We start from the raw sequence: 142,141 nt of genomic DNA on the forward strand, positions 1-142,141 counted from the left end.
AAAAGCAATTTATTTCGTTGTACAGCTCCTGATGAAGGATCTTCGGATCCGAAACGTTGAGCGTTGTACAAGTTTGGTTGCATTTTTTTTTTGGAACGTTTTTATATTTTGGATAAAAATAAAGAAATTTCTTTTGACATTTCATAGCACCAGAGCTAGTAGCCTCTTTTTCTTACAGCCATCCCAACAGAGGCCCGCTCACAAGGGCCTCCTGTCGTTGCTCTTCCTCTTCACCCTTGCAACCTGCTTGCTCACCTGCCTCTCGCTCTGGTCCAAAGAACGGTGGTGGTGAGGAGCATAGAATCATAGAATAGCAGAGTTGGAAGGGGCCTACAAGGCCATCTAGTCCAACCCCCTGCTCAATGCAGGAATCCACCCTAAAGCATCCCTGACAGATGGTTGTCCAGCTGCCTCTTGAAGGCCTCTAGTGTGGGAGAGCCCACAACCTCCTTAGGTAACTGATTCCACCGTCGCACTGCTCTAACAGTCAGGAAGTTTTTCCTGATGTCCAGCCGGAATCTGGCTTCCTTTAACTTGAGCCAGTTATTCCTTAGCAGAAGACACTATGGCCTGTTTGCTCACTTGCCTGTTTAGCAAGCAAGTGGTAGCAGTGATGACTATAAAGATGAGGAGGAGCATCAGCTGGTGAGAAGGTAGACTCATTGAGCGAGGGGTACCACTGAGGGCGTTTTGCCCATGGGCCCTTCAAACCCTGCAGCCGGTACCGGTCACACAAATCATGCAGGCTTGCACTGAAATGCAATGGCTGACTCAGCATATCCAAGATCCTTTCACCGCCACCTCTAGCAACAGATCAAGAGCTTTCAAAGGAGAAGCAAGAAGACCACAACTTTCAAATCTGTCTTGGGCATTGCTGGATCTGATCTCTGGATCTGTGCAAAACCTCCCCACCCTGCGTTTCCGGTCTCAACAGCAACCCACTTTCTTCCCATGATGAATGATGGATTCCCAGCAAAAGGGGGCAGAGATTCAAGCTTATCTTCTCCGATCATCCCACAGAAGCGACTCACCCTTCCAGCTGCTGCCTGAAAACCTTCTTCTTCAGCCTCCGAGAGTTCCCAAGAACATTCCGGGCAGATGTTGCAAAGGCAAATTGTGAAATTCTCAAATGATCCTTGCAGCATTTGGAAGGAGCGCTGCGTTGTTAACCCGCCGCTTTAAGGATACCAAAAAAAAAAAAAAAGATAAGGAAGACCTGCAACAAAATCTTTCCAGGAGCTTATTGAACGGGCTCAGAGATCATCTTCCCCCATCTCTCAGTCTTTGTCAAAGGGGGAGGGAGCATCAGGATTGACATATCCCAGGGTCTGCCACAGGCTCAAGCAGGCAAAGTTGAGAGGAGGTGGGAGGTGGTCCGCTAGACTAGCCACACAGCAGAGGCTACAGCTTGAAGACCCTCACTGAAGGAGGGGTTGGAGAAAAGCCTGTTGGGCACGGTGGGAAACCATTGACAGGCAACTGCTTTGGTTTATTAGGCTAATTACGCTTAGGGGACAGCTCCTAGCATTCGCACTCCCTTCACGTGTGAAGAGGTGTCTATTTACTAAATAAAGGTTGTTATAAACAGCAGACCTCTTTATTGTTCCACATTTCGGCGGGAGAGCTTCGAATCACGACAGGCCCACCTGGGAGGAGGCAGCCCTTTCGATACTCAACTCTCATAGAATCATAGAATAGCAGAGTTGGAAGGGGCCTACAAGGCCATCGAGTCCAACCCCCTGCTCAATGCAGGAATCCACCCTAAAGCATCCCTGACAGATGGTTGTCCAGCTGCCTCTTGAATGCCTCTAGTGTGGGAGAGCCCACAACCTCCCTAGGTAGCTGATTCCACCGTCGCACTGCTCTAACAGTCAGGAAGTTTTTCCTGATGTCCAGCTGGAATCTGGCTTCCTTTAACTTGAGCCCGTTATTCTGTGTCCTGCACTCTGGGAGGATCGAGAAGAGATCCTGGCCCTCCTCTGTGTGACAACCTTTTAAGTCTTTGAAGAGTGCTATCATGTCTCCCCTCCATCTTCTCTTCTCCAGGCTAAACATGCCCAGTTCTTTCAGTCTCTCTTCATAGGGCTTTGTTTCTAGACCTCTGATCATCCTGGTTGCCCTCTTCTGAACACGCTCCAGCTTGTCTGCGTCCTTCTTGAATTGTGGAGCCCAGAACTGGGCGCAATACTCTAGATGAGGCTTAACCAGGGCCGAATAGAGAGGAACCAGTACCTCACGTGATTTGGAAGCTATACTTCTATTAATGCAGCCCAAAATAGCATTGGCCTTTCTTGCAGCCATATCGCACTGTTGGCTCATATTCAGCTTGTGATCTACAACAATTCCAAGATCTTTCTCGTATGTAGTATTGCTGAGCCAAGTGTCCCCCATCTTGTAACTGTGCATTTGGTTTCTATTCCCTAAATGTAGAACTTGGCATTTATCCCTATTAAATTTCATTCTGTTGTTTTCAGCCCAGCACTCCAGCCTATCAAGATCACTTTGAAGTTTGTTCAAAGTGAACTCTCAAGCCCTAAAGGACTTTAAAGGTTCAAACCAGCATTTCTAACCAGCATTGCAAACAAACACACAGGAAGCCAGTGGCGAGGTTTTGACATTGGCAAGATGCAACCACGTGGCTGGTTCACATCAATCCCACCTACTGTATTTTGCGCCAACGCAGTACGCCAGTTTATTATGTTCAAAGTATCTTTTTTTTTACTGTGCTTTCAGTTAAAAGAAAAAAAAACACCCACCCACCAAGGTGGCTTCTAATAAAATCAACCTTAATACAGATATAATTTGCAAAGTCTCTCCACTGCAAAAAAATAAAATAAAATAAAAAGTAATAAATTCAGCAGCGAATGATTGAGTTGTGGCAAGGTACGTGTTAATCAGCCCCCTAATATGGAGGGTGCAAGCTTGTGCGTCATTGCGGATCGTGACACTTTCACTTTCCTTGGAATATTATATATTGCTTCTATTTAGCTTTCCTCCCACATGTTCTGGTAAATCCTTTCGAATCCCCCTACGGGGAGACCCAATTCCGTCCCCTCTTTCCTCTTGACTCAAGAGTCTTTTCTGAAATCGTGACGTGGCCACATCCTACCTTTCAAGCCTACAAAACTGTCCAAGACTCAGCTCTCGTTTTCTTTCGGGGGTTTTTTCCCCTCTTTTGCTAGCAACACAGCAAGAGCTTGGAATGTGCTGGCTGAATGGACTGCTGTTCCAGGAAGTGGATGACATCACGGCTTTATCTGTCTGGTTGGACTTGACTTTTGCTCTCCCCTCCTGGCAGATCCATCCGGAGAGATCCCCCTTTTCGCTCCGTCAGCCCTTGCTGCAGCCAAGAGGATAAGGCAAGCTCAGCCGAGCATCTGCAGTTTTTATGAGGCTTCGGAGAAGACCATTTGCGCAGTTCTACCTTTATGAGGCATTGGAGGAGAACGGTGGTGCAGTTTCACCTTGCAATAAACCTTGGCTTCCTCACATCTCTGTATCTCATGCCACACCTACGCTTTCCACCTTTGGGGGGTGGGTGGGTCCTGGAAGCAGCTGCCTCCAGGAGATCTCGCAGATGGCTGCCTCTGCTGGTTTTATGCACCTCTGGAGACCCAGTGAGGCGTACTGGTTAGAGTGTTGGACTGGGACTTGGGAGATCTGGGTTCTAGTCCCCATTTGGCCATGGAAGCTCACTGGGCAACTTTGGGCCAGTCACTGACTCTCAGCCTAACCTACCTCACAGGGTTGTTGTGAGGACAACTAGTAAACCTACAGAGAACCTTTAAGCACGGGATAGACGGATCCGCTGAGCAGATTTTGCATATACTCAAACACTCCGCCCCTCAAATCCCATAAGAACTGATGCACTGTCTTTCCCACACAAGTCTATTTGCAGGGGACGGGACATGTGTATCCAGTTGTCCTGGGGCTGGAGAGCAGAAGAAAGGCACAATGAAGCTTCTGCTACCAACCAGGGGACATAAGGACACTGGGAAGTTGTACTTCCTGTTCCCGAGGAATAACATCAAGCCAAGGTGGAGATCAACCTTGCTGGGTTGGGATGTCACAACAAGCTGTGCCCGGTAAAAGTAATTAGGTAAATCAGGTAGCACGGCACTGGCAAACTACCACGGCTTATTAACTGTTGTGTGAACTGGGCCACTGAGTCAGAACTTTGGTCCAACTAGCCCAGTATTGTGGACACTGACTGGCAGCAGTTCTCCATGGTTTCAGGCAGGATTCTTCCCTAGCTCTACCTGGAGAAGCCGGGGATCGAACCTGAGATCTTCTGCGTGCAAAGCATGCGCTCTGCCTCATGGAGCTGCCAGCCACATCTGTGTGTGTGATGTGTTGCTCCGGCATTGCTTCCTTTCAATCAGCCTTCCCTGTATCTGTGTTCGGCAGGGTGGGGAGTCTACATTCAGTGTGACTGGATCACTAAATCATTCCAAACACAGAAATATAGTAGAAGTGCCGGCTTTTGAAGGAGGTTGCCTGCCGCATCTGTGCACGAGTCACTGTTCTGCTGGGAATGGATTAGTACGCTACAGCTCTTTTAAAGTGTGTGTTTGGATCGCTCAGTCACTCCTGATGCAGAGTTACAGCAGACTATCACTGAGGGTGGCCGCTTATGCGTTGCCAAAAAAGGAGGAAATGAATCACCCAAAAGAGAGAAGGGGGGGGAAGAGGACACCGATTGGTATGGCATTTGTATCAATAATTTTACACCTTTGCAGCTGTAAAAGTAAAGCATGCCCTACATAAAAGTATGAGAATGTGGTGATCTAAACGATTCCTTTCCTCTTTGGGCATCTGCTTGGGTGACAGACATCCTTCTGGTATGCAGTATCATCTGATATCATCTGGAAAAAGATGGCGTGCAGCACATTCTTTTCTGGAATTTCGCCTTTTGTGAATCAACTGTTTTGCCTTTCACAGCCAAGAGTAACATTCCGAGTCAGGCGGGATGACGTCATGTACTCTGCCCTTCAATGGGTTGCCCAGTTCTGAAAGAGGAAGCTCTGAAGAACAAACCAACGTGGCTCTCAAAGGCGTCAACGTGATTTCATACCCGAGTTATGTAGGTCTGATCTTCAAACACATTGTTCCCTCAGAAAGCAAGGACAACAAGGCTGAGTTGAATGTTCAGGTGTTTTTTTTTTATTTAATTAAAAGTCACGCATTGGAAGGGATCCAATGTTTTTTGTTGCAATGATGGCTACGGCTATAATTTCCCGAAATGTCGGCTTTTGTTCTGTAATGGTTTGGCGCCAAACTCTCTCCTATAAATGTGTTTACCTGCTTCCCATTGCGCAATCCTCACATCTAAGTTCCTTGAAGGACCGCTTTCACCCGTATCAGCCTGCCTGCACTTTAAGATCAGAAAGAGAGGCCCTTCTCATTTGCCCACCTGTGAGAGCAATTAGGTGGGTGAGCACACAGGAGAGAGCCTTCTCTACAGCGGCCCCACACCTGTGGAACAAACTCCCATCGGAGGTCCGCCATGCACCACCCTCGCAGGCTTTCAAGAAGGTCTTGAAAACATGTTATTTTACCGCGGCCTTCTCATGATTGTTGTTCTTGCTGGTTTTATTGTTTTTAATTGCTGTTTTATTGTGATTATGTTTTTGTTGATTTTAATATTAACTGTTTTTATGTATGTTGTTGTAAGCCGCCTTGTGAGGGCTTCTGCCATCAAAGGTGGCCAACAAATGTCTTAAATGTTTGTATTTGTGTTGTACCCCGCCTCGATCCAGAGGGAGAGGCGGGTAACAAATAAATATATTATTATTATTATTATTATTATTATTATTATTATTATTATTATTATTATTAAATAAATAGGGCCAGGTGTGCAGCTAGATAAAATAAGACCCTGGACTTTATGGTCTTATCAGTGGTTGTGGTGTGGGTGGGTGCTTTTAGATGGCTAGCAGCATTTTTTCCGGTGTGGCGCATACAATTACATTTGTCTTCTCCTCAATCCCACTAACTGCTACTACATTCATGATATGTTAGTGTACAGGCAGGCAACCTAATTTGGGGAGTTGCTCATGGAGGGGATTCAAACCTTGGGCTTGCGGGAAGGAGGTTGCCCTCCGCTGTGTTAAAGGGGGATATTGCCAACCCTGATTTAAACAGTAGTATTTTAACTATGCACAGTTTAACTATGCAGTTACAAGATGGGGGACACTTGGCTCAGCAATACTACAAACGAGAAAGATCTTGGAATTGTTGTAGATCGCAAGCTGAATATGAGCCAACAGTGCGATATGGCTGCAAGAAAGGCAAATGCTATTTTGGGCTGCATTAATAGAAGTATAGCTTCCAAATCACGGGAGGTACTGGTTCCTCTCTATTCGGCCCTGGTTAGGCCTCATCTAGAGTATTGTGTCCAGTTCTGGGCTCCACAATTCAAGAAGGATACAGACAAGCTGGAGCGTGTTCAGAGGAGGGCAACCAGGATGATCAGGGGTCTGGAAACAAAGCCCTATGAAGAGAGACTGAAAGAACTGGGCATGTTTAGCCTGGAGAAGAGAAGATTGAGGGAGACTTGACAGCAGTCTTCAAATACTTAAAAGGTTGTCACACAGAGGAGGGCCAGGATCTCTTCTTGATCCTCCCCAGAGTGCAGGACACGGAATAACGGGCTCAAGTTAAAGGAAGCCAGATTCCGGCTGGACATCAGGATAAACTTCCTGACTGTTAGAGCAGTGCGACGGTGGAATCAGCTACCTAGGGAGGTTGTGGGCTCTCCCACACTAGAGGCAGCTGGACAACACTCTGTCAGGGATGCTTTAGGGTGGATTCCTGCATTGAGCAGGGGGTTGGACTCGATGGCCTTGTAGGCCCCTTCCAACTCTGCTATTCTATGATTCACTTCTGAAACTCACTTAAACGCTGGCACCTTCATGACTACGGATATAAAATGGAGCCTACTTTTGCTGCCCACATTTACCCAGTAATAAGCACCATTTCCTTGGGGAAAAGGATCACATATTTTTAAAGTAAAAATAACAATATGGGCCTCTGTAACCATGTAGATGCATGGCTGGCTGCCCCCCGTGACTCTCAAAACGCTTTTAAGAGGAAAGGGTACTGTGGTGAACAGTGTCAAAGTGGGGCTTAGGTTTTGACACTGGACCTGTTTGCTCTCCCCGCCCTTGCATCATCTACCCCCTTCCGGGTGGTCATTGCTGGACTGCAGGGCCCTGGGTTTCAGCCCCAACTGCAACGATGTCTAGGCCTCAGCTGCAGATGCTTCCCTTTGTTGGTGTGGGACTGCAGAGTCCAGGCTGGCTGTTTCCAATAATAATAAATAATAATAATAATAATAATAATAATAATAATAATAATTTATTTGTCACTTGAGGCTCAGGTGACCTCAGTGGCACGGAGTGCCTTCTACAAACTCTGGTTGGTGGCCCAGCTACGCCCCTATCTAGACAGGGATAACCTGGCTTCAGTTGTCCATGCTCAGGTATCCTCCAAGTTAGATTACTGCAATGCGCTCTACGTAGGGCTGCCTTTGAAGACGGCTCGGAAGCTGCAGCTCGTGCAAAATGCAGCGGCCAGATTGATTTCGGGAACCAGAAGGTTTGACCATATAACACCTGCTCTGGTCCGCTTGCACTGGCTGCCTGTATGTTTCCGAGCCCAATTCAAGGTGCTGGTTTTGACCTATAAAGCCTTACACGGCTTGGGACCACAATACCTGACGGAACGCCTCTCCCGACGTGAATATACCTGGTCACTACGTTCAACATCTAAGGTCCTCCTCCGGGTGCCTACTCCGAGAGAGGCTTGGAGTGTGGCAACAAGGGATAGGGCCTTTTTGGTGGTGGCCCCCAGACTATGGAATGATCTCCCTGACGAGGCTCGCCTGGCACCAACGCTGCTATCTTTCCGGCTCAGGTTAAGACTCTCCTCTTTGCCCAGGCATATGGCGGCACATTTTAATCACGCACATGTTTAGTTTTTTAACGGTTTTTAATGTTTTATGTGTGTATGTTCTGTGTTTTAGAATTTTAAATTTTGTATACTTATTTTTATCTCAACTTTAGAATTTCTGTAAACCGCCCAGAGAGCCCTGGCTATGGGAGCGGTACATAAGTGCAATAAATAAATAAAATAAAATAAAATAAAATAAAATATTTCTTACCCGCCTCTCCTTTGGATCAAAGGGGCGTGCTCCGCTCTGTTTGGGATCCCCGAATCCGAAGCGGAGTGGACTGATCTGGACCTCCTAAACCCATTTCTGGAGTGGGTTGGGAGAGGTCCAGATCGACCCAAAGTGGTTCGGAACGGTCCGAAGCTTAGGAGGCAGGGAGGTGGGGTAGGGGGGCTTACCTGGCTCCACCGTCGTGGTACGTGCTGCAGCTTCGACTGCTGCTGACGCCTAAGGCCTTAGGCGTCAGAGTCAGTCGAAGCCGCCGCACAGACAGTGGCGGCGGAGCCAGGTAAGTGGGGAAGGGGGGGCTTATTCAGACGCCATTTTGTCCCCCCTTCCCCACTTATCTGCTTCCGCTGTCCGCCACAGAGGCAGGTAAGTGCGGAAGGGGCCCCCCAAAATGGCGTCCGAATATCGATCCGGACCTCTGGATGTCGCTCTGGATCCGGTTCCAGAGCAGGTCGGGTGTGTGTGTCCGGATCGACCCAAACTAGTTTGAGCCCAATCTGGAAGGTACGGATCAGGATATGAAGCGGTTCGGGGGCGGGCCGGGCGTGCACAGGCCTTTTTTCCACAGCTCCAGCACTTGTTTGGACGTGTAGAAATGGGGGACTGCCCCGACTCTTAGAAAGCCAAGCCCCAAACAAAAGTGCGGCTGGTTCCAACCTAGAGATGCAACCTGCATCCTTTGGTGTGTTTTCCCTCCAAATCTGGAGAGCCGCTTGTACATAGGCAGCAGCGAACGAGCACCCTGAATCTGGCGACGGGTTTCCAAATAATTCTTGTCGAGCTAGGAAGAAGGAAAAACCCAAAGCAGTGATCGATTAGGCGATTGAGCCAATTGCTCAGAATGCAAGCGGAGATGCAAAAGCACGCGACAACGTAACACAGTCAGCTGGTCAGCATCAAATGGGGAACAACGAAGAACAACGGGCCGGCATCATACACAGCAGTAATCCAATCAATTTGAAACGGAAACAAGAACTCTAGCTATTGTGCATTGGCTACCACGCCAAATCCCCAGCTTTTAATCAGCAGCCTGATATTTTTCTGATTTTCTCAACGAAGTTCTGCTTCTTCTTGCTGTTTATTAACTACTGATATTTTACTATCGTTCTTTTCGTTGTCCATTATTTCTATTGTAAGCTGCTCCTTTTTTATAGAAATATAGAAATAGTAGAATAAACTGACTTGAGAAACGATCATTTCATAACTCTTATCCTCATGAAAATTACACATCCACTTAGGCACGTAAAAGTGACCCGAGCGTGCAATCACACTTCTTTGGAAAGCCGGATGTTTTCACAGAAATGATTGGGAGAGCTCCCACACTTCCCCGTTGGGCGCCTGGAATGCAGGTATCCGCGAACGAAGAGCTACTATGTTTCAATAGGGGAAAGAGAGCACATTGCGGTGATAAATGCAGCCAGCATTCAGCAAGACGGCTGTCACTTCTAACTTTCCAACATCGTGTTTTGCTTTCACTGGCACTCTTAAAAGTTTATCTTTTCGGTCTTTCGATTCGGAGCCTGGAAAACCCCTTGCTTCTCCTGCCCCCACCCCCACAATCCCTTTTCTTTTCCTGGTAACAAGCCTTCTTTAAATGTGCAGTCGTAATTTCATCCGGGAAAGACAATGAGGCCAAAATGTCACTTGGCCCAATCACAAACCCTTCTTTATCATGCCTCCTCCGCAAAGGTTGCCCCCAGAATTTGGTAGACTAAACAGAAAGGATGTGTAATAGCAAACACAAAAGGGTGAGAACAGATAGGGCATTGAGACCGGACGGCACTTAAAGTGGCCAGGCTGCCAACACCAGGAGTGGGGAGGCTAAATTAAGTCATTCTAGCAACTGCGGGGAAGGAGGCATAATCCTTCTCATAAATGTCCTCCATGTCCTCCAGCAATCCTTTGGATTTTGTGATTTTGGTCCAATGATTTTGGTCTAAACGACAGCTCACAACTTTTCCAACACTCTCTTGAGCCAACCTGGCGCCTTCTGGATGTTGGGACTACAGATCCCATCGCCCCAGGCAGCACAGCCACAGTTGGCCATGCTGGCTGAGGATGATGGAAAGTGGTTCCAATACATCCTGAAAGTGCCAGGTTGGGAAAGGCTGCTCTAGAGTAAGGGTGGTGAATGTGTGGCCTGCCAGATGTTGGGGGATCAACTCCCGTGAGCCTTAGCCTGCATAACCAATGATGAGCGATGGAGGGGGGTATTGTAGTCTGGGCTACCTTCATATTTGATCCAAAATCTGCAGAATGAGGTATTCAGGATGCGGAGTGGGCTGCTTGGCTGTGCATGTATTACACTGGTGTTAAAGCAACTGCACTGTCCACCTATTAGCTACTGAGTCAAGTAAAAAGTCTTGCTGAGCAGCTTGGGATCAGATTATCTGGCAGATCACCTTCTCCGATATAGACCTATGCGAGTAACTGGACAACCATCTGTCAGGGATGCTTTAGGGTGGATTCCTGCATTGAGCAGGGGGTTGGACTCGATGGCCTTGTAGGCCCCTTCCAACTCTGCTATTCTATGATTCTATGATTCTATTCAGATCCTCAGAGGAGGACTTGCTGGTTGTACCAAGACCTGCAGGTTGCCATCTCGCATCAACCTGCAAGCGGGCCTTTTGGTGGTGGTACCCAATGTATGGAATGACCTTTCCCCGGTATTCCGGAGATGCCAACTGGAGATGCCAACTAAAGGCCCATTTCTTGACCCAGCACTTCCCTAAGTGAGTGTGCTGCTCAGTCTGTTTGTTTGTAATTATGCATCGAAGTGGTTTTAATTTAATGTTTTATACAAATGCTTTAGCCATGTGTAGGTATTGTAACTGTATGTTAATGTCTATGATCATGTATTTTGTGAGATATTTTTAAATATGTTCAGCAGTACATAAATTTATTCAATAAATAAATTTACAGTCTTCTATTTGAGTCCATTTTAAAGATACAGAAGAACCAGAGGAAGGAAGAGAACAGGGCCCTTGAAGTTACCTCTCAACTGTTAGCACCTGGACAGCAGCCTGAACAGGTAGACATGGAGATCACCTGGTCACAGCCTTCCCCACTGTGGGGAGATGTATTGTACTTCTATTTAAATGATTTATAAATTTACACTTTTACATATAAATTAGCAGATGCAAATCTGTGTCCCCTTTTGTCCTCCTTTTAAGGATACATTTTCTCATTTTGGGGGGTGATGTGTAAGTGGTCAGGGACATAGTTAGAAGCAGGCTAAAACTGCATCTTACTCCAGATGCAAGGGGAAGACATTATTAAAAACAACAACCCAGACCTCTGATGTGCAACCATTTACTTTCTCTTATAGAAATGAATAATTGTTATTCACTTCAATGGGGGAAAAGGACAGCACTAAATATTAGGGATACTGTTGCAGTGAAGGCAAAACTTGCTCCCCACTCCTGACACCAGATGGTTCAACCCCCAAGAAGAATCCTATCGAACGTGGGGGGTGGAAAAACGTCTAGGGCAGAGCGCACAATGATTCATTCCAGGCCCCAGGTGTTTTCCAGCTCCCCTCCTCTTCCCCCCACCCCCCCGACCCATCCACACTCACGCAACGTATCAGAGGGCATTTTGCAAGCTGTCTTATCAACGGGAAATTCCAAGCAGTCATCACTCGGAAGAACACTAATTAAATGAAGAAATGTAGCACATCGCCTCTGGCCGTGATAGCGGCCTCACACTTTACACGGCAATTGCAGTTGCCATGGGTGCTCTGAAAGTTTCCTATCGCAAAACCTACGGAGTCTGGACAACAGGTGCACATCCTTAATCCCCTTTGCAATCGCAGCTGGGAGACGTGGACAATTCTGTCCATCACTCACACCGTGTGCTTACGGGAGAAACACTGGGGCTACACAAGGAGAAGACGATTGCTGGGTGAAAGCATGGATCGACCCCGAGACCTATATAAGCTAGCTTGCAGAAGCTACAGAAGATATTTAAGCTAGCTTACGGAAGTAAGACTAAAGACTAGAAAGGGAGAGAAAGAAGACTACCCTAACGTTTTCCAAGTTTTTTAATCTAAAAAATGTTTTTGAAGGGGCAGGGAGAGGAGAGTTTTGTGGGTGCTGGTGGAGGTCCATGTGGGTACTGCATTGGGGACTCCTACACACACACACACAGGGAGAGACAGAGAGAGGATATCGTAGAGTTGGAAAAAGTGCAGAAAAGGGCAACTAAAATTATTGAATAGCTGGAAGAACTCCTCTGTCAGGAAAGGCTACAACACCTGAGGCTGCTTAGCTTAGAAAAAGGGTGAGTAAGGGGAAACATGATAGAGGTGTACAAAATTATGTATGGTGTGGATAAAGTGGCTAGGGAGATTTTTTTCTTCCTCTTTCATAATATTAGAAACCAGGGTCATTGGTGGGAAACTCAGGACAGAAAAAAGGCCTTCTTCACATGGCACATAGCTAACTATGGAATTCACTTCCACAACATGTAGCAATGGCCACCACTTTGGATGGGTTTAAAAGGCGACGACAAATTCCTGGAGGATGAGGCTATCAATGGCTACTAGTCCTATTGACTATATGCTACCTCCAATAGCAGGGTCAGTATACCTATGTACACCAGCTCCTGGGGAACATGGGTAGGAGAGTGATGTTTCAGTCATGTGGGTTTCCAGTGTATGAACAGAATGCTCAGACTAGAATCCTTAGTCTGATCCAGCATGGCTCCTTACATTCTTAATGCACACACACACCCCATCACCAGTGGGGCCAAACTTCCATGAAATACAAGAGGTTTGTGACATTTCTCAAAGATCTCTTTCAGTTCCATGGCTTTCAGGCCCCAATATTTAGATTTGTTCCCCTTTGCTGTACCCATGTACACATATGTCAACTGAGGATAACATTTCATGCATCTGACAAAGTGGTGCTGAGTCCACAAAAGCTTATGCCGCAATAAGTTAAGTTAGACAAGGGATGGGCAATTGGTGGCCCTCCAGATGTTTTGGCCTACAGCTCCAATCATCACTTGCCAGTGTCGCCAAGCTTCCCACCTCTGCGTTAACCTTTAAGGTGCCACAAGACTGTTTTCTTTGCTAAGGCTATCATGTCCGGATTCAGTTTTAGGGGTTTATTTACATCAGGGATGGAAAATGTGTAGCCCTCCAGATGCTGTTGGAGTACAACTCCCATCATCCATGAGCATTGGCTATGCTGGTGGGAGCTGCAGTACAAATCTGGAAGGCCATGCATTCCCCACCCGTGATTTGCTCACTCGTTCTTCGATCTGGGGTAGCCCACAAATCAAAATGAATAAAGACAAGGAGATTGAGGCCACAGTCATTACATTCTCTGTATCTAACTAAAGCATCAGAGCTAGCCAAAACCATCTGAGTTGTGACTTCTTTTTGAAACGTGGCTTCTGGTGCCCAGCCCTGATAGAAACGGGAGGTTGGTGGAGAATGAGGAAGCTGCTTTATCCAAAACAAGGCAGAGGCATAAAATTACACAGGCCGTTCATGTCACATTGTTCTCATTCTCCGGTTGTTCAGAGAGTGCCAACATACTTAAGAGTGTCTCATCTCACACAACGGATGCCAAAGGATTGCGAAAATGGCATGAGGGAAACCCCTGCCATGACCAAACTGAAGGCCTGTTCTTGTCCAACATATAGGAATCCTGTGAGGATTCCAGATTTGCACAAGCCTTCCCACCAACTCATGTACAGAGTGATGGTGGGAAAGGAGCCAATTACCCATCACAAGCTCCTACTCCCAAAAGGACAAAAGAGGGCACTGATCTCCAAAAAATTGGTATATGCTAATTTATATGTATAGACACAATTTAGGAATAATTCATTTTAACAGAAATACATTTCCCCATAACGGGAAAGAGGTTCAACACCTCTGGAATAAGATATATAGATTAAAAATGGGATGGGGGGTAGCCTATCTTAAGAGATGGTGAGAGTTCACTACATTAACTCTCCTGTTCACAGGACAATTGCTGGAATGGCTTTTGCAAGGGGAAGAATGGCCCTCTCCGCGCTTCACAAAGCAGCAGCAGATGGAGAAAGCCCCGGATGTGTCGCTTCCCGCTAGGGACATATGAAGTTTGTAAAATCTGTTCCGTCTGTGTATTGTGGATTATCGGGCACCTTTCGTTCCGTTGTCCCCTTATTATGGAATCCCCCTCCCCAATTCCTTTAATTTGTTCAAATTCGCATTTGTACAAATTTGTTCTTGTGAAAATGCGCAAATCTGCTCCAATGCACATTTCCATACTTTAGCCTATGGGGAAATGCACATTTGTCAAAAAAAAAAAAATTCTTTGTTTTTTTTCTATGACTAAATTTGCAAAATAAATAAATAAATAAATATAAATCCAGAAAGTAGAAAAACCCAGACTGCAAGTGACTCGGGAATGGCCAGTTTCATACAAAGCTGAACTTATTTGATTCTGTTGCAGATTTCTCTGACATCTTTACTTCCTACCACAAGAGCAGTCTTAAAAGTCGTTTACAAAAAAAAAAATACTAATATCATACAAGGCCATCAAGTCCAATCCCCTGCTCAATGCAGGAATACCCTAAAGCATACCTGACAGAGGGTTGTCCAGCTGCCTCTTGAAGGCCTCTAGTGTGGGAGAGCCCACAACCTTCCTAGGTAACTGGTTCCATTGGCGTACAGCTCTAACAGTCAGGAAGTTTTTCCTGATGTCCAGCTGGAATCTGGCTTCCTGTAACTTGAGCCCGTTATTCCGTGTCCTGCACTCTGGGAGGATCGAGAAGAGATCCTGGCCCTCCTCTGTGTGACAACCTTTTAAGTATTTGAAGAGTGCTCTCATGTCTCCCCTCAATCTTCTCTTCTCTTATATCAATATAATATAATCTTATATTATATCGATAATATATATTATATTAATAATATAACAAGGACAAAAAACAGAGGATGCCTTCAAAGACAGTGCTGCCCTCTGCAGTCGAACATATGGCAGCCCTTGAAGTTGCTGGTGGTGGAAGATTACAGAAATATTATATTGTTTTATAGTGGTTTTTATTCATGTATTATTGTTTTACTTGTAAGCCTCCTCAGTAGGATTTTATCCGGAAAAGCAGGATATGATTGTAATAACCAAAGTCATAGAAAGTCCCTGCCCCTTCACAGTAGCCTCCAGTGGGTTTGGGAAGATTTCCTTTGTGCACCCCATTCAAGGATCGAGCCCAGTGTTTAGGACGTGAGGTGTTGAGCCACATGAGTTGCCTTTCAAGTATCCCCTTTAATTAGGCAAGGATAAAGGGGTTTTAAACAATGTCACTACAGATTCATTCTCCACATTAACCCCTGTCATAAAGCAGAACAGGGCAATCAGTAAGAAATGAAGAAGCAGGAGTTTGGTTTTAAGTTCATTTGTTACACTCATTGCTTTTGAACAAAGTCATCCTTGTGGACCCTAAACCACCAAAAAGAACAAAAGTCAAGGTCATGATAGCAATGTATCAGACAGAAAGAGAGAGCGAGAGAGAGAGAGAGAAGATGCATGTGTACAGAGGGAGAGGCCAAAATGTAGTGTGATCACCCAATGGAACATCAGAAGAGCCCTGCTGGATCAGACCAAGGGTTCATCTGTTACATCAGGGCTTCTAACACATCTAGTCCAGCACTCTGTTCACAGTGGCCAACCAGCCATCGGCCAGGGACCACAAGGCAGGACATGGTGCAACAGCACCCTCCCACCCATGTTCCTCAGCAACTGGTGCACACAGGCTTACTGCCTCAAATACTGGAGATAGCACAATGGAGTTACTGGGCATGCATACAGAAGACCACCAACCCTTCAATCTGAATCTCCCACCACTCTCCAGCAACACACCTGTTGATACCCACCCTATGACTACTCAGAAGTCCCACTGAGTTCAACTGGGTTTATTCCCATGTACATGTGTATAGGATTACAGCCTAAGGTGCTTTAGAAGTGATAAAATAGTTAATCCAGATAGCCCCTTTGACACAGCTGGATTATAACCAAGTCCCTGAAATGTAGAGCCCTTGGTTCTGTATTCAAAAGACCCAACACAAAAGGAGAATCCCCATTTCACCCTTCATTATGCTTGCTCCATTTGACATTTTGACTTAGCCTTCTCTTCTGAGCTCCCCATACCCTTCCCCACCTTATCATTCTGCCTTAACATCCCAATATATCACTGCCCCTGACCTTCACTCTATCCGATTCTCAATCGTCCAAAGACTCTAAGTCGCCCTTTATGGCTAGGACCCCTTTAAAATACCATCTTCTTTAGAAGACTTTATCTTAACCCCATCTCTAACCCGAAACAAAAAACAAATACACATACGTGCATTTGCTCAAATTTAGCCCTTCGAATTCATTCTTCCTGTTATCACCCTCATTGTCAAAATTAAGATCATAAGCTCCTTGAGGCAAGGACCTACCTGTCTGACTTGTGAAATTTGTTTTTGTGAAGTGTCTTGATGGTGCTGGATTTTGACCTAGAAATCCCTAAAAAAGCTAGGCTTGAAGTTTGCTTCTTCCATGATGCCTCATTGAAAATTCTCAAGACTTGCCATTCACACAAGAAGACTTTGATCGGACCGTGTCCCTTCAAACAGGAGAAGCTTCGGCTACAGGAATTGGGGCTGTTAAGACAAGATGCTAACCCACAATGAATGGTTTTTTAAAACCACGAGTTAGTTGAACCATGGGGTAGCGTGTTGTCTGAACATCTGCAGGGTGGCTTGTTAGCTACCCAACAACAAACTATGGGATCTCAAGGTACCTGGTTTGAGAAAATAAGCCATGCTATATGGTTAACAAGCCAGCCTGCAGACATTCAGACACCATGCTAATCACGGTTCAACAAAGAACCCACACTCAACTGCTGAGTGTGGGTTAGCACCTTGTCTGAACAGCCCCATTAAGTTAGCTAGGAAAGAATGTTACTTTCTGCAAAGAATGTTACTTTCTGTTGCTATGAACAGCCACTGCGCTTTTCATAGAAATGGCAGAATTTGTCGTTCTTGCATTTCAGTCTCTCATGCCCACTGTTTACAATTTTATCTCCTATACCCATGTATATATCTGCCAACTGAGGATACTGTTCATCAGTCTGAAGACACAGGCTCTGCTAGAGGTTTTTGTCATAATAAATGTATTAGTGCCACAAAAATCCCCGTTGCTTTTGCTGTAAACACAGCTATAGTTACAGTATAAGTAGAGTAGTTAGAATAGAGGGAAGCAACGATAAAAAGAATCCATGCACTCAAACCCAGTTACGATGTGCTGGAAGAATCCATCTGGCAGATAAAATGGCCATCTCTCACAAGACATCACTTGATTAGTAATGCTCCTGATATGAATTGGCTTTTAACATCCAGCCATTATACCAAAACGGAATCTAGACGATAGCAGTCATTAAATTGTGTTTCACTGACTCAAGATCAAGCAAGTGAAAAGCTGAGTCACAAAGTTAAAACATCTCTGCAGAACCAGATAAATATCTTCATTGTGTTGTACTATATACAGACTATTGTCATTTTTATTTTATTTTTGGCTTGCTACAAGGATGTTTTGCATAGCAAGCATATTCACCAAACCACTCTCAAACACAAGAGTATAATGTTCTAGCAGCTTGAACTATAAACCAGTTCTGCCCCCCCCTTCCCAATCCATTTCTGATTTGAAACAGAATATTTGTGGCATTCAATTCAAATTTAGTCTTTGGAGATGACTACATTTGCGGATGGAACTGACTCTTCAAATTGGTATTTATTTAGAATTTTATACAGCACATTTCAAGTTGCTTTCATTTATAACTGGGATCATAATCCTGCCTTCCCAGATTGATATGCCCCTTCCCTCTTTGTTTGGCGGCTTCATAGTTTTTGCACATTTTCCCACCATTCTGAAAGGCTGAAATGCTTCTCCTGAATCTCTCCTGGGAGTAAGAGCATTAAGCTAAAATATGCTGGTATTTGGGCCCCTGCCCATCACTGCAAAATGGTCCCCAAGAACAATTCTGAAATTTAATTCAAAACTTGGGTGAAGGAAGTATGACACCCCTGATATATACCAACTCAGTAATTCATACAATAATCCAGTAAGGCAGGTTAGCACCACCCCATATTGCAGAGAGAGGGGACAAAGTTGAAGGACTATCAAAAGGCTACCAAGCAACTTTGTGGAGGTAAGATATGAGCTGGAGACTTTCAGAGGGTCAAACTCCCAGTAAGTAAAATACACCAGCTCTTATTTGAATGGGGAAAGTGGTACGATAAAACATGGCATGGATCCCTTCTAAAAGTTGGAGGACATTGTTTTGCCAGGTTCTCATCCATTTTAGCCACAAAACTCAATGTTTATTTCTTTAATTTGTACCCTACCTTTCTACCAAAAAATGGTACTCAACGTTGGATGTCAAACATTTGAAATGTGAAGTTAACATTTATTTCACCAAAGCAGTCTTTAACTTGTTCATAAATGATCTGGAGTTGGTCAGTGACGCCAAATTGTTTAAGTTGGTCAGAATAAAAGGGACAGCAAAGAGATCAAAAAGGATCTCTCCAAACTAAGAGATTGGGCATTTTAATGGGAAATGCTATTCTACGAAAGCAAATGTGGAATGATGCATATGAGGGGAAAGAGTCCTAATTTCATATGGACTCAGATGGGATCAGAGCTTAACTAAGAAACATCTTGAGGTTATGCAGAACAGTTTGATGAGAAAGCCCAGTGGATGGCTGCTGCGAAGAAGGCAAAATCTATGCTGGGGATCGTTAGAAAAGGAATAAAAAATACAACTGCCAATGTCATGTCTTTATACACATCTATGGCACCTGAAGGAAGATAGATGCTTTTGAACTGGGGTGTTGGAGGAAAATTCTGAGAGTGTCTTGAACTGCAAGAAGATCAAACCAGTCCATACTCCAGGAAATAAAGCCAGACTGCTCACTTGAGGGAATGGTATTAAAGGCAAAACTGAAGTACTTTGGCCACATAATGAGAAGACAGGATACCCTGGAGAAGAGGCTGATGCTAGGGAAAGTGGAAGGCAAAAGGAAGAGGGGCCGACCAAGGGCAAGATGGATGGATGATATTCTGGAGGTGACGGACTTGACTTTGGGGGAGCTAGGGGTGGCGACAGCCGACAGAAAGCTCTAGCGTGGGCTGGTCCATGAAGTCACGAAGAGTCGGAAGCGACTGAACGAATAAACAACAAATGGCACCTGAAGTACTCTGTACAGTTCTGATCACTGCATCTCAAAAAGGATGTTGTAAAGCTGGAAAAGGTGTAGGAAAGGGCAACCAAAATGATCAAGGGGCAGAAGCAAGTGAGAGAAGTTTACAGCATTTGGGGCTTTTTTTTTTTTTTACTTAGAAAAAATGCAAGTAAGGGGTGACTTGATAGAGGCATATCAAATGATGCATGGTGTGGAGGAACTAGATACAAAGAAGTTTTACTTCTACTCCTAATACTAAAGCCCAGGGTCATCCAGTGAAGCTGAATGATGGGAGATTCAGGACAGACAAAAGGTAGTACCTTTCCACACCGCGCATGGCTTTATAACCCAACCTCTGATTTCCAGCATCTATTATTTTATTTATTTATTTATTTATTTAATTAATTAATTACATTTATATACCGCCCCACAGCCAAAGCTCTCTGGGTGGTTTACAACAATTAAAAATAGTAAACATTAAAAGTATACAAAAATTTAAAAAACATAAAAACAGTATAAAAACAACAGTATCCATTATTAGTTATTGGGACTTGAAGACAGCAGAAAATTCTACAGAGAGGGGAAAAGGTCCTAGAACATCAGTAACTTTGTGGTTTTGAAAAACCAATCGAGACTCATCTCTAAGTTTCTCAGGGACAGTAAGCCCACTTATTAGCCATTAAATAATGCTGATCAGGCCTGCAATTTTTGCCCCTGATGTAACAGTGCTATGATGTGAGACAATCTTTGCTTTGCTTTAAAGCAAGGATGGCCTGGTTCTGTATTCGATGGGTAATACATGCTCTAGTCTAGGATGATAAAGAACATAGGAAGTAGTCTTATGTCAGTCCATCTAGTGAAATATTGTCTACACTGATCGATGGCGGCTCTCCAGGGTTTTAGACTGGGGTCTTCCCCGACCCTAACTAGGAATTGAACCCGGGACTTTTTTGCATGCAAAGCATGTGCTCTACCACTGCGCTAAGGCCCAGAGCTGCATTTTGTCATTCAAATTGGCTCCTTCACAAGTGGTTAATGTTCCACCTGATGCAAAACAGCATGTGCCTTCTCCTTGTCTTGTCTTCTGGGTCGTAAAGATTGCTCTAACTCTGGAAGGGAGCAAAATGTATAGCATCCAGGCAAATGGATTCCCAAAATAGTTTGCTATTACCAAAGAGCTGGTAGCATTAGTCAGCATTTGTGAACCGCCCAGAGAGCTTCGGCTATTGGGCGGTATAGAAATGCAATAAATAAATAAATAAAAATTCTTTGGCAATCATCTGATGACTGCAGAGGTAATTTAATGCCACTAGAGCCAAAACAGCCTTCAGGCAACTGCCAAGGCTGGATGCTTAAGGGCACAACTGTTTGGGGAAGTGCAACTATATTCTGGGAAGAGTGCTTTCGAACCGACAGAAGAATGGCAAGAGTTTTATTTACTCAGTTACAAAATGGTAGAAGAGCAAGAGGGTCTGAGACATCCGGACAGTAGAAACATGCCGCCATAGCATGGGATAAGATACTGGGAATGGACATTGGTGGTGTGTTAGAAAAAAATAACTTCCTAACATACTTCCTAAGTGTTGTGATTGGCTTTTAACATACCTGATGGCCAAAAAGGAGATTATAATAAATACTAAATCTATAAAGAATGTGGTACCCAGGCTCCCTCACTGCAAACTCAACACTAGATTTGCAGTCCATTTGTGGGCCCAATTCAAAGTGATGATTATGACTTTTAAAGCCCTAAATTGTCAGGGACCAGCATACTTGAAGAACAACTTTTTCCTATACGAGCCTGACTGAACGTTAAAATCCTCTGCTGACCTGACAACATCTGAGTTGCATTTGGTAAAGATGAGGGTGTATAGCTAGGGCTGGACATTGCACACAAACTCTTGAGTTTCAACAGGTGCTGAGTACCTTTCTTGCACAGCATTTTTCTTAGAAGTCATTAAAATACCATAGGGCTGGCAGGGCAAGGTTTCAGTCACTAGGATGCTAGTTGGCCATCCCTGCTTTAAGGAACACAAGATCCTCAGCTGCTGGACAAAGTTTGTTTGTGAGGGGAAAACAGATCCGGAACATAAGGATTAACCAAGTGCTGCACCCAACAGCTTAATAAAACAATGCAGAGAGGTGCTTACGCCTCATTAAAAAGCCGACTGTTATAAAAGCCCAATTTTTTTCATAACAGAAGCCAAACACATTTTTGAAAGGAATCTGCTACCCTATGTATAAATATCTTGTCAACAGCCTGCAGGGCCATCATTTCTGTAAACATTAACATGTATCGTTTGTCTGCTGACAAATGAACTAACACAGGAAATGAAATACATAAACTGGCGGATAATTTACAGTAAGATGTCAGATGAATGGCTTTAGGCTTCCAAATCCACCCAGACTATTCGGAAGCCAGCAGGAACTGCAAAAATTCTGCCAAAGAAAAGAACCAGGAAAGGGTCCATTTGGACTGCACACTTCTGTAGAATCCTTGTGGCCGTTTACCTGGCAACTAAAAATAATAATCTAAATCTAGAGTTGAGTGTTAGTGTATTGGCTAAGATGGTAGTTCTGAAGCTTTTTTTTTCATGAACCAATTGCTCAATGTCTCAGCGGACCACTTTTGTTTGTTTGTTCTACAAATCAAAGCACATACGTAGCTCTTATTCTACTAACCGTAGTCTTGCTTTTCTAATGCAATGGTTGTGCCTGCTTTTGTGAGCAAAGTACTGTGAAATCAGGTGCAATGTTTGTCAGCCTTCATCTCAAGTCAGGTTTGGCATCCAACCTGCTTCTGTATTTGACTTGAGGGCAGCAAGAGATGAAAATCGAGTCATGCACAAGTTATATGTCCTTGTCTAAATGCCCTTGATCACTGTCAAGCAATAAGTTAAATGCAGGACCAAGTACAGATATTCTTGATGGTTCTGCAACCTTTCCAGACTGGGTGAACGGAGCTCATGGACTAGTTTGAGAAACTCCAAGCTAGGAGACTAAACAGAACTAAGACGTGGTTCAAATCTCACCTTTGCAATGAGCTCACTGAGCAGCTTTGGCAAATTCATCGTGCTTCAGCCTCAATCCCGCTTCTGTTATATGGGGACAGTTTACATATGCCTTAAAGCAGGGGTGCAAAAAGTGCCCCCTGCAGGTTACAAGTGCCCCCCAAGCCCTGCCTGGCAGTTCCCCAGCATCTGTGGCCAGCAAAAGAAAAGGGAGGAAAAATGCTCTAGGAAGAGGCTCTATGGTTCCTGCCATAGACACCTCATTTCTAGAGCATCAAGGGAAGCAGTACTCAAAGGTTCCTGCCTGCTTCCTAGGACACTTTAGGCCTAAACAGTGGCTTAAAGGATTACTAAAATTGACAACCAACAAAGCATGAAATATAATATACCTTACATATAGTTCCTCCTTATTCCCAACTCCAACATGTCCAGCTGGTGACCACTTTCCGTTTTTTTAGGTACCATATAAAAGTTGGTTTTATTTGCTCAAGCCTTTAAGAGAGCATAATTGTACTGCTTGTGACACAGATAATGCTCTGCAGCTGATTTTAATTGTCTTAATTGTCAAGTGTTTTATTTTATTCGTTTTAATCTCCTGTAAGATGCTTTAGAGCTCCTAGAATTGAAAAGGCAGGACATGTATCTTTAAAATAAATAAATATGCTAAGCATTATCATTAAATTCTCCACATTCCCTTCTAGCTTAACCAACAACATAATCTTGGGAAGAGAGGTGTGAATGGGAGCCATGGAATCATCAATTAAGAGCTCTTAGGGGCTTTTAGAGTATGCATGGAAGGAAATGACAAGACCTTACCCTAAAAAAGACGAAGATGGAGCACCTAACCACAGAGCCGAGAGCAACGCTGAGAACTAGCTCGGAAGGAAGGTGCCACCGGCTCTGCTGAGCAACTGCCTCTTTTTGGCTCTTCCTCAACTACTGCTTAGCAACAGGTTTTCCATCAGATTTTTATTTTGTTTAAAAAAGAGATGAAGCATATTTAAAAGAATTTGGTAAATTATTTTAATTCAAAATGACCCAACGCAAAACCTTACATTACAAAAGGGAGAACGAAATAGGTTACGATATTGCTAACACACAAAGAGCTGTGTGGAAGATAAGAATAGCGGGCAAAACAGTATGTCATCCTTCCCCACAGTGAGATTTCCGATAGCTCACCTTATCAAGTTAGACCTGGATTTCAAATTTCCTTAGTCTACCTTCCATTAAAAGAAAACCCTGGCAAGCAGGTAATGAATCCACAGCGAAAGTCTCCATCGCAAGCCCTACTGAAATGGACAGAGCTTGCCACAGCAGAAGAACCACTATTTTGCTTCATGGGAGCTTTTGTAGGCAAAGTTTGTGGCCAACTGTATTCTCAATCATTTGACCCTAGTGCAAATAAAATGCAAGCACCCTGGAAACCATGATTTGTGAACCAGGACCTAGCCTCGGGAACTCTGCTTTCCTCTCTATTGGGCACAATTTCTTCCTCCCTTCTGTTATTAGCTTTAACCATGGTTTAGTATTACATCTGTACTACTGCTAACTGTGGTTATTGCTAAACCAAGATTTCTCTTAACCAGGATTTGAAATGGGTTTGGGAATCCTGGTTGCTGTAGATGTAAAAATAAGCCCTTGTTAAGGCGGGGGATACACACGAGAAATCCATGGTATGAGTGGAGAGGAAGTGCATATTCTTATGGCTGGCTCTAGATTTACAAGCCACCATTTGCAGGGAGACAGAGTCACTCGCACATTGGGTCTTATTCCTCTTTGTCCATACAAAGTACCAAATACTAACAAATACAGAATTACTGTGTCTTCATGCTGTCCCAAGGAGGGCAAAGTTGTTCCTAGCACGAGTAATGAATTAAGCAAAAACAAAAACAAAAAACCCCAATCCAAACAGAAGCCTTTGGAATTAACAAATATGGTCTCTAATATTGTAAATAGATTAGAAATATGGTAATTAAATAATCTAAAAGAACACACACTCTGCTGTACATTTATAAACAGGAATATTTACAAACTCTGGTTTTGTTTTCAATAGAATGAGGTTTGTGGTTTGCTAATGATCATCATTTTGTCCGTTTCTTTGGTGCGTTTGCCAATTTGTGTATGCTTTGTTTTTTTTAAAAAAAAAATGGTTTAAAAGTTAAAAAAAATATTCAAGAAATGGTAACAGGTCTGGGATAGATGCTCTTGTCTTTTTGGATTAAACCCAAACATTTAATGGAAACTTCCCATCATTTTCTAGCTGTAAAACTAAAATACATCAACATCTTTCCCTTCCAATTCTCAGTCCGATAAAGAAGTTATGTTCGCTCAAATAGGTAAAAATCTACCGCACTGCTTCATCCAGTCATGCCTGCGTGGAGGTATTCACACAGGAAATTCTCCCCTTTGGCCCAATTCAACATAGTACATATGCTATGGAATTCCCTCAGCATTAAAAATAAAATAAAATAAAGCAAAGCAAAGAGGATAGACTACTCAGTTACTTAATAATTCAAGAGCTTAATGTTCTACAGAATTGGGACCCAAAGTTCTCCCTTCTCCCATTTCCTTAAAGTTTACTGAAAGGAAGGCTCTCAAAGTGGGTCCAGGGAATTTCATTTTCTGACCTAACGTGAACTTCATAAAAGTGTGTCGATTCAAAACATGGGGGAAACACAAAAACAAAACCTCAAACAAATAAATAAATGGAATTATACATTTCATTAAATAGCACTTCTGTTATCAGCAAGACATTTATATATTTTTTTAAAGTCACAGCAGCAAGACAGAATAAAATTCACCTTACAATGGATCCCTGAACCAGTAGAGACAACTAGGCTGTTAAGAATGCACTATCACTTTTTTTTTTTAAAAAAAAAAGAACGTCAACCAAACTGATTCCGACCTTCAACTCTATTGTGTCAACTCACCACACGTAAGCACGACTAACTTCCTCTGGTTTGGGGGTCTTAGATACCAAAGAACCTAAAAATCAGAAAAGATTGACCATTGGAGGGCTTTTTGAACTTTTCTTGGATCAAAACTTAACAGTAGCTAAGCTACTAGAAAATACGGGCCTTGTTCTCCAAAGCATGTAAAATCCTTGCATTCACTATAGCAAATCACACACTTGACTTGACTATGGCTACAGTTAATGGGGGGACAGGGACTAGTTGGCCATTCAATTACTGTTCTTCAGCAAACACCACACTTTCGTCTGGCAACTACTTAAGTAGAAGGGATGCTTGATGAAAGGGAAAAAAGCCACTAGTCCGTTACCTTATGCTGCTGAGTCATGAATCTGTTGCTTGCTTGCTTAACCGAGGGCTAACAGAGCAAAACGCCATCCTTACTATCATAGTTCCTTGTAGGCCCTTAACAGCAATAGGAGTGATGCTTATGAAAATGGGTACCACTGCTGCTCTCACGAATTATCAGTTAAGAAGTGGAATTGATCCCAAATTACCTGCCTCCTGTTTGCCCTTCAAGAAAGTAGGGGAAGGGCTGTGCTTGAAAACTGGCAACAGTTCAGCGAGAGAGAACAGTATTCCCCTAATATAATCTGTGTCAAATTTGAGATTGAATAAAAAAGCTCCAGGTCTCAAAATCATGGCAGAGCTTGATAAAGCCACTGAAATATAAAGAGGACAACTGTCAGAAACCAATTTGTGATCATCTCAACATCCGTCAATGAACAGGCTTTATCGACAATACCCATAGCAGTCGATGTGATCAATATAATAATATACCAGTTTCAAGCTAAAAAGCACAAACTGGGCTTTTGCAAGATGTTTGCTCAGATGACTATTTCCTTGCTAGTGAGAAACTCTCGTTAGAGTGAGGTTGTAATTCTCAGAGACCAAAAGGGGCCAGGACCAATGCGAATTTTGTGATGGTTATGATCAATAATTAATGCTTCAATATACCTCTGAAAGTAAATTGTATACACAGGGTTCACATTCAGATCTGAGAACTTTAGATGTCAGTTTTGCTCAGATCTGCTGTAGGCAAGAGGCGAGTGTGCGCATGAGTATGTGTGTTCAATTGACATTTGCAGGATTTTTTTTTTTTTTTTGAGAGAGAGAGTGGATTTCACATGGTCCATATGAGCAAGGTAGAAGTTTGGATCAACCCAACCTTAATATCAACCAAGCTGAAAACATAAGAGTAAATTACGGAGCCCCTTTTAAAAAGATTAAAAACAAATTGCTAGCTCAGAAACTGGTCTTTACAGCACAAATTGGCCTCTTGCATGGGAAAGTCAAATATGAGACACAACAGTTCAAATTAGATGTCTTTGAAATTTGGGAGGGGATAACAAAAAATAATAGAGCAGCAATTCCAATAGTAACAAACATCATGTTGAGGCCAGGGTAGGAATGTGTGAAAGTCACATGTGGATGAAGAAAATATAAATTGAAAAAAAAAATTGTATGTGAAGCACTATATGAAAAACAGGATGTGTTTGCTTTGAAATTAGATTTGTTTTTTTGTTAATGCTTTTAGAGAGAGAGAAATACACAGAGACCACAGAGGCATCTGAGCAGTGTAAAACTTAATTACAAACAGCAATCCATGTACTGGCATCAAAGGGGGATAAGACATATGGACATCTGAACTACAATAATTATGTTAAAAATCGAACTTGTACTTAAAAATAATAATGATAATAATAATAATGAAGGTGGCAATGTTTCCAAAGAGTTGCCATGTTTATAGTAAACTCCGAACACCCTAGTTACAAGCCTGAGCTATGATTCTGAGAAAAGCTCCGTACGGGCAGAAAATTGTGTCCATATGGAATCCAATCAATTGCCAGAACACTTTACGGGGCATAAGTGGTGCCCATGTTGGTCCTTTGTACAGGAGCAGTGCTAGTGGGTTTAATTCACCAAGCACTGTTGCCATGCAGCCCCCACCCCCCGCCCATTTCAGAGGGATTGCTTAGGTTTCTCCATGAATAGAGGAACACAACAGCACCTGGTGGATTTCTCCCTTATGTCTCCTGCCTTTATTTTGTTTAGCATTCACTCAGCCATCTCACAGTATTACACATGCTACAGGGGGTGAGGGTGGGGGGAAGGCTTCCTTTGAACAAGTGACGTTCCTTCTTCATTCAGATGTTGCAAGTTTTAGTTTTTAAAAATGATGCTTAAAAAACAAAACAAAAACATCCCTTGCAAAAAATTAAACCCAAACCCACAAGTGTAAAGTTGTATAGAAAGCTTGGATTTTGTAAACTTGGACCAAGAAATCAAAAAATTAAGACCTTCTAACATTTGGTATAAAACACCCCTCCGCCCAAAGGAATTGTATACCTGCCTTCTGACTTCTCGGAAAAAACAAAAAATCAGAAATTGCATAGGATATACGTTGTGCAAGGTGACCAGCCTTTGAAAGGTATCTGGAATATAAACTAATCTTGCTTATTGTCCCAATCTTTTGAGAAATGTCAGATGTCATCAAATTTGTGTTTTAAGTAGTCTTTCATGACCTTGGCAATTGGTAGTTCATCAAGTAGTTTGAGGTTTTGAAGGCCTATACACTGGCGGATTTTAATTCGGCATAGATCTTGCAAGTTCCGGGGCTGTCCTAAAAAGGAGACAAAAGTATTAGAATATCATTAAAACAATATTGACATGAGCAAGAAAAGAGAGAGAGAGAGAGAGAGAGAGAGAGAGAGAGAGAGAGAGAGAGATGAAGCAGACAAGTAGAAGCCCTCTTCTCCTACACTATGAAATGGAACAGATAATTGTTTAATGGGAAAAATGTCAGTTTTCAGTCAAGCTGCCTTAAATCAGACTATTAGCAGCAGGTCTCAGGAAGCTATTTTATAGCCCTGCAACTTGGCAGTCTTTTAAGTGGGGATGCTAGGAAGTGAACCTAGGGCCTTCTGTATGCAAATGATGTGCTCTGTCCAAAATGTCAAAAAACAAGTTTAAACGAAATCCACAGTGGGATGACAGAAGTCAAAGTAGAATTGCCTACTCAACCTTAACTAAAAACATTTGTTATTAAGCAGGAGTATGCTAGAATATATACTTCACAGAGCATGCCCAGAAGTTGGTGCACGTCGGTTTTCACATGTGAAGACTGAATCCTAGGTATATTTTATGAATGTCCCAAAATACCTGTACATTCTCATTTTTTGACAAACACCAGTGACTGCTAACAAACTCAATTTAGGCAACTTTCAATAGCGTGCCCTTGCAGTTTTTAGACATTCACAACAATTCCCTGTGATTGTCATATCAGCATTTACAAGTGACTGTCAAAAGATGAATATTCACTGTAATCTATAGAAAATACACAGCCTCCGTATCTGTAATCGAACACAATGAAAACTCTGAGAAAAATGGAAGAACGGATGGGAAGTCAATCTACACTTAAGACAGAATCCCTCAAGAGCTGATTATTAAGCGTCTTGACATTTTCCCCTGATAAGCTGAAGAGCATTTCCTGGGAATGTGCTAATAATGGGCATTTCCAGTATTAAGCACCAGTTGCCACAACCATTGGCTTTTGGTGTCTGGAGCACTTACTCATTCTTGGTTGCATCTGAATGAAAAAGGGAGGGAGGAAAGGATTATAGACCAACACCAGTGAACCTTCATTTGGCAAATGTAAAATGTTATTAGCAATTTGGCAAAAACGAGGCAAGTAAAGAAGGTGATGAGTTAAGCTCTGCCTAGTGATTATTAAGAGGTAATAAGTGTAGAGCCTTTGCCAAATTTGGAAAGGTCTTTGGGTTTGGATTAAAAGAGAGATTAGGTAGAACAATTAAAAGGCTTCCAAAGCCAGCATCTTGCCTTCAGAAATATAATGGTATCAAAACAAATTCCATTTGCCATTCTCCACCTATTTTTATCGGTGGCACATTTTTGGAAATTTAAGGAAGGCTTTCATTAGTAATTTTTATTCCACTGCTAAAAAGTATCGTCGGAAGATTTTCAAGTGTTTTGGAATAGCCAATGGTTAAAAAGCCTGCTTTCAACTTAAACTACTTTAAACACACACACACACACACACACGACATTTGCTCACTGTTGCTTCAAAGTGACAGAAAATAGAAGATTTTGAGCAAAGTGCCCCAGAGATGACAGCAGTTGTCCGGTAACCGTGGAACATTTTCCACGATGGCAGGTGTGAAGAAGGGTACAACAAAATCTATTTCTTGTATGGACCACCTGCAAAGACCCACTTTCAGGTAGTGCACTATTTAAGAATGATGTATGACCAAAGACTGCACCATGGGCATGGACCATGGGTGTTGCATAAGGGCAATGCTGGAGGGTTTGTAATTTCCAGCAAGGCCAGGAAATTACAAAAGTTTGGACCTTTAAACAATATTACTAGGCAGTTACTTAGAAATTTACTTTGAAAACATTAATTAGAATTTATTGGGTGACTGATTTGTTTGCTATTTTTGTGACTTAATTTCTCAACAGATAAGGAACAGATCATTGTTCTTTTTATATGGATTTGTAAAATATGAATTGTAATACATAAGGAGTAGTGCCATGTAGTATTTAGAAGGAATTTATTGTTTACAAATTATGTAAGATTTATTGGAGAACTATGTGCATTTCCTCTTTGTTTTCTAGAATTTACTTGCAACATGGGAGATGTGCAACATATATAGTAGGATGTTATATGGTAGGATGTTATTAAAATAACACGAATATAATTTTTAAAAGAATGAAATAAAAAACAAACTTTAGTTTTTGATATTAATTCTATGTTTGGACTGAACGCAATATGGAGAATAAGTTGAAAATATATAGTTGAGGTTATACTTTAATGTATGGGGGAGCACTTGATTTTATGTCCATTAGACAGTTACCTTTGTGGATACGTGTGCCTTAAAAACTCAATAAAATAATCAGATGAGATGAGATCAGTTGTCTCTAGTGGACACAGTTAAAAATATTTTTACAAAGGAATTTAGATTATTAGAAGACTGACACCCAACAGGATAAATAGGAAGTTGTGGAAGAAGAAGAAGAAGAAGAAGAAGAAGAAGAAGAAGAAGAAGAAGAGATAACAGGTTTAATGACGAAAGCAGAAATATGTTAAAAAGTCTTGATGATAAATTAGATACTTGGGTTTAAAAAGGGAAATTATTTCGAGAGAGTAACAGTCGATGGCGAGAGATGCCTGGAGGAGGCACCTGACTCCTCGCTGACACTCTTTACAGCACTTCCCAAGTCTGTTCCCATAGGGACAGCAAGCAGCATCCAAACCCAGGGTGGCTTTGCTCTGTCCAGGCTTTCCTTAGTGAAGGAAGGCCCAGCCAGCTCAGTCTCATCTGTCCCACATTGACCCAATGGGGGAAGGCGGCTTGTGGGTGAAGTGCTGTGGCTGATGGGCCAGGTGGATTGTCCACCTGTGGCAGCTTCACTGTGCATGGGGCTTCCCTGACTAGGAAAGTTTGAGTGCAGCAAAGCGTGGTCGCTGGCCACGATCCTTCACGTAGTGCGTCAGCAAATGATGTCAGATAGCATCATACGGCATGTGGAATGCTGGAGGGATGAAGCATGGTTTGATCATCAGACTTGGGAGAAATTGTGTGCATTTGTTTAAAAGGAACAAATTGTTTAAAATTTATTTGGTGAATTACTTATAGTCAGAACTTACTACATTTCAGTGTAGAGGGTTTTTTTACATAACAGATGACATGGGAGGAAGATTTGGGTGTAGTATTCTCAGGTTGTTGTGAGGATGAAGGGGAAGCAAGGAACTATGCAAATTTCTAAAATCTTGAACACAACGGGATACAAACACAACAGTGGATTACTGTTTCTAGACTAGGTATCAGACATATATACTGGAGAACACATTGGCTTCATAACATCAATAAATTTTGACAGCTGATGGCAGGTATTTCATTCCTAAAAGTATTGCAACACCAATAGGAGCACTGCTCTGTTTATGCATGCACTGGGACCACAATCCACACCTGCACAGCTACCCTTACACTACAGACATTTATGTCAATATGAATTTGTGCTTAAAAATGACCCTGCAAGTAAGCCCTCAGCCTGCATATTTTGTCATCATGGATGGTAAAACCAAGTGATTCCAGAATACAGAAATCAACCGTGTTGTTTACTTTGCCATTAAGTTTGATTTTGAAATGGTTCTGCAGTTTTAATAAGAAAAATAAAACAAGGGAGTTTCAAGAATAAGATTTATTCACTTTTAGAAGCAAGTTCTCATACTTGGCCTTGAAATCAATGCTCCCATAGTAATCATTTCTTTTTAAGAAAAGAATCCTGAATGGCAGCCAGCTTTCTACCTTTCAACATTTTTCTGCTTGTGGGCAAGAACAGTGGGAGCAGAAATTCCAGAAACTTAAAGAGACATATTTACAGAAATCCTAGTTAAAGGATCTCTTTTAATCACCATTTTCTCATGCTTCATTAACCAAATCTAGCCATCTTTCAGAAAATATAAGCAGATTTCTAAGACTGTACAATATTTGCAACATGTATATGAAATCATTAGATTTCCAGTTATATTCAATCTGATATAAGCATAGACACGTTGCTATCTTTTGAAACCCTATGCATGTTTAGGCAGAAAAAAATCCTATAACTCCCAGCATTTCCAAGCCAACATGGCTGATGGAGACATGCCGGGAGTTGCAGGACTTTTTCTGTCTAAATATGCATATGATTGTGACCTAAGTCACTTTTGAAGCATGTACACCAGCTAAAACAGTAAAAAAAAAAAAACTCAATGGCAGCACCCCTCTCTATTAAATACAGAGGTAAAGCAGAAGATTAACTCAGCCGCTCCCTGCAAGAAAGATTTTAAAAGCAGTCGAACATTTAGCCATTCATAAGGGCGCAGCACTTGAAAAATCCTGTCAGATGCTCAGTACCTTCTATATTATCCTAACAGCATGCAAATAAAAGTCTACAAAAGTTACTAGCCCACATTTATGTGTAGAAGCATACCTATCTGAAGAATTTAGTACCTGAATCCAACATCCCCAATGAATGTTTGTAAAATATTGCATTCTGTTTGTTTAATCGTAATTTTTGTTCACCATATGTGACCAGATGCACAACATATGTGACTACATGCATACCTAACAACTAGATTTTCAAAACAATTATTACATCAGGGTGGAGAAATTAGGTGAACAGCCACTACTCTGAAAAGATATTTCCACAATAGGGACATGGAGTACTTTTACAAACTCTTGCTCCTTTCAGCCTAAAAACTACACTACGTATTATTTTATTTAAAATATTTTAACCTGTTTTGCTCAGAGGCTCAAATGCAGCAAACATAAATTAAGCATAACAAACCCCAAACGACATATTACAAAGGAAAATAGACACAGGCTAGGATTCAAAGAGCAACTTTGCTTTTGCCCAAGGTCATCAGAACACCCAGTAGGATTTTTTCCTCTGAAAAGAAGAAATAAGCCATATAATAAACTACTTTTCTAAGTTCCTTCATTCCAAAAGTCATTTGCCATGCAATTTGTGAAACACAAGACCAAGTCTGTGGGCATGCAGAACTCTTTGTGAAGTTCTTTGTATCACAGTAATTGTCAGTTCACACAAGCAACATTTAAAAAGCCTTTCCAGAAAAAAAAACCCAATGATAAATTCACTAAAACAAAAAGCATATGGAAACTCAAAGATAAGGGCTTGCTCATCTCTAAAGGTAAGGCTCTCCAAAAGCTGGGGCAACAGTGGTTAATTATTATTATTATTATTATTTATTTATTTATTTATTTATATAGCACCATCAATGTACATGGTGCTGTACAGAGTAAAAGAGTAAATAGCAAGGCCCTGCCGCATAGGCTTACAATCTAATAAAATCATAGTAAAACAATAAGGAGGGGAAGAGACTGCAAACAGGCACAGGGTAGGGTAAACAGGCACAGGGTAGGGTAAGCAGGCACAGGGTAGGGTAAAACTAACAGTGTAAAGTCCGCACAACATCAAGTTTTAAAAGCTTTAGGAAAAAGAAAAGTTTTTAGATCCTGATTCCAGCAGTCAGAGTCCTAATTTCATGCAACTTTGGAATACTGAGCAGGGCCAATTGGCATTCAGATGTATTATATAGGAAGAGACAGTCCATTTACCAGCATCATCGAAACTTTGAATCATTAAAAGTTTTTAGACAGCACAAAACTACATCTATAAATCAGTTTCACTACAGGATAACAAAGCTAAATGACCTGCAATCTAGGTCAGGATCACAGAATCTGTTTTTCGTTTTGTTTTTTTGTCTGTTGTAAATAGCATGAAAACCCATCATTGTCAAAAGGTAAACTGGTCTAAAATTGAGATATGGGAATGAATCACTGTACCAAAACCAAAGCAATTATGTACTTTTCATTATACTGGTATTTTCCCTTCTCCAGTTTTCCTTTGCTTGATTGTTGTTTGGTAAAATTGTCATTTTAGTTGCACAAAAGTGACCGTGTTAAAAAGAAACTATTTAATTGCCCTACTTGACAGGACAAGCTGCCTCTTGCAGCCATTTCAGATTCTTGTGGCTTATTATATAACAGATCTCTATACAAGAAAATGCTCTCTCTCCCAGGCTAGTTACCCCAAATGGGACAAAGCTAGTGTTTAACCTTACATTTAAAATGATAGCTTGAGATTAGAAACAATGAGATTTGCTCTCTAGTATAACATTTGTTATACAAATGAAAATTAGAAAGATAATTTCCCATCATTATAATATTTCTCAGATTGGTCATTTGCATGTCCACTAAGGTTCAACATTTCCACTAGAGGCAAAAAAAAAAAAAGAAAAGAAAAAAAGGATGTTGAAACTTTTCCTTTCTTATGCTTACTGTCTTTTATAATATAAACCTATGAACAAGGACTGTTTTACCTAGGTTACGTCAGAACGCCAGTTGGAAATTTTAAAAAGTGAACTTTAGGAAAGCAATGCTCTACATTTGAGTTTTCTTCCTTCTGTGTTAAAGACTGAAAACAGTAACATATTCCTTTTTAAAGTTGAAATATATATGAAATTCTAGTAAAGTAAAATAATGCAGACCTACTTTAAAAACATATAAAAATAACTCCAAGTAATTATTTAAGAAGATGCTCTAACGCACCTACAAAAGAAAATGCTGCCATACTTGGGTTCTGGCCCTGACAAGAACCGCTGAAATGATACTTGGCATAGCTCAGGATTTAGCTTGGGTTTGGGTATTTTATTATTATTTGCATTGTTATGTTTTAAAGGAAGGACAGATGATCTACAAACATTATTTAGAATGTCCATGTGATCACTGTCAAATTAGGAAAGAGGTCAGGGGATGAAAAGGGGCAATTCACAGTTCTACCTAATACATCTTTGCCTTGGTGAAAACATAAAATTACCTCCCCCCCTTTTTTTTCAAAGCTCCAAGCAAAACCCACAAAGTACCTCAAAACATTAAGAAAAAATGGCTATTTAAAAAGCCTCAGGCACTCGCAGGGCTCATATAAATGGCAAGCCATTTATGTTAAAATCAGTTTTGCAAGCACAAAAGCATTAGTAAGATTCCCTCTTCCACACTTCCATGACCTGAAAAAACAGCTATCCAACAGCAGCTCTTTAAACAGCTACTGTTGAATTTGCACAACAACTTGCTTCAGCGTATAGCTTGATAATATTGTCGCCTTACACACAAAACCCACAGAGCCCTACCACAGCACATGCAAGGGTCTCCCTGATCCTTTCCCAATTTTCTTATTTTTTTAAAAAAAATATTAATAAAAAATCCCAGCATGACTATGAAGTGCAATTCTGGCCCATCTCCAGTTGCCCCATGAACTTAATTTCCCCTGAATCCTTCTTGGGCTATCGCCTCTAGGGAAATTAAGATGGTGGGACAGCTGGAGCCTGGGCTGTGCTTAGCAGAACTCAAGGCAACCCTTCAAAAAAGCTTTTAAAAACAAAAAAAGAAACAAATTCCCTCCAGCACCTGATAATCTACTGGGGAAGAGCTAGAGTGGGGCTGTGGAGCAACTGGGGGGCAGGGAGAACAGGGCAGAATGTAGCAGGGGCAAATAGTGATGGGTGGAATGTGCAGAAGATAGCAACCAGGGGCGAGAAGGCAGCTGGGAGAGACTGTAGCTGTGAGAAGGGGAGTGGGTGCATGTAATGCATATGTGTGCTGGATGAATGGGATGTGTGTGTGTGTATATGCGTGTGAAAGAGAAAATGGATGGGGTGGGTGACTGTGTACACAAGGGTGCCCATGTATGGACTGCTGATGGCTTGCATACATGTTTGTTTTATTTGTGGTGTGTGTATACTTCTTAGAGGATCTTCAGTTTTCTTTCTGCAAAATGGGTATTTCATTGTGCTATTTAGGGTCAAATAAGAGGCTTGGTGTTTACGACTCAGACCCAATCTCTGCCTTGTTTTCAATTTCTTGGGCCAGTTTACTTGTCCTTCGTGACTAGCCACATGCCCCCATGGCAGCAATTCTATGGTGATCCCCATGACAATTCCGCAAACTTAAAAATGTGCCTGTGGGTCCAAAAAAGTTGGAGAAGACACCCTAATCCCACTATCAGCAACCTGTAAAGTATAATATTAATGGTAAAACTAAACTCAAAATTAATGAAATGGCAACATTTCCCCCCACAAAGTCTATTTTCTGTAAAAGTCTTATAATTTCACTTTTATAATTCAAACTCAAGTCTAGCTTAGTTCTGCTCTCTATATGCTCTCAGTGTCTAAACATGCTACTTTCTACAACTATGAGATGGTATCCTTACAATAGAATTAATTAAAACGGGAGGATTTAAGCGCTCTAGCTTAGTTCTAATGACAATTAGTATACCTGATATTTCACTTTTATATTGTATTGCAATGCCCAAATGTGGCCAAATTTTACTTCCTTAAAACAGAGCTCCTGGGGATGGCGGGGGCTTGAATAAAGGATTGTCAGGGGAAAAACACACAAGACATTACAGCGATATCAAAGAGCCTACCTGAACAAAAAGCTCAGTTATGTTCTTGAGGCAAACATGCATGCTTTGAAAATGTGCTTGGAATACGATAGCCAGGGTCTCTGCTTTGCCTAACAGTCACCCACGTAAGACACTACATAGCACTTTGAAAGCTTAGCCTCCTATTTTCCATGCCTAAGAGGAGCTTGGGTGTCACTTCTCCAAAGGCGTCTGATCCATCTCCAACATACATAAAAGCCCACCCTCTTTCTCATAAGAAGTTATTTATTTTAAAATTGGCCTTTGAATATCAGCTAACAAGGGAACATTGGTACTGCATGGAGTCGACGATAATCATAGATTCCATGATACTAATTCATAAAAAAACACTATTATAGATTCATAACTAGAGGATGAACAACACAAGAATCCAAAACCAAAATTACAAAGTAAATTAAGTTTATAGGCAGAATTGACTGAAGCAAGGGATTTTAAAATTTCATGTCACATTATAGAATATTTTCCCACACATGTGAAAGATGCTGAGGATACAATTTCCTTATGGTTGCAGGTAAATCTACCAATTGACTACGGAATTACATTTCATGAAGGTCTCCATTTCAAAGGCTTCAAACTATGCAGCAGTGCAAGCCATAGTAAAGTTTTTTTTAAAAGCAAAACAAAACACCACACTTTTTCCAATTTTAGCAAAGAAAACTTCAGCTTTCTTTCAGCTGTAGGTGTTTAAAGAAAGAAGGTTCTAAAGTGTTTTTAATTTTCTTTTAAACCCACAAATCTTTTTCAATTATTTAACAAAGGTAGTACTGTAACAGACACAAAATGCAGCTTAACAGACTCCCTCTACAAGGTACTTCTAACTTGTTTTGTACCCTCTCCAAGAGTCCTCTCCGGTTATTCTTATCAAGGAAATTATTCAAGCATCCAACTTTGAAACAGGCCCCACTCAATCAATGGAAGCTGATCAGGACAGGAACTTGCTTTTTGCGTAGATTACTTTGGGCCGTTTACAACTGTATAATTCCAGCCGTGCAGATGATGCTGCGCTAGCAGAAGCTAGGTTCTGAACTAGGAAGAGAAGAATTCAACTAAAGTTATGCAGTTGTACCGCCTGCTTCCACAGCCCATTATGCAACCAGTTGTGAGTAACGTTTATGCAACCTGTTTTGCAACCGACTGCACATTCCGCTTCCGCAAACCACTGTGCAACCAGTTGTGAAACTGCTTATATAACCAATTCTGCAAGCGTAATGGGGAACTACTTATTCAACTGCAAGATTCAGCAGAGCTCCGCTAGTGCTGTTTGAGTTTGCGGAGTGACACCAATAACGCTACATACAGTGGTGGCCAAAATTGTGGACACTTTTTGAAATGTTCATGTTTTGCAACTTTGCATGCTTATAGAAAATGTTCTGTTTCACGAAATTCAAATGTTTATATATCAATTGAAAGACCGGATTCACGTAATACAACAATCCTGCTTCTTTTCCTGGGTGTCCAATCAACTCTTTTCTTTGGTGCCATAGCTCTATTTATGATGTATGTATGTACGTACGTACGCACACTTTTAATTTGAGAAATACTTCAAATATTCACACAATCTCCAATTGCGCTTCAGTTACAGAACAAACAGCAAAACTGACTTTCCCCAACTTGAAACATGATGTATCGCAGCTACTGCCATGTGATTGGTCCCCAGAACAAGGACTGTGATTGGCCAGTAGCGTTTGCAATTCCAATCCACTTCTTCACTCAATCACACCTGTGTTTGTTTTTAGACTAAAGTAAGCATAACTTTTTTTGTACTGCAGATATTTGCATTCTGGTTGTTGTTGTTTTTTTTAACTCAGAGTTAAATTCTCTTTCAATTGATATGTAAACATTTGAATTTCGTGACACAGAACATTTTCTATCAGCATGCAAAGTTGCAAAACATGAACATTTCAAAAAGTGTCCACAATTTTGGCCACCACTGTAAGTATACATATTGTAACAAGCAAATATTTTGGCACCATAAATAGTTATTGCCACATGTCCAACCTGTCAAAACTAACCCTCGGAGGGATGGGCAAAGGAACTCACAAACATGTGGTGCTCCTGTTATGGCTGTTGATTGCGAGACCACCTTTTAATGTCAGGGTTTGGTTTGTACAGAGACTAAAGAAGCATCTTTCACATTGAAAGCTTTTACTTAAGTGATACTATGACCCAGTCCCTTAACAAAAAATATAATTTGAGAAGTAGTTAGCCTCATGACTTTTCATAACCCTGTCATGAGTATGCCAAAAACCTGGGAGCAGTTCAATACACTTAGTAATGGGCACATCCTGCATTGCATTTTTGTCAGGCAAGTGATTAGATGGAGTACCCTGTCTACAATGTTAAATAAGTTGGTAAAAGTAAAAACTGGGATACTCCTTGGTCTACTGGACTGTGCCTTGGAAGTAAGGTCTAAATCAGTGGTTCTCAACCTTCCTAATGCCGCAACCCTTTAATACAGTTCCTCATGTTGTGGTGACCCCCAACCATAAAATTATTTTCGTTCTTCTCTACACGATCCATTGTCATGGGATGGTTTGCTAATGAAAATAATACATAACAATGGCTTTAATAATACAAAAGATGATACATGACATAGTTCAGTCAATACAGTTTCCTAAGACCAAACACATAAGACATATGTGTTTTCCGATGGTCTTAGGCGACCCCTGTGAAAGGGTCATTCGACCCCCAAAGGGGTCCCAACCCACAGGTTGAGAACCGCTGGTCTAAATAATCACAGATGCCAGGACCACATAACCTTACTAGCAAAAAAATAAATAAGCAAAAAACACCCTCTTAATTACTCCCATATCTATAAGGTGTGTACATTGCATGTGAACACTCTGGGCAGAGTGGGTCCTAGGGGCAGGGGCAGAGAAGAAGACTGTATGGGCTGCTCATTCACTTGGAGGATTCTGAGGAACAGGCAATGGTAGTTGAAGGCAATGTGTGGGTACAAAGAAAGGGAGTATGCCTGGTGGGGGGAGGGAGTATGCCAAGCAGAATGTGAGCATTAAGTAAAGAGAGAAGGGATGGGCTGAACAGAATACAACCAAAGCAGGCTTTCAGTTTAGCCAATGTCCAGAAATCTTAGTCTGTGAAAGTACAGTATTACATTTTGATGATTAAGAAAAGGTATAAAATAAAATCAGGAGTTTGCGTGACAAGACCTCTGAACAGGTCTGGGTGGGGAGAAGGATGCTGGTCTTCATGGGAATATAGAAGAGAAAGGAAACTAAAAAATCCCCCCAGCAAAGTCAAAACAGAAATGCAATACGGAATATATGAAAGACAGTGGAAAGAACAAGTAATATACAACAGAGAAAGAAGCAAAAGGTGACTGGAGAGTATCAGAAATCAGACATTGATAGTAACAGTTTTACTAAGAATAAATAAATAGCATCTTATTTTGTGTTGAAAATCATTATAGATCTACAGTGGGGAAATGCAATCATAAATAATTTGCTCCTTTGACTAACGGCACAAAATTCATGTTAAGGATTGCAGCATTAATACTCAAAAATCCGATTAGAAAATCTGTTTCAAAAGTATTTTATGGGTTGTATGTGCAAAAATATGCACCCCCCTTCTCCCAATTCAACACACAGAGAAGGATGCTGAATAGAAATCAGTAAGGACGGGGGGCGGGAGAAGCAACGTAGGAAGAAAAACTCTACAGAGAAAGTGATTAAAGAGGATTCCAGTGATTGGATAGAAAGTATGCAGCATACAGTATATGTTTGTTGTTTATCACAAACAGAGCAACTGACTGAAACCGTAGTTCAGGGACAGAAAAAATGTAAAAACAATATAATCCTTCTCCAACCTCAACCATTCAAAAGGTTACAACTTTTTTTTAAAAAAAAAAGAATAGGATTACTTTGCTTGTTCAATGAAAAAAAGAACAGAAAATGCTTCAAACTTTTAAGTAAAAATATAACGAATAGCTTCTAAAAACAAGAGAACAGAAAAGAAATCAAGGAAGGGATAAGTGAATGAGTAAAACAACAGATAAGTAATTTGTATAAATGTAAGTTGTTAAAAACATTTACATTCCAACATAAATCAGTCTATAAAAAGAGAAATGGGTAAAAAGATGGAGACATCACCCCTCAATTATACCTTTCCTGTCATCTACTAGGAAAATGCATATTTAATCTCTAGCAAGAAGACAGGGTAAGATATTTTAATTATACATTCCTAGTATTTTCAAGGAAAAGAAAATTTACAAAATGGAGGCTAAGTTCTGAAAGGAATGATACAGAAATTGAGATCAAGAAAGGTCTAAAGGAAGTGGGGAAAAGAAACTAGAGAGATGAGTGCCTCCAAATGCAGCTTATGCCAAATATCCAATTTGAAGGTATGTTACTTGTTTTTATAAACAAACAGAAGCAATACATGGACATACACTATGAAAATGATTCCGATGTTTCGCAAAATGATTCTGAATGCATGGAAATGACAATGTTGACTGTTTTTAGACGTTTGAAAATTTAAATAGAAATTAGGATAAATTGACAGGAAAGTTAGCGCAATCCTATGCATGTTTGGACAGAAAAATGTCCTACAACTCACAGCATTCCCTGGTAAAAGAATGAGAGCTATGCTGGGTGTTGTAGGACTTTTTCCAGTCTAAACATGCATAGGATTGTGCCTTTAATGTATAAAAAGAAAATAATTTCCAGAGGTTACTGACACGTTTAATACATAAGAGGCTCAGAATTATAGTTAACAGTCAGAGTTTCATAAGAGATATTTTATTGTGAAGAAGCGGAAGGAAAAGGTGTAGTTTTTATTTTAAAATAAAACGTCTATTTAAGAGAGGGGATCTTAAAAGCAAACACAAAAACTGAAGTGTAGCAAGATTTTTCCCCCTTGGGACCCTATTTGCCCTCTGCACATTTTTTACTAGGGGAAACCATGAAATAAGGCATTTGATTTTCTCACAGCTATCTCAGCCAGCATTGCCCATTATTAAGCACCAACTCAAACACACTTGATATTACATGAATGAGATGTGGCTCCCCTATTCCCCCCACCCAACTTCTCTTTCATGGCGAACTATAGCTTGTCCAATTCAGATGTAACAGAAAACTATGGTTTGCTGTGGAAGAGGGAGTCAGGGAACGTTCCATCTAATTTAAAATACACATGAAACTGCTAAGAGAGGTTGTCTTGAATATCAGGGTTCAGCGCCAGGCAAATGACGCCCAACTCTGTCTCCTTTCCATCTAAATCCAAGAAAGCTATTAAAATTCTAAATTGGTGTCTAATGTTGGTAACACTCTGGATGAAGGTAGGGTGACCATATGAAAAGGAGGACAGGGCTCCTTTATCTTTAACAGTTGTATTGAAAAGGGAATTTCAGCAGGTGTCATTTGTAAATATGGAGAACCTGGTGAAATTTCCTATCCACCACAACAGTTAAAGCTGCAGGTGGATAGGAAATCTTTTAAATCTGGTCACTCTAGTATAGCTCCTGCACTTTAACTGTTGTGATGAAGAGGGAATTTCAACAGGTTTTCCATATATACAAAAGACACCTGCTGAAATTCCCTTTTCTATGCAACTGTTAAAGATACAGGAGCCCTGTCCTCCTTTTCATATGGTCACCCTAGATGAAGGCAAACAAACTGAAGCTTAATCCAGACAAGACGGAGCTGTTTCTTGCCTGCTGAAAAGCAATTAGATCAGCCTATCTTGGACAGGGGTTACATTCTCCATTAAGACTCTGGTTAGTTGTTCAAGTGTATTCCTAGGTTCAGCCCTGAACATGGAGGCCAAGGTTTCATTGGTATCCAGCAATGTTTGCAGAGCTAAGGCTTGTGCACTACTGTACCCCTTACTGGAGATGTTAGATCTGGCCATGGTTACATCCTCTTTGGACTACTGTAACATGCTCTATATGGGGATGCCTTTGGAAAGTGTTCAGAAACTTCAGATGAAACAGATTGCTTCAGCCAGAGTACTGACTGGCGGCCATTTTAGGGAGCATATTACAGCCTTGTTACAGGAGTATCACTGGCTACACGTCAGTTACCATGAACAATTCAAAGTGCTGGTTATTACTTATAAAGCACCACATGACATGGGACCAGACTATTTTAAAGACCGCATTCGCCCATGAGTCTGCTTTGACTCTGTCTCTGTTCCACCACCATCAGAGACACATTTGGTGAGCATGCAAGAAGGGCTTCCTCAGGGACTGCTCCCAAATTGTGGAACTCCCTGCCAAGAGAGGCCAGGTTAGCTCTATCTTTGTTGTCTTTCTGCTGGCAAACTAAAGTATTTTGATTCAGACAGGCATTTGGTTTTGAGCTGTTCACTGAAATAGATTTTAACAGTTGGGTGCTGTTTATAATAAATAATTGTGCAATGTTATTATTTTATTTTAACAGTACGATATTGAAAATTCATTGCTTTGATTTAATTATAATTTTGAATTCTACTTTACATTTTAAAGATAATAGGCACCTTGAGTGCTATTTGTAGTGGAAAGTTGAGATATAAACTTAATACATACTGAATTTTCTGGCGTATAAGACTACTTTTTAACCCAGGAAAATCTTCTCAAAAGTTGGGGGTCATCTTATACGCCCAGTATAAGATGACTTTTTAACCCAGGAAGATCTTCTCAAAAGTTGGGGGTCGTCTTATACGCCCAGTCGTCTTATACACCGGAAAATACGGCAAATAAGATGTGAGAGAAAGCACACAATCTCATATAATACCAAAGCATAGTTTGGCATGACATCTGTGTGTAAAGCATGAGGATTAAAAAATACATTTGGAGTCCAAGGCTCAATAATATAAATTGATAATTTAGAAGCCTATGTTATGCTCTGTCCCTATTCTCTCCAATACTCCCAGCAAAATCAGGAAGGCTGACTCTGGGAGTTCAGGGTTTTCTTTTGTTTTCTAGAGTCAAAGCTTAAGAAAATAAGTGGTACCACACTGGATCAGACCAAGGGTCCATCTAGTCCAGCACTCTGTTCGACCAGAGACCAACAAAGCAGGACATGGTGCAACAGCTTCAGTAACCATACTCACATCTCAGCAATAACTAGTGAGATGAGAAGGGAGTTTGCTGCTTAACAAAAGAGGGACTATGGCTTATTATATTCTAACCACTTTTAACAACGAGCTCCATCTATAGAGGTGGCATCATGCCGTGTGTACAGGATCACAGGTCGATTGCTACAGTGTAGCCTCGTCACAAGAAGTATGGCTCAACTTGATTCTGTGTGTCTTACATTTCATCTTACAGATTTCCCTCCAGTCAGACCAATGTCAACATCACATCACAGGAGAGTAAAAAATAGCCAAAGGCAAGAGTGGAACCAAGTAATCTTCAACAATATTAGCAAAAGTTTTATTAAAGTGCCAGGTGCCTACGTGTTTCGAACGCAGTTGCGTTCTTCCTCAGGGCTTTATAACATTCGTGAAGTTGTCTGCAGAAGCTGCTAGACTAGCATGATACAGGAAGAAGTGAGATATATATAGGGAAAACCCTAGGTCTCTTTTCCCTATATATATCTCACTTCTTCCTGTATCATGCTAGTCTAGCAGCTTCTGCAGACAACTTCACGAATGTTATAAAGCCCTGAGGAAGAACGCAACTGCGTTCGAAACGCGTACGCACCTGGCACTTTAATAAAACTTTTGCTAATATTATTGTTGAAGATTACTTGGTTCCACCCTTGCATTTAGCTATTTTTACTCCCCCACGGGGTTTTCCTTGCTTTCGCACTAAACATCACATCATAAGCAGAAACCAAGAAGAAACAGGAGTATGTACCAGAAAGCAGGCAGAGGAATTGGTTTGATGAAATTTACATGAAATAATATTTATTTATTTAAAACATTTGTATCCCGCCCTATGTCATTAAGATCTCAGGGTGGCGTATTGTTTGAATAATAAGTGGCATCACAGGATGATTACCAATTGCTTAGCATTACCATTTCAGAAGTAATATATTGGAGTTAGTATCACTGAGACTGTCTTTTTTGCTAAGTGTAAGCCGCTCTGAGAGCCTTTTTTGGCTGAGGAGCGGGGTATAAGTATGATAAATAATAAAAAAATAAAAATAAAAATAAAGAGTGGGAGAAAACAACCAGGCTCATCCTGTAGCCGTAAGGGACCTTTTTATTCTCTCAATATTTTAACACTTAATTTTAACTTAAATTTAAATCTTACTCTTTTAACTCTGTATTTTAATCTTATATCAATTTTGCTGTGTGGTTTTATCCTGGTTGTGCTTTTTATACTGTATTTTGTCATTGTGCTTTTAACCTGTTGGTTGTTTTATTGTGGTTTTAATTTTTGTGAACCGCCCAGAGAGCTTCGGCTATTGGGCGGTATAAAAATGTAATAAAATAAATAAATAAATAAATAAAAAATAATGAAACTGCTCATCTCCAGTCCGGATACTGACCAGGAAAAATAAAAAACATTTTACCAATGTATTGTTCAATTTTAAAATATGTTTCTTTCGAAAACAAAACAAAGGACCTGCAAAACTGAAGGAAAGTTAAGGAACTCAACGGACTGGGATCAAGGTATTTCCTTCTGCAAACAGGAGATCTCCTTCTGTTCGCAGAAGGGGTCTGATCCAGTGGAAAAAGGAAGGAAAGTAATTTATACAGATTCTGACTGCAGCCCCTTGTGCCCCTAGAAAAGTCACTCCAGAAGAAAGGGGGACCCCCTGGAAGAGCACGGGAAGTAGAATTGGCAAAAGAAGGAATTGGAGAAAATTCCCTTCCCTCCTCCATTCTCTTACAGAGTGTCCTGTGAGCAGAATTACTCACAGGAAGCTGGATTACACCCAACATTCTATCAGTGCCCCCAAAAGAACACTGGAGGATTTTGATTAAAGGTTTCCAGTATACCTACTTGTTACTTCTTGCAGGAAATCCAAACAAGGTCGGCTACTTCCAGAAATACTTATTGAAACCGCCAGCGGAGTCTGTCCTTCATAGTTCCTTGTATTAGTGTCTGCACCATAGTTGTATAACATCTGTGCACAGAGTACATCATCCCTAAGAGCAGACAAGTGCAATGGTGTCTGCCCATCTTCTAAGCGCCCCAAGTTTGTATCAGCTCCTCTCTGAAGGAACATCCGGCAATAAGAATGATTGCTTTTGATCACAGCATAGCGTAACAGGAAGCCATTTTGAATGTCGATGTTGGCATTGTGATCGAGGAGTATTTTGACACAGCTGGACCTTTCGCGGATAATGGCCAGCTGAAGTGGTGTAGTACCTTTGTCGCTGAGTGGATCAACCTCAGCCTTGAACTCCAGCAGAAGTCGGACAAATGAGTCTCTGCCATAATGAGCTGCCACATGCAGTGGAGTCCAGCCATCGTTACTCTTCGCATTAATGATATCAACGCGGTAGTCCGACTCCAACATCAGGCGCGCAATCCGGGCTCGGCCGTGCATGGCTGCATAATGTAGAGCAGTGAAGCCTCCAATTAAGTCTTTCACTGTGGGATCAGCTAAAGGTAAAACACACACACACACATACACAAGGAGTTAACTACCATTAAGAGAGCACAAACCAGCAGTTTAAAATAGAAGAATTTTTCCATATATTGAACAAATTCCCTTTTAGTATATAAGGCCTCTCACATGAAATCTATGAAACCATTTTTTCTCATTTTTGTTTTGAACAGAAAAGCTTGAGCAGTGCAGACATGCAGCAAAATTGTGGAAGTTCAAAGCTCGAGCTTTAACAATTAATTTCCTCTGCACTAAACAAGCAGGGCAGCCCCTCCACTGGGATGACAGATGGCCCTGCTTGGCCACCAGTGCAGGCGCAGCTGCACAGTTAGGCTGCCACCGCCAGCCCGGGGGGGGGGAGTTTAAAAGGGATGGATGCTGCCAATTAGGGCATGCAAGGAAGGGGATGAGGTCGCACCGCATGCAAAATAATCTGTGATGAAGGGACTGAGGGGCCAAAATCGAGAAAGGAGCAGGACAACTAGCACCCATGGCAACATGGGCTTTACACTAGTTACGTAAGAATTCGGAAGTTGGGGGAATAAAATATGCTAGATTTTATTTAAGGGTTTTCCAACTTCAGGTGATCTAAATAACTCCATAGCATAAGCATACCAGTGGTTGTATGCATGTGGCTGGGGTTTTGCATCATTCTAATTAAGCAGCGCCCTGAGACTGGAAGGTCAGAGGATTTAAGATGTGGTTTTTCAGAATGAGGGCAAAAGCTAGTGAATTTAAAAAAGAAAGAAAGAAAGAAATGGACTTATTTTAAAATACTGAACAAAAAAATCTAACACATTTGACATAAATTATGGGTGATTACCCTTTCCTTTTGAACTGTCTGAACATTATCATATACTGTTCAAACATTAATGAGATCTCTTGTAGAGTTTGAATGCAATAATGAATTGTTACTTTACTATGTCATACAGGTAAGATTTAAAAAATTAAAAGCAGCAAAAAAACCATACTTTATCTTCGTGCCAGAACCATTTTAGGACTTTTTCCTACATTGCATAACAATTCATTGCTAGGAAACGTCTTACATGTCTCATATGAATCACCATTATGTACAAAAGTTTGAAACTGAAAATCAGAACTGAAATCCCATCTATAGGCAATAATTTGTGAACCTACTGTAGAACTTTGGCTATTGGGCAATATAGAAATGTAATTAATTAATTAATAAATAAATCCAAATTAAAAGTGGATGAATTTGATTTGTGATAGATGAATTTATTAAATGATGCTTTGAACTCCAGTAGCTAGATATGCTTTCAGGTCAACTTATCTTGCAACTATATTTTGGTTGAAAAGGACCAGAACTGCCCAGAGAGCTTCGGCTGTGGGGCGATATATAAATGTAATAAAATAAAATAAATAAATAAAATCCAATATTCAATACACACCGACTGGGAAACTACACTATGTGAGGAATCCCAGTCAAGTACCTTAAATCCAACTGCTCAAGGTATTTCTACCTACCCCAGTCCCTGCAGTTTTAAAATTTCATGCTTTTTTCAGTGTTTTGTTTTCCCTTATGCTTCTTCGTCTTAAAGAGAAGCATGTGTAGCAACATCTGCAGGCCCAAAATGCGGATGTATTGTGGTCTGGCAAGATGAGCTTGTTTTGGGGGTGTAATACTGTATAAGGTAAAGAAAGCCCTCTGTGGTCTGCAGCATTTCCAAAGCATGTAAGCTATATGTTATTTCAGATCATCTCGATAAAAACTGTTTTCTATAAAATCAAAATAATCTGGGTTTGCCGTTTCACAAAATGTTGATATTGCAAAAGAATGTAAACTTCCAATTATGAAATAAAAAAAGATATGGTGAAATATCAAAATTCCAACAAATGATAGTACACACATCTCTGCTTTGGAAATCTGGATCCATAAAAAGTTTAAGGGAATAGCCACCAGATGTATAGATTTAATAATCTTCCAACATACCTCTCACAAAAACTCCCTTCCCATCAGCAGTTTTGCTCATACACAACTGACGTTACTGCCACCCACTCCTAAACATTCCTGGTAGTACCATAGAAATCACTGAAATAAAGAAGTCAATGAGTCTAGAAAACCAAGTGGGCAAACTACAAATATCGAGATTAAGTAAAGCTAAAAATGACTTGCGGATAAGTCTGAAGGAAAACCTAAGAAACCTAATTTCTCAGGGAGAGAAAAAAAACACCTTAAAATAACAGGGCATTGCCACCTGAGAAAAAAAACCCAAGTACACAACAATTGCCACCCATCAAGTAAGAAAAAATTACAAAATTACCAACATGGAATTCGTTCTTGGTTTTAGACCATGTGTAGCATGTGTTGTTTTGTTTAACAATGTTGTTGTTATTTTTAATAACAATAATTTTAATTTTAATAAAAGCTTTAAAAGTCACCAAGGTTCAAAAAACGAATTATCCAGGTTTCACCAGCTGCTACGTAGGGTACCTGACGTCTACCCTACAACTCCAAACCATAACCTTACATTCTTCCTGCAGCGTTGTGTGTGTTCATGAAGTTCAATTCCAACACAGTCTTTGTGGCTGTCTTTCTGTGAAGCTTCCAACAGAAATCTTATTTCTCTACTCAGTCACCTAAAAGGGCTACAACATTTTCGGGCAAGACTATTAAGATAACTAGCCTGCTTTGTTATAATCCGGTGCACGAGTTAAAACCAATGAGTCTTAGTTCTTAAGCAAAACCAAAACTGCTGCCTCTAATGAGTAATCCCAGAAAGTTCATAAGTACACAGTTACCATTGGAAGGAACAGAAGCAGCCAATCTCTTTAAATTTTAGCAAATCACATAAATAGCGACTTAAATCAAACCCACGGTGATAGCATCATAACTAGTATTGCTACTGTAATTTTATTTAGGATTCCGAGTCTTCGCCAGACTGATTTTCAACTTGCACAACGTTTGCATAAAGCCTTGCAATGATTGTCCCTGTTAGAGCTGAATGAGTATTTGTAAAACGATTAAATAAGATGTAATATTTTAGCATGTAAACTGTTTAGAGTGATTATATCAAGTGATATACAAATATTATACTTAAGTACATAAAAGTTTGAAACTGACAAACTTTCCAGTTTGGGCATTAAAAAATTAGTAGTGAAATTCAACTACACATCTTGGATGTGAACATATACACTTAAAAAGGTGGGGCATCTCTTGAATGAAGCCTGCCAAAATGAAATCTCATAAGATGTTAGCTACCAAAAACCTGACGTTTTATGTTATCAACACTATAAGGTAAAAAGCACCCCACTAAATATCAAGTATCCAATAATATTACTACTGCATGCCAACTATCAAAATGCTGCCAGAGTTATCAGTGATTTTAAAACTATCTTCTAGGGAACCTTACCAGGGTTGCTCAATGAGAAGAACAGTTTGCCACCATAGCTGTCTTCTCTACAATGTGTAGCTACAGCGGAATCTGTACAAAATAAGGCTTAACATTGCTAAGTGTGAGTGCCACCATAAAAATCACCCCAGAGCTCTTGCACATTACAGAGGATTTTGTCACAGAAATCAAAGCAATCCTGATGATAGAAAGTCTGAAAACCACTTTAACCTACTACTGTATTATCAGCTGTCAATACTGACAAAGGCTAAGTACTATTGTGTGCCAACTATCATATATCAAATATCGAAATTAAATATCATTGTGTTAAAGGTATCAAATATTCAGACACCATTTGAAGAAGATTTGCACATGCAAAGAACAGCTAGTGAATATTAGACATCAAAATTCAAAAAGGAGAATTTTGGGAAGCAAATTTGCTGCAGCTCTAGATCTGCTCTGCAAGAACTATGCTGCCATCTTCTGGCTAAATTCAGCACAGGATAAATTTTAAAACTGGGCTCCTTACTATTGGATCTTAAAGAACAATGTTACTATAACCGCTGTGCAGTACAAGGTTCCATTATTTAAACACAAGCCAAAACTCTGAAAACCTGCCAACTCTTTATGCACTTTGATAGTGAGTGAGCAAGCTTTACTTTAAGATAGGGATAGACAAGTTCTGTATTCTTCAGGACCACATTATTTTACTGACAGGCTGGACACATATTTTGCTGCACAAATTCATGCTCTTGTAAAATGCCCGGTTCCATAATCAAGTCAGCAGCATCTAGCAGTAAGGGCTTCATATTTGTGGAGCACATCACTCAAGTATAAATGGGGCACTACATATCAAATTCAAGGAAGAGATGCAGTATTAAAGCACAGGATCTCTGTTTCTTACAACTAGAAAATGCCTTTGTTTTTCTTGTCTATATAGCCACAGGCCAAGCAAGGGGTATCTGCTCCAGTGGGGCACTGGGAAATGATTATTAAGGAGTCCAAAAATGAACACATCGGCAATAGCAGGGGGCAATTAATTTTACATGAGCAGAATTGAGTTATAAGACCCAGTGCTTCTCAAGTACATGAAATTATTCTAAACCAATAAGTACATACGAGAAACACGTTTTGTCAGAGTTTGGCAGAAACGTGGTTCACTCAATCCGTTTATTCTATTAGCTCTTGCTCCAGCATTGATTTCCCATTGAAAGACCATGCGAGAATTCCCCCCAAAGTTTCTATTTTTTCCAGATTCCAGTCTGTCATCTTGACCCCAATTTATTGATTTTGCATGCCACCACATTGGGTCCAATTCACTTTAGACAACACATTAAGATGAAGAACGTTCTCTACGTATTAAGGGTTCAAACAGGACACACACACAAACTTCTACTGGCCAGTCCCCCACTAATCAAATCACTTTTTTACCGTCCGAGACCAGCACAACATTAATCCAGCAACAGCAACCATACAAAGTAGTACAGATCCTTAGTTCCCAGCTCCCAGAGATTTAACAGTCCTCTGAGGTTAATAGGTTATGACGTGTCCTCATAGCCAAGTGGCAGAATTTAGCAACCTTATACGTAACTGAGGGGTTTCTATCGGCAAGGAGGAACTTGGTATAAAATTCTTCAGTGTTACCTGGAAAGTCCTGTAGTAGAGGATGAATTAAGCCTGACCAGGCCTCTGAGTAGAACGAGCAGTGTAAAAGAACATGAGAGGATGTCTCTATCTCAGCTGAATCACATGGGCATAACCTTTGGGGGACTGGGATTCCTTGATATCTGCCTTCTGTGAACTTGGAAGGGAGAGCATTATAGCGAGCCCTAGTAAACGCCCACCTGTACTTATATTATGTAAGGGAGCTCAGATACAGGGGCCAGTCACCCGCAGTAAAGAGGTCTGGAACCAAACACTTAACCTTTTCTTTGTTTGATTTGCATATTATTCAAAACACTTAACAGAAGAACGCCACCCTGTGGTGGATTTTGCAACTACATAGCTTGCTTGCTCAGTTTATTTTTTCCTGCTCCCTCATAAGTTATACTCAGTTCACCAGATCACTTTGCGGAGCCAAATGCAAAACCAGACATTGCCATAAAAAGTCAAAGAATTCAAAGAGAAAGTCTGAATGATAAAACTCTTTAATGCTTGGTCAGACAATCATAAATTCTTTCTTTAGAGTCAACCAACCTCCATGTTCCAGGAATACACGAACGCATCTTTCTTTCCCTCTTGCTGCTGAGAAGTGGAGCAAGGTCCAGCCGTTGGCGTCTCTACCATTTGGAGAATAACCTTGCTCTAACATCTTGCGCACAGTGTGAACATCTCCAGCAGCCACCGCAGCCTGGATCTGCAACTCTTCCTGTAGCTCAGGGTTCCTCCGGCAGTGGTGATGTAACATCCTCGCAGAATCTGCCTCCTAAAGCAGGGTCATGAGGTCTCACTGGTCACCTTCAATTGACAAAGACCAAGTACAAATCAGAGGGGGGGGGGAGAGAAGGGAAAGCAACACCACCCCCTGACCAACAACTGGAGCAGAATACAAAAAACTGCACAGGATGACCCCATACAACAGGGTTTTTCATAGCCCACTGCACTCCCCAAAAGCCATTTGTCCTCTAGAGTAGCCACGCCCTGACATGACTTCTTAAAGCAAAATATTTGTCAGTTGAGATAATCACAAATACAGAATTTAAAGTGGCAACATCATACTTGCTATTAGCTGTCATTCTGGATAAGGCTCAAGGCAGGCAGGTTATGGCACAGTGGGAATAAGGCCATATCACACCAACACTAGAGATTTCAAATAGTTGTCTCTAAATTTTACTTTGTTATAAAACTCGAGTTTCAAATTAAACAAAACAGTAAAATAGAAATATGCCTCATTTTAAGAATTTCTATTCAAAGCTCAAGGCAAGTGCCTAGCAGGTATGTTGTTTTAAGTAGAAACTTGTGAAGAGGAGGGGAAAATGAGGGAAGTGGTCCCTAGTGTTTTGTTTTTTTAAAAAAAGCTGCACGTTCAATTATCCTATGAAAAACAGCAGATTAAGTAACAAGGATCTTTTATCTTACTTTCTATGTATAAGTGATCAGAAGTGTTTGTAATATGATGCCATGCAATGCTACCTACACGCTATGTGCAGACAGTGAGACTAGCCACACTGATTTACAGAAAGAAACTACTAACCCAAATTGTCTCATGGTTCCCATACGATTTGTCCTTTGCAGTGCATGTGTTTGAATTATATAAATATAGGACCAGATTTTCATCTCCTGCCTTGCAAACTTATGCAAGTGGGAAGAATGTTGAAGTTGGTTCTTTCCATTTCAATTCAACAAATGGTAGAGAAACTCAAATTCTGCAAAAATTATGATTTTTTAAAAAAAAATTCTAAGGTTTCAGGAACTCTTATATGCACATAACCATAACCAAAATCATAACCAAAGTTGATAAAAAATAAATTTTATTTTTAAATTTCAAAAATCCAATTTTTAAAATTTAAATCAATTTTTAAATTTTAAATTAGATTTTGAAATTTTCTTATAACAATTAGTAAAAAAAGAGAGTCGAGGTCGTGCATATTAATTATACAAATTCTAATTATATTCTATGAATACGTTAATAGCAGTTTATGGAAATGGGAGATAATAACCTGATCAGTCCTATTCCTCACTGCAAGTGGGTGTACAGAATTGCATGTTCGTTCTCTCTCTCTCTCTCTCTCTCTCTCTCAGCCTTGCCTCTCTCTAAGTGCAAAGATGGAAAAGGTCAATGAACAGAGAATTTGGGGAGATGGAGTAGACCTGAACAAAGAAGACGAGTACAGATATAAATGCAAGGGATGGAGAGGGAAATAGAAAGTGAAACCAATAGTGAACAGAACAGATTCATACAGTCCTGACTCCTGAGGAAACTTCTGCTGCATGTATCTGCCACTGTAGAAGGGAAATACCTAGCATGACAGCAGCAGGCCATAAAAGAGACCCCATTTGGGAACATTTTGGTTTTGTACCTGCTGTGGTCGAAATTGCCTAATTTTTTTTAAAAGAACTTTACGTCTAAAAACTGAAATAGTTAACCATTCAAAAACCCACACGCACTGGAAAAGAAACTAACTAGAAGAATAAACAATCTTATCAGTGCAATTTAAAAGCCTGTTTGGTGGTGGTGACTCTGGCACATCATGATAAAAATATCAAGATTAATTGAACAGTTGGAGCTGGTTCATCTCCTTCAAAGCTTTTCACGGTCTAGCTCCTTCCTATCTCTCCTCTCTCATCTCACACTATTGCCCCGCTCGTGCTCTTCGCTCCTCTGATGCCATGTTTCTCGCCTGCCCAAGGGCCTCTACTTCCCTTGCTCGGCTTTGTCCATTTTCTTCTGCTGCCCCTTACGCCTGGAACGCTCTTCCAGAACATTTGAGAACTACAAGTTCAATCGCAGCTTTTAAAGCTCAACTAAAAACTTTTCTTTTTCCTAAAGCTTTTAAAACTTGATGTTGTGCGGACATTATACTGTTAGTTTTACCCTACCCTGTGCCTGCTTACCCTACCCTGTGCCTGTTAGCATTCTCTTCCCCTCCTTATTGTTTTACTATGATTTTATTAGATTGTAAGCCTATGCGGCAGGACCTTGCTATTTACTGTTTTACTCTGTACAGCACCATGTACATTGATGGTGCTGTATAAATAAATAATAATAATAATAACAATAACAAGTTCATTCTGCTTTAGTACTAAAATGACCAAATTATCATTATAATTTTTGAGGAAAATTAATCTGATAAAATCAGAATAATATCTTAGTGTGTACCTAGCTTCTAATATTATTTATTTATTGCATTTTTATACCGCCCAATAGCCGAAGCTCCCTGAATATCTCTGAATAAGTATTAAGGTTATAGTAAAAATAAATGGTGTACTTCTACTAAAAAAAATTTAAATAGGATCTTCCTCACTAGTGGTTTCAATAATTAAAATTGAGCTTCAGAGAAGTAATTTAAATCAATTTGATTTCAATCAAATCAACCCTAACCATAACTGAAATTAAGATGGTTTTGCAAGTTCAAGTCTCTGGAATAATGGTAGCTAGGGTGGGGGACATTGGCTGTTAATAAGATTCAGTATTAAAATATGGAATGCCAGATACCAATGTCTGAAACAGCTTTAGTCCTTTAATTAAAACTATTTATGTGGCTGGCTAACTAGAACGTATGTTTTGGCATGTCAATGAAGACAGAAGAAAATGCCAGCAAAGAAAATGGTCATTTCTTGTGATATGTCCCAAACACTGGGACATTTGCTCCCAACGATATCTCCATTGTTACAATTCTGATTAAGGAGCAGACGTTTTCCATGAATAACGCAAGATAAAGCATTTCCTTTTTTTAAAAAGTTACCTTATACGTAGAGGTCACTTTTTGCTTTCCACTTTCATTATACATAACTTGGTTTGGAGGTGTAACACATCAAGCAAATTGCTTCACCTTGAAATGAAGAAAGCAGTCTTGTTAGATCAAAGTAAGCAAAATACAAGAAAAATTCTCAGATGCCACATAGATTGCAAGCATCATAACGCCACAAAATGGATGGAATCATGGAGACAATTCTATCAAAGATGTTTATTTTAGTCACTTAAATTGCAGGAAAAGCAAGCTGGAGGAAGAGTGCAGGGTAGTTGAAGAGGAAAGAGAAAGAAAAAAAACCCGGGAAATCTGCATGCTGATCTTTTTCTAGTAAGCACATAGATGTACAAGCACCAAAACCCTAAACATTTTTTCTGTCTGCAAAGAGGAGAGGAGCTCAATAATGGCCCTCCCACTACGGCCTATAGAAGCATACATACAACATACCCCAAAGTTATATGAGAAAGAAACACTCTCCTTCTTGAAAATCTGCAATACAGGTAAAACAAGTAAATGGAGAAGATAATGCAATGGGAATGTCACTGTTGGGGTTTAAATAGAAGACTTGATCATCCAGATGATGTGCCCTGGTCACAGGATCGGAGACCCAGTTCCCTCATTAGGATATAACAGATGACCTGTGTACAGGACCTATGTACGTATTTGGACATTTAGCAGAGCTCCCAACAGCACGGCTGACTTTCTTGGCATTATTTCACCCTTGAAGGCACACTTCTATGACACTTGTAGGGAATTCGTCAATCAACTGTGGTGAGTTTTTATAGCACTTTAAGTGTGGTTGACACTTATCCCAAACAAGAATATTTTACTTCCTCATTATTCTGCATATGCATGACTTTGCTTTACCCACACTAGCATAGGAGGCATTTGAGTAAAATAGGGAATGTCAAGAAATATTTTTGTAAGCTGCTATAAGAGCCTTTTTTGGCTGAATGGCAGGATAAAAATGCTTAAATAATAAATAAATAAATGTCTACTGCTTATGTTTTTGCAAATGCAATGCAAAACTGTATTTATAATTTCTGCACCAGGAATGCTCTTCTGGTCATCCTTCACCACATCTTTGCTCTCTGCATTTCTGCAGGATCTGTTAGTGTACTGGGTCTAGCCAACATTAAAGGTAATTCTAACACATAGGAAACTGCCTTGTACCAAGTTAGACCACTGGTGCATCTGACTCAACAACTGGAACTGGAACAGCTATCCAGAGTTTCAGGGAAAAGAAGAGTCTTTCCCAATGCTACCTGGAGATGTCAAAGCCTGACCTCGAGAACCTCTACATGCAAAGCACATGTTCTACTGAGCTACAACCTTCCCTAAAGGTTTTGCTGCTGTTTGCACAACTATGCTCCCATTTTATCTTATGCATATAAGGCACAGAATTAGATTGGCACTTAGGATATTGCCTAGCAAGAAACATTGAGGTGCTGTGTTGTACCTGGGGTTGAGGGAGAGAGAATCAGTAGTTTTGTGTTCTTTTGTGGACAAAAGCAAGTCTCACAATATGAAGTTATGATGTTATGAAAAATCAAAACAAACCAGAGGCTATTTCTAGAGTTTAAAAGGCCTTAGCGTCTTCACTTATAAATGCAAAGTTGCTGCATCTTCCATCCTAGACAAACAGCATTTTTCAGAAACAATCTTCAGATTCGTCCTCTAACAATTTCAGCTAAAGACAGGATGGGAAGTGAAAAAATTCTAAAACACTATGCTTAGCGTTGCTATGCAATACTGAATGGCAGTTATGCCATTACATTCATGAAGTGGCTGCATTTCAACAATGAACAAAATGTTAGTGAACAGGATTTGACTTGGGTCTGGAAAACAGGTATTCAACACTGCCTCACTGACATTTCATTTTGGATGGCCTTGTACAAGGTCAATTAGCCAACTGTAGAGAGTGAATGAGCTAAGGATTGTAAAGCACTGTGCATATTACTTGTATGTATGCAAACAAAGATTTCTATTTCAATTCAGTTTGTTAATCCCAGAGAAGTATGCACAAAAGATCTGGGCGCCCTGCAACCTATTTTCTCCAGGAGAAGGCTTCTGCTGTGCTCCACAAGCTACTTTGAAACTAAATCTGGGGAAATCCTACAGCATGACCATCACCCTTTTAACATTAATAAGAGGGCCTTTGGACTCTGGCATAATATGTCCAATTTAACTACCTGAAATTGGTGTTATTTGTATGCAAAAGTATCATCTATAGTTTTAAATGCACAACATTTGACAAAAATATTGCAATTTGAACAAGTGCTTACTTATCTAAAGGTCATAAAGACTTCATAGAAGAATTGCAACACAAACAGTACAGTACTTGACTAAAACATAAATATTGACAATAAAATAAAAAGTATCAAGTTTTTAATGTAAGACTAATTTCAACAAAACTAAGAGCAACACTAAAGCCAATATGTTCCAACCTTCATGGTTTACTTGTGAATCTTTTGCCAGTGAGATATTCTCAAATTCTTGCAATACCATAGAGCCCCCTGAAACCATGCTGAGCCTCACTGAACAAAAACAACATTTGACTCTTTCACTATGACTGCATCAACAGAGCCCAATACACATTCAAAACATTTGTGATTGCAAACAAACATCACAGGGGGAATTACATTTTCAGGGATCTGCACGCATAAGCCTAGTCCAAACAGACATCTCTCAACTTAATAAGCAAGGATATGCATAAGACCTGAGCCTGTGCTCGCTATCATGGTGTCACCGCTTCCCTTCTCAGTACACCATGATTAACCCAGGAAGTTTTCAATAAACAAGCTTCCCATTAGGTCATAGCCAGGAAACTCTGATCAACAGAATCTCAAACCAATGTCAAACCATGGTTTAAGATTCCACTTTGTTCTGACCCACAGTAACCATAGTTACCCGGTTCAGACAAAACAGGAAATGGGTTAAGTGAAAACTTACTGGGTTAATTGTATTACACTGAAAAGGAGGGAAAGGACACTGCAAGGATGGGGCAGGCACAAGCCTTGTGCATAGCTTACTATGCTGAGATGTGTACATCCTAACTCAACCAGTGTAAATAGCACACAAAAACTGATGCTCAAAAATTACAGATTTATCTAGAAGTTAATCTAATCCTTACCCAGGTCTCAATCCTATGTACACTTACTTGGAGTGAGCCTCACTGAATTCAATGGAGTTTACTTCCAAGTAAACATGTATAGGATAGGACTGCAAAAACTACTTCCATTGAACATGTAAAATTTACACCAGCAGATCCAAAAATACCTCTCCAAATTCTCTAGTGCAACCTGCCAATATGCAAAGAAAAAGCATCACATCACTTGCACTCCCAAGGGCTATCATAATGAAAGCTACACAAGACATCAACCAACAGCTATAGTCCATTGTCAGCAAGCCTCAGAATCTGGGTAACAAAGCTCACAAACTGGTGTGATGGCATAAAAAACATGATTGTAGATTTTCACCTGGATGCTCGGTTCTTCCATTACATCTTCGCCTCTTGACTTTTGTTTTGCATTCAAAATTTGCAAATTTCTTCTGCAGAGGCATGAGCCTGGAATGACAAACAAAAGAACCAGGTTTGCAGTTGGTACAAGATAATTTCTTTCTGACTCAGTTGTTTTATTACATTTTGTCCCACCCTTCCATCAAGGAGCTGAAGGCAGATTAGATGGGTTTTCCCAAACTCATGCCCCAGTTTATCCAGACAAGCACCCTGAGAGGAAGGTTAGGTTGAAAAGGGGTGGCTGGCCCAAGGTCACCCATTTAATTTCATGACTAACTGGGGGCTTGAACCCAGTTCTCCTCACACCTAGTCCAGCACTCTAACCACTATGTAATTCTAGTCAACAAAGCAGCACCAAAATCTGCAATTGTGTAGAGGAGGAGTAGGCAACTTATGGCCCTCCAGATGTTTTGGTCTAAAATTCTAATTAGCCCAAGCCAGCATAGCCAATGGTGAAGACTGATGGGAGTTGTAGGCTAAAACATCTGGAGGGCAACAAGTTGCCAATCCCGGTGTAGAGCATTACACCCTGCGAGATTAAAAGAAGAAACAAAGCCACAGTTTTCAGCCTTTTGGAATTAAGACTCATTTGTTAAGCTTGCTACCCTATTGGCTTCTATAGTTCTACTAAAAAAAAAGTTACACACCCTTTTTAGACAACTGGAAAATCAGAGGAAGAACAAGAAATGGAAGATGCAGATCAAGAAAAAGGTGCTTCTGATGTTGACAGGACCAAGCAAAGAGCCTTCCCCAAAGATCAAAAAACCCTGGAAAGCTTGCACAACATACCCACAGTTTAGATTATTATTATTATAGTTATGTTTAATTTTTATAGATGAAATTGGTAATCAAGTCACAAATAATGAATGTGGACTTCTTTTATCTTGTTTTTTTCCTGTTATATTTCAAACTCAGTATCTGAAACCAGTCAAGCTAGATACTCATATAAAAATTAAAGCTGTCGCTTTGCAATCTAACAGTTCATGGGCCATATAAAAGGACTGGAGGTAGCATGAGATCCGCTATATGTTGACTTCCACAGACCCAAGAAAATCCCGGCAATGAAGGACTGGCTAAGATGGCGTTTGACTGGAAGATAGTTTGGCATCTTAAAGCAATGTTTCTCAGAGTTTGAACTTGAACTCACATTCTGAACTTACTCTATCTTGTGCGCCTCCTGCAATAATCTGGTCTACAGGTGAGCGTGCAGAAATTTCTCATGCATATGTTACATTCTGTGGCAAGCAAAGGTCTGTGGATTGCACTTTTAAACATACACTGACCTTAACAAAAGAAATAAGACAGAACACTTCCTTCACCCATATATGCCAAGAACTACCTTTAGAACAAAATGGCAGCCTTTAATGAGCTCCTTTCTTCCCAAGTGTAGTTGGTATGATGAGTCCTTAGGAAGTAGGGATGGATGAATCTGTGAGCTTCAATTACTTTCACATTAAAATGTTTAAAAATCTCATGTTCTTTTCATCCCGTATATAAAGAAATTTGCAAATTTTGGTAAGTTGTTCTAAAATAAATGTAAACCAATGAAGATACTTTGGCAGAGGCCATTTAAACTGCACAAGTCCTGGCTGGTGGGAGGAAAAAAAGATTCTATGTGCTTTAGGATACTATTCCTTTCCTGGAACACCTCCAGACCCCTTTCTAGGTGCCCTGCACCCGTCCCCAAGAAAAGCCTATCCCCACAACTTGAGAATCATGACCTTAAAGACAAGTGTTACAAGAGTGTAATCCTATCCACGTTTACAGAGAAAAAAACTTTTACAACTCTCAGCATCACTGTTATTTATAACAGACAAAAGCCACAGTGGCTTACAACACCTCTGGAGATGAGAAGGCCTTGAAAAAACCCAGAAAAAATATGGGGAAACCAGAAAGACATTTTTTAAAAAAAATCCCTAGGGATATTTCCCCCAAAATCATTTGATCTCTACTATGTTTTTTCCCTGACCTTCACATCATATCTACCTCCAACAGTACAATATTCATTTAATCAATTTATGTACTGCTTACCATATCTAAAAAAATATCTCTATGTGGTTGATAAAATAAAAAAATACATCAGGTTTAGGTAAACAGAGGGATCTTTAATGGGCATACTGATATACCAGGGGAGGACATCCAGGTGACAATCTGCAGGTTGCAGTACAACCAGCAATCACACAGGTGTGTATCGGGGAAGGTGATTCCTCGTAACTTGGTTCCAAGTTATTCAGAACTTTATATGCCAACAGCAAAACCATGAATCTGGCTCGGTTACTAACAAGTAGCCAGTGAAATAGCTTCAATACTGGCGTAATATGTGCTTGGCCAGGGTACCCCACTCAGCATCGTGGCCACCACATGCTGCACCTTCCAGATGAAGCACAAGAGTAGTCCCACATAAAGTGCATGAGAGTAATCTAAATGCAAAGGCACCAATGTATGAACTGTAACAGCCAGACTATCCTTGTCACTTGAGCTTCTAAGGACAATGATGAACCTAGGAGCACTCCCCAAATACTTACCTGCTCTTTCCGAGGGAGTGCAACTCCATCTATTGTAACCAATACACAAATTTAAGAGATGAAAGAAGCAATGTCTGAGGGGAAGAGAGCATTTGGATGATATATGCCATCCTTCCCCAGCCTGGCAACCTCCAGATGATTTTTGACTTCAAATCCCATCAGCCCAACCAGAACAACCAATGCTTGGATATACTGGGAGTTGTAGTCCAAAGCATCTGGAGTCCACCAGGTTGGAGAAGACTGATGTATGCTAACATTGGGAACAGCATGATATGGGCAGAAAGGAGTGACTCTTTTGAGTTTGCAATGCTCAGATACTAAAACTCTACATATGAGACTACAGGTAATAAGGGGCAATAATCACTTCTCAGAAGATGCAAGACAAAAATATGATGCACAGAAGAGGAAAATGTAATGGTTATCTGGACAGCGGCTTTTGGAGGAGGTGGAAAGAACATAGAGCAGAGCATACAGTAGAATGTGGGCATCCTTTCGTGCCTATGGTAGAACAACACAGAATAGATCAGGGAAAACTCAGTCTCTAGTGGGAAGATGGGATGGTGGTACATTTGCAACTACACACATTGTCCCCTTTTCAGCTGGACACCCATAGCCATACTATCCTTGGGCTATTTTCTTCTCCTCTTTACTAGATATCTTGGTCTTAATAATAAGAACAAAAAAGGGAGCTGCTCAAGGAAGAACTCCCCCTTTGTAAACCCTCCCATGTTCCCATCTAAAAATGAGTTTCTGATACCATACACTCGAAGGACGAGTGCTCTAAGTGGCCACACAGCCTCTCTAAACCTGGAGAAAGAGGCAATCAACTTTACCTTCCTGCTTCTCTGTTCTGCTATGCAGAACCAATCCCACCAGCGCTCTTTGGAGTTAATAAGGGAAGGCCTTCCCATTCTAACCCATCGTTTTCTCTTCATCTAAAAATAATTAAAAAGTGACCCTTATCTTTCACATTTCTTCCCAGGTAAAGGGCTGAACAATAAGGTAGTTGGTCGTCTTAACCTTCTTCCCCTCTCTCAAAGTTGAGTCTTTGGAAGTGGTTCAATATAACTTCCCTTCCCACCTCATTTTCCTCCTTCCCAAGATGAGTCACCCTCACTTTGGTTTCTTCCTCTTCAGGGCAGGAGGGTACCCTTCCTTCTCCCTCTTTCCCTAAAGGTTCAATTGTAAGAGTCTCTCCTCCCTTAAGTGTTTGGGACACACACACTAAGCTTCCCAACGCCTCAGCACATAATCTTCCCCTTCTTCCAGATCAAATCACCCTCAAATTTCCAAGAGGAAGGGAAGTTAACTGTGAGGAAGCGGCTCACCTTGACTTACCTGCACCCTTTCCTCAGCTTCTTGAGTATTGCAGGGGGCTCAATAGCACTCTATTCACACTATTGATCCACCCCATCAGCTACCCATTTCCGCAAGATACATCACCCTCACCCTTTCCCCATCTCTTCATCGTTTCCTGCCCATCCTCTGCCTTCAACAAAGCAAGCTATCTCTGTCTGCCTCCCTCCTTCTCCAAGCACAACTAAGTAGCCTGACTTCATACTGCACCCCAACCCCATATTAAGGAAGAGACAAACTTGCCACTGTAAGCCCAACCACACTAAGCTCAACATAACTTACTTCTGACTTAAAAAAAATACTCAGGATGAGGACTAAGTTTCTCTTACTTGTTTGGGTGGTGGAAAGGGGGGAAAGGAAGTGGTTATTGCTTCTTTAAGTCCTTGGAAAATAAGTTACTGGGGCTAAAATTTCCTTAGAATAAAGCAAAGCAAAAACTAGAGCAGCAAAAGAGTTATTGATAAATAGGAAGTATCCCCCCCCCCCACCATCACCCAGCTCTATAACCTCTGGAAATACAATGGTGCATTTGACAAGAGAGGGAAACGGGGGAAAGCGACCAACCTGCCCACAGACCCTTCCTTCTCCCCTACTACGAACGTAACTGGGGGCTGAGCAACCCCAGCAGCCTCTGCCCGAGAAGACCCTTCTGGCTGCCCAGGGAGGTGCCCACGCAGGCGCCCCTCCCAGGTGAGGCTCAGCCAGCAGCAGCTGCTGCTGCTGCTGCCACCGCCTCCTCCTCCTCCTCTCTCCCCCCACCCACCTACCCCGGTTTCCATACCGCTGTTGGGGGAGGGGGCCGCTAAGCCCCTCCCTCCTCGCCGGCCGTTACCTGTCTGTCTTTCCGTCTCTCTCCCCTCAGGGCCCGGCCCAGCCGCCGCCGCCGCCGCGCCTCAGCCGCTTCCCCCGTGGCTGACGGGGCGAGGTGGGAAAGGTGGTGGGCGAGGCGAGGGGAGGGAGCCGAACCACGGCGGGGAGGGTGAGGAGGGTGGGCTGCTGAGGAGGGGTGGGTGGGTCGGCGGGTCGGCGAGTGGACGGGGAGGCACTTTGCACCGACTGACTGACTGAAGAGGAGCCACCTCCTCGCCTCACTCCGGGGTCAGCGGGCAGGGGCTGACCCCGGCGCCCAGCCAATCAGCGGCCGCGCTCGGCTCCCCTCCGCCTCGCGCCGCAGCCCACCGCCTCTCCCGATTGGGCGGCGCGAAGGCTCCGAAAGCTCCGCCCACCCCACAGCCTTGCCGACGCCTCCTCTGTCGTGTGTGTGTGTGTGTGTTTTCTCTCCACACCCCTCTTCCCTCTCTGTTCCCCCCCCCCCGCTCCAAGGGGGTGCAGTCCCGCCGCAGCCCCGCTAGGCACTTCCGGTGTTAACTCGGTAACTTTTTGTTTTCTTGGCTTCTTTGCCAAAGCCCGGCGCAAGGGAAAGGGGCTTTCGACCATAGAGGCGCTGTGGGTAGAGCGGCGCCACTCGGCCGTTCCCTGTATGGAGAATACAGGGCCAATCGCGGCTTTCCATTTTGTACCGGATGTCCAGGCAGCGGGGGTGAGTCTCGACTTTTCTTATCTCTACGGGCCCCACCGGAAGTTACATACGCGTGTACGTGTCAGTCTTCACTTTTTAAAATCTCTATGTCCTACGTTTCGCCTATCGAGAAGGGGAGGGGCGTGTTGTATATCAGGCGCTGCCGTAAAACTCGAGCTGGGGCTTTGCGACGGAGGTGGGCGGGGCTTTGAGGGGAGTCGCGCGCGCTCTTGGGGTGGCGAGGCCTGGAACCTGGTTGCCTAGCAACGCTCGCGGTTCGTGGTCCTGATGCTGTTGGTGGGACTTTGTGTGGGATTGGGGCGGGCTCGTGGACACCCAGGCCGGGTCCAATCCGGCTACAGAATGCCGTGGTAGAGGCCCGAAGGGGCTGTACCGCTGTAGACCTCGGGTGAAATCCAACCTAAGCCCTACTCGGAGTAGACCTATTGAAATGAATGGGGCGTAACTTACTCAGGACTAGCTGAAATCCTATTTATTTCGGCTATTGGACGGACATAGAAATGTAATAAACCACTAAATTCCAATGGGTCTACTTTAAGTAGAACTTGTATTGGATTATACTCTTCAGGTGTAGGAATCTCATTTGTAAAAATATTCCCTCATATTAACGCACCCTGGAAATAACACCCCTCCCCCCCACACACACACTCACACTCAGCCATGCAGATCATGGAGAAAGGTTTAGCTCTTCCTCCCCCTGTGCTAGATTTCTCATTGCAGGAATTTCTTTAATATAGGGAAGCATGCAAAACTGTGATGTGCCCTGATGTGCAGCCCATGCTACTCCTTCAGGATTCTACCATCTCTTGCGGCATGGATGCATAAGGCTCCAAAGAAAGAGTAATGGGAGGAAACAGGTGAAGATGGAAAGAAATAAGTAGGAAACTCCCAAGTGGATATTGACAGATTTTAACATTATGGGGTGAGTATTTGCGAGCAGGACTGATGACCAGGTGCAAAAGGCACCAGGATTGTTATGCCTTTCAATGTTTAATAATACTATTTGTGTAGTTCTTTAGGGAGTTTGAAATGCTTCCCGTTACAACAGTCTTCTCCAGTGCCGGCTCCAGGCCCTTGGGAACGACACTGAATGGACCTCCTTTATTGGGGTATGGGGAAGGTCTCTCCAGCTGTATGTATGGGATGTGATTTTTGTAATGGAGGAAATAGTTTCTCCTTTCCCCCTCCCCCCCAGCTAACAAACCTTTGGCAGTGCTGGTGCAAGGTTTTTAAGGGCGTTGGGCAAGCCGCCCTTAATGGGCCCCCTCTTTCAGTGAACCTCCTCATCCCCCCCCCCCCCCATTGCTATCACTTGCTTGACAGGCAGAGAGAGCCAGTAAGCAAGTAGGCAGGTGCATCTACTGCTCTTCCTTCTCACTACCTCCATTGTCTGGGCCAGAGCAAGAGGCAGGTTGCAATGGTGAGGAAGGGGAGCATGTCTGGGGGCTCTTGCCAACCATTCCTTCTCTTGACTCTGGCTGTGTTCTATGCATAATGATGATCATTTATCCAGGAAATGCACAATGAATACAGTTTCAAAAGATCTGCTTTCTTTTGCAAAGTAATGTAGTTCCTTGCTAAAATGTTGCATGGACTTAGGAAGAGGTTTAGCCTGCGGTAGGGTGACCGTATGAAAAGGAGGACAGGGCTGCTGTATCTTTAACAGTTGTATAGAAAAGGGAATTTCAGGAGGAGTTACTTGTCTGCATGCAGCACCTGGTGAAATTCCCTCTTCATTGCAATGATTAAAGCTGCAGGAGCCCTGCTGTCTTGACCAGACAGAAAAGAGGGCAGGGCTCCTGCAGCTTTAACTGTTGTGATGGAGAGGGAATTTCACCAGGTGCTGCATGCAGACAAGTGACACCTGCTGAAATTCCCTTCTTTATACAACTGTTACAGATACAGCAACCCTGTCCTCCTTTCCATCTGGTCACCCTAGCCTGCAATGCTATGCACACTCCATGGAGTGTGCATAGGAGCTTGCTTCTGAGAAGATGTGCATAGGATTACACTGTAAGGCTGCAATCCTGTACTTACCTGGGAATCCTTGGGACTTGCATCTTAGAAGACATGCATAAGACAGCACAGTTCTGCTGTCAAAAGTGAAGTGTTGTATTAATTTTCAGTCAAATAACTCATCTGAATTGTTTGGACTTTTCAGAGCTCATGTTTCAAATCTTATGTACGATTTTCTTCCTTTTATTCTAGATATGCTTTAGGGAAAACTACGAAGTTAAGAATTTGCCTCTTTTATTGGGTAGAATCATTCACTGAAGAACTGGTCCAAAAATCTATAATGTGAATGGGTAAAGAATTATTGAAGGTATCAGATTTGCCCACAATGGGGACTCCTTTTTTATGCCTTCAGCAGATGTATGATGACATACTGGCAGATGCCCCATTAGCGAAAGATAGTCATGGCTATGCAGCTCTCCTAAATCTTCCTGTATCATCGCAACATTTGTCAGCTAAAAGCAGTGAATCTTGTGCAACGTACCCATCTTCTCCTCAGCTTGATGCTCAGAACTCTTCTGCTGTAGACTTGATAGCCTTCAAGACAGATAATATACCTGATAGTTCTGAAAAAGTACAGGAAAAGATGCTGCTTCAGTTAACCTTGATCAAGATGGTGCTTGCCAAAGTGCACTCCCAAGTGATGACAGTCGGAATGAAGCAGAAATATCTGGAGATCATTAGAATTCTCTTGAAAGAAGGCAACGTTGACTCAAAATTAGTAAGTATTTTAGGTTTTTGTTTGTATTTCATGGTTTTAAATTTTGTATATTTGTGTTTCTAATGTTCACTGTTTTTAACTTTTGTAAACTGCCCAGAGAGCTTTGGCTATGGGGCAGTATATAAATGAAATACCCTATTTCTTTGATTCTAAGACGCACTTTTTTCCCCATATAAATTTCTCTAAAAACGGGGTGTGTCTTAGAATCGCGGGTGTGTCTTAGGTTTTTTTCCCCCTGTTCGTGGTACTGAAATTAGTGTGCGTCTTACAGTCGATGGCGTATTACAATCGAAGAAATATGGTAAATAAATAAATAATAATGATAATGTAATTTTGTTTTCAAGGATTTGTTGTTAAGGTATCTTTTTGCTACAATTTCCCCCTTTTTCTACTTTTTTGCAGATTCATCTGTTATGTAGCTCTGATAAACAGCTCTCTCACATGGCTTCCAAAAGTTTGGTCTCCCTCATGCATTTTCAGTTGGTGGAAGAGGTGAGTCACAAGCTGAGTTGGGATTTAGTCTGTCCTTGAACAAAAAATACTTGCTTTGTGCTGCAATCTGTGGTCTTTAAGTAGGGATGTAATTGACCGAATATCTGTTGCCAATGTAATTGATCAAATTTTTCAAATCAGTCAAAAGATTTTTAAAGTGTCTAATTTTTTTAGTGTAAGTATGTAGAAATTCACAGGTAACGGATATATCTTCTTAGAAACATTTCTTCTTCTTGGTTACACATGAGGAAATGCCTCGTAAAAGTTGGTGCCTGCTGTAGTGAATGTGTGCATCATTTAAAAGCAAAGGAAGAATTATTCCTCCCCCTCTTCGGAACTATTGCTTTATGCACTTTTAATTGATTGATCCGCCAAGGTTTTTTTAGATGACTTATCAGGCCTATTTTTTAGGCAACTGGTTGTAGAAATGAATATTTTTCTTTCTTTCATTATTTAGATCTTGTGGTAAGTTCTCAATTATTGCAGACCACTTTCTGGTGTCCTTTCACACTGTAGGATGGGAAGGTAAAATGTTCATCCCAGCAAAGCTCAGACATCCCATTTCCTTCATGGGCAAGAAAGAGCAAGGGCCGTCTCCATATGGCACCGAGATTGCAGAAAATCCTCTTCTGCCAGACTTCCTCTCTGCTTGCACTTAGGCAGGAGTTTACTACCTTTCTGTTCCAGTATGGTTTTAATTTATGATGTTTCTTTGCTGTACTGATGTTGCTTTTTATGTTATGATTCTTTTTGTTATTCTAGTGCTATGTTTGTGTATGTTTGGTTAATTACTGTTAGCCAGTTTGAAAAAATGTAGAAAATATATTTTTAAAACTTCATATAAATGTCAGGAAATACACAATATTGGTTGTCACTATCTGTAGGAATTTCCTAAAAACAGTCCAGCAAAGTAGCCCAGCCTCTCAAATAATACTCTGAGCATCACTTAACAACAACAAAAGTTTGCCAGACTACAGCCTGGTTCACACATAATGGCCCTGTTCAGAAGATACGTTAAACCACAGCTTTAACCATGGGGAATAAGGCTTTTTGTCTTATTCACCATGGTTAAAGTTGTGGTTTAAGGTGTCTTCTGAACAGGGCCAATGAGAAGCTACTGTGGATGAATTTCTTTGCCGGGCATCTTGTTGCAGTAGTGGCCACCATTTTGAATATTCTCATCACAGTGGCTTGACTGTTCAAAATGGCAGCAGGGAAATTCACCCACAGTGGCTTCTCATTATGTGCAAACCAGGTCTACATGTCTGCATATAATTTGTTATTGTTGTGGCATATTGATGCCCTGAAAGGGAAAGACATTCATTCTCTCTCTTTCTCTCCCCTTTCCACTTCACAAATGTTTTACTGTCTGGTCCCCTGGAGACAATTCTTACTTGCAAGAGACAACTAGACAAATGGCTCTTTACAACCCTGCAGTAACTTAGTTAATGCAAGCAATGGATAAGGTGGATGATGATGATGCTTAAAATATTTTAATGTGCCTTTCATGGTGTACTGCTTCCAACCGTTAAAACTGTTCCTGGGCTGTACCATTTTGGACTGTTGGTTGGGGAGTGTATGGTCCCCTGCCTACTCTATAAAAAGGAAAGCTCCAAATGGAAAACTACTTATCAGGGAAACAGTTCTCTGGCCTATTAGATTTCTATATGTGAGGAATGGGAGAGGGTTATGGGTGATTAGTGCTGACAGTGGTTGCACATTGTGCATGCATGCTTGGATTCTGACGTGGATCCTTTCACATGTACAGCATTAAGTTCTGTTTGATAGCCAGTCCCTCAGTGCAGTACCAGAATAATCCGATAGAGGGCTTCATAACATAAGAAAAAGTGCATTTCGATTTTCCTTTCTTCTGAATATTTAACAGGCTGATCAAGGCGTGTGTGTATGGGACATGAGCGTATGTAATATTCCACGAGCCACTCTCCAAATTTAAGATCTCTAGCCCAAACCTCAAGCTGCCAGTGATGGCTTCTTATCAAAATCTGCATTGTCTTTCCGTATTTTTAATTATACCTGTGCTCTTCCAGAACAATAAACTATTTCCTTTTGCTTCAGTTGTCAAGCATTGCCTTGAAAAACAACAACACCTATATAGTGATGTGGTTATGGGGGAAATTTTGTGGGAGTTAAAGCTTTGTCAGATTATTTCAGCTCTAGAGGGTGTAACAGAAAGATGAAAAGATGCTTTGACTTGCAACTTTCAACCCCATTACAGGTGTGCTACGTGTTGCAAAATTTTGCTCCTTGGGTTCTGAATTTAGCCTACATTGCAAAGGAATTGCTCACAAATGCTCAGGTGTAGGTGGAAGTGTGAGTCAAGTCAATGGTTTTTTGAGGATGAAGAAGCCATTGGACAGAGGATACCTGCCTGGTTGGATGGGAGGACTACAGAGGGAGGAGGGAAGAGGTAGTGGTGAGATAAACTACTCTGTGTAGCTTGTTTGCCTGATTGGGAGCACAATAGGTTGTTTGCATAACCACCTCCGCAGCACATTGTGTGCCCTGTGAAAGAAATGCTCTCTCTCCTTTTGTTTTTCCAGAGTTCACTGAATAGCGCCTGGCTTACTTTTTATTCAGAGGCTTTGTCAGGATTTCCCATTAGCAGCTGGATAGCAGAATGCCTGTGGACTCTTACATACATGATAAGAGAAATTTTGAAAGATGATGGCCTGTGCAAAGGAGGTACCATTTGAATTGGGATTAAGTTTCAAATGACCAGTCAGAAGCAATATATATTGGTACAGTTTATGTGCCTGAAAATATTGACATCTTATCTGACTTGGAAAAAATAGATATTGGAAAGAATAGCATTTTATGAAGGAAATTGAAAGTATTTGTTTCTATGCCAAACAAGTTTTTATTTACCAGATTAGCTAAACTGTGTCTGGGTGCTACTCCAACATCACTAATACTGGTGATGCTGTTGTTACAGGTGGCCTGAAGAAACTTCTCACTCCACTGGACAGCGTACTTGAAGGCTTTTATAAGCACATAATGACTTATTATTTGGATATTTCCCAAGATATCCCAATATCTGCGAAAGCCACAAATGACTTGAGTGGTTTTCTAGACCTCCTTGAAATACTTGTGGCCTCCAGAATTCAAGTGCCCCTAAACCTAATCTGCCAAAGAATTGTATTTCTGGATGCATCTTGTGTCTTGAATCTTCCCACCTCGCCTGTTCATGATTTAATCAAGAAGAAATCTATCATGTTGCTTAAAAAATGCATTCTTCACAAAGCTGGCGAAGACCTAATAAAGAGAAAGACGCCTCCTTCCTCCCACCAGGACCCTCATTTCGACAAAGACAGATTAGCGCTCGCTGGTGCTGTTCTGCAGTTTGTGAATTTCGGGTGGCTAAATAGGTTGCCTGTTAGTAAAAAGGCCAGCCACTTTGGAGGCAGTCATATTAAGCCTGAAGTGGATATCTGTAGCAGTCCTGATCACGTGACCCTAAGAGCCTTAAGCTTGCTTCTGCTTAAAGCTTTGGAGATTAAGATCCAGGATTCTGCCTCTGAAGTTGATGCCCGAGGTACTTATTTTTTTTAAAAATGGTATAAAGCCCTTTTCAGCAACTAGTTTTCTGAGAGGGTTACCTTGAGAAGGAGGGTGATGGATCGATCTCTCTGACTCCTCCCCCCAGGTTGCCCTTTCTTGCTCCATGTGCCTCTCTGCTGATATTTTAGGGAGAGGGCAATTATACTTCAGGGTATGCGGGGAGCTTAGTGATTTATTAAATCTGTCTATGACCAATCTACCTCTCCTGTAATTAGCAAACTCCACAGACCCAATGTGGTAGCAGCATGCTACAGAGGAGCTGTCACTATTTGTGAGTTGCAAGAATTATTGGAAGTAAAGACATTGCCTGTAAGGCTCTTAAAATACACAAAGTCTTCTTCGGTATATGTCCTCCAGCAGCTTCCGTCCCATGACTTGAGCTGCAAGTTTTAATCAGTAGATATATCTACTAAAACTTTAGTTGATTAACAGGGGCTAATTTTAATGGGTGAAAACTGAGCGAAGGGCACATTTTTTTCTACTTTCTGGCATTATTTTGATTCCGATACACATGTTCTGTAATACATAATGAAAAGGAAAGTATTAAAGGTGGCCTTTTCTTCCAGCATCATGTGGGTGATTTTGTATATGAAATAGTAAGGTTATTAAAGGTCGTTCATCTTGAAAAGGCATGCAAATTTAGGTTTTTGCAATTGCCGGAGAAGTAAATTGCTTCTGTGTAAGGATACATTGAGGCACCAGCTTTTTGTTTGTTTGCTATTCCATTAAAATGGTATTTAAAATCAGGTAATATTTCTGTCACGGCGTTGGGGTGTATGTGGCAAAGCAGCTTCAATGCAGGTGTAGCAGGAGGGTGATATTTAAAATGAGCCAATGTTGCAATTCCAGAACAAAGGCTCTCTAGCAAATTCATGTTTTCTGAACTATATAATTTGTGGAATGGCTTGGCAAGTCTCTCTTAGCTAATTAAGAAGTTTCACTAATGGTCACCTTAGTGCATAGATAATAAAAGGCTGGCCCCAACTAAAATTAAGGTGTTATATGGAGACAGATTATCATAGAACCAGTTGTGCACATCACGGAAATCCTGTGCCTTAGGCTTTCAATCTTGTCACAGGAGCAGAGCACTGAATTTTAAATTGAATTCTTTTCTTAACAAGGCATCTAGTTGCACTTCCCTATAACTTTGTCCCCCCCCCTCACTTGCCTCATGCTGCTTTTAGCCTATCACGCTATTGTAATCGCCAGGGATAGTGCTAAGTTGCGTTCTTGGTGCTAAACACCACTTATGAATATAAATAATACAGTGGAGAACTCTGTCATTGCGCAAAGCAACTCCTTCACATCCTCTTTCCATACAAATTACTTTGCTACCAGCCTACTTCTAACCAGCTGAAGCTAAAAGCCCTCCCCACCCTCTTCCTCATTTCAACTGCTGAAGTGACTATTAGTGGAGTGGGAGGCCCAGAGGGAGAAGGAAGAGTGGGGCTTTTTGCATGACGCAACATTTATTTAACCCACAGTGAGGCAGCAGCATGGGTATGGTGCATGTGGCTGCCATTTTGAATTGGCAACCCCTTATTATTATTATTATTATTATTATTATTATTAATTTATATAGCACCATCAATGTACATGGTGCTGTACAGATTACACAGTAAATAGCAAGACCCTGCCGCATAGGCTTACAATCTAATAAAGTTGTAGTAAACAATAAGGAGGGAAAGAGAATGCAAACAGGCACAGGGAAGTGTAAACAGGCACCGGGTAGGGTGAAGCTAAACAGTATAGGAGCTGCATATCCATGTGTGCCACATGAGGACCTAATAAATGTTATAGCTAGCTATAGGAAGTCAAGTAACTCTGAATATATATTTTTATGTAAAGTGAACTCTCTTAAATACCCATAGTATTTTTCAGTGTAGGACTCAGATTTTATTTTAAGTTTTTATTCTGAGGAGAGAAATCCTTACTGTCTTTATATTTGACATTTTTCCTTGACTATACATTGTGCTGTATTTCTTCAAGTCTATGAAGAGAAGCACAATTGCTTCTTTTAATACAGAATGAAACCAAACAAATGAGAGCAATTTGGTATTTGAAATGGAAGGGACAGATTGCTCGTATGGTGCAGATGTGCCTTTTACATAAGGTTCGCATTTCCCCTGAGGTACACGTGACTGAGAGAAATCTGCCTAGAATTGGGTTTAATTTGAACTGGCAGGCTCTATCATTACTTCAGAGAAAAAGCAATCTCCTAAAATCTGAAATGCACCCTAGATACGACTGAAAGATAAACACAGACATTTAATTAATGTAAAGGTAAAGGGAATATGGGTTTTTATTTCGGCTGCATTGGAAATGGTAACATTATGGGTGCAAGTGATTTGGTTCTTGAGAGTCTAAATAGTCCTTTTGCTAATTTAATTTTAAAAGAATGGAAAGAAACCAGAGTGTCATCCATACAGCAACTTGCTTAGAAAATGAAAAAAAAATAAAATAAAATACAAGAGTGCTGATAGTAGCAGTCCGACCACTCACCACTTCAGAGTCTAATCCCCAAAGTGTGTCATTTTTCAGTTCCAATTCGAGGGATGTCAACAAGCAAGGTAATAAGTGTACAGCTACTTGTGTTACGTATTACAAACCCCTGCTCTGGGGGTTATCGTATTGTGAGAATCCAGCAAGCATGGGTTATGCGAGGCCTAAGCAACCCTCACATAACCCGTGCTCACCATGTTCACACGGGATTGCAACCTCCAAACGGGGGATTGCATATGCGACCTGGTGCCCGTAGGCAGCGGAGCACATTGTGAGTTGTGCAGTGTGTCATCCAAATCTGCTCAGTATGTAGATGGCAAAGTGGTTGTGCTTCCGGCAATTTCTCTCCACTACTTTGGCCAACTGTGGCAAGATTGTTTGGAGTCCTTTAGCCTTTAAGCAGGGGCTGGAAAACAAGGCACCAACAGGCAATTATTGATATGCTGGATTTGACTCCTAGGCTGCTGGTTGCCAGCCCTTGTTAGGTTTTTGGAGGTAATTTTCCTGCATAAAGCACAACTCGATGGAGATTCCCCCTTGAAGTTCCTTTTAAAATGGTTTTGTCAGAGCAGGTAGTGTGATAAAACAGCCATTCTTTAGCTTTTGTAAAATGCATGCTTGGGGCCCTTAGATTTTTTTCAGTGCTGCCCAAAAGTAAATACCATCAATATTGTAAGAGTATCTCTTTTCTTTTCTTTAGCCCATTTGGAGAGTGTTATGTGTCAACTGCTGACCTTCTTAAAAAGCCATCTGAAGCCTTCTTCCTGTATTTGGCCATGTGAACATCCCTGCATGTGGCTTTCTGTGCTGTTTATCGAACAAGATGATGACATGTTGGAAGCTGCAAAAGCATTACTAACAGTTCATTTGAAGTTTGAGAGGTTCGTGTTCGTTTTCTCTAATCTCGTCAAGATGTATTCCCTAAAAACCACGCGTCATCGCAAACATGAGGCAAATGAAAAGGGAATTTTATACACAACTCGGGCAACAGGCTGCAACTTGAAATAAACTTGGCATTTCATTGAATTGCAGACTAATGAATGGACCCAGCTTCACATGGGTTGGAATTGCCTTTAGGTTGATAAAGAGAAGCCTTTAAGCAAACTTACAGAGATTTATTTATTTATTTATTTATTTATTACATTTTTATACCGCCCAATAGCCGAAGCTCTCTGGGCGGTTCACAAAAATGAAAACCACAGTAAAACACCCAACAGTTTAAAACACAATTACGAAATACAGTATAAAAAGCGCAACCAGGATAAAACCACACAGCAAAGTTGATATAAGATTAAAATACAGAGTTAAAACAGTAAAATTTAAATTTAAGTTAAAATTAAGTGTTAAAATACTGAGTGAATAAAAAGGTCTTCAGCTGGCGACGAAAGCAGTACAGTGTAGGCGCCAGGCGGACCTCTCTGGGGAGCTCGTTCCACAACCGGGGTGCCACAGCGGAGAAAGCCCTCCTCCTAGTAGCCACCTGCCTCACTTCCTTTGGCAGGGGCTCACGGAGAAGGGCCCCTGTGGATGATCTTAAGGTCTGGGCAGGTACATATGGGAGGAGGCGTTCCTTCAGATAACCTGGCCCCAAACCGTTTAGGGCTTTAAATGTCAATACCAGCACTTTGAATTGGGCCCGGACCTGGACTGGCAGCCAATGAAGCTGGAAAAGGACTGGCATGATGTGATCTCGCCAGCCAGTCCCTGTTAATAACCTTGCTGCCCTGTTTTGCACCAGTTGAAGTTTCCGGACCGTTTTCAAAGGCAGCCCCACGTATAACGCATTGCAGTAATCCGAGCGAGAGGTTATCAGAGCATGGATAACTGTAGCTAGATAAGAGATGTCACAGTTGGACACATTGTGCCCACTCTGCCTGGGTGAAGGCCCACCTGCTGGCACCCCGTGGCAAGGCCCCGCCATGATCCACCCCTGTACATTCTGAGGGAGGGCTCTGCCCACTCCGTCACCCTGAGATGGAATGGCTACAAAGCAGAGGGAAAGGAGCAAGCCTATAACCTGGCCTATTCATCTTCCCCGTCGTCAAACTGTGCATGTTCTTTTTTTCATACTTTATCACAGGATTTTTGTTTGTTTTTCAGTGTTTGGGGCTTGTTTTTGTTTCTTAAAAGCCTAAAGCATGAAAAACATGAATGTTGTATGGTTAAAATCTGCTCGCTGCAGTGCTGAATCATGACGTGAATTTGGGTTGAAATCGATCAAATGATATCGAAGCAATATGTCTTTAAATAGCTACCTTTCGGTTCAAGATGGTGGTCAAAATTTGCACTATGTCTAAAACCATCCCAGACAGAGGTAGAACAAATCCTAAAATTTTCGTAACGATCTGATGTATCGTCTTCAAGTCCATCGAGGACATGCAAACAAGCACTTCTTTTTATTTATAGAGAGAAGATGATTCTCATTTATAGAGAGAAGATTATCCTCAGCACAACATAACACGTTTTTAAAGACGAATTTATGCCCAATTCTTTGAATCCCTAGGGAAAACTTACATGCTAAATACCTATCCCTATCAGGTTTCAGACAAACATTTTTCCCTTGTTCTGGAATAAGATGTTGTGAAGAGTTTCCATTAGAAGATTTTCCATAGAGTAGGAATAGAAAGTGCAATACAGTACATCATGTATTATATCCTTTAAATTGTCCATACTACAGAGCTACAAGCAACACTTCACAGAGACTTTAGTGTGTCTCCCCTCTAAATATTCTGAAGACATTGTTTGAAATCACAGAGAAGTAAAAACTTTCACCTCTGCATTAGCAGAGAGGTCATAAATAAATAAATAATTTGGTGGCTGATGATCTCTCTTAATAAAACTGAGAGACCTGCATGTCCTGAATATATTTATTTATTTATTTATCACATTTCTATACCGCTCAATAGCCGGAGCTCTCTTGCGCCCCAAGTCTATAAGACTTGGGGCGCAATCCTATGCATGTTTGGACAGAAAAAAACTTCTGCAACTCCCAGTATCCCCTAGTCAGCCATAGCTAGGGTTTTTTTTTTCCTAATTAAACATGCACAGGGTTGTACCCTTCATAACACTGAAATCCAGTTCTTCAGCCTTGTTTGAATTTCATTGCTTTTACTGATGAGAGGGTAGCATCTTCAAAGACGTTTGCATCCAACCCATATTTTGAAAGAAGGGCCGACAGATTTGCTCAAACGTCAAGTGTTTTATATGCTTATATGGTAAAATGATGCACGTTGGGGCAAAAAATAAATCCACTTCAGATATAAGCTGTTTGCAGTATCAGAGTTTGCAGTGACTGTCCAAGATATAGCTCAAAGACAATGTCGACCCAGTGTGTTGCTGATGTAAAAAAAAAAAAGAAGAAGCAGCAAATCCCATGTTAGGCAGAATTAGGAAAGGAATTGATAATACTGCCAATATCATACTGCCCATATACAAATCTGTGGTGCAACCGCCCTTGGAATACTGTGTACAGTCCTGGTCACCCCATTAAAAAAAAGATACTGTAGAGTTGGAGAAAGTGCATTAAAAGGCAACTAAAATGATCGAAGGGCTAGAGCATCTCCACAATGAGGGAGGTTCTTCTTCGTGGTCTCTATGCATCACACATATGGGCTTTGCGCCTGCGCAGAGACCAGACCGGAACCTACTATAGCTGAGTGGAACGTTTTTGGCGGGAACCCCTCCCCCACGCTACCGCGCATGTGCATGGGGTTCCCGCCCTTACCTCAGTTCTTCGTCGTCCGCCATTGTGCATAGACCATAGAACCAACCTCTTAGCGTTTGTGTCTTAAAATATCTTCTTTACTCTAATGCTTTCTCTTCTTTCTCGTCTTTTCTCGCTTCGGCGTTCTTTTCTCCTTTGTCTATCCTATAAAAAAAAAAATAGTTTTTGTTAGTTTAGATTTTTCCTCAGCGACTTTGTCGCTTGGGGCCTGTATGGCACTAAAAGCACCGTTTAGAAAGTGCGTAAAGTGCGGGGCTAAGCTCCCTCCATCGGACGGACACTCCCTTTGCATATTGTGCTTAGGTGAAGGACACGTTGTCGAGACTTGCCACCATTGTATGGCCTTTACAAAACAGACGAGAAAACATCGAGCAGACCGACTCCGTTCGGTTCTTTGGGAAAAGGCTCTTAAGGCCGCTGAGGCCCCGGCAATGGAGAAGACTGCGGCTCATAAGTCCGTAACTCACAAAACGGCACTTACTAAGACCGCACCGGTCAAATCATCAGACCAAAGCACTGAAGTGCAGACCAGAGCTCATAGGGCTGAGATACCCCTCACGCCTGGTCGGTCTTTCTTGAGTTCAAAGGCTAAAAAGGACTCTAAAAAAGCCAGAACTCCGATTCCTTCTTCTGAGACTGAGAAGAAGAAAAAGAAGAGAAAGAGGGACGCGGAGAGAACCTCCTTAGCGTCGCCTCGCCCAGTAGAGCCGGTCAGGAGTCTATCCACTCCACCCGCTGCTCCCACTGCCTCGGTATCGAAACCGCCCTCGGTATCTGCCGCTTCGATGTCGAGACCACCCTCGGTATCGAGGCCACATTCGTTACCAGCGGTACCGACTCGTCCGCCTAGCCTTTCAGAGGGCGAACTGAGGGATTCGATGTCGGCAGCGTCTTCTCACCAGCCCCCTCGACCGCGAGAACTTCCATTGTTGCCATCTTCAAGGCTAACACCACGCTGTGATTGGGAGGCAGCCTCTCGTTATTCTGAACCTCAGGCAAGGGATGACGAATACCAATGGGAGGGATACCGCCCCCAAAGGTACTTTCAGGAACAGCAGTATCCGCGGGAGGATTACTATGCTCTTCCCCCGCCTACAACTAGGGTGTGCCGCTTCCCTTTGCCTCCATCACCAGCGCCTCAAAGATCAACGGTATCGACGCCTCGTCGACAACCGTCGGCGTCGACCGTGGCGATTCCTGCAGATGATTTACATTTACATCGACGGATGATTTACATTTAGTCACCGTATCGTCACCCGAGGAACATTATCCTTCGGACTCGGAATCGGGTGTGTCGGCCGCTCCTTCATTTCCGTCACCGGAGGATGAGGTCCAAGATAGAGACCCTTCCTCCCCCTCAGACGACATGGTTAGGTTCTCAGACCATATCCTGCGAATGTCCAGAGCATTGGGGATAGAGACCCAGGAAGCTAATGAGGCTGTGGTAGATCGTATCTACGATGTGTTCCAGATTACCACGAACCAGAGGATAGCGATCCCTCTCCCGCACGCGCTAAAGCAGGCAGCGCAATTAACTTGGAAGACGCCGACGCCGACGCAGGCAACATCAAAACGCCTGGAAATCCTGTATAAAGTCCAAGAGGACGGTGCACAATTTTTAGTTCAGCACCCTAAGCCGAACTCAATAGTAGTTGAGTCAGCACAGGGCCAGTCCCAGAAGGCACATTCTGCTCCGGTTGACAGAGAAGGCAGAAAGCTGGACATTACTGGTAGAAGAGTCTACTCTTCATCCTCCTTAGGTATCAGAGCATCAGCATATGAGGCGACTATGGCCCGTTATCAACTTTTCCTTTGGGAGAAGATAGGTAACTTGTGTGATCACCTCCCAGAGGATAAAAGAGAGGTAGCAAGAGTTCTTCAGAATGAAGCTACTGGCATCGCTCGACAACAATTGTCCACTGCTCGACACCAGGTGGACTGTCATTCAAAATCAATGATGGGGGCCATATCGTTAAGAAGACACGCCTGGCTCAGATCTTCAAATTTAACTAACGAGACTAAGTCCAGGATAGAAAATATGCCATTTGATGGGGAAGGTCTATTTAACAGTAAGACTGATGAGACGCTGGACTCCATCTACAAGGCTAGAACAACAGCCAAGAAGATGGGGTTTACTCTTCCCTCTCAGCCTCAACACCGTTCGAGAAAATGGAGACCTCCGATGCAACAGCAACAGCATCGGCCCCAATACCAGCCTCAACCTCGGCAGCAACAACAACAGCTGCAGAGGAAGAGGCCTTACCAGGGCAGATACCAGCAAGACAAGAGGCAACCCGATTTCTCTAAGAAGCAGCGTGTTTGACTCTTCGGCCCCAGATCCACTCCCTTTTGCGAACCGCCTAGCACCCCATTACCATCAATGGGAGTCAATAACAACAGACTCCTGGGTGCTCACTATCATCGAGCTCGATGCCCTTCCTCCTTTTTCCGGCGTGAAAGTAACGACTCCATCCCCTCCTCTGCTGCTCGAGGTACAGACCTTGCTGTCGAAGGGAGCCATTTCTCCCGTACCCGCAGAGGAAATCAACCAGGGATTTTTCTCCCGTTACTTCACGGTCCCGAAGAAAGATGGAGGTCTTCGACCGATCATGGACTTAAGACAACTGAACAAGTTCATCACCCCGAGGAAGTTCCGTATGACAACGGTTACTTCAATTCTGCAACTTCTACAGAAAGGAGTTTGGTTCGCAGTAGTGGATCTGAAGGATGCGTACTTCCATATCTCCATCAGGAAGTCGCATCAAGCTTACCTTCGGTTTTCGATCGGTGCATCCCAGTACCAGTTCACCGTTCTTCCGTTCGGGTTGGCCACGGCACCGAGGGTCTTCACGAAGGTTATGGCGGTGGTATGCGCCCACCTAAGGCAGAAAGGCATTTACGTTTATCCGTACCTGGACGATTGGCTCCTCGTAGCGGACAGCAGCGGAGCGCTTCAGTCAGACATACTAACCACCCTCAACCTGTTGGACTCGTTGGGCCTGTGGGTCAACCACGAAAAGTCCATTTTGACTCCGCAGCAGAGACTGGACTTCATAGGGATAACCCTATCCTCTCGAGACGGGAGGGCATACTTACCGTCAACCAGGGCGAACACCTTACAGCAGTTAGCCATCGATGCCGAGAGCCGCCGAAAGGTTTCGGCATGGACAGTTCAGAGACTGTTAGGTCTGATGGCAGCTACTACGGCAGTCATCAGATTTGCAAGACTCAGAATGAGGGTATTGCAGGCCTGGTTTTTGAGGACTTTCGATCTCAGGCACAATGCTCGACGAACTTACCTTTCGATACCGAAGCAAGTGACGGCGTCTCTGAAATGGTGGTTCTCGATGTCGACTCTTCTCGAAGGCGTTCCATTCCAACAACAGGCGCCCTCGGTAACGATCACAACGGATGCATCCTTAGAAGGATGGGGAGCTCATTGCAACTCCCTTACCGCTCAAGGTCGTTGGCCTCGATCACAGAGAGAACAGCACATCAATCACCTCGAACTCCTGGCAGTAGAAAATGCAATAAAAGCATTTGCACAGTTGATCGAGGGCCAGAATGTCTTGATCGCGACGGACAATACTACCGTAGTGGCATACATCAACAGGCAGGGTGGAACAAGATCACACCCCCTGAACCGTTCTGCACTCAGGATATGGAACTGGTGCATAAAGAGAAGGACTTACCTGACTGCAATCCATGTAGCCGGCAAGGAGAACATCATTGCGGACTCTCTCAGCAGGTCCTTCCATGTCGACCACGAGTGGGAGCTCGATGTCGAAGTCCGAGAAAGTCTTTTTCGGTACTGGGGCCGCCCTGCTGTCGATGTCTTCGCTACCGAGGACAACGCAGTCTGTACCAAGTTTTGCAGCAGGGCAGGAAAAGGAAAGCGCTCTCTAGGAGACGCTTTCACCAGGACTTGGAGAGGAAATCTCTTGTACATGTTTCCTCCCTTTCCACTTTTGACAAGAGTGATAGCCAAGATCCAGATGGACAACTCCAATTGCATCCTGATCACACCGTGGTGGCCTCGACAGACGTGGTTCTCTCACGCTCTTCGGTTATCGAGAGGGGATTACATCAGGCTCCCGTCGATACCGAAGCTCCTGTCTCGACACCAGGGCAGGGTTCGACACTCATATCTGTCGACCCTCAAGATGACTGCATGGAGGATAACAACCACTCCTCCTCTGGAACCAGAGTTTTGACTGTGGACCACATTATATTGGCAGCACTAAAGCCTTCCACAAGAAAATCTTATGCAGCAAAGTGGCAGAGATTTCAGAACTTTGCATCAAAAGATGGTAGTCAAATACCAGAATCTTGCCACTTAGCCCTTATCCTCAATTATTTATTGACGCTTTTCCAGCAAGGACTTAAACTTACATCCATCAGAGTTCACCTAGGTGCGATTACGTCATTCCATCGAGGTATAGATGGTTTTACACCTTTCACCCATCCAACAACCAAGAAATTTTTAAAAGGTCTGAAGAACACGATACCATCTGTGAAAAGTATCGTGCCGCCATGGAGCCTGTCAGTTGTGCTGCAAGCACTGACACGTAAACCCTTCGAGCCCATGGCTTCGACAGACCTTAGGCTTCTTACTTTAAAGACTGTCTTTTTAATAGCCATCACATCGGCAAGACGTGCAAGTAAGCTTAAAGCTCTTAGGATAGATGTCCCATACACTATCTTTCATAAGGATAAGGTTGTGCTACGCACAGACCCAGCCTTCCTACCTAAGGTAGTGTCAACTTTTCATCTGTCCCAGCATATTACTTTGCCTGCTTTCTTCCCTAATCCAACTACACCTCTTGAGTCTTCCTTGCATACTCTCGATGTAAGAAGGGCTCTTGCTTTTTACAAAGACAGGACAGAGACTTTTAGAAAAACAAAACAATTGTTTATTTGTTATGGGGAGCCTTCTAAGGGACTCCCTGTCTCCTGCCAGCGGTTGTCACGCTGGATAGTGGAGACAATTGAATTGGCCTACTCTATTTCTAAAATAGAGTTAGTGAAACCTGTGACAGCTCATTCCACCAGAGCTGTTTCAACTTTGGTGGCCTTCACCAGAGGTGTTCCACTGACTGAAAAGTCTGTAGAGCCGCAACGTGGTCCACTCCATCCACGTTTGTCAAGCACTACAGTTTGGACACCCGTGCGAGGCAGGACTGCTCGTTTGGGAGGACAGTGCTCTCGGAGATCTTCAGATGATGCACTAACCCACCTCCAAAGGTATGTCAGCTTGCTACTCGCCCATATGTGTGATGCATAGAGACCACGAAGAAGAAATGCAGGTTGCTTACCTGTAACTGTAGTTCTTCGAGTGGTCATCTATGCATTCACACAACCCACCCACCATCCCCACTTGGTGGTGTGAGACTTATAAATGACACAGTTATATTGTGGAATGTACTTTATTATTTATACTCATGTTTATGGGGGCACAATGTCGGACTCCTGTAAACTGAGGTAAGGGCGGGAACCCCATGCACATGCGCGGTAGCGTGGGGGAGGGGTTCCCGCCAAAAACGTTCCACTCAGCTATAGTAGGTTCCGGTCTGGTCTCTGCGCAGGCGCAAAGCCCATATGTGTGAATGCATAGATGACCACTCGAAGAACTACAGTTACAGGTAAGCAACCTGCATTTACATCCTCTTGGACTGTTTTGCTTAGAAAAATGGAGTGTAAAAGGAAAGTTAGATTCAGAAAAAGCCAGTCTGCCATGGAATCTATGTGTAGTATTCCCAGAAATCCAGCCACAGTGAGGACCTTTTGTGGCAGATTATTATTATTATTAATATTATTATTATTATTATTATTATTATTATTATTATTATTATTATTATTATTATTTATTTATATAGCACCATCAATGCACATGGTCCACAGATCCACAGTAGAAGGTATTAACTGGTAGACAGAGACATGCAGGAGCAGACAACCCTTCTGATATCCTGGGCTCAAGCCACATGGGGCTTTATTTATTTATTTATTTACAATATTTATATACCGCTCCCCATTGAACGTTTTAGAGCGATGTACAAGATAAAATGAAAATAAAAACAGAATAAAACACTAAAAAAAATTTTTTTAAAGAAGCAAATACAGTGACTCATGGCTGGACATTAAGGAAAGGCTTCCTAGAGTAAAGATGTTTTCAGGAAGCGCCGAAAGGAGTACAAAGTTGGTGCTTGCCTGACCTCCAGAGGCGGGGAATTCCACAGGAGGGGAGCCACCACGCTGAAGGCTCTTCCCCTGGTGGACTCCAATCGGAGGATGGATCTATGTGGAACCACCAGGAGCAGACCCTTGGATGACCTCAGTGACCAGGCAGGTTGGTAGGGGAGAAGGCGCTCTCTCAAGTATCCTGGTCCCAAGTTGTTTAGGGCTTTGTACACAAGTACAAGAACCTTCAACCTGGCCCGGTAGCGAATAGGCAGCCAGTGCAGTTCCTTCAGCAGAGGAGTTACGTGCTGGAAAGGGGCAGCTCCAGACAACAGCCGAGCTGCTGCGTTCTGCACTAGCTCCAGCTTCCGGAGCAGCTTCAAGGGCAGCCCCACATGGAGCGCGTTGCAGTAATCCAAACTTGAGGCTTTAAAAGTAACAACCAGCTCCTTGAATTGAGCTTGGGAACAGCAGAAGCTAACGCAGGTTAAATAACTAGAGCGTCACATGCTTCAAACAATGAGTTCCCATCAACAGACTTGCAACACCATTCTGAACCACCTATAGCTTTCAAAGGCAGCCCTATGCAGAACAGCACGTTCTGGGTACAAGGCCCGCATGAAACAACTTCTGCCCCATAAACTACCAGTCATGTTGGATGGTGGCCCATCAGGGCCTTGATTAAAGCTTCCTGGTTTTGCTGCATGGATAGGATTCCAGAAACAGGGCAGCTGTCAAGCACCTGACAAGCAAATCTGGCGAGAGGGCTGTGTTCAGTTTGCAATATCCTTGGTTTTGGAGGCTTGACGTATCCTGTCAGCTTAGTGTACAGTAGCTTAATCTCACTGGAACCTAGAACTCTCAGGAATCTTGTGACATTTTAGCTGAAATAACTGTTTATAGAAATAGTATTTTGTTTTGCAAGCTTTCTGAAGGTCTCAATCTTCTCAATTAAGAAATGTCACCTGCTTATACTGCTGGTATTTTGGTTTGCCTAGTAGAAGGGCAAAACACATGTATTCTTACGAACTGTTGAGGCGTCTGGTTACATTGTTCATGCAATCTGAACTGGAGAGTTGCTTATCTTGGAAAAACAAAGCACTGTGTAGCTTTATATACCTACATCCTCATCGCATGTTGGCTGAATGCGCGGACAGGAAGAGAGTCAAATACATTGACAGCAGGGGCTAGAGAATCCACACACACCCAAACACACTTTGTGTGATCTGAACCACTTAGGGGCTTTGTTACTTCTGTTGTGGTTGTGTAAACTACAATTTTGCTTTGTGAAACTGTGGCTGAATCTTGGCCTATCAGCTAAGATCTGATCTGGTTTCCTATCTTGGAGATTATGCCAAGACCATGGTGTATGATGCCTGTGAATTGTCCCTTTATCTCAGGCTTAGTTTTCACACACTGCAAAATGAGGTGGGGCTGAGCTATGCCCCCCCTAGAAAATAGCCAGGCCCTGGAATATTGTGGGGTGGGGGAAATTACACCAGCCCTAGAGCAATATTTTCCCTTCCATTGGAACCATCATGGTGTTATTTCTTCACACATAATGCTTTTATTTATGCAAATGAAATCAATTAAAACATATGCGATTAATCCAAGACTTTAATCAGATGACTGCCCTACTTTTAAGAATTTCAGATTTGGTACCTGATTGTTTTAGGCCCTCACATTTGAAAACTTTGCCTAAACATTTCATTGCATTCAGGTCCGTCATGTGTGCTGCTTTCGCATTCAGATTTCTTGAATATTCAAACCATTTAAAAGACCTCCTTGTGTGTAAAATGTAAGCATTGCTTTGCTCGATGAGGCCAAGGGTTTGTCTAGTCAGGATTTTGTCTCCCAAGAGCGTCTACTCCTCGCATCTTTTGGGAAGTTCACATGATCACTCCCTGTTCATTGCTGACATCAGTAATTAGAAATATATTGACTCTGAGCATGGAGTTTCGAACACAACCAAGGTCACATTATGTCTGATTTATTTATTTACAATATTTATATACCACTCCCCATTGAAAATTTTGGAGCAGTGTACAAGATAAAATTAAATAAAAACAGAATAAACACGTTAAAATAGATTTTAAAAGACGCTATAGTCATTGATTGAACTTGGATAAAATGATCATGGATTCAAAGGCTCTCTACTTTGTGTGCTAACTTTCTAGGCTCTGGCATGAAGTTGGCTTTACCTTGTGTCATTCAGATGGTGGAACCCGAGACCTTTTGATGCATCGGATGGGCTGCAATCCCCATTGTATCTTTTTGTTTCTGCTAAAAAGTATCGCATTTGATGCCACAGTTCTTCTTGATTTCCTGATTTCATCCGAAACCTGCTTCCTGGAGTATTTTGTAAGATACTTAAAACTTCTAGTAGAAGACTGGCACCATTTTGTCAAAATTTCTAAATGTTTCAAGCCCGCATCCAGTGGCGATCTCAGCTTTTCTGTTGAGAAGTTGTCCTGCCCAGAAAAAAATACCTACCACTCAGACTTGAATTTGCAGGGCACCTATTATGAGCCACAGTTGTGTACTGTGGTGCTTTTGACCCCGTCTCTGGACATTTCTTCAACGGGGCACGTTGACAGTCAGTCTGTAAAATCCAACAGGTTTGACGTTTTGCCAGAGTCCTATAACACGTCTTCACTGGGGACCCTTCAAAGGCTGGTTGATTACGAAAGCTCTGAAGATTCCGAGGTAGAGTGCGTAGGGGAGGAGTGTTTGGCGGACATGAAACAGACATCTTTATATAATCAAACCTGTACAGATGAAACTGTCCTTATGGATGTGGCTTGCCAAACAGCAACCTCAGATCAAAAAATGTTGAATACTTCATCACCATCTCACTGCAAGATATCCCCAAATAACCCTGGATCGACAGGAGTAATGCTTCAGAAATCGCTGGAGTGTTTCCAGCAACTGCGAGAATCAGTTTCCAGGCTACATGGAAGAAACCTCTTTCCATACAACCCAGGGGCACTCCTGAAGCTCTTGACTCGAGTTGACACGATTAGTAAGCAGTCAGAGTCCAAAGAAATGCAACACTCGTCCCCCAACCAATCTCTACCGACTTGTTAGCATTCGGAAGAATGTTCCTAGAAGTTTTAAGTCGTACCGAAAACTATAGTCAGAGACAAGCTCTCTGGGATTTATCTGTATATTGTACAAAAGCTGGTCCAACCAGCCGTGAAAGACTCCTTACAAATACAAATCCGTACGGAAGAGTTTGCCCAGCGGATACAGTCTTGCCTGTGGTATGGACCTTCAGGGATTTCTTTGTTTTTAAGTGCATGTTCCAGTACTGGAGGGAAAATGCAGTCTTTAAATAAATAAAAGTCATAATTAAAGTTTTAATTTAGACTGGTTTATGAAATGGACAGGCATGGCTGAAAGAGTTGGAGGCTAAATTTATTTGTGATGCCCACTTTTTCAAAGGGTCTGCAGAATGGGAGCATTTAGCCACTCACATAACTTGTGACCCCAGCAAGCTGAATATTATGCATGGTTGATGTACTATGACCTACCTAACCTCTTTTTGCACTGAGAAGACCATGTTGGGCCTGTTAGGCCGTTAACCCTTTTGCAGCAAATGGTTAGTAAGTGTGTTTACACTTTGGTTATGTAGCCCTTATGGGTAGGAATAGTTCACATGACATGCTAAGCCATAATGTTTATCTCAAAATGCTTAACCACTATGTCTTAGTGTGTTGCCTGAACAGGTCAGGGAATGATGTCATGTACAGGAAAGTCACAGTACATGGCTACGGGTCACAAGTATCATTACATAGGCCTGCATGTTTTATTATTTTTTTACCCAACTTGTTTAATGCTTAATACAGAGATCCCCCAACCTTTTTGCATTGGTGGGCACATTTGGAATTTTGAGGGAGTGTTGTGGGTGCTCTCACAAAATGGCTGCCATGGGGAGCTTGCTCATTCCCAAGATGGCTCCCATGGTATGTTGTGAGGCCAGTCACAAAACATCCATTTCCCAGAAGGCTAAAAGAAAATTCACTTGCCTAAGAACCGAAGTACAAGGTAGGAGTGAGGTCTGAACTCCAAAATACAAAGCCACTCTTTTGAAAACGTAAGTTTTCTGCTACAACGCTCATTTCAAAGAAGGCAAACTGATGAGGCTCAAAGACAAGTAACTTGGCCAAGAATACCATGTGGAGTCCAGAGGCATTTTTGGAAATAAAGTTGGCTCTGGAGGCTGGCACTTTGCCTTTGCAGCATGTTGGCCTCCCAGTTTTAAACAAAAAAACTGAAATGGAAAACAAGGGGCAGATCAAGAGAGATGTCTATGGACACCACATTGGACACTCTAGGCTTGGAACAGCACACTTCCCGTGTACCAGGCCTGCAGGAACAGTGGCCCACAAAGCCAAATACAACTCATCGGTCATGGATGGTGGCCTACCAGGGGCTTGACTTTGCTTCCTGCATGGAGATTGTCAAGCACTTTGCAGGGGGGCGGGGGCGGGAATGCATTCAGTTTGTTGGATCACAAGCTCTTCAGGCCTGCCCAGCTCTAAATTAGTAAAAATGCAAATAGTAAAACCTTTATTTTTATTTATTTATTTATTAATTACATTTTTATACCGCCCAATAGCCGAAGCTCTCTGGGCGGTTCACAAAAATTAAAACCATCATAAAACAACCAACAGGTTAAAAGCACACATACAAAATACAGTATAAAAAGCACAACCAGGATAAAACCACACAGCAAAATTGATATAAGATTGAAATACAGAGTTAGAACGTCATGAACTACAACACTGAAACCTCGTTATGGAGGAGGAGGAAGGAGAATAGAATAGGTTTTACCTGTATGTCACCCTGAGATCCTTGCGATATAGGGCGGGATACAGATGCTTTCATAAATAATAAAATAAATCAAACTGGGAGAACAGGGAGAGAAAAATGCAATCGTCCACAGGAATGGGTGTGGGAAGAAGGCAGAATGTTTTCTCTTGCCCTCCCATTCTTTACCACCCCCGCAACCATTAGTAAACTCCACTACAAGCTGCCTCTAAAGCAGGGTAGTCAACCTGGTGCCCTCCAGATGTTTTAGACTGCCACTTCCATAATCGCTGACCATTGGCCATGCAGACTGGGGCTCACGGGAGGTTCTGCTGCCATTATAAGCTTGTTCTATTTTATTTATTACATTTACATACCGCCCCCATAGCCAAAGCTCTCTGGGCGGTTTACAAAGATTATTCTGTCTAGGAACTTCCCTCCCAGGTGGGTTTACAGTCGTGGTCACTGTTCCGTTTGCCTTCCACCTCCAAAGAGAGAAGCAGCAAAGTAGCCATGGGGACTCTCTGAGGATGTTGGGCCACGCAGGTGTCTTAACTGCCTGCTCTCAATGAGCCTAAGACCAGACAGCCATCTTCAAGCGTTGTTTGGTCTAATTCTGGCCAAGCAATGAAGACCTGTTCATGGATCATCGTTGGCAAAACCTGGCCATCGAAGAGAGGCTGTAGCACTTTAGTTAGTCCTGCATCACTGAAACATTCCCCCCTTCTGCTTCTTCCCCAACACACCTTTTTTCCTAGTGTGTGAACTCTAGATTCAATTACTGGAGGGAGTTTAGCGGAAAAAGTTAGTGGAGATGTCCTAGCCATGGATTTATTTATTTATTGCATTTTCATACCGCTTGTAAAGGATTCTGAGAGTGCCTTGGACTGCAAGAAGATCAAACCAGTCCATACTCCAGGAAATAAAGCCAGACGGCTCACTTGAGGGAATGGTATTAAAGGCAAAACTGAAGTACTTTGGCCACATAATGAGAAGACAGGATACCCTGGAGAAGAGGGAAAGTGGAAGGCAAAAGGAAGAGGGGCCGACCAAGGGCAAGATGGATGGACGATATTCTGGAGGTGACAGACTTGACCTTGGGGGAGCTGGGGGTGGCAACGGCCGACAGAAAGCTCTGGCGTGGGCTGGTCCATGAAGTCACGAAGAGTCGGAAACGACTGAACGAATAAACAACAACAACAAAGGATATCGGGGTCCACCTGACAGCCCTGCAAGGTAGGCTCCTGGACTAAACATCCTGAACTCCCAGGCAACCCACCTCCCTACCCCTGCCCACAACCGGGACGAGCCAGATGTTCAGGGAATAACACACAGACACACATTTAGGGACCAAAGCAAGTTTATTGTCAACACCAAAAACTAACACGTAGGGCCTTGGTCGGTAAAAAGCCTTTAAAAGGGAAAGGGGAATTGGGAAAAGGGAGTGAGGTAGAAAGGTGAGGGAAAGTTCTAGCAACTAGCCATTACCCCAATAAACAGTCAAACGCGGCTGGCCTTCTCCCAGATACCCACACACTTTAAAACATAAAAACCCTCTCTAACTCCGAGCAACCCCCTCCTGGTTGCCTCGGACCTGATCTTCCCACCTGACATACACACACAGCACCAAGGAAGATGGAGGGTCTTCTTCATGGGGCTTTTTATCTCGTCTTTAGCCCCCAAGCCCCATGACCCTTGTTAACCAACCAGTGCCCTTCCTGGGCTTCTGTCGACCCCTCCCCATAGGGACGAGACCCACCTTCTTTTCCCACAGCTGAAACGATTTAACTTCCCAACCACCCTGATAACCTCCAGGTGCTGTGGTGAGAGTTGCACAGGCTCTAGGCAGAAACGACCTTGGCCAAAACCCACCAGCTCTCTTCCTCGTACCCGAGCCTGGCACAGCAGATTTTGAACACAATAGCGCATACATGGAAGGCAGACATCAAAATCCCATAGCAACAACTCAGAGGTTTGCACCCCTGTCCTTCACACCGCCCAATAGCCGGAGCTCCCCGGGCGGTTCACAGAAATTAAAACCACTCAAAGTAGAAAATAAACAGTATAAAAAACAAGATATAAAATACAATATAAAAGCACAACCGGGATAAAAGCAGCAGCAGTGAAGAAATACAAATTTAAAATACAAATTTAGAACAGCCAAGTTAAAATTAAATTTATAGACTGTTAAAATGCTGAGAGAATAAAAAGGTCTTCGCCTGGCATCTGAAAGAATATAGTGTAGGTGCGTGGCGAACCTCCTTAGGGAGCTCATTGCATAGCTGGGGTGCCACAGCAGAGAAGGCCCTCTTCCTGGTAGCTACCTGCCTCACTTCCTTTGGCAGGGGATCACGAAGAAGGGACCCCTGAGGATGACCTTAGCAGGTACATATGGGAAGAGGTGTTCCTTTAGATAGGGCTTTAAATGTTAATACCAGCACTTTGAATCGGGCCTGGACTTTGACTGGCAGCCAGAGAAGTTGGAAAAAGACTGGCGTGATGTGGTCTCATTGGCCAGTCCCTTTGCTGCCCTGTTTTCTACCAGTTGAAGTTTCCGGACCGTTTTCAAAGGCAGCCCCACGTATAGTGCGCTGCAGATTGGATTATGGTTTCATTAGAAGGCCTGCAGTGTAGGCTGATGCAAATGGTTTTGTTGGTCAGCCTTATATACAGCCCCCCCCCTTCAAAAATTTTGGAGCGGTGTACAAGATAAAACAAAACAAAAACAGAATAGAAACACATTGAAATTCATTTTTTTTAAAAGGCAAAATGCAAAGGGAAGGTCATCAAGGGAAGGCTTCCTGGAACAACAGTGTTTTCAGAGGGCGCCGAAAGCAATACAAAGTTGTGATGCGAGGGGGACTGGAGCAGGCAGGGACCATCGGAGCCTGCTTCAGTTGGAAACGCTACCCCCCAGGGCTAACATCTTCACCCTGTGGGGAAGAAGAAGGAGCTGTTGGTTTGCCGCTCCATTGGGAGATGAGAGGACGGAGCAGGGCCTTCCCACCAGCCTAAACAGTCTCCTTAATTTCTTTTTATTTTCTCCCTCTTCCCTCCCCATCCACTTTTTCTTGTGTGTCATGTCTTTTTTAGAAAGTAAACCTGAGGGTAGAGACTGTCTTCTTTATTGATAAATTGTAAGCCGCTCCGAGAGCCTTTTGGCTGAGGTGCGGGATAAAAATACTCTAAATAAATAAATAAATAAATATAAAGTTGGTGCTGGCCTGACCTCCAGAGGCAGGGAATTCCATGGGGGGGGGGGCGGCGGCACATAAATGTACATGTGTACCTTTGTCACTTTCCGGGCATCCTTGCATAGTGGTCTTTATATACTGAACTGTAAAATGGCTAGAAACATTTGTGCCATGCTTCCAACCCAAGAATGGAAATCTTTAGCCACAAATTATTATTATTATTATTATTATTATTATTATTATTATTATTATTATTATTATTATTTTATATAGCACCATCAATGCACATGGTGCTGTACAGAGTAAAACAATAAATAGCAAGACCCTGCCGCATAGGCTTACATTCTAATAAAATCATAATAAAACAATAAGGAGGGGAAGGGAATGCACCAAACAGGCAGTATAAAAGTCAGAACAAAATCAAGTTTTAAAAGCTTTAGGAAAAAGAAAAGTTTTTAGCTGAGCTTTAAAAGCTGTGATTGAACTTGTAGTTCTCAAATGTTCTGGAAGAGCGTTCCAGGCGTAAGGGGCAGCCGAAGAAAATGGACGAAGCCGAGCAAGGGAAGTGGAGAGCCTTGGGCAGGTGAGAAACATGGCATCAGTGGAGCAAAGAGCACGAGCGTGGCGATAGTGTGAGATGAGAGAGGAAAGATAGGAAGGAGCTAGACAGTGAAAAGCTTTGTAGGTCAACAAAGAAGAAGCCATCTTAATGTGAGAGAGGCAAAAATGCACACCTGTTTTCATAATCGGAGCAGTCACATGCATCTGTAACTCATTGACATGGCCTGTTTATGATTGAATTATGTCATCATCACTTTATTACGATCCATAGATCCATTAACAAAGCTAATTTGATTTAATTTTAGTTTTAATACGAGTTTTAATTTTTTTAGAGCCGCCATGATTCCCATTTTTTTGTCTCTCGTCTCTGTGTTGGTGAAGCATACATGATTTCTGTAATACCTGAGAATGCTCCCTGGCAAGGGCTTTAATGATAACCACAGTACCAATTTAGCATGTGATAGTACAGGGATAGCCAACTTAATAACTTCAGGGATCATTCTGTTCTTCAGAGACTGGTCTGGAGACTAGCAACCCTTGCTCCATTCCTGTGGATGAGGCTTTAGAATGAGTTTCATATTTTGAGGCCCTTTTCTGATTTACATGCTTTCTGTTAACAGTGGCAAGCAGATGAAACTCCATTTGATCTGCAGGACTCAAACTCAGCTTAAGGCTTCGAGGTTCAGAACTCATGCACTCAGGTGAAGCGAGGTCATTGCTAGAGAATCAGGAGGCAAACTGGAAGTGTTCCCTTGCCTTTTCTGAATGCATGTAAGAAAGAGATACAATCAAGTTTACGTGAAATACAGATGACTCTTTGTAAATGCTGTGTGACTGAGACTTGGTAACACTACAGGAGTCTTTTGTGGTCTTTTTATGTTATTATAGATATTCTCCTTTTTGTTGCATTTAGGGCGCAATACTATTGGATCTGCTCTGGGTACTGCGAACTCAGAGGCTTACAAATACTCAAAACAGAGTGGGAGGCATGCTCTGCCTCCTGCTCCATTTTTTCGTTAGACGGGCGTTTTTATTATTATTATTATTATTTATTTATATAGCACCATCGATGTACATGGTGCTGCACAGATTACACAGTAAATAGCAAGACCCTGCCACATAGGCTTACAATCTAATAAAGTTGTAGTAAACAATAAGGAGGGAAAGAGAATGCAAACAGGCACAGGGAAGTGTAAACAGGCACCGGGTAGGGTGAAGCTAACAGTATAGAGTCAGAACAAACTCAAAGTTTAAAAGCTATAGGGAAAAGAAAAGTTTTTAGCTGAGTTTTAAAAGCTGTGATTGAGTTGGTAGTTCTCAAGTGTTCTGGAAGAGCGTTCCAGGCATGAGGGGCAGCAGAGGAAAAAGGACGAAGCCGAGTAAGGGAAGTGGAGGTCCTTGGGCAGGCGAGAAGCATGGCATCAGAGGAGCGAAGAGCAATAGTGTGAGATGAGAGAGGAGAGATAGGCAGGAGCTAGACTGTGAAAAGCTTTGAAGGTCAACAGGAGAAGTTTATATTGGATTCTGGAGTGAATTGGAAGCCAATGAAGAGATTTCAGAAGCGGAGTGACATGCTCAGAGCGGCGGGCCAGGAAGATGATCTTAGCGGCAGAGTGGTGGACAGAGACCAGCGGACTGATGTGAGATGAGGGGAGGCCAGAGAGAAGGAGGTTGCAGTAGTCCAACCGAGAGATAACCAGTGCGTGAACGAGAGTCTTGGCAGAAGAGACAGACAAAAATGGTCGAATCCTGGCAATATTATACAGGAAGAAACGACAAGATTTAGCTACTGCCTCGATATGAGGAATAAAGGAGAGCGAGGAATCAAATATAAAGCCAAGACTACGAGCTTCCTTGACCGGAGTAAGCGTGACATCATTGACAGTAAGAGAGAATGAGAGGTGAGGAGAAGGTTTAGGAGGAAAAACAAGCAGTTCAGTTTTTGCCATATTGAGTTTCAAACGACGATGAAGCAGCCAGGCTGAGATATCTGAAAGACATGCCGAGATACGATCGTGGACATCAGGAGAAAGTTCTGGAGATGAGAGATATAGTTGTGTGTCATCGGCATACAGGTGATATTGGAGGCCATGAGATTGAATAAGTTTACCCAAGGGCAGCATGTATAGAGAAAACAGCAGCGGGCCAAGCACCGAGCCTTGCGGAACCCCTACTGAAAGGGGAAAGGAGGAAGACGAGCTGCCGTTAGCCGACACGCTGAAAGAGCGACCCTCTAGATAGGAGGCGAACCAGTTATAGACAGAGCCACAGAGTCCAAGGTCATGGAGGGAATCTAAGAGAAGATCGTGATCAACTGTGTCAAAGGCCGCAGTTAGATCAAGGAGAATAAGGATGGAATAATGGCCCTTAGACTTGGCAGTGAGAAGATCATTGGTGATCTTGGTAAGGGCTGTTTCAGTGGAATGCAAAGGACGGAATCCAGATTGAAAGGGATCCAGAGCAGAGTTACTAGAGAGAAAGTCAAGACAACGAGAGTAGACCACACGTTCCAGAATCTTTGAGACAAGGGGCAACAGAGAGACAGGTCGGTAGTTAGACAGAGAAAGTCGATCAAGAGTGTTTTTTTTGAGAATGGGAGAGACAGTAGCATGTTTAAAAGCAGAGGGAAATGAGCCAGAGGACAGAGAAGAATTAATGATGTGAAGCAAGGACGGGAGGATAGCGGGGATAAGATTAATAAAGACGTGAGAGGGAATCGGATCACGGGAACAAGTGGAAGGCTTCGACGAGCGCAGTATTTTAGACAGTTCATCAGCTGAGACTGAGGGGAACGCCGAGAGAGTTGCAGGAGGAACTGACAGGTGAGGAACAGGAGCTGGAAGCGGAGCAGAGCTGGCCAGATCGGAGCGAATAGTTTGCAGATCCGCCATTTTTCGGATCGGGCCGCCCCGCTCCGCCCACTTCCGCTCCGCTCCGCTCGGAGCTCCGGATCCGGATCGGAGCTCCTTTTTCCCCCCCCATAGGCTTGCATTGAAAGCTAAAAAATTATACAACTTTTTTTCTGTTCAAGTTAGAAACCTCACGTTTGGCACCATGACACCTCATGGGGGTATACACACGCACGCCAAGTTTCAAAGCAATCCCATCATCCCCTGATTTTTGGGGAAATTTTGAAAATCGGGCACCCCATTCACACCCCTTTCCATAGCTCCGTCAATTTGCACGTTAGAAACCTCAAACACGCCACCATGAAAGCTTATCCAGGGATACATATGCACGCTGAGACTCAAGGCAGTCCCATCATCCCCTGATTTTTGGGGAATTTATGAAAATCCAACACCCCTTTCCATAGCTCCGTCAATTTTGCACGTTAAAAAAACCCCTCAAATTCACCACCATGACAGCTTATCCAGGGATACATACGCCGCACGCCGAGACTCAAGGCAGTCCCATCATCCCCTGTTTTTTGGCGGGGCTTAAACCTGCAAAATTTGGAACTTCCAAAACTCCAAGTGAGCGCAGGAAGGACTTCTCCCCTGAGTCAAAGCCACACATACACAACATCCCTGCGAGGTGGGCAGGGGAGGAGGGAGGGAAGGCAGGCAGGCATGCAGCTGGCATTTCTGGGGGCATAAGGAAGTGAGCCAAGGATAAGCCAGTAATGCATATAAAATGGAATAAATAAATAAATAAACAAAGGAGGGGTGGAATTAAAAGCAGCAGTGTTGCTCAATAAACAGCAAGAAGATTTTTTTTAAAAAGGCTATATCTGTCTTTTACCAGCAATAGGGGGACGTGCCCGGGGGAGGGGGAAGCAACTGCCAGTTCAACTCAAGACAGCCATTGCTTCACCAACAGCTCTGAGATTGAGAAGTAAACGCTCACTTCAACTCATAATAGGCATCGCTCCACCACTAAGAAGTAAACGCTCACTTCGACTCATGATAGGCATTGCTCCACCGTTTTACTCTCTTTGGAAGGCTCTAATGGCCTTCCAGTGCAGGAGAGAGTGGGGGCACGTCCACGATGAGATGCCCTAGGGGAGCTCATCCCCTTGCACCACATCTTTTCAGTTGTTCCCCAAAGTTAGGGTGGGTAGCAGTGCTGTGTTTCTATCTCTTATTCTTGGCTTAGTATATGATTTCAGGTTGTGTTTGTGCATTTGGTAGGGCTACTGTGTTAAAAAACACTGGGAAAAGTCCGTTCAGATGAAGAAAGAGAAGTTTCCCAGAATCCCAAGTTACCCGTTTTGCCTATGCCCTCCTCTAACTTTGGGATCATGTGATCATGACCGGGAGCTGACTCTGCCCCTCAGCCCTTTGAAAAAGGTATTTTTCCCGCCGATTTTTTTAAAAATTCTAGCGCGCGACCCGCACGACGCAGAGAGGTGAGAGTAGTCTCAAAATGACCCCCATCCACGACTCTCTGTGCACAAGAATTTTCAGAATGATAGCTTAAAAACCAACCCAGTTATGCCCGAGTCTTTCCCGCAATGCAATCCTATGGGCGAAAAGCCGAAAACGCCGTTTGAGCCGTGCGGTTGACCCGATTTTCAAAAAAATATGGCACGCGACCCGCACGACGCAGAGAGGTGAGAGTGGTCTCAAAATGACCCCCATCCATGACTCTCTGAGCACAAGAATTTCCAGAACGATAGCTTCAAAAAGAACGTAGTTATCCGCGATTATTTGCCGCAATGCAATCCTATGGCGAAATGTTTTCAAGATGGCGATCGGAGCGCTCCGCGGAAAGAGAAGTGCTCCGAAAATGGCCGCTTCTCTTCGCCTTGCTTCTAGGGGTCCGCGGTCCGCTCCTACTCCACCTCTGGGTAAGGCGGAGCAGGCCAATCCGCTACTGCTTCTACGCTCCTAATCGGAGCGGATCACACCCCTAGTTTTTGCCTGTCTAGCGGAGGCATCAGGGAGAGGGAAGGAAGGAAGCTGGGGAAGGCAAGGGATACAGTGCAAAAACCGTCCCATGTCCTCCCACAAGCACGCCCCCTTTCTCTCCTTTCTGATATCACATTTGCAAACTCATAGAGGCAGCCTCTGGCCCCGTTCAGACGACACACTAAACCATGCTGCTTAACCACAAAATGGTTAACGGAATGCTTAACTGTGGTTAACAGTGTTGTCTGACACACATTTTCCCAAACCATCTGCCATGTTAACTACATTGGCCTGGTTCAGACAACACGCTAAACCATGCTGCTTAACCACAAAATGGTTAAAGGAATTCCGTTAACCATTTTGTGGTTAAGCAGCATGGTTTAGTGTGTTGTCTGAACCAGGCCGATGTGGTTAGGCTCACTAACCATGTTGTACAACATGGTTAGCGGTACTAAACATGGCTAAAAGTGTTGTCTGACACGTGTCTGTGGTTAAGGGGGCATGGTTAAGGGTTTAAGGGGTTAAGGCATAGAGCCTCCAGTACAGTTGCCTAAAAAATCTATGACCCCTAGATGCTGTCTAGGGGCCATAGACTTGATCTCTTATTTATTTATCTATTTATTTATTACATTTTTGTACCGCCCAATAGCCGAAGCTCTCTGGGCGGTTCACAAAAATTAAAACCATCATAAAACAACCAACAGGTTAAAAACACAAATACAAAATACAGTATAAAAAGCACAACCAGGATAAAACCACGCAGCAAAATTGATATAAGGTTAAAATACAGAGTTAAAACAGTATAATTTAAATTTAAGTTAAAATTAAGTGTTAAAATACTGAGTGAATAAAAAGGTCTTCAGCTGGCGATGAAAGGAGTACAGTGTAGGCGCCAGGCGGACCTCTCTGGGGAGCTCATTCCACAACCGGGGTGCCACAGCGGAGAAAATTTATTTAACTTTATTTCTAAATAAGCTAAATTAAAATGATTTAGAATGATTTAGGTGGTGGCCTCTGGCAGAGAAAGGTGAAGTGTATGGTTGCACCCATTTTAAACTGTTGAAGAACATGCAGGGTTCCTACCTTTCCAAATAGCTTATTATACGATTGAATACAAATTAGCTCAACATCACTATGAATTATACATCTCTTCCTTCAGCAAAATTCTGGACCAATGCCAGTTCTTTCTAGGGAAGATTAAAAACATTACACAATCAGTAAAACAGAACAGAGCAATTACTCGTCAAGGAAAGCCTGAGTAAATAGGTGGGATTTCAAGAGGCGTTTAAAGTTTGCTGCAGTTTCTGCCTCTAGGAACACATGTAGGACAGTGTTCCAGAGGGTGGGTACCACGACCGAGAAGTCTCACTTACATGTCATTACTTGGTGGCACATGGTTTTCTTTGAGCTCCTCTCTTCTTCTGTGGAAACAGATGATTGTCTATATTTACACCGCCAACCTGTACAAACCTGTACATCAGCGATGGGCAGAAAGTAAATCTAGAGATGTTTCAGACTGCCAGCATGGCCAATGGTGAGGAATGCTGGGAGCTGAAGTCCAAAAGATCTGGTGATCTATCTTCTGCCTACTCCTGCACTATGTCCCTACTCAGCTGTAAGTCCCATTGAGTTCAATGAGGTTTACTCCCAGGGAAGTGGATACAGGATTGCAGCCTAAATTAGCAAGCTGCTAACTCACTTTGGAATTATGTGATCTGCCCATATTTGGCCCAGATTGTGAAGCACGTGGGAGCCAAGAAGACAGAGCTGTTGAGTCTACCTAGGGAGAACCTACCTAGGGAGGTGGTGGGCTCTCCCACACTAGAGGCATTCAAGAGGCAGCTGGACAACCATCTGTCAGGGATGCTTTAGGGTGGATTCCTGCATTGAGCAGGGGGTTGGACTCGATGGCCTTGTAGGCCCCTTCCAACTCTGCTATTCTATGATTCTATGATTCTATGATTCTTGTCCAGTTGGCTCCTTAATGGGTTTGAGACCTAACAATTGCCCAGTGCCACCCGATTTCAGCCATGAGAATGGGGGAACCTTAGAGTTCAAGTTAAGGTGACGATAGCTCAAAAAAACCTAACCCTCACATAACAAAGCTATTGTTTCAAATCTGGGCTGGATCTACACTACTGCTTTAAAGTGCTTTAAAATGCTTTATAACAGTAATGACAACCGTTGGGGCCCAGGACACACTCCAGATACAGTTGTCAAAACTATTATAAAGTGCTTTAAAGCAGTAGTGTAGATCTGCCCCTGGTGAGGCCGTCTAGTGAAAGTACAGCATGGAGAGGCTGTGCTTTGGATAGTCCTAAAACTCCAAGTTCCCAGTATCCAGGGCTGATCCAATAGTATTGTGTCCTAAAGGCAACAAAAAGGGAGAACACACAGAGATGGGCCACAGGTTAGGTGACCATATGAAAAGGAGGACAGGGCTCCTGTATCTTTAAGAGTAATGTAGAAAAGGGAATTTCAGCAGGTGTCAATTGAAGAGGGTGAAATTCCCTCTTCATCACAACAGTTAAAGCTACACTAGCTATAGCAGAGTGGCTAGATACAAAAGCCGGCAGGGCTTCTGCAGCTTTAACTGTTGTGATGAAGAAGGAATTTCACCCTCTTCAATTGACACCTGCTGAAATTCCCTTTTCTACATTACTATTAAAGATACAGGAGCCCTGTCCTCCTTTTCATATGGTCACCCTAGGTTCTTCTTCGTGGTCTCTATGCATCACACATATGGGCTTTGCGCCTGCGCAGAGACCAGACCAGAACCTTCTATAGCTGAGTGGAACGTTTTTGGCGGGAACCCCTCCCCCACGCTACCGCGTATGTCCATGGGGTTCCCGCCCTTACCTCAGTTCTTCGTCGTCCGCCATTGTGCTTAGACCATAGAACCAAACCTCTTAGCGTTTTTCTCTTTAAAATCCTTTTTTACTTCAAATCTTTCCTCTTTTCGCTTATTTCTCACTTCTTAACGTCTTTTCTTCTATTCAATCTTAAAAAAAAATTAAATTTTTTTTTTTAGTAGTTAGATTTTCCTCAGCGATTTCGATCGCGGCGCTTAGCCGTATGGCAGTTAAGGCCCCATTTCGCAACTGTGTGAAATGTGGAGCTAAGCTCCCTCCAACTGACGGGCACTCCCTCTGCGTCCTGACGTGCCTAGGTGAAGGCCATAAAGTTGAGTCTTGGCTGAATCTTCGAGGATGCATAAAACAGCCAGTAAGTCCGTTGATGACCGTTGCACTGAGGTGCCTGAACATTCCAGAGCGGCTAATAGGGCTCAGATACCCCTAACGCCTGGACGGTCACTGGCGAGTTCCGCGGCCAAGAAAATCTCCAAGAAGGCCCGGACTCCCAAATCTTCAAGGATGGACAAACGGCAGCCAGTAAGTCCGTTGATGACCGTTGCACTGAGGTGCCTGAACATTCCAGAGCGGCTAATAGGGCTCAGATACCCCTAACGCCTGGACAAACGGCAGCCAGTAAGTCCATTGATGACTGTTGCACTCAGGTGCCTGAACATTCCAGAGCGGCTAATAGGGCTCAGATACCCCTAACGCCTGGACGGTCACTGGCGAGTTCCGCGGCCAGGAAAATCTCCAAGAAGGCCCGGACTCCCAAATCTTCAAGGATGGACAAAACGGCAGCCAGTAAGTCCGTTGATGACCGTTGCACTGAGGTGCCTGAACATTCCAGAGCGGCTAATAGGGCTCAGATACCCCTAACGCCTGGACAAACGGCAGCCAGTAAGTCCGTTGATGACCGTTGCACTGAGGTGCCTGAACATTCCAGAGCGGCTAATAGGGCTCAGATACCCCTAACGCCTGGACGGTCACTGGCGAGTTCCGCGGCCAGGAAAATCTCCAAGAAGGCCCGGACTCCCAAATCTTCTTCTGAAATGGAGAAAAAGAAGAAGAAGAAGCGAGACGCGGAAAAACCCTCGCTAGGGTCATCCCGCACGGCGGAACTGGCTAGGAGTCACTCTACTCCTCCTGCCATACCGACCGCTTCGATACCGAGGCCTCCCTCGGTATCGAGATCCCAGTCGGTACCAATGGCTACGGTACCGACACATCCTCCCAGTCTATCGGAGGGCGAGTTGCGGGATTCGGCTTCAGCGGCCTCTTTCTGAGAGCCTGCCAGGCTGCAAGAAGTTCAGGGACTAATCCCTCTACCGCCTTCGCCAAGGCACACTCTAAGGCGTCAATGGGAAGGAGCTTTTCAATACTCTTATCCCCAATCAGTATGTGGCGACTATGTATGGGATCGATATCGCCCACAACGATACTTCCAGGGTGACCACCAGTACCCTCAAGAAGAATATTATGCGCACCCTCCGCCTACGAGGATGTGTCATCTACCGCTGCCTCCACCGCCCGCCCACCAAACGTCCATGGTGTCGACGCCTCGACACCGTACGCAGCCATCGGCATCGACTGCCGCGGTTACCATGGTACCGACGGAGCATGTAGACCTCCAGGTGGTTACAGTATCCTTGCCTGAGGATAATTACCCATCGGATTCTGAGTCGAGGTTGTCGGCTACTCCATCGATGCCTTCACCAGAAGATGAGGTTCATGACAAGGACCCTTCTTCCCCTTCCGACGATATGGTCAGATTTTTTGACCATATGCTTAGAATGGCTCAGGCATTAGGACTGGAGATCCAGCAAATGGATGAATCGGTCGTCGATCCAATCTACGACGTTTTCCAGTCCACAACCAACCAACGACTTGCCATCCCTATTCCACATGCTTTAAAGCAAACGGCTCAATTATCTTGGAAAACACCGGCTATGACTCAAGCCACATCGAAAAGGCTAGAGACCCTCTATCGAGTCCAAGAGGAAGATGTACAGTTTCTGGTCCAACATCCCAAACCTAATTCGATCGTAGTGGAGCCGGCTCAAGGCCACTCACAGAAGGCACATTCTGCACCCGTGGACAGAGAAGGCAGAAAGTTGGACCATACAGGCAGGAGGATTTACTCCTCTGCCTCTTTGGGCATCAGGGCATCAGCCTACGAGGCTACCATGGCACGATACCAGCTCTTCCTCTGGGAGAAAACAGGATCCCTATGGGAACATCTCCCAGAGGACACAAAAGAGCTGACATGAGTTTTTCAGAACGAGGCCTCAGCCATAGCCAGGCAATTGTCAACAGCGAAAGGTCAGCAGAGGCAGCAGCAACAACAGCTCCAAAGCAAACGTCAGCCCGACTTCTCTAAGAAGCAGCGGGTTTGACTCCTTTATCCCAGATCCACCTCCCTTTGCGAACCACCTAGCACCACATTACCATCAATGGGAGTCAATAACATCGGACTCCTGGGTGCTCACTATCATCAACTCGGGGTATGCCATCGAGCTCGATGTCCTTCCTCCTTCGTCGGGGGTGAAAGTAACGGCGCCATCCCCTCCTCTGCTTCTCGAGGTACAGACCCTCCTAGCGAAAGGAGCCATCTCTCCAGTACCCGCAGAGGAACTCAACCAGGGGTTTTTCTCCCGATACTTCACGGTCCTGAAAAAAGATCTGGTAGCGGACATTTCAACCACCCTCAACCTGTTGGTCTCGTTGGGTCTGTGGGTCAACGAGGAGAAATCCATCTTGACCCCACAGCAGAAGCTGGACTTCATAGGGGTAACCCTATCGTCTCGGGATGGGAGAGCATACCTGCCCTCGACCAGAGCAAGCACCCTTCAAGATTTAGCCATCGCTACCGAGAGCCGCCGAAAGGTCTCGGCATGGACAATTCAGAGGCTATTAGGCTTGATGGCAGCTACAACTGCAGTCATCAGGTTTGCAAGACTCAGAATGAGAATATTGCAGGCCTGGTTTTTAAGAACTTTCGATCTTCGACACGATGCCCGGCGAACTTACCTGTCGATCCCGACGCAAGTAAGGGCATCTCTGAAATGGTGGTTTTCGATGTTGGTGGTTTTCTTCCAGCAAGAAACTCCTTCGGTAACGATCACGACGGATGCATCGTTGATCGGATGGGGAGCACACTGCGAATCCCTCACAGCTCAGGGCCGTTGGCCTCCTTCCCAGAGGGAACATCATATCAACCACCTAGAACTACTAGCGGTGGAGAATGCAATAAAAACTTTTTCACAAATGATCGAGGGCCGAAACGTCCTGATCGCGATGGACAACACCACGGTAGTGGCGTACATCAACAGACAAGGTGGGACAAGGTCTCATCTTCTGAATCGATCGGCACTCAGGATTTGGAACTGGTGCATAAAGAGAAATACTCACCGGACGGCGATCCATGTAGCGGGCAAGGAAAACATCATCGCGGACGCCCTCAGCAGGTCTTTCCACGTCGACCACGAATGGGAGCTCGATACCGAAGTAAGAGATGTTCTCTTTCAGTACTGGAGCCTCCCTGCTGTCGACGTCTTCGCTACCGAAGAAAACGCAGCTTGTTCCAGGTTCTGCAGCAGAGCAGGAAGAGGAAAGCACTTGCTAGGAGATGCTTTCACCAGAACGTGGAAAGGAAATCTTCTTTACATCTTTCCTCTGTTTCCACTATTGACGAAGGTGCTGGCCAAAATCCAGTCGGACAGGTCGGACTGCATCCTTATCACACCGTGGTGGCCTCGACAGACGTTCTCCCACGCCCTTCGACTGTCAGATGGGAATTACATCAGACTCCCGCCGATACCGACACTGTTGTCTCGACACCAGGGCAGGGTTCGACACGCAAACCTGTCGACCCTCAAGATGACGGCATGGAGAATATCATCCATTCCTCCTCTCGTATCAAGGATTTAACTGTAGACCATATATTGTTGGCATCACTAAAGCCTTCAACAAGAAAATCTTACGTGGCAAAGTGGCAGAGATTTCAAACTTTTGCCTTGGGAAATGATCAAGCACCTGAATCTTGCCCTTTGTCATTGATTCTCAAATACCTATTGGCACTTTATCAGCAGGGACTCAAACTCACTTCCATCAGAGTTCACCTAGCAGCTATTACGTCTTTTCATCGAGGCATGGATGGTTTTACACCTTCACACATCCAACATCGAGGAAATTTCTAAAAGGACTTAAAAATACGATACCAACAGTAAAGTGTATCATTCCACCATGGAGCCTGTCAGTGGTGCTACAGGCATTGACAAAGAAGCCCTTCGAGCCCATGGCCTTATCTAACCTTAGGTTTCTAACATTCAAGACTCTTTAGTAGCCATCACTTCTGCTAGACGTGCAAGTGAGCTTAGGGCTCTCAGGATAGATGCTCCTTACACTATCTTTCACAAAGATAAGGTTGTGTTACGCACAGACCCTGCCTTCTTGCCAAAGGTAGTGTCAACCTTTCATCTGTCCCAATATATCACTCTACCAGCTTTCTTTCCGAATCCTACATCACCTGTCGAGTCTGCTTTACATACACTTGATGTAAGGAGAGCTCTTGCCTTTTACAAGGCTAGGACAGAGAATTTTAGAAAAACAAAGCAATTGTTTATTTGTTATGGGGAGCCTTCTAAGGGACTCCCTGTTTTATGCCAGCGTCTGTCACGCTGGATTGTAGAGACAATTGAACTTGCCTACTCTATCTCTAAACTAGAGCTGGTGAAACCTGTGACAGCTCATTCTACCAGAGCCGTTGCAACATCTGTTGCTTTCGGCAGAGGTGTTCCTTTGACAGAAGTCTGTAGAGCTGCAACGTGGTCCACTCCATCCACGTTTGTTAGGCACTACAGTTTGGACACCCGTGCGAGGCAGGACTGCTCGTTTGGAAGGACAGTGCTCTCGGAGATCTTCAGATGATGCACCAACCCACCTCCAAGAGTATGTCAGCTTGCTACTCGCCCATATGTGTGATGCATAGAGACCACGAAGAAGAAATGCAGGTTGCTTACCTGTAACTGTAGTTCTTCGAGTGGTCATCTATGCATTCACACAACCCACCCACCATCCCCACTTGGTGGTGTGAGACTTACAAATAACACAGTTATATGTGGAATGTACTTTATTTTATTTACACTCATGTTTATGGGGGCACAATGTCAGACTCCTGTAAACTGAGGTAAGGGCGGGAACCCCATGGACATACGCGGTAGCGTGGGGGAGGGGTTCCCGCCAAAAACGTTCCACTCAGCTATAGAAGGTTCCGGTCTGGTCTCTGCGCAGGCGCAAAGCCCATATGTGTGAATGCATAGATGACCACTCGAAGAACTACAGTTACAGGTAAGCAACCTGCATTTATCCATCCTTGGTTTACAAGTTTTTTAAAAAAAAACTGGCATAGCACAGTGTGCTTTGGCTAAAACCTTTATTTCCAATGTGTTCTTTTCAAAACAAAGCTAATGCAAAGTAGCGTTCAAATTGAGTATCTTCCGCCTCCAGCCTGAAGCGGTGCAGTTTCCTTTATCACGTAATTCTTCTGCATACCTCCCACTTCATTTAACCCCGGTCTGTGACACCCAGTATGTAAAAGGCTTGTGCAAGAGCACGCTTTGATCTAGTTGTTTTTGTTATTATATTGTTCATTTTGCTGCTAGTTCGTTAAATTTGCATGATGTTTTTTCATTACTCAGTCTTTTTTTTAAAATTCATTTAATTGATATCCTGCCCTGTAACAAATTTTCTCAGTTTAAGGATCAGTGGTAGGTTTTGTTCATTAAGACTACAGTCCTATACACACCTGGGAGTAAACCTCATTGAACTCAATGGGGCTTACTTCTGAGTAGACATGCATGGGATCGCAGCATACATAATATGTAATCTTCCTTCTGATTTCAGACAGGTGGTTAAATTTAGGCTTCGGTAATTGGCAAATATAATTGACTAAAAGGCAGGTGTTTTCTTGCTTTTCTATTGAATTAACTTTCTCTGCACATTAGTCTATTTCATGTACTAACTAAACAAACACAAAATATTTTTGGTATTAAACTTATTTCTAGGCTGTTACTCTGTGAGCTTTGCTTTTTTGTTAAAAAGCAAGTGGAGGCCTGAAAGTTGTTGATGGTGGACTCACAGACTTGCTTAATGTTATCTCTGAGATTAAACAACTTTTTTGTGTAAAAAGGGATTAAAGAATGAGTCCTATGCATGGCCCATTGAAACTAATTGAAGTTGTGGAAAAGCAGTGCTTGATAGATTGTTCCATTCAGGGCTATCTCCTGCTTCATTTAAAAGTTGACATGCAAGTATTGAGCGTCTCCAAAACTTTGCTTTCTTCCATTCCAAGATGCACAACAAATTAAAAAAAACAACAGTATGGTGTAGTGGCTAGAGTGTCAGACTGGGAGTCGGGCGATCTGGGTTCTAGTCCCCACTTGGCCATGGAAACCCACTGGGTGACTTTGAGTAGGGTGACCATATGAAAAGGAGAACAGGGCTCCTGTATCTTTAACAGTTGTATTGAAAAGGAAATTTCAGCAGGTGTCATTTGTATATATGGGGAACCTGGTGAAATTTCCTCTTCTTCGCAGTTAAAGCTGCAGGTGCCCTGCCCTCTTTTGTATTTGGTCTAGGGTGACCATATGAAAAGGAGGACAGGGCTCCTGTATCTTTAACAGTTGTATTGAAAAGGGAATTTCAGCAGGTGCCATTTGTATATATGGAGAAGCTGGTGAAATTCCCTCTTCATCACAATAGTTAAAGCTGCAGGTGCCCTGCCCTCTTTTAAATCTGGTCACAGTACAGCTGCAGTATAGCTCCTGCAGCTTTAACTGTTGTGATGAAGAGGAAATTTCACCAGGTGTGAGTTGCCTACAAATGACACCTGCTGAAATTCCCTTTTCTAGGCAACTGTTAAAGATACAGGAGCCCTGTCCTCCTTTTCATATGGTCACCCTAATTTGGTCACTCTAGTATAGCTCCCACACCTTTAACTGTTGTGATGAAGAGGGAATTTCACCAGGTTCTCCATATATACAAATAACACCTGCTGAAATTCCCTTTTCTATGCAACTGTTAAAGATACAGGAGCCCTGTCCTCCTTTTCATATGGTCACTCTACTTTGGGTCAGTCACAGACTCTCAGCCCAACCCACCTCACAGGGTTGTTGTTGTGACGATAAAATGGAGAGGAGGATTATGTACACTGCCTTGGGTTCCCTGCAGGAAAAAAAAGGCAGGTTATAAATGCAATAATAAATAAATAAAATAAAAACCCACATTCATGTAAATTCCCTGTAAGAGCTGTGCTGATTGCGTAGATCCACAATAGTAATGAAAGAGAATATCAGAACTGGGTGATAATGCTGTTGATCTTGTTACATGGAGATTCTTACCTCAAACATGAATCAACTAGCCCCAGCCGTCTGCTATCCTATTAGGAAATCATACTGGACTCTTAAATAGAACACTTAATTCACAGCTCCTGTGGGAAAGATCTAAAGCTGATTTGAGCACTCAGGTGATGGATGTACAACTCTCATTGCCTCTTCCTTTTTAAATCCCTTAAAAAAAAAGTCACCCTTATTGAAAGAGGAGGCTGTGCATCAATCCAGAACTCAAAACTCACTTTAAAAGGGAGGTTGGATAAATTCCTGGAGGAGAAGGCTATCAATGGCTACTAGCTCTGATTGTTATTTTAATATAGTATTGGTTTTATATGCTCTTTTATTTAATTTTTGTATTTGATTTATATTGTTGTAGTAATGTTGTTCCCCACCTTGATCCAGAGGGAGAGGTGAGTAAGAAATAAATATAATAATAATAATAATAATAATAATAATAATAATAATAATAATAATAATAAGGCAGATATTTGTCAAAAATGTCAACACTTTTCTCTTTATAAACCCAGGCAGCCTGTGAGGAACATGAAGAAGTGGTGTCAGGAATCTTGACACTTGATAAGAGATTTGACACTTGCCAGAAAATTGACTGAGAAGTGAACTCCCAGAGGTGTGTCACTAGTCCTTATGAGCGCAAAGCCCTCAAGTCACTGAACGCCTGAAGCTAAAGTGGGTCCATTAGCCAAGGGACTAGATAAGAAGGGAGTGGTAGGGAGGAGAAGGAGGAGTGGCGAGAAAATGAGAGTTTTATCTTCTGCTTTACAGCCTCACTTGTTGAAATTGTTTCCGTCTCTCAATTTCTGGTGTTGTAATACCTGACTCAAGAGCCAATGGGTAAGACCCAGTTTGACGCATTGAACACTGTGGATGAATCAACTACCTGCAGAGAATCTGGCATGTGCTAAAACAGACCAGTGATTGCTTTGCTATATCCTGACTTACCACGTAATCCGTATTTGCTGAGCCACAACCAAAATTGGGTTTCGATGATCTGAGTGGACTTTTTGAGCTGGATGTGAAGTGAAGCAATCACATGCCTGGAAGTGGAGGTATATAGAACAACGGCAAATAGTAAGGTCTGCTGTTGTTTCTGTAGTTAAAAAATTTCCATTAACAACGGGTTGGAAATATTTGACCGATAGGACTGTTGAAATCCCCAGGATTGATTTGCGCTTAGTTGCAAAGGGTTGCATCCATTGTTGATCTTACTTAAGCCTCATTAATTTCAATGGGTCTACTCTAAGTAGCAGTAGCACTGGATACAATCCAACATGTGTCAGCAGTGAAGGACAACTAATAACTAGTTTGTTAATAGCTGTAGGCTTGTAGTAAGAACCTAAACTCCTAAACTCTCTTGCCTACTCAATTATTTCAGATTTATATCCCACCCTACCCCGAAGGTTCAGAGTGGGTCACAAGAGCAAGAACAAAAACCTAGCAGAAGAGAATAAAGTTTAATAAAGTTTATTGCAATTATCCCACACTTTCCCAATGTAACCTGACAGCTGGCTCAAAAAAGTACATTTTATTTATTTATTTATTTATTTATTACATTTATATACAGCCCCATAGCCGAAGCTCTCTGGGCGGTTTACAAAGGTTAAAAACAGTGAGGATTAAAAACAAATATACAAAAAAATTAAACCAACAAAAGCATTAAAACAACAATATCCATTTAAAACAACTATTCTGGGGTCAGTTAAAAACTCAGCATATATTGTTAGCTGCCTGGGAGAAGAGAAAAGTCTTAACCTGGTGCCGAAAAGATAACATTATTTATTTATTTATTTACAATATTTATATACCGCTCCCCATTGAAAATTTTGGAGCGGTGTACAAAATAAAATGAAAATGAAAACAGAATCAAACACTTAAAACAGATCTTAAAAGAAGCAAATACAGTGACTCATGGCTGGACATTAAAGAAAGGCTTCCTGGAATAATTATGTTTTCAGGAGGCGCCAAAAGGAGTACAAAGTTGATGCCTGCCTGACCTCCAGAGGCAGGGAGTTCCACAGGAGGGGGGCCACCACGCTGAAGGCTCTTCCCCTGGTAGACTCCAATCGGAGGATGGATCTATGTGGGACCACCAGGAGCAGATCCTCGGATGACTTCAGTAACCGGGCAGGTTGGTAGGGGAGAAGGCGCTCTCTCAGGTATCCTGGTCCCAAGTTGTTTAGGGCTAATGTTGGTACCAGTGTACATCTTAACACTGGCTTGGGTTCACAAAACACTTTAAGCCATGACAGTTGATGAGCTACTCCATCATCGATTGGACAAATGAGCTTCTGTATGTAGCTTATTTTCCCTACCCTTGCCCCTCCTTCCTCTACAGCCCTCCCACTCGACCAAAATGGTATCCCAGTTTCCTTTGCATTGGTAACCAAATCCCAGTGTTCTCTGCGCTGCTGCAATGTCACCTGCATCTCCACAATTGGTCTATGTTCTGCTAGGGACATGTTCTTCTGTCTCCTGTCTCTCCGACATTATCGGCGTGTTGGCAATTGTTACCCGCTTTTCCGCTCCCCTGTCTCACCAAACCAGCAATGCCCCGATCCTCAAGGCGTTCCTTCCTACCCACGCCTGCACCTCCCACTGCCACCCACTTCCCAGCCACTTTTCAAAGCCATTAGCCCTCCTTCCTCCATGCACCAAAAAAACGGGGTGGTGTTCTCCTCTGGACAGTTTACTGGAATACGGGGAAATTTTATACATGGGGTCTCCTCATGGGGGAGCCTCCAAAAGCTGTACTGGATAACTGTGACCCTTTTATTCTCTTCACTCCTCCCTTCCATGTTGCTAGGCAGATCTTTGAAACAGAGATCTGTCAGCTGGAGCAGAGCGACAGTAGCGGCTTTGACCCTCTTGACAAGCGACTCTGTAGGCGATCTTTAAACCACTGTAAGCCACTGTGGAGCACCAGGTGACACAATAAGCCATGATGGTTTAAATAAACCTCACTGCAGACTATGGTTTATCAGGGTGGCTTATGTTGGCTTAATAAGCCACAGTGGTTGGGGAAATCCACTCACAGATGACACGCTAAACCATGGTGGTTCATAAGCTACTGTGAATAGCGTATAAACCACCATGGCTTAAAGTGACGTTTGAATCCAGCCAGTTTCTAAAGGGGACTCAGGATTGGATTATAGCAAGTCTGTAATGGGAAAGTTTCCATCATTGCGGTGGGGGACGCCCAATGAGAACCACTCTTAATTTATTTATTTATTTATTTATTACATTTCTATACTGCCCAATAGCCGGTGCCACGGCACAGGCTCTGAAAACCAGACCTCACGTCTGCCACCACTTATTATGGGGCGACACAGGCTCTGAACAACAGACCTGGCCGAGGCTACTCCCTGCTCAAGCCAAGCACCACCACTTGATACGCCTGAGGCAAGGGATAAAAACCGCCTTCCTCCAAACTATGTGGAGAAAGGGGTTAAAAATGGAGAAGGATTATTAATATATGTAATAATGCGCTGTGAGTTATATCTGCTTAGGTGAATGATGGTCAGAGTGGGTGTTCTATGTGTAAACTTAAGATGATAAATGCCAAACAGACACGTGGGATTTTTGTGGTAGTTTAAAAACAAAACAATCAAAATTTATTTTTAAAAGTTCATAAGCTTTGTTTCAAATAACAACATTTAAAAACCTTTTTGAAACCTTTCATACAATCCGGTCACTCATTCACATTCGCGCTTTCCTTTTTCTCACACAATCACTCTTGAACTTTCTTTATTATCAGTATTGATTAATATACTTCCACTACGTGCACACCACACTCTAAAGACACCACTCACTACAATGACCCTCAAATTTCCCAGAACTTAAGTACCATAAACACAGAGAGCACTACAGACTCTAAGAGTACCTAACAAGTCTCCCTGGAACAAGCTTTCCTGAAAAGAACAAGAACAAGAACTCTCAATCCCCTCCATCATTCCCTTATATATCACTCCTCCCCCCTCCCAAGACATTCTAACTCTGCCCACTTAGGCCAACATTCTAAAAACCACAGACTTACAAACTGCAGACATACATTTGGAATTCACTTGTGGGGTGTAACACCACAGCCGGAGCTCTTTGGGCAGTTCACAAAAATTAAAACCATTCAAAGTATAAAACAACAGTATAAAACCATAATATAAAATACAGTATTAAAAGCTCAACCAGATAAAAACAGCAGCAATGTAAAATTACAAATTCAAAACACCACGTTAAAATTTATTTATAGACTGTTAAAATGCTGGGAGAATAAAAATAATAATTCCCAAAATAAAGCCATAGCACTCTGTGTTACACTGTTCCTTTTAAGGTTGCTTTTGTCCAGGAAGTGGAAGCAAAGGGAGAGGGGAGAGGCACTGTTCTTTTCTCAGCAAGCTTTGGTGGAGCTCCTGCCTCCAAAAAGAAGGTAGCAATCTCAGATGCTGGATATTTGAGTTTGGGGACAATGAAAGCTAGAATATTCAGGATGCCACAGGGTTCTTTGCAGAGCCATTCCAAGGAACGTGAAAGCCTAAGATGCTTTGCGTGTTACACACCTTTGTTATTTACCTATTAAAACTGTAGTGTTCACTGTGCATATATGCCATAAATTAAAAATAGCAAAGCACTTCACGTGCACCAGAGAAACATGGGCTACAAAACCAAGAGCCCGTTAGGGAATTATTCAGGTTAAACTGGAGTTCCTTACAAACTTTACCACATTCAACCTGACTTACTATGGCAAAGAAACTCCCCTTTAACCTGAAGAAACTCTTCCTCTCACTGCTTAACTCCCCAATTCAACAAACCGTAAAGCATTGAATCTTTCTCGTTTTACAATGTTGGAACAAGCAACAATGAAGACTATCGGGATTATTCACTGAAGTTGTATCCCAAGGCTTTGCACAACACGAGAATCTCCCTTAGACAGAAATCCTGAATTGCAACTTTCATGGGTGGGTCTCTCAAGAATTTGGAAGAATCCTCAGATGGGGCGTTCACTGCTCAGAAAGTAGGCGGTTTGCCTGGTCTTCTTACACTGGCAGTTGTAACATCTTCAGGCTGAAACATCCAGGTAGGATCTCTGTCTGTCTCTCTCTTTTTTCTCTCATTCATTTGCTTTGTAGTCTGAGTTGTTAAAAATACAGTAGTTGAAGGTGCTGTGTTTTAAGGAATGCAAGCAGTTTTTCTAACTCTTCTATGCTGTGAGTCACATTTGCTGAAGTTGTTAATGAGTATATGCCCAAAAATGCTCACAACTGCTACTGAATGACAGATGTATTCACTGACCTGAAATGCTTTAATATCATCGAAAGGCATCTATCAACGTAGCTCCTTTCTCTTCCCCATTAACACTTGGGTCACTGCTGAAATGTTCTAACCTAACAGTTAGAGGGATCCTTTTTAAAATACTATTTTTAATAGTGGGCAGAATCATATTCTTAGGGACAAGAAAAGACTAACTCTTGGACAGAATGCTCAAAAAAGAGCCAGTGTGGCGTAGTGGTTAGAGCGCTGGACTGGGAGTCGGGAGATCTGGGTCCTAGTCCCCACTCAGCCATGAAAACCCACTGGGTGACTTTGGGCCAGTCACAGACTCTCAGCCCAACCCTACCTCACAGGGTTGTTGTTGTGATGATAAAAATGGAGAGGAGGATGACGACGTACACCGCCTTGGGTTCCTTGGAGGAAAAAAGGTGGGAAATAAATAATTAAATAAATAAAAGTACATTAAAGCATTTTGATGGATAAAGCATGTAGAAGTCTTGGGTGAAGGAGGCTAAGCTATAACCCTACTCCCAGACATCTTTCGCTTCTATGTGCAGGGATTTATTTATTTTTTGTAGAGAAGAACATTTGGCCGTATGATCCCACCCCCCACCCCCCGTTGCACTTTAGCTGTACAGCCCAGGCAGCTTACCGCCTTAGTGAGAAATAGGCCTTAGATGAAAGACAGTCCAGTTAATTTTAAGAGAAGCGAGTATGCAGAGGAACACGGCGCTTAATGAGAAGCCAGAGTATGCATTACTTCTGTAACGCTCACAATGGGTTATCCTATGGATGGCCTTCCATCATGTGGAGACTCCCTCCACACCCTTGCCACTGTTAGAAGCAAGGATCAGAGCAGTGTCAGCTTCAAATTTTGGAGAGACCCTAAGTAAAATGCCCTCAGAGACCCTTTTCCTGAATGGGAGACCTTACAGCTGTTGTCATCACCTGTTGGCTTTCCTCTACTTCGCCCTCTGGGCCCAGTCTGCTTCCTTCTCTTTGTTCTTGTCTCCTTACATGCTTGAAGAAAAGAGGGCAGGTGGATAGGCAGCAACAGCAAGAAGAAGAGGTCAGGAATGCAAGTCAGGAATGGGCCCCTAGTTCCCCAGCCCCCGCTTGTGCAATGGGTCCTGGCAGGTACCCAACAAAGCCAACTCTTGGACCAAGGACCGCCTGTAATGGCACCCATCCTGGCCGTACCACATTCTAGACATTAAAACTCGGGGCAACTGTGCCCGGCTCGCCAAGGGAGCTACGATATGGGCAGATGAAACATTTGCATCAGCTCTAAGCAGGAGTTTGGAGTTCTTTCAAAAAGGAGAGTGCATTTAATGTTGACATTACATTCCAATGATTTCATCCATTGCTATGGAGCAGGTGTTTTTGCCTGAACAGGGTTTTCCCCAGTTTATGATTGCAGCATCATAATAACCATCATAATACAGAGGACCTCCTAAAGTGGAGAACTCCATTGTCGCCTTTTCCCCAGTTCCACTCACCTGTTTGTAATATCAGTTTTAAAAACAGGTTTTGTCACTTACTTGCGTAAGTATCTGTAAGCCAGCATACACTTATAGCTAGGGGTCTGCTAAGTTTCCCATCCAAAGCCTTTTACCTATCATTTGCTCTTGAGCGTGTAAGACATGCATGTTTTCTTTCCATTAATCCCTGTCCCACCACTGATTAGAAACAGGGGTCTTCCTCCTATTCTTTGGCATCTGTCCTGCTGAAGCTTCATTTCAAATCCCATCGCTGTTTCTAGTGCCACTTCTACATGGGGTGCAAAAATAAAAATAATAAGCACACCTATGAGGAAAGACTACAACGCCTGGGATTGTTTGATTCAGAGAAAAAGTGAGTGAGGGGAGACATGATAGAGGTGTACCCACCAGTGGGCCTTCTCTGTGGTGGCACCCAACTTATGGAATGCCCTCCCCCCCCCCAGTTTTCAGAAGGCGCTAACTGTGGCATGTTTTGAGCATCTGTTTAAGACCCATCTCTGTGTTTATTGATTATTGTGCTTTTAGCTTTGGATTTAAACAGTTTAAGCGTTCTAACTGATGAGTTTTTGTATTTTATTATGATGTATTTTAATCTCTGATTCTGTAAACCACTTAGAGATATTTGTATCGGTTGTAAGTGTTGTTGTTAATATTATTATTCCTGTGGCCATGTATGATTGCTCAAAAGATTCCGAGAGTGTACGTGCGCTACAAAAGTATATTAGTTTTATACCAGCTTAACTGGAGAAGCTTAACTGGAATAGAAGGCTATCAATGGTTTCTAGTCATGATGGCTATATGCTACCTTCAGTATCAAAGGTCTGTATACACTAGTTGCTGGGGAACATGGGTGGGAAGGCGCTGTTGCACTTTTGTCCTGCTTGTGTGTTCCTGGTCAACAGCCGGTTGGCCACTGGGTAAACAGAGTGTTGGACTAGAGGGACCCTTGGTCTGATCCAGCATGGTTCCTCTTATGTTCTTAGCTGTCATTACTCTCTCCTCCAAACTACAACTCCCAGGATTCTTTGGCGAGGGTGCTCAGCGTTCTCTGTTAGAAATCCGTAAGCACCTCGGTGAACACAGTTCCTAGGAATGCCACTTAAATCAGTACTTTTGTGTCCTTTCTGTCACATTATACTTTGCTACGCGATGGCTTATTTTCTGATTTAAACGTTTTATTGTTTAAAAAACAAACAAACATTGCAAAAACAAAAACAAACATACAAACTTAAAATGGGCTTCCGATTTTCTCCACAGCAAAGATATGTAACAATATTTTCTCTTACTCTATAATTACAAAAAAAAACCACCCCAAAATAAAGTCCCCCTCTTTATATCGTAAAGTTTTCTTCTTATTTGTTGAATCCACAGATAAACAAATATTTTTTTCTAATTCCAGCAAAATGTCAATAAGAGGTTCCCATTAGATTATAAACCTAGATGCTGACTTTTCTCTAATTATTGACACAAGTTTTGCCATCTCCGCCAACTCCAACATCTTCACCAGCCATTCATAGATCCTTTCCACTTTTGTGCATGTAATTGTCTCGCTGCCATTATCATATATAAGAATAAAGTTCCATAATTCCTTTCCACCTGATTGTCCATTAAACCCGAAAGGAAATATTCTGGCTTCAATTGTATATTGATCTTCAATATCTTTTGGATCAAAAAATGAATCTGTATCCATTTTTTGTTTTTATCTTTTTTGCAAGGCCACCATATATGATAACATGTTCTTTCTTGTTCACATTTATACCACCTATACATCATCTTATAAAAATTCTCTTTAAGGCTAGAACAATGGCTTATTTTCCAAGGCGCTCTGTTTCCGTGGCCTTCCAGATCTTCTCCACTTAGTAGACATGTATAAGCCAGGTTTTTCCTACATTAGGTTTTTAATGCTCCACTTTACCATAGGCTTCTTTATGGGATTCTCTGTGGGAGTAGGATTGGCTCCTTTATGCTGTGTTCTTTCCACCCAGGGCTATTCTTTCTCTTCCTTTTAATATGTTCCATTATTTTCATTTTGTTCTTTATTGTTTGTAGCCAATGGCCATCACAACATCATAAAAACATTAAAACATTAAAACATTAATCTGATTAAAACCGTTGAAACGGTAGGACAAGTTAACACATTAAGCAAAATAGAGCAGCAATAAAACATGTTATCTTGAATCAATGCCATACTCTTTGTGTTATTATCTACCTTACCCAAGGTCAGAATCCAGACCCGCCACAAAAGCTCTCTTTAACTTTAATGCTGCTAGGGCAAATAGGGCCACCCTGTAGCTTACAAAGTTGTCCGTATCTGCCAGCAACCACCTGATTTTGAACTCTTCCATGTGGCCTTCAAGGAAGTTTAGAAAGGGGAGGATGAATTTGGTCCGTGGTGATTTATAAAACTGGCAGTGAAGAACATAATGAGCCAAGTCCTCAACTTGGCCTGCTCCACATATGCATAAACGCTCACTTACGGGACAGTTACCATATCTCCCTTTCAGGAGTTCCGTAGGCATCTGTTGTAATCTTAATTGCGTAAACGCTCGCCTGAAAGGGGAAAAGGTTAATTCCTTGAGATATGAAGCCATTTTGTGGTCCTGCTTGAACTTAGGATACCAGATGGCCAACTTACATTTCCTAACCTGTTCAAGGTCGATCCCAATATCATTACTGAATATTATATCACGGATTTGGCGAACGGGTAGGTCGTGTAAGGTTGTGACTGAGAGAGGTGAATAGGATGACATCAAACTTCTACCAGTACGCACCCATCCCTCCCTATCCTGTAGGTCCAAAAAGCACATTTTTGCTAGGTGTTGCTCAGGCATCTGGGAGAGCTTTTTCATATAAAGAATGACAGATTTATGTATACGAGCTCTCAGGGAGAGGATGCCTATTTCTGTTCTTAATAGTGCTCCAGGCATATTATGTGCCACTGCCAAGAGAGTGCGTAAAAAGTTGTTCTGTATAGGTTCTAATTCATTTTTGTAGTAGGCACCCCATATGGGTGCACCGTACAAAAGATGTGCTATTATTTTGGCAACATAGACCTTTACCGAGGGTTCGACTAAGTGGTGTCCCTTTGTGTAATGCAGCTTTTTAATAGGGCCTCAGAGGCAACTGCTAGAGCTTGAAATTGCTTTAATGTGGGCATGCCACAGGGTGTTCTCCAAGAAGTGAAGACCCAGGTATTTGAAAGAGCGTGTCTGCTCGATAACTTGTCCATCAATATGTTCCATTACACAACTACTAGGTGGCGCTGTGATGAAGCAGAATTGCGCAAGTACATTATTATTATTAATTATTATTATTTATTTATATATCACCATCAATGTACATGGTGCTGTACAGAGTAAAACAGTAAATAGCAAGGCCCTGCCGCATAGGCTTACAATCATGAGGGTTTCTTGGCACCATTCATAGAAATAACAGACTTTCCCCGTTAGAAAAAAAAATTTGTTATAATGGTTGCAAAGCATGGGAGAGGGATGGCGACGTCATGTAAAGCACACATAAACTGAGTGAGGAAGCACGAATGCACAAGAAATGCCTTGTGTAGAAAGGCTCTCAGGCTCTGTCCATGGGGAGTTTTGAAACATCCCACCCCCACCTTAGAGACAGGTAGATATAGCTGGAAGTGATCATAGGCAAGCTGACCTCCTTGATTTGTCTATATTTGCTTATTTCTTATTAAGTCCCTAACTGCACTTGCAGCCCCTCCAAACCCTGGGGGAAATCAGCTACTAAAGGAGAGATAAGAGAAACAGAAATCAATAACAGATGGAGAAAGGTGGCTCCTGATTCTCTGTGTGTTTGCCTATGACTCCCTCTCACTCTCTCCGGGCATATCTAGTAGGGTGACCAACTGTCAGGATTTCCCTGGATTTGTCCTAGTTTTTGTTCTTTCCATGGTGTCAGGGGGGATTTTCTATAATTTTCAATAATGTCCTGGAATGACACACCTTCCTCTTTAAGGCTGCCATTAGCATGGCAGGAGGGAGTGACATGCTTTCTTGAGGCACATCATTCCTCCACCCCGAGCTCCAATTGAGGTCTTAAAGGGGAAAGTGGGTCATTCGTGGACATTATAGAAAAGGCCCCAATTGGAGTGGATGGTGGTGGTGCAGAATGAAATCCTTTCCCCTCCTCCACTCCAATTGGGTTCTTTAAGGTGGCGGGGGAATAACGTACTTTCTGCAGGACTCAGAAAGCTGCTTCCCCACACACACACTAGGTGTCCTCTTTTTTGGTTTCCCAAATATGGTCACCCTATATCTAGACCATGCCTTATCTCGGGGATTTCCCCCAGATCATCCCTGTGCATCCACATGACGCATAGGGGATCCCAGGAGCAGAGAGGGAAAATCCGTCCATTTCCCCGGGATAACCGGGACGGCTTTTAGCCCGATTTTCCCCACGGTCTCGGAATCGTCCCGAGACCGTGGGAGTTGTGAGCGGCCATCCTGGTTTTGTCCCAGCTCCTTGTGAGTAAATGCGAAGAGCCGTGAACCAGGCACGGGGCGTGGAGCTCTTCAAGCACTCCGTGCCCATCGGGGATTGGGTGGGGGGAGCAGGACCATTTTTAAAAAACAACAACTGACCTTATTGTTGGAGCGCTTGTGTGCTCATCTTTAATAACAACAATAAAATTGGTGGCTGCAACGTCCTCCTCCTTCCCTGGATGTCTTGCACCGTGTGTGGACAAAGGGAGGATCTCGCGATCAGCATCTTGGGAGATCCTACCCCCTTCCCTCCCCAGTGTAGACAGGCCCTCTGTCTCAGGTTGGGATGGAGGCTTCAGTATTCTCAACATTAGAGCCTCCCTTTTCATAGGATGAGCATAACATTTAGTCAGGTTCAAAGTAAGCTTGCTTATTTGGGAGTAGGCTCTTTTGATCACAGTGGGACTTATTTCTCAGTAAACACGTGTACAGGATTGGGCTGTAAATCCTGAAACTCATTCTTGGGTATGGTGACCATATGAAAAGGAGGGCTCCTGTATCTTTAACAGTTGTATTGAAAAGGAAATTTCAGCAGGCGTCATTTGCATATATGGGGAACCTGGTGAAATTTCCTCTTCATCACAACAGTTAAAGCTGCAGGTGCCCCGCCCTCTTTTAAATCTGGTCACTCTAGTATAGCTCCTGCACCTTTAACTGTTGTGATGAAGACAGAATTTCATCAGGTTCTCCATAAATACAAATTACACCTGCTGAAATTCCCTTTTCTATGCATTTGTTAAAGATACAAGAGCCCTGTCCTCTTTTTCATATGGTCACCCTATTCTTGGGGCCTGTTCAGACAACACGCTAACCCTTGGTTGGGCTGCTAACTCTTTTTTCAGAAAATGTTCAGTGAGTGTGTTTAAACCATGTTTCTTCTTCATGGATCCTTAGAAGGCCTCTATCCCACAAGTCCATGGGCAAGGGGTGTAATAGAAATCGAAATAAATAAAACTAGTCACCATGAGAGAGAGAGTTATTCATATTTCCCCCAAAGCCATCTATAGAGCCTAGCTTTTTGTTGAAACAGCCATGAAATGGCTATGGGTTGGGTGCACTCCTACACCCTCTCCACTTGTACTAAGCTAGGGTGACCACATGAAAAGGAGGACAGGGCTCCTGTATCTTTAAGAGTTGTACTGAAAAGGGAATTTCAGCAGGTGTCATTTGTATATATGCCCTCTTTTAAAATAGTCACTCTAGTATAGCTCCTGCAGCTTTAACTGTTGTGATGAAGAGGGAATTTCACCAGGTTCTCCATATATACGAATGACACCTGCTGAAATTTCCTTTTCTAAGCAACTGTTAAAGATACAGGAGCCCTGTCCTCCTTTTCATATGGTCACCCTAAGTAAGCCTAATAGGATATAGTAGGATTTACTTCTAAGTAAACAAGCAATGGATTGCACTTTAAGGCTACAGTCCTGTGCACACTAGCTTGGGAGTGAACTCCATTGGAGACAGTAGGACTTGTTTCTGGATAAACACGCGTAAGATTGCACTCTTAGGTTATAACAGTCAATCAAAGCTATGTTGTGGTCACCACAACTTAAAACATAAACATTTATAATAGTAAGTATGTAAGAATAGCTTTACTGAATCAGTCCATCTAGCCACATACCTGGGGCCTTCCTCCAGGGGAGGCTCGGAGGGTGGCAACAAAGGAGAGGGCCTTCCCAGTGGCGGCCCCCCAATTGTGAAACGAGCTCCTCGCTGAGGTCTGCCTGACGCTAACATTGTCATCTTTTCAGTGCCAGGTTAAAACTGCCCTCTACTCCCGAGCATTTAATGGCATATGATGGAGCCTGTATGCTCGTCGTCTAAACAGGTCTCGTATTTTTCTGAAACCGTTTTTAGCCATCTAAATTGTTTAAAATTTTGTATGTTTATGCTTTATTTCATTGATTTATGAATTGCTGTCAACCACCCAGAGAACTTCAGCTATTTGGCAGTATAGAAATGAAATAAATAAATATGAATATGAATAATATAATACTTGCCACAGGGCATGAACATTGATGGCCTTCTCCTCTTTGCTCTCGGCATCAGTATTCAGAGGTATACTAGGGGTGTGCACGGACTCCCCGCTCCGCTTCTCTTCCAGATCCACGATTTGCGGATCGGGCCGCTCCGCTCCGCCCCCGCTCCGCCTATGTCCGCTCTGCTCCGCTGCAGAGCTCCGGATCCGGATCGGAGCTCCTTCCCCCCCCCATAGGCTTGCATTAAGCTAAAAAAGTATACAACTTTTTTTCTGTGAAAGTTAGAAACCTCAAGTTTGGCACCATGACACCTCATGGAGGTATACACATGCACGCCAAGACTCAAGGCAGTCCCATCATCCCCTGATTTTGGGGGAATTTATGAAAATCGGGCACCCCATTCACACCCCTTTCGATAGCTCCGTCAATTTGCACGTTAGAAAGTTACCTCAAACTCGCCACCATGACAGCTTATCCAGGGATACACACACACGCCAAGACTCAAGGCAGTCCCATCATCCCCTGATTTTGGGGGAATTTATGAAAATCGGGCACCCCATTCACACCCCTTTCGATAGCTCTGTCAATTTGCATGTTAGAAAATTACTTCAAACTCACCACCATGACAGCTTATCCAGTGATACACACGCACGCCAAGACTCAAGGCAGTACCATCATCCCCTGATTTTTGGGGAATTTATGAAAATCGGGCACCCCATTCACACCCCTTTCGATAGCTCCGTCAATTTGCACGTTAGAAAGTTACCTCAAACTCACCACCATGACAGCTTATCCAGGGATACACACGCACGCCAAGACTCAAGGCAGTCGCATCATCCCCTGATTTTTGGGGAATTTATGAAAATCGGGCACCCCATTTGCAGACGTGGACTGTTCTCTGACATTTGGACAGATAAAAAAAGGGAAGTGGGCACACTCACAGATGCCATCTAGACCCACAATCATGCCAAGGTACAAGGCAATCCCATCATCCCCTGATTTTTGGCGGGGCTTAAACCTTCAGACAGCTCAATGGGGCCATTTCAAAGGAAATCCCAAGATGCCATGAATTGGTGAGTAGAGATCATCAACCTAATATGAATCTTCTTCCACACTTGAAAAATGGATTTGGAACTTCCAAAACTCCAAGTGAGCGCAAGAAGGACTTCTCCCCTGAGTCAAAGCCAGACACAAACCATCCCTGCGAGGTGGGCAGGGGAGGAGAGAGGGAAGGCAGGCAGGCAGCAGACATTTCTGGGGGCATAAGGAAGTGAGCCAAGGATAAGCCAGTAATGCATATAAAATGGAATAAATAAATAAATAAATAAATAAATAAACGAAGGAGGGGTGGAATTAAAAGCAGCAGTGTTGCTGAATAAACAACAATAAGAACTTTTTAAAAAAGGCTATATCTGTCTTTTACCAGTAAGAGGGGGACGTGCCCAGGGGAGGGGGAAGCATCTGCCAATTTGACTGGTCCTAGTAGTGACCAGTCTTTTAAGAAGCAACGCTCTCACTTCAACTCATGAAAGGCATTGCTCCACCGGGTTACTCTCTTTGGAGGGCTCTCATGGCCCTCCAAGTACAGGAGAGAGTGAGGGCACATCCACATGGGATGCCCTAGGGGAGCTCATCCCCTTGCACCACATCTTTTCAGTTGTTCCCCAAAGTTAGGGTGGGTAGCAGTGCTCTCTTATTATTGGCTTAGCATATGATTTCAGGTTGTGTTTGTGCATTTGGTGGGGCTACTGTTTTAAAAAAACACTGGGAAAAGTCCGTTCAGACTAAGAAAGAAAAGTTCCCAGAATCCCAAGTTACCCGTTTTGCCTATCCCCTCCTCCAACTTTGGGATCATGTGATCATGACCGGGAGTTGAGTCTGCCCCTCAGCCCTTCGGAAAAGGTATTTTTCCCGCCGGTTTTTTAAAAAATTCTAGCAAGCGAACCGCACCACGCAGAGAGGTGAGAGTAGTCTCAAAATGACCCCCTCTCTAAGCACAAGAAGTTTCAGAAAGATAGCTTCAAAAACAACATAGTTATCCCCTTTTCTTTTCCGCAATGCAATCCTATGGGCGAAATGTTTCAAAATGGCGATTGGATCGGTCCGCAGAAAGAGAAGCGCTCCGAAAATGGGCGCTTCTCTTCGCCTTGCTTCTAGGGGTCTGCGGTCCGCTTCTGCTCCGCCTCTGGGCAAGGTGGAGCAGGCCAATTCGCTCCTGCTTCTACGCTTCTAATCGGAGCGGAGCACATGCCTAAGGTATACTACTTCTGGACAAGCTATTATAGCTATTAATAATGCCATAATGATGCAGATGCTGCTCTCAGTCTGTGGAATAGCCTTCAGGAGGAGATTCGTCAACTTAACAGTCTTTTAGCATTTAAGAACGCTATAAAGACTGATCTCTTCCAGCAGGCCTATCCAGTGGAATTTTGGGATGCTTTTAGTATGTCTTTTTAGGAGGTTTTAACAATATATACTATGTTTTAATCAGTATTTTATACTTATTGCTGTTCCCTGCCTAGATCAAAATGGAGAGGCAGGTAAGAAATTATTTATTTTATGATGATGATGATGATGATGATGATAAAACTGAAAGCAGAGCTCTCACTCCCATCACATTATGTGCTTTCAAAAGCCCTGGTTGTATAACTGCAGAAGCATCTTATAGTTACAGCTAGCTTTCAGCATTCTGTTGCGATAAAGCCTGAGAAGTTGATTTAGCACTGTGGGGTGGGCAGAAAGATGACGCTTCCTGTCTGTATGAAATTTGTCAGGAAGCATCTGCTTTGCGGTGGCTATAACCTGGCCAAATACCAAAGACATCTGGTGAGCAATGGCTGAGCTGTAGCAACGTACGGAGAACAAAGCTTCCTGCACGAGTAGCTAGTTTTGCGCCCACTCAGAATGTATGCATCACATTCTGGTTTGGCAGCTTAGGTGAGGCCAGAAATTCAAGGATATTGCAAAGGGATTCCTTTTTTGCTGGTATGGAGAAAATCGGTTGCGTTTCAAAGAGCCATTCTTCAAGGGAACACGCACACATCCTGGTAATCCCGACTGCAAATCTTTAAAGTGAACAGTGACTTACAGATGCATTTCATCATTTTACATTTGAATCATAGAATAGCAGAGTTGGAAGGGGCCTACAAGGCCATCGAGTCCAACCCCCTGCTCAATGCAGGAATCCACCCTAAAGCATTCCCGACAGATGGTTGTCCAGCTGCCTCTTGAATGCCTCTAGTGTGGGAGAGCCCACAACCTCCCTAGGTAACTGATTCCACCGTCGCACTGCTCTAACATCGCTGAGAAATAAGTTGTAAGAAGGTGTTTAAAATTTCACTGGTGCAGGAAGTAGAATAGAACATTGAAGTTGAAGCATCTGCATTAAGTTCCACCCCTCCGTGCCCCCTGATTATGAAAAAAATAATAATTATCCAGCATGATTTCATCACCGTTGCAAACAGCTTCAGTTAATGATGACTCAATAGCTTTGCTAAATGCATGGAACCTATGGTGGAAAATCGCCTTGTGAACAAGAAGGCCCTTTTGAGCACTTTACATGACTGCCGTGCAACTTTCACACCTATCAACAAGATGTGTGGATGTACACTTCTGCTTATATCGATTTTTTGAGCCTTTGTAACATTGTAACTTGTATCGCTACCTTGTATACCATTGCTCAGTAGCGTTACTTACCTTTTCTTGTAACATTGTTGTTCATTACCCCATCATCCGTGTTGTTTCTTCTTCTCGTTTCTGTGATCCTTGCAATTCCAAGACTGTCCTTTCTCTGCGCCTCCCACTTCCTTGTTTTTGTATTTTCCGCGCCTCTCTAGCTAACATTCCTTTATGCGCATGCTCTTAATTTCAAATCTTTGTAGTGGGAGTTCTTCAGAGAGAGTGGTTTGTGGATTGTTGGAGTTGTCTGTCTCTTGAGGAAAGTGTAGGGATGCCCGGTGAACGGAATGTGTTAAATCTTTCTCGTTTTTTAAACATTATTTCCGTGGCATTACATGCAACCTACCTCGGGTAAAAACTGTTTTTTTAAAAAAATAAATCCAGGAGTGGTTTTCTAATGTTTCCTCTGAGCTGTTTTGACAGAGACAATGCGACTAGCTCAAGAGCAGAATGCAACTACCTTTGTTCTTCTGGGCACAAGGAATTGGGTAGAATATCATTTTCAAAAGTAGTGTAACATCCTCTCTGGGTGAATGCAAGGAATTATGAGACAGACGTTACTTACCATAGTAGAACAGCAATGGTTTTCTTTCTAGTGTAGTATGTGAATTCAAGCTACAAAATACAACAATTTTCCAGCAGTAACTTAACTCTGACCTACCACTGGTCAGGTTCAAAGTATACCGCAGTAAAGCACCAGTGTGACGGCACCTTTTGTTTCTTCTGAAATGAAGAAAAATGCAAGGTGTTGGCTTGTATTGGCTTCCAATAAATTGACAACATTTACACCCGTTTTATCTGCTTTTCCTGGAGTTCCGATCCTATAAGCACCATCTTTGCCTAATAGAGTGAAATTGACAGAAATTATTATTATTATGAATAATAATAATTTATTTCTTATCCGCATCTCTGTCTGGATCAAGACAGGGAACAACAAGTATAAAATACATAAAACTGAATTAAAAACATAGTATACATTATTAAAACGTCCTAAAAACATCCTAACATCCTACAAATTGCCCTAAGGAGACAGTGTATATGGGTTTTATTTTGAATCCACACCCATTGCATCCACACACATTGTGTTGCAAGATAGGAATGACTAGGATGGCCATTTTCCGAGAGTTAATAGCCCAGCGGGGGCCACTGACGAGAGCCTCCTGGAGTTGTGCCTCCTCTTGACCGTTGCAGCATGCTTGATCACCTGCCTCTTGCCCCGGCCCAGACAGTGGTGGTGGTTGTGAGAAGGAGGAGCAGTAGATACCACCATTTACTTGCTCACTGGTTCTCTGCCTGCCAAGCAAGCACGTGGCAGCTATTATTATTATTATTATTATTATTATTATTATTATTATTATTATTATTATTAATTACATTTATATACCGCCCCACAGCTGAAGCTCTAGGAGTGGTTTACAAAAGTTAAAAACAGTGAACATTAAAAATAAATATACACAATTTAAAACCATAAAAAGCATAAAACAAACAAAAACAGACAATATTCATTTAAAAACAACTATTTTGGGGTCATTTAAAAAACTCAGTAGAATCATAGAATCATAGAATAGCAGAGTTGGAAGGGGCCTACAAGGCCATTGAGTCCAACCCCCTGCTCAATGCAGGAATCCACCCTAAAGCATCCCTGACAGATGGTCGTCCAGCTGCCTCTTGAATGCCTCTAGTGTGGGAGAGCCCACAACCTCCCTTGGTAACTGATTCCATTGTCATACTGCTCTAACAGTCAGGGAGTTTTTCCTGATGTCCAGCTGGAATCTGGCTTCCTTTAACTTGAGCCTGTTATTCTGTGTCCTGCACTCTGGGAGGATCGAGAAGAGATCCTGGCCCTCCTCTGTGTGACAACCTTTCAAGTATTTGAAGAGTGCTATCATGTCTCCCCTCAATCTTCTCTTCTCCAGGCTAAACATGCCCAGTTCTTTCAGTCTCTCTTCATAGGGCTTTGTTTCTACACCTCTGATCATCCTGGTTGTGCTGTTAAATGCTGTAACAGTATGTGCTGTTAAATGCTAATTAACAACAACCTGTGGGCATGTTTTGGCCTACAATTCCCATGATCCCTAGCGTGGCCACTTACGAATCTCTAAACAAGAGGAAATTTATCACTAAAGAGAACAAAAGAGGAACAAGTTAAGTTATATGTATACATGCAAATTCTAAAATTTGCATGTATACATATGCAATTATACAGAGAGGTCCGCTTGGCGCCTACACTGTACTGCTTTCGTCGCCAGCTGAAGACCTTTTTATTCACTCAGTATTTTAACACTTAATTTTAACTTAAATTTAAATTTTACTGTTTTAACTCTGTATTTTAATCTTATATCAATTTTGCTGCGTGGTTTTATCCTGGTTGCGCTTTTTATACTGTATTTCGTAATTGTGTTTTAAACTGTTGGGTGTTTTACTGTGGTTTTAATTTTTGTGAACCGCCCAGAGAGCTTCGGCTGTTGGGCGGTATAAAAATGTAATAAATAAATAAATAAATAAATAAAATAAAATTTACATAGAAATACACTACGATTTAAATAGAAATACACTACATTTCATCATAGACTTTGACCAGGTGACCCATGTGCCTTGCTTATTCTGTTGTCCCTAAGGAGGTTCGCTTGGCACCTACATTATATGCTTTTAGATGCCAGGTGAAGACCTTTTTATTCTCCCAGCATTTTAACGGTCTATAAATAAATTTTAACTTGGTGTTTTACATTTGTCATTTTGCATTGCTGCTGTTTTTATCTGGTTGAGCTTTTATATTGTATTTTATATTATGGTTTTATACTGTTGTTTTATACTTTGAATGTTTTTAATTTTTGTGAACCGCCCAGAGAGCTCCGGCTATTGGGCGGTATAGAAATGTAATTAATAAATAAATAATAAATAATTGTCCAGGCGCTGCTGATTGACAAGTTCAAGGTCCAGCTGTTCCTATTGATGGTTCTTTATCTTGATAGTTAAACCAAACTTGGCCTGGTTAGTCCTTCAAATAGAGGGCACATTCAAATTTCAGGACGGTTCTCTGGCAGCCATTCGAATAGAGGACTGCCCTCTTTAAACCAGGACATATGGTTGGCCTTCGTAGTAATACCCTTGGTTTGGTGGTGTACCGGAGCCCTATACACATAGGGAAGCAAGGCCTAGTGGTTGTTCTAGGTTCCGTTAGATTCCAGAAGTTTCAGTGGAATTTTGGGTGACTGCAGCCATGCCAGGATTAAATATGACAAGATGGTTGCTGCCTCTGGAAAACGCTGAACATTGCCACAGTAAACATGGAGATGATTTCTTGATGGAATTGCACATTATTCTGAGGTTGCGAAAATTTGCGGGATAATATTGAAGAGTGATGTCCAGGAAGCAAAGACATTTATTTGATACCATTTGGAACAGTTGTTTCATAATTATGCCTTGGTTGGAACATTATTTATTTATTTAAGCATTTTTTTATCCCTCCATTCAGCCAAAAAAAAAAAGCAGCTCTCATGGCGGCTTACAAAAATATTTCTTGACAGTCCCTGCCCACAGGCTTACAATCTAAAAGACATGACACAAAAGGAAAGGGGATTGGGAGGGAGGAGGAGGGGGAAAAGGAAAGCAAATTCAGGCACCACATTCTTAGTTTCAAAGTTCAGCAGTGACAGTTGACAATTGGCAGCAGGAGGGAGGGGGCTCTCAGCTGGAGCTGGACCCAGGCATGATGGAGAGGTGCCTGGCTGCTTCCTCCCTCACTGGTGGCCTCCGCAGAGGCAGTTGATAGCAGGAGGGAGGGGGCTCTCAGCTGGAGCTGGACCCAGGCACGATGGAGAGGTGCCTGGCTGCTGCTTCCTCCCTCACTGGTGGCCTCTGCAGCGACAGTTGGTAGCAGGAGGGAGGGGGCTCTCAGCTGGAGCTGGACCCAGGCACGATGGAGAGGTGCCTGGCTGCTGCTTCCTCCCTTACTGGTGGCCTCTCCAGAGACAGTTGGTAGCAGGAGGGAGGGGGCTCTCAGCTGGAGCTGGACCCAGGCACGATGGAGAGGTGTCTGGGTGCTGCTTCCTTCCCCACTGGTGGCCTCTACCAATTACCCTCAGATGAGCCTCCACTATGCATGAACTCAGGGTTCCACGCAAGGCTTAATTGTTCTGGGGTCCAATTCATGTGATTTGCTATATAGCTTCCATTGTCATGAATGTGAGCTTCTCTCCTCAGCCAATAGCATCTGGGTAAGTCTGTGACTATATTTTATCTCCAAGGTTCCCAAGGTTGAGGAGAAAGAAGTTGAGGAGCAATTGCATTTGGGGACAGTGGTAGTGAGAAGGTAGGCTATTGAAGGTGTCTTGGCTCCTAAACCAGGAGCCAGTGCTATTGTGTTGTGTTAGGGTACGCGCGGTGGTCAAGTTCACCTCCATTTGTCCAGATGAACTCATAGGATCAGTTGGTACCATGCAGGTTATTGCAGGATTGCCCAGCTAGGTAATATTTCAGTGAGAAAATCCTGATGAAGGAATACAGCGCGTGCTTCATGCGCCGGCAGTTTGTTGATTTGCTTGTGAGTTAATGATATTTATATGCCTCCCTATTGCAAAATGCTCGCAGGGTCAGTGATTATAAAAACAATTAAGACAAAATGCAAAAGACCTTAGGAAACAAAATCACTATCATTTTAATCTGGAATACCTGGGAGAAGAAAAACAGTACCAAAAAGATAACAGTGTGGGCAGCAGGCAAGCCTCCCCGGGGAGAGCATTCCATGAACAGGGTGCCAAAACTAAAAAGGCCCCGCTCTGTTGTAGCCATCCACCTAACTTAATTAAGCAGGGGAACCTGGAGTAAGACATCCAAAGATGACTCAAAGATATGGGCAGGTACATATGGGAGGAGATATTCCTTTATATCAGTAGGCTGCACATATGCATGCACATTCATATACAGCATACATCTCACGCGCCACTCACGTGCTTGAATCCAGCTTTTGCCCAAGAGCATTTCAGAGGCCTACGACCTGCTTGGATCAGTTAAACCAACATTCCTCCCAGAAACCTCGGTTCTCAAACCACTCAGCCATCCAGGAGTTCTGACTACTAGCCCTTTCCCCTCCAATATGCCGCTCTGGCTGAAGGATCCTGCCATCCCAGACTTACCAGGAACGTTTTCAAGAAACAAACGAGAGGGGAAAAGCTCTAGAAACAAGGCCTAGGGCCGCAAAAGTTCCATTCCTAAAGCATCCAATGATGCAGGCAGAAGTCTTCAAACACTGCTTCCTTGGGCGCGCTGGGGATGCTATAGGAACAAGACTTCTATGGCAGCAACCACAGAGGCTTTTTCTAGAGCATTTTTCTCTTCCTGCCCTCCCGACCCTCTTTTTTTTTGCCAGGAGGCTGCCAGACAAGGTTTTAGACTTTAGATAGGGTGGCCACAAGCTTTTTAGGGCTTCTAAAGTTCTACACAGACATTTGGAATTGGGCGTGGAAATGGACTTTTAAAAAAAGGTTCTAGGAGTGATCCACGATATTACAGGCCAATTAGCTTGTATGTCCTGTCTCGCTAGCCTTTTAGAGAGTGTCACAAGGATGTGGGTAGGGGTAATCTAGTAGATTTTGTTTACTTGGGCTTTGGAAAAGCTTTTGGCAGCATTCTCTCCAAAAATTTCAGAGCAAACCGAGCAGTTATGGAATAAGGTCCTGTTGTAGATCAGTAGCTGGTTAAGCAACAAGCGCTGTTGTTAGACTGGTTAAACAAGAAGCAGAGCATATTCCTACCAGTCGCTGGGGAAAGAAACAAGAAGATGCTATTACACTGGTGTCCTGCTTGTCAGCTTTTCCCAGTTGCATGGGAACATGAATGGAAAGTTTCTATGTTATTCATGACCTGTTGTGGGTTTCACGCAGGTCTCTGGTCAGCCATTGTGTGAATGGAATGCTAGACTAGATAGGCTTTTGGACTGATCCAGCACAGCTCTTCTTAGGTTTTTACGTTCTTGTAAAATTTCATCTTGTAAAATTTCATCTTGTAAAATTCATCTAGCTTGGTTAACATACCACGGCTGATCCACAATCAGAGAAATAACTGCAAAGCAGGGGCTGACTGAAGAATTTCCAGGAGGAAAGAATTAAATATATGTCATTCCCCTCCAGTTGCAAGTCAAGGGTAATCTATAACAAAGATAACATTGCACTAAGGCAACTTTTTATCATTATCATTATCATTATTTATTTATATAGCACCATCAATGTACATGGTGCTGTACAGAGTAAAACAGTAAATAGCAAGGCCCTGCCGCATAGGCTTACAATCTAATAAAATCATAGTAAAACAATAAGGAGGGGAAGAGAATGCCAACAGGCACAGGGTAGGGTAAGCAGGCACAGTACAAACCCACGGACATTACTTACAGCTTTTCAGCTACCGCGGACGACAACGCCTATAATCAAGCAATTCAGAGCAAGACTGTGGTTGGATGTTTATAGCACACACCTGTGCTCCAAAATGGGCTGTCATGACATAGGAATTCCTTACATTATCAATTAAGGCACTCAACTTGATAATAATAACAACCACGACTAGTCAGTACAGACTTCTATGGGATTTCAAATTGTCTTATTGAATTCCTTATATGTGTTTCCTAGTAGGGCTGTACACAGCCTTCTTTGATTCGGAGGCCAATTTGATTCGGAGGTGCTTCAGGCCGGGCTGATCCACTTTGGATCTGGGCACCCTGAAGTGAGTCAGCATTTGCTGGTTCCTGGACACCTGCCGAGCAGCTGTTCAGCGGGCACTCGGGAAAGCCGAGGAATTGAATTGAATTCCCTCCTTCTCCTCCCCCTCCCGGATCAACCCTTGAACCTGCTGCCCCCGCCTTCATGTGGGACTTTCCTGAGCCATCCTGCAGCCTAGTGTCCTCAACAAGAGCCACCATTTTAAAAGATGGGGTCTCTGTGTTTCCTACATTTAAGGTTGCAAACTGTGGCAGCCATAAAAGACCATTTCGATAGTTTGCGACGTTAGATGTAAGCTCTCATCTTCTTTTAAAATGGCAGCTCTCATCGAGGGCGCACGGCTGCAGGATGGCTCAGGTAAGTCTCGTGGGCAGGTGGGGGCAGCAGCTTTCCATCAATTCAGATCGGGCTGAAGCAGTCCAAGGTGCTTTGGGCCTTGCCTGATCCACTCTGGACTGCCCCAGTCCAATCTGGTGTGATCCGGATTCGGACCGAAGTGGGCCAAATCAGCCTGCTTCGGTTCAGATTTTGAGTTTGTCTCCAAGGCAGTTCACAGCCCGATATTCTAGCTTACCTTTCTGGTGTGATGAGTAGTTTGTTGCGTTAGGATGCTTTAAGCAAAAGGTCATGTTTACCATTGGGTGACACTTGACAGCAGTGCCAGCCATCTCATGGAGGAGAAGACACCCACAGTGGCAGTATGGCTGCACAGGGCTTAAGTCACTCTGCCATATACACATGCTCTAATATTTGAAGGGGTGTCTCCTTTCATATCTGCACTTCCTTGGATTTTGAGTGTTCTTCACACAACGTTAGTTATTGGGCAGATTAGAAATGTAATAAATATAAATAAATACTCTACAATGGTAGATGGTGCCCTGGCTATGGAAAAACCATTCTAGACATGCTGCACTTGCCAAGTTTACAAAAAAATTGGCACCGGGCCAAACTGTTTTTGTTTACTCATGCATTTTAGTTTGCTGTGAGTCCATTTTTATGGATTTTATTCATTGTTTTATTAGTCTCTCTGTCTCTCTCTTTCTGATCTTATCTATGCCAAGCAGGATATAGCACTATGAAAGTGGTATATGGTCTGTGTCAATAGGCCCCAACAGTTGTCAGTGCACTTCAGTACCGCTATAAAGCAGTTGTGTGGCTCCTGCTTTTTATGTACCGCTTTCATACCACTTTCATAGTGCAATATCCTGCTTGGTGTAGATTAGGCCTGTGCATGCGTGCAATTTTTTCATTGCCCAATGTAAAACTGTTCTCAGAGCAACTTACTTATTTGTGGTCCGATTATTTATTGCCCACTGCCCTGAAATCCAAAAAGGGTGAAAGGCGACATAAAAATGCTTAAAATAAATAAACTATGGGTGCAATCCTGTGCATGTTTATGCATAGCTGGCTGGGGAAAGCTGAGGCTTGTAGGACTTTTTTCTCCTGTCTAAACATGCATAGGATTATGCCCTAAACGTTTTAAGTCCTGAGTAGCCTACAGCCCTGAAGTTGTGTCAATACTACAGAAACTGATGACCAGAATAGCCGGATATACTTGCCTCACTAGCTGGGGGAAAAGGTCGCCTCTGTAGATGTTTTAGAAAAAGGTCACAGACTGCATCACTGCAGACACATGACTCGACAGGAACAGGTTGCAAATGAGAAGGACTTCGTTATTTTGGAGAAACAAGTAGGTGACCCTACTGCAGTCATGATGCAAAACAGCAACAGGGCAAAATTCCAGGAGTTGCCAGTATTACAACCGGGAAGCGTCAGGGGCTTGCCTATATAGCTTGTTTACCCCGACCTAACTGCAAATACTCACGTTTTAGGTTACATGACGCAGCCGTCCATTTGCCACAGCGCCGGGTTTTAACCGCGATAATGTGCATCTTCGCATTCGTGATTTACCACAACTTTTACATTATGTCAGAGTTTGTGCCACGTTATGGCTATGTGTCTTTGGGGGAGTTAAATTGGATTTTGACATGTGGGTGGAGCTTTCAGGGTAGGATAACGTGATTGGTTGATTTCCCAATTTCGCACCACTCAGCAGCCTCGTTCGTTTGCGCTGATTTTAGTTTGAAGTCTGTCAGCGGAGCTCCGCAGAGAAAGCTTTTTAAAACAAATCTATCTATCTATCTATCTATCTATCTATCTATCTATCTATCTATCTATCTATCTATCTCCTTTCTGTATATATATACCTTTCCCTCTGTAGCCTCATTCCTTCCCCCACTGCTCCCGGTTTGTGTGTTATATGAATCTGCGGAGCTCCGCAGATAAGATTTATAGCTTCATTCGCCTCTACTCTTTATCATCCTATATAATGTGATAATGCGCACATACACATTAATAACTCACTATAAAATAAATTCAGGAAATAAATTGGTGTTGCTGCTGCAGTGTGACAATTTTTACCTACATTCAAATCAATGAAAATTCCGGGTTAAAATTAAATGAGAAGCAATCCCGCTGTCGTATAGACAGGGGCCAGGTCCCTGTACAGCTGCCCTGGGTCATGAGCAATCAGAATTTCACCTTGCAAGAAAGCACTCTCAGGTTTCAGATAGTGATGGGCAAACTCCACGAATGGATTCTTTATTGGCTCAGAAAGTAAAACAACAACAACATAATAAATAATTATTGCTTTCCAGGCAAAATTTCAGAGTTTGCTACAGTCTGTAGTAGTGGCTAGAATGGAGACTCAGAACGGAGAGACAAAGGGAGCAATCCTATGCATGTTTAGACAAAAACCGCGGGGATATGTAGAATTCCCCACCCCCACCCCACCTAAACATGCACAGCACAGCGCTCTAAGGTTCATATCTGTGGCATTACACCCCACAAGTCAGTTCCCAAATGTATGTCTGCAGTTTGTAAGTCTGTGGTAAGTTTAGAATATTGGCCTGAGTGGGCGGAGTTAGAATGTCTGGGGATGGGGAGGAGTCATATATAAGGGAAGGACGGAGGGGATTGCGGGAGACTTTTTAGGTACTCTTAGAGTCTTTAGTGCTCTCTGTGTTTAGAGTACTTAAGTTCTGGGAAATTGGAGGTTCAGGGTAGAGAGTGGTGTCTTTGGAGTGTGGTGTGCCCATAGTTGATGTATATTAATCAATACTGATAATAAAGAAAGTTCAAGATTAATTGTGTGAGAAAAAGGAAAGTGCGTATGTGAATGAGTGAAAGGATTGGATGAAAGGTTTTAAAATGTTTTATTTGAAACAAAGCTTGTGAACTTTTAAAAATAAATTTTGATTGTTTTGTTTTTAACTACCACAAAAATCCCATGTGTCTGTTTGGAATTTATCATTTGAAGTTTACTCTTTAACACCCACTCTGACAATCATTCACCTCAGCACACATAACTCACAGTGTTTTATTATATATATTGAAATCCTTCTCCATTTAACCCCTTCCTCCACATAGTTTGGAGGAAGGCGGGTTTTATCCCTTTTATTTATTTATTTATTTATTACATTTTTATACCGCCCAATAGCCGAAGCTCTCTGGGCAGTTCACAAAAATTAAAACCACAATAAAACATAAAACCACAATAAATCCCTTGCCTCAGGCGTATCAAGCGGTGGTGCTTGGCTTGAGCAGGGAGTAGCTGCGGCCGGGTCTATTGTTCAGAGCCTGTGTCGTGGCAATATCCACTATTAATCATATCATAAACCAATGGTCCTGGGCAATTCACCTTCATCTCACAAAATTGTTGCGAGAGTAGAACGGGAGAGCCCTGTGTGTATTGTGATGGAAAATGTTTATAGCTGTTTTATATATTGTTCATTTTTTAATAAGGTTATTGTAAGACTCCTTGGCTCTGTTTTAAAGCAAAAGAGATATAATAATAATAATAATAATAATAATAATAATAATAATAATAATAATAATAATTTATTTCTTACCCACCTCTCCCTCTGGATCGAGGCGGGGAACAACATAAGAACATAAGTGTCATGCTGGATCAGACCAAGGGTCCATCTAGTCCAGCACTCTGTTCACACAGTGGCCAAGCAGCTGTCAATCAGAGACCAACAAAGCAGGACATGGTGCAACAGCACCCTCCCACCCATGTTCCCCAACAACTGGTGCACACAGGCTTATTGCCTCGAATAGTGGTGATAGCACACAACCATCAAGGCTAGTAGCCATTGATAGCCTTCTCCTCCAGGAATTTATCCAACCCCCTTTTAAAGCCATCCAAATGGGTGACCATCATTACATCTTGTGGTAGTGAGTTCCATAATTTAACTCTGCGCTGTGTGAAGAAGTACTTCCTTTTATTTGTCCTGGATCTCCCACCAATCAGCTCCATAGGATGACCCCATTGTGTTCTAGTATTTAAATGCAACGATACAATACATAAAACTGGTTAAAAGCGCATATAAAGCTAATACAATATTAAAATAACAATCACAACATCTTAACATTCTTAGGTTTAAAATTCATTTAGGTAGGCCGGCCGGAAGAGACTAGTCTTTATGGCTGTCTTAAACTCAAAGAGAGTATTAAGCTGACGAATCTCCTCCGGTAGGCCATTCCAAAATCTGGGGGCAGCAGAAGAAAAGGTCCTTTGGGTAACAGTTGTCAGTTTAGTTTTGGCAGACTGGAATAAATCCTTCCCAGAGAACCTAAGTGTGTGTGTGTGTGTGTATTGTATGGTAGAAGGTGATCCTGCAAGTAACCTGGACCCAAACCATGTAGGGCTTTAAAGGTAATAACCAACACTTTATACTTTGCTGGAAACTAATGGCCAGCCAATGAAGTGATTTCAAAGTTGAAGTGATTTTAAACAGAATAAATAAATACAAATATAATAACAATACTAATTACAACAACGATGCCTTCTGGCACCTTGGAGGAAAAGTAGGATACAAATGGAATGGTTTCGACTACATGGCTTTTCTTGCTTGAGAACAGACATTATGGGTGCAACCCCATACATGTTTAGGCAGAAATAACTCCTACACTTCCCGGTGCATAGCATGGGAGGGGTGAGATATAAATATAATAGATAATGCATGATGCAAAAGCAACAAAGAGATGCATCTGATGGAGTTGGTCAGCGGGCAGATCCCAACGGAGTGCTTATCGATTTTGACGATTGTGATGTGCAAGCAGGACTCACCTCTTGCGCCACCGAGAGGAACGCATGTTACCCGAAATGGGAGGGAACACTTGTTTCTCAATTGGGACAGGTTGGTGAAAACTCCCTTATGGGAGCTCTGCCCACCTGCCCTGTTCCAGATACAAGCATTTTTTTTGCTCCTTTCCGGTTGCACCCAGAAGTGCTAAATCTTCGTTCCACAAGTGTGGGCTGTCACTTTTGGATGGGAATGGGCAGGGCGGAAGGAAAACGTTGGGGGCATAAGTGCCCTGTTGGATTCTGCCCGGCGTTCACAAAAGTTTACGCTAGAATAAATCAATGTGTTGGTCTTTAGAGTGTCACAAATCTCCTCGTTGCATTTGATGCAACAGACTGACTCAGCTATCCCTCTGGAAAATATATAATGCAGGCATTACTGTAATGGCAGACATATGCAATATACATTGTAATGGTAGACGTATCTCATTATTCCTGAAAAGCAGTTCCCATTGAAGCATTTCACAACGGAATGGAACAGAGGTGAAGGGATGAAGGTTTGGTTCAATTCTCTCTGGTCCCCGTTAAGGATGATGAGGCAAAGGAAGTATTCAATAGGCTGTTGAAGATGTGGTGGGGCATCTGACCTCAGATAGTGAGTGTTCCAGGCGCCACACACATCTTGCCTGCCACAATGCCTGGCATTTTCTTAGTTTCCAAATAAGGTCTCCTTTTCGTCTTGTGCTCATACTAATGTTACGACCGTTGGAGGCTCGTGGCTCTGATGTCAGTGGGGTGGTGAATCCGTTCCAGGTTTCACTCAGAACTAGTCAGAACTCTAAAGGAGCTCTCCAACATGTGAAGCTCCTTTAGAGTTCTGACTGGTTCCAACTGAAACCCGGAATGGATTCACTACCCCACTGACCTCGGAGCCACCAGTCCACTGGTTCAGACCTACTTTTGTTTTCTGTGCGCATTTACTATTACTGGTTTTTCAGTGAGTGGCGAGCTCAAAGGCCTTTTATCTTAAAACCTTAATGGCCTCTAATCCTCATGGCATCTACTAGCTGTGAGTGAGATTATTATTATTATTATTATTATTATTATTATTATTATTATTATTATTATTATTAATTTATTTATTTATTTATTTATTTATTTATTTATATAGCACCATCAATGTACATGGTGCTGAGAGTCTTTATAAAGTTATTCCTGCTCCACTTTATAGGGTGGCAATTAAATATTTGCTGTAGGCTGCAAGTTGTAGGTACTAAGCCTGTTTTCATTAAACAACCTGATAATTATTACTTTTTAAAAGTATTTATACATTGCACTCACTCTTACAAAAGCTATTCAGTATGTTTTTATTATGACCTCCTAAAACTTTTTTTAAAAAAATGTTACAATGGTGCAATCTTGAAAGGTGGGCTACCATGTCTGGCCAGAGGGCAAGGTTCTTCTTCTCTGGGTCTGTTCACACAACCACTGTGAACAGTCTTGTATTGGCGTCCTGCTGTTTCTAGCTTGTGCTGAACTATTTGCGTACTGTATGAAAGAAAAGCAAACCTCAGACTAGATGCAGAAATTATTACTTAATTTAGTTTTAAATTTATATCCTGCCTTTCTTTCCTTCTTAAGGAACCCAAGGCGGGGTACATAATCCTCCTCCTCTCCATTTTATCCTCACAACAACAACCCTGCAAGGCCCAGAGTCACCCAATGAGCTTCCACGGCTGAGTCAGGACTAGAACCCGGATCTCCTGACTCCCAGTCAAACATTCTAGCTATTACTCCATACTTATTCATAATTATTAATTACCATCATCATCATGAATAATAGCAATATATTACACATCATCATCATCATCTTAATATAATTATAATAATGTATTATTAATGTGAAGATGATGATAATAATGATAATAAAATGTTATACACTCAATGTATAACCGCCCAGATGTATAACCGGTTTTTTGTGAACTGCCCAGAGAGCTCCGGCTATTGGGCGGTATAGAAATGTAATAAATAAATAAATAAATAAATGTATTCCAGAAATGATCTTCCTTAGGAGCAAAAGAATCTTCATCTGTTTTATCCTGATAGTTAAAAAAAAGGAAAAAGAAAGTCCATTCTACAATGTTCTGGAGGAAGGTTATCTTCTCTTTGGTCTCGCTGCTGCTCTTAGTTTTATACCGCTTTTCTTTTGAAATATGCAACACTGTTTACATCAGCTTATCATAAAACAGGATCTTGGCTTCAAATCACAAGCAGCAGCGGGCGATGTGTTAAATATGCAAGTGCTTCCTGGCAGAAGCAGAGGTGTGACCTGTTTGCCCAATCATCCAAATTTGGATTACTGAATCACATGGAAGCGAAAATATTTCGTGAACGCACAGTCAAGCAGTCACTGAGCTAATCCCACATTGCAGTGACCCTGAGGAAGCATGTGCGGACGGCTCAGTTTATTCCACCTGTGCTTACATAACAAAAGCAATATAGCTGAAATTAGCAACGTTTTATTCTTCCTGAATAAATCCTTCAAATAATAATAATAATAATAATAGAAATTTAAATTTAGTGGGAGGAGCCACAAAATAGTCTAATATTTGACAGATGTGACTGACAAAGCACTTGCATTTCCCCAGAGTTTTCTGTTGTTCCCACATTTCGTACAAGCATTGAATGAGTTTTGCCCACGGGACCAATGTGCTGTGGCACATTGCTTTGGAAAGGGCACGATCCACCAGCCTGATCTGTTTGTTTATTCTTTATTTATTGATTTGAAGTATTTTTAACCTCCACAGGCAACCTCCCCCACCCGCCGATCGGCTTACATATAATGAGCCAAGGAAATCTGTCCCCGCCTGCAGACTTTCAATTTAAAAGGACACAGCATACAAGGGAGAAGGGATGGGCGAGGTGGGGGAGAGCGAAGTGGGAAATTAAGGACCTGCCTTGACGCTTTGGCACCATGAGCCGCCGAAACCACACGGTTTCGCCTCTGCGGGGTTGCATCACATTATCTCTAAGCCAAGGAGCGAGCACGGGGTTTAAATGGATCATGGTGAGGAGGGGAGCTGCCGCTGTCCTCACCCCCCCACATCCCTCCCTGGGTTCCCCCCCCCTTACCTCATGGGGATTGAAGTCAAGGGAACGAGAACTTTCCCCCAAGAAAAGGGAGACTCTTCTCCCCACACTAGAGGCAGCACAGGGGCGATCTGGTGGCCATTCGGCTCATTGGCCCGCCCCGCCCCCTTTTAATTTGCCCTCACATTGGCTCTTTGCTCCATGGGACAAACATCCAGGTATCAAGGGGAGGATACCTGAATGTTTCCCCCATGGAGCGAAGAACCAAAGAGCGAGGGTCCAATTTTAATCAGGAAAAGGGCACAGGACTAACCCCCCTTTCCCCTCAGCACCGCACTTTCAACCTCTCACAGGTTGACAGCTCACCAGCCCACCTCTGCCCCCATGCCTGAGCGGATGGTGACCAATTAGGGGTCGCCATTTGCCTGGTCATGCCTCCGCCACAACCCCGGTGTGGCGAGAGACAGCAGATGCACCATCCTCGCCGTACTCCAGACAAAAAAGTCAGGATAAGTCCCTGACTTTTTTTCTTCGGAGCTTCAGGGGGAAGCTCTGGGATGCCTGTGCGGTGGCTTCTGCATTGTGTAATTGACGCTGCGCCGCCACACAGCCACCCCGGGATTTTCGTCACGTATAGACAGCCTCCTGGTCTTTCAGTAGCAGGGGCTGGTGGAGTGGCCCTGTTTCCCCCCTCTCCTTTTCCTCCGCATCTCTTTGTTGAGAAGGAAACTCTGTTGTAACCTGTGCTGGACTCCTGAGATAAAAGGGTGTGAGTGGGCTGGGAGTCTCAAATAAGCAAGGACTGCTTCACGCACTAAAACATCCCTAAATAGAAAGCACTCTTTGCCCCAGGTTCACTAGTGCTAAAAGTGGACACACACTTTTTTCAATGTGCAAGGAGATGCGTATGTCTTTTTTTCAGTCAGCTCCCAGAAAAATGGACAGGCATCTTTAATAATAATAATAATAATAATAATAATAATAATAATAATAATTCTTACCCACCTTTGGCCAAGGCAGGGAACAACAATAAACGATAAAATACATAATAATCAATTAAAACATAATATACATTGTTAAAAAAAATCCTAAAAACATTTTAAAAACACCTTAAAATTCCACTGGATAGGCCTGCTGGAAGAGACCAGTTTTTATAGCTTTCTTGAATGCTAGTAGACTGTTAAGTTGATGAGTCTCCTCCGGCAGGCTGTTTCACAGTCTGGGAGCAGCAGAAGAGAAGGTCCTCTGGGTAATAGTTGTTAATCTAGTTTTTGCTAGCTGAAGTAGATTTTTCCCAGAAGACCTGAGTGTGCGGGGTGGATTGTACGGGAGAAGGCAATCCCGCAGGTAGCCTGGACCCAAACCATGTAGGGCTTTAAAAGTGATAACCAACCCTTTATCTTCCTTGCAATTACAGGGTGGCCTGGTTAATTTGGCTGCCTGACAACCGGCATCCCTTTAGTCAGAGTTCGGGGATGCATGCCACGCATTTTGGGCATTGGAGACATTTCCAGGGTCCCCCTGTGGCTATCTGCTGCTATGCAGGTGGCATCGGAATGGATGCTTCTGTCATCCGTTTGACGCAACCCAATGAACTGTCCTTGAAGTTGACCTATAGAAGGTTTGATTTACCTTAGATGGATTTGCTAAGTTTCTTTTAATGTGCAGCATGGAGGATATATATTTTCATATTTAAATCTTGCGAAGTGGGGCAGGCTCTTGGGCTGGAACCAGACTAAATTAGCTGAACTGGGTTCCCATCCATTGGGCTACTGCAGCATTCTCCAGCCTAGTGCCCTCCAGAAGTGTTGGACCAATACATTTGGAGTTCTGGTCCAACATATCTGGAGTGCACCAGATTGGAGATGGCTGGATTACTGCAACATGTTCTATGCAAGGCTACCCCCAGAGAGCTGCTTCGGAAATTTCAACTAGTGCAGAATGCTTCCACTAGAATTTTGTCTGGGGCAACATGGTGGGATCATGTGATCCCTTTATAGTATCAGTTTTACTGACTGCCAGTTCATTTCCAAATGCCAGTCAAGGTGATGGCTATTTGCACTGAAGATCTAAATAGTGTGGGGCCTAGCTACATGAAGGACTACCTCCTCATTTAAGATCTGTGGTTGCACCCTTCAGACATGTGCCAGGCACAGTTGGTGGTAACATGTGAGAAGGCTTTCTTGGTCCGGCATGTGGAACTCCTCATCCCAAGAGATTAAGCCACCTTCCTCTATGGGATGATCTACACCAACTGTGCATATTTATTTTTATTTTATTTTTATTATTGCATTTATATCCCGCTTTTTTTCTTCCAAGGAACCCAAGGCGGCATACATAATCCTCCTCCTCTCCATTTTATCCTCACAACCACCACCCTGTGAGGTAGGTTGGGCTGAGATCCTGTGAGTGGCCCAAAGTCACCCAGTGGGTTTCCCTGGCCGAGTGGGGACTAGAACCTGGATCTCCCAACTCCCAGTCCAACACCTTAGCCACTACACCACACTGGCTTCATTCCAGCGTTGTAGAATAATACACTTAGCTATTAGTGTGGCCTTATTAAACCATGTATTATGCCCCTCTGGCAAGTCCCATTTGCCTGGAATGTACCCACTAAGGCATGGGCATCTTTGACACTGGGTGCATGGTCGGCGTGCCCGACAGATGTTCGGGCACACCGCCCCCTGCATGTGGCCTGTTTCCCTGCCTTCCCCTTCAATCCTTCAGCTAGCTCCGCTTAGCATCCCAGGGGACTTTGCCGCAGAAGCGCTCCTGTCTGACACCAACCCGCCTCCCATCCCGCACCAATCACCACCGCCATCGTGGTTGGAACCTTTTTTGCCCCCCAGTGACCCTTCCTCCTTGCCTCCTCCAAAGTGCCCAAATGGCTGCCCCCTGCCCCCAGCTCCTGCCAGCCCCCTGTCCCCAGTCTGACCACAATCCCGTCCTCCACTCCAACCACAACTGCAGTTGGAGCCCCCTTTTAAACTTTTATCTTCTTTTTTGTGCATGTGCAAAAAACAGAGCTGGGAAAGATGAGATTTCCACTTTCCAGGACCATCTCGATCTTGCCTGGGACCTCAGAAGGCCACTGGGATTTAGGCAACTCTGCACCGGATTAGAATCATAGAATCAGAGAATGTCAGAGTTGAAAGGGGCCTACAAGGCCATTGAGTCCAACCCCCTGCTCAATGCAGGAATCCACCCTAAAGCATCCCTGACAGATGGTTGTCCAGCTGCCTCTTGAAGGCCTCTAGTGTGGGAGAGCCCACAACCTCCCTAGGTAACTGATTCCACTGTCACACTGCTCTAACAGTTAGGAAGTTTTTCCTGATGTCCAGCCGGAATCTGGCTTCCTTTAACTTGAGCCCGTTATTCCGTGTCCTGCACTCTGGGAGGATCGAGAAGAGATCCTGGCCCTCCTCTGTGTGACAAACTTTTAAGTATTTGAAGAGTGCTATCATGTCTCCCCTCAATCTTCTCTTCTCCAGGCTAAACATGCTCAGTTCTTTCAGTCTCTCTTCATAGGGCTTTGTTTCCAGACCCCTGATCATCCTGGTTGCCCTCCTCTGAACACGCTCCAGCTTGTCTGCATCCTTCTTGAATTACTTTTGGACTGTTCCACCTCCAATATGTATCATCCTTTGTAATGCCCAGATATTTATATTGTTCTTGTTTCCAATGTGCCCTGCACAATATTTCTGCATTAAATTTCTCTTTAAAGAAATATTGGACTGTGTTGTTTATTTAATTATTTATTACATTTCTATACCGCCCAATAGCCGGAGCTCTCTGGGCGGTTCACAATTTTTTTTGTATTTTTTTTAAAGTTGCTTAAT

General features: G+C 42.8%; 2 protein-coding genes across 3 annotated transcripts; one reads left to right on the forward strand and one right to left on the reverse strand.

Moving 5' to 3' along the window:
• Nucleotides 1–25,280: 25,280 nt before the first annotated feature.
• Nucleotides 25,281–62,999, reverse strand: ASB7 (ankyrin repeat and SOCS box containing 7). 2 transcript variants are annotated; one of them, XM_063142181.1, is made up of 6 exons: nt 62,894–62,999; nt 58,140–58,228; nt 54,655–54,741; nt 51,446–51,706; nt 45,290–45,895; nt 25,281–27,994 (listed from the first exon to the last, which is right to left on the reverse strand). In XM_063142181.1, the coding sequence occupies exons 4-6, from the start codon at nt 51,654–51,656 to the stop codon at nt 27,855–27,857; spliced, it is 957 nt and encodes a 318-aa protein (XP_062998251.1). In that variant the 5' UTR covers nt 51,657–51,706; nt 54,655–54,741; nt 58,140–58,228; nt 62,894–62,999; the 3' UTR covers nt 25,281–27,854. The 2 variants fall into 2 exon arrangements, with proteins under 2 accessions (XP_062998251.1, XP_062998252.1); XM_063142182.1 differs by lacking the exons at nt 54,655–54,741; nt 58,140–58,228; nt 62,894–62,999 and adding an exon at nt 52,909–52,956.
• A 1,374-nt stretch (nt 63,000–64,373) lies between these two features.
• On the forward strand, nt 64,374–86,173 carry LINS1 (lines homolog 1). The gene is made up of 7 exons (XM_063142397.1): nt 64,374–64,523; nt 65,810–66,335; nt 66,738–66,827; nt 69,389–69,530; nt 69,781–70,380; nt 73,609–73,789; nt 84,987–86,173. Exons 2-7 carry the CDS (start codon nt 65,904–65,906, stop codon nt 85,894–85,896), a joined length of 2,355 nt encoding a protein of 784 aa, XP_062998467.1. The 5' UTR covers nt 64,374–64,523; nt 65,810–65,903; the 3' UTR covers nt 85,897–86,173.
• The last annotated feature ends 55,968 nt before the right edge of the window (nt 86,174–142,141 follow it).

The sequence above is a fragment of the Elgaria multicarinata genome, chromosome 16 (genome assembly GCF_023053635.1).
Source record: "Elgaria multicarinata webbii isolate HBS135686 ecotype San Diego chromosome 16, rElgMul1.1.pri, whole genome shotgun sequence".
NCBI classification, from domain to species: domain Eukaryota; kingdom Metazoa; phylum Chordata; class Lepidosauria; order Squamata; family Anguidae; genus Elgaria; species Elgaria multicarinata.

Coding starts and splice junctions, on each gene's coding strand:
- ASB7 (XM_063142181.1), bottom strand. CDS start 51,656: ATGTTACATCACCACTGCCGGAGGAACCCTGAGCTACAGGAAGAGTTG. Junction 45,896..51,445: donor TGTATTCCTGGAACATGGAG/GTTGGTTGACTC, acceptor TTTTACCTTTAG/CTGATCCCACAGTGAAAGAC. Junction 27,995..45,289: donor TTTCCTGCAAGAAGTAACAA/GTAGGTATACTG, acceptor TCTCCTTTTTAG/GACAGCCCCGGAACTTGCAA.
- LINS1 (XM_063142397.1), top strand. CDS start 65,904: ATGGGTAAAGAATTATTGAAGGTATCAGATTTGCCCACAATGGGGACT. Junction 69,531..69,780: donor TGATGGCCTGTGCAAAGGAG/GTACCATTTGAA, acceptor CTGTTGTTACAG/GTGGCCTGAAGAAACTTCTC. Junction 73,790..84,986: donor GTTCATTTGAAGTTTGAGAG/GTTCGTGTTCGT, acceptor CTAACTTTCTAG/GCTCTGGCATGAAGTTGGCT.